General features: G+C 49.6%; 1 protein-coding gene and 1 long non-coding RNA gene across 4 annotated transcripts; one reads left to right on the forward strand and one right to left on the reverse strand.

The window, feature by feature from the left end:
• Positions 1 to 44,397: 44,397 nt before the first annotated feature.
• On the reverse strand, positions 44,398 to 113,694 carry CLCN4 (chloride voltage-gated channel 4). 3 transcript variants are annotated; one of them, XM_072816923.1, is made up of 13 exons: positions 113,546 to 113,694; positions 112,102 to 112,373; positions 85,099 to 85,253; positions 82,618 to 82,717; positions 77,774 to 77,961; positions 75,094 to 75,216; positions 68,673 to 68,879; positions 68,474 to 68,554; positions 66,963 to 67,508; positions 65,026 to 65,212; positions 62,994 to 63,392; positions 55,107 to 55,323; positions 44,398 to 48,465 (listed from the first exon to the last, which is right to left on the reverse strand). In XM_072816923.1, the coding sequence occupies exons 3-13, from the start codon at positions 85,240 to 85,242 to the stop codon at positions 48,375 to 48,377; spliced, it is 2,283 nt and encodes a 760-aa protein (XP_072673024.1). In that variant the 5' UTR covers positions 85,243 to 85,253; positions 112,102 to 112,373; positions 113,546 to 113,694; the 3' UTR covers positions 44,398 to 48,374. The 3 variants fall into 3 exon arrangements, with proteins under 3 accessions (XP_072673024.1, XP_072673025.1, XP_072673026.1); XM_072816924.1 differs by lacking the exon at positions 112,102 to 112,373 and having other exon boundaries at positions 113,546 to 113,687; XM_072816925.1 differs by lacking the exons at positions 112,102 to 112,373; positions 113,546 to 113,694 and adding an exon at positions 90,575 to 90,786.
• Positions 113,695 to 113,844: 150 nt separating this feature from the next.
• LOC140627292 (uncharacterized) lies at positions 113,845 to 121,650 on the forward strand. Its single transcript, XR_012026124.1, has 3 exons — positions 113,845 to 114,473; positions 120,036 to 120,139; positions 121,215 to 121,650. It is a non-coding gene; the product is annotated as an uncharacterized lncRNA (long non-coding RNA).
• Positions 121,651 to 129,953: the final 8,303 nt, after the last annotated feature.

The following is a 129,953-nucleotide window of genomic DNA, read 5'->3' on the forward strand; positions in this document are numbered from 1 at the left end:
GCCCAGGCACAGATTTGCACATGAAGGAATGCTGTGCTGGGCAGGCGGGCCTGGAGCCCACCTGCAGGAATAGCCGGGCCACGCCGCGTCACCGGCTCAGTCACCAAGTATTCAGAGTTTGTTTCCTTGTTGTCCCTCATCTTGAAATGTTCACTTTCAGACTGTTGCGGCGCAACTAAGACAGGAAGATATCGTGCAATTTGCCGGACCAACCGCACAGAATTGTGGCCGTCCCATCCGACTCCCGAGGACAGGAGGCTTTCACCTCTGTGACACCAGGAGTGCGCAAGAGCCCTTGGCCTGCGTGGGGAAAACCACCCCATGGCCCGCCTCCCTCCCAGCTTCCTTGTCTCCGGGTTAGCCCACTCTTTTTCACTGAGCAAATGATTCTTTAGCAGCCGAAACAAGAGTAGAAAATTGGCCACCTTTTGAACTGTCTTTCCAAGAAATGGTTTGCTTTTTCTGAAACGTGTATGTTTCAAAGAGAAAAGCTAGTTTAAAATAGTGCTTGTCTCGACACATTCAAACCGAGCAGACGTAAAGGAATACATTAAATCCATTTTTTCAAAGATGTGCCCATTAAACACACATTCAGACGTGATTGAGCACTTACACTTCTTATCGTAAATGCGAGCCTTCCTTAAATACCACTGATTATCACCTCCAGTGGCCTGTCACTTTCATCAGAACCAAATATAGCCCCAGATCCTTTCTGCCTCTTTGCCGGAGAATCCCGAACCGGGAAACACGCAGCCATCTGGTTCCCCTTTGGAATGGCCGTGTGTTATAACATGCAATCACATGCGATAAAAGAAAACGTAGGAAACATATGGTGCAAGGCCCGAAGGTATTTGAAAGATTGCACCAAGGGCCACTTTTAGCTCATTTTATACACGGCCAGAAGGGGGAAAAATTTTATTTATTTATTTATTTTTTTTTTTTGCGCAAAGTCATTTGCAACAGTTTATTTGTTTGCCCAGCATGATTGCATTCTTCATCCATTCTTTTGATGTTAACTCGGAAAGTGACAGTGAGGAGGACCAACCATAAATCAACAGGTTACAACTGGGTCTCTCTGGCATTCTTCTCTACTCAGAATGTCATGTCAACCGGCACATATTGAGGCAATTCTATAAATTGGGTTATCTCGAGAAGGGGATAAGCAAGCAGGAAGATAAAGGATGGAGAAAAGAGTATATAGCAAGCTCAAAGAAGCTCTAAATTCCTGATAAGGATCAAGGTGCCTCAGCTTATGTGATTTACTATACCCACAGTTTTGTCTAACCTCGTAGACAACTTGGCTCCGGATTTCTCAGGATATATGTTTTCAGTACGTTGGCACGCAATAACAGCCCGGTAGGACTGATCCATCTTGATCACGGAGGAAAATATTGTATTTTTCCCAATGAAATATCTTACTTGTTTTCCAAAGAGACTCTCGACCCACGACTCTTGAACATGATCTTATTTTTTTTTAATTTAAAAAATACTTACACCATGCCTGGTCCATGCTAAGCCTTGTTCCAAGAGCCTACAAATGTATTAACCCTCATGATACAAATGCTGTCATACTCAAAACAGCCATATGACCTAGGCATAATTATCATTCTCATTTGCCAATGAGAAAACTGTACCAACAGAAGTAACTTGCCCAAGGACGCAGAACCAATAGGTGGCAGATCTGGGATTCCAACTCATTTCTTGAATCATTTTGTTGGAAAATGAAGACAAGAGACACACCTGCTTATCTCAGGTTAAAAGGGGTATCTTCTGGGACACCTGGGCAGCTCAGCGGTTGAGCCTCTGCCTTTGGCTTAGGGCATGATCCCAGGGTCCAGGGACCGAGTCCCATATTGGGCTCCCCGTTGGGAGCCTGCTTCTCCCTCTGCCCATGTCTCTGCCTCTCTCTGTGTATCTCTCATGAATAAATAAATAAAATCTTTTTTTAAAAAAAAAAGGGGTGTATCTTCTAATGCACACAGACTAACTGGAAGTGACTCTGGAACAGAAAGTTTCCGGCCAGCACTAAAGACTAGAATGCCATCTGCCTCTCTAAGTCACAGTCTGCCTCAGTGTCCCCCCTTCTCTCTGCGTCTCCTTGTCTCCAGCTCACCTGTGGCCTGTCGTGGTTCCTAGTCTCTCACAGATCTTCTCCCCTTCAGCTGTGCTCTATGGTGTGCTCGTCACCTCTCTCTCTTTCTCTCCTTCCCTCCCTCCTAATTCTCCAGAAAATGGCTGGTGGCTCTATCAAGCTGGGCCATACAGTAGTTTCCTGGACAGCCTCACCTTGCCTTCCCTTGAGTCAAGCCTACTCCTGCCACTCACCTACTTGGATGTGTGTGATGACAAGTCTCCAGGGAAAGCCCCAACAGCTCTGCTCCCTGCCCTCCCAACATGTGCGTGCTACAAGAGATGACTCTGTTTCCCTCTGCTCGAATCTGGGCTGCCTGTGGTTTACTTTGGCCAATAGGACTGTAGTGGAGGAGACATTCTGGGGCTTCTGAGCCCAGGTCTTAACAATATTGACAGCGTCCATTTCCTTCCTCCTGGCAATTATCCACCACATTAGAAGTCTGACCATCCTGGTGGGGAAACTCTTACACCACAAGGCAAGGAAGACCAAATCAGCTATGTGGAAACAGAGAGAGAGAAAAACCAACTGACCTAGTGGAGAAGCATGGAGATCCCCACACATATAAGCAAAGATTTCTTGGACGCTCTGGCTCTGCCCTGCTGGCAGGTGATGCAGCCAAATGAATGACCCTCGCTGACACACACGCAGCAAAAGAACCATCCACCTGAGCCCTGCCCCAATTCCTGACCCACCGTGTTGTAACAAATAACAACTCGTTGTTTGAAGGTTCTAAGCTTTGGGCTAGTGTGTTAACCGAAATGGTGGGATAGCTTGTTTTCACTAACATTGTTCATAAGGTGAAACAGGGAAAGGGTAACAGCCAGATAGGCAGATGGAGGTCTAGGAGGTGCCTACCTACAGGACATAAAGGAAGCCAGGGAGAAGCAGCAACCACTTGCTACCACAGACCTGTCTTTCCCTCCTTATGGCATTCTGGCCTCACCCAAACCCTATGAGCCAGTTGGTACTTTGGGAAGAATGTGGGTGCAAATTGTTGATGCAACTTCCATAAAGTCACTTACCTGAGATTTAGCCCTGACTTCCACACCCCTGCTCTTTTCTCTGTACCATGCTTCCCCCTTTCACCGACAGGACTTTAATCCCCAAAGCCACCTGACCCACCCCCCCTCACTAGTGGTGAGCCTGGCTGGCCACGTGGGCACATCCGACTGCACGCTGCCACACAGCAGCCTCACCTGGAACTGCCTCCATGGAACCAAAATCGAGATCCCCGTCTTATGCTCCCTGAAGGCTCAAATGGGAAACCTCCTTTTGCAGTTTACCTGCTGCCTCCATCCTCAATATCAGTTGCAAACATTTATTAACCCCCAAGCATGTGTGCTAGTAGCTAGTAGCCCACGATTCAGAGAGATTAATACTCCAAGGCTGAAAACAAAGAGGTTAACAGAGGAGGCAGATAAACACGTAAACCCCAGCAGTAGTGCACAGCATTGGGTGCAAAAAGGCAAAGGACTATTTAAATTTATGTATGATTGATTGTAGGTGGGGAGGGGCAGAGGGAAAGGGAGAGAATCCTTAAGCAGACTCTGAGGAGAGCACGGGGCTGAATCTCACGACCTGAGCTGAAATCCAGAGTCGGATGCTTAGCTAACTGTGCCACCCAGCACCCCAGCAAAGGACTGCTTAGAAAAACAGCAGTTTGGGAACCTGGATAAAGCATTGGGGCGAAAAAAACTATTATTTAAATTATTTGAAGCTACTCCGCGTGAAATATAGATCTAGCTTTCGATTAATTTAATTACATAGATAAAATCCTTCCAAATAATTATACACTTTCAAAGTTAGCTGCATGAACAACTCAAGAAAGCGGAACAGTCAGTTAACCAAGCCCCCAAGAAGATAGCCTCTTGCAGGGTCCTGAGACTGTGGAATCAGTGTGAGAGCTCTTGCCATCAAGGGTGTTCTGGAGACAGCGCAGTCTCACCCCCACCTGACTTTGTGCCTGGGTGGTGGCCAGCTCCCCAGCTCACTGCTGCTCTCTTGCCTCAACACTGTGCTGTGTCCCTCCATTTGGTTTTGGCGGAGGTGCAGGGGGGCTCTCTGCAGAGCCCGGAGCTCACTACTCCACTTGAGCTGGTACCATCCAGAAATGCAGGGTGTTCTTGTGCTTGGAACAACCCTCAACTAAGGAGAGATGGGAGGATAAATGCCTGCACCTCAGAGTGGCAATTCTGGGGCATGCTCTACACTGTTCTGGAGGAGTCCCCAGTAGGACTGAGCCCTAGGTGCCCACAGTTAAAACCCCCTCGTTCAAGTGCTCTGTATTCATTTCTCCACCCTCCCTCCCCTCCTCTCTCTACTCCCTCCCTCACTCCTCCTTCCCACGATCACCTCTCAAATAAATAACCTGCACCTAAGTCCTTATCACAGGCGCTCATCTCAGGGGCTAAGACCAAGCAAGAGGCAGCTGGAAAGGAGGGAAGAAAAGACGAGGTGCTGAAGGAGGGTTGTGCACTTTGGGTGAGAGGCGAGAGGCGATTGAAGCCAGAAAGATCTTTACCAAGACAAACCCCCTTGATCCCAGGCTGCCCGATGGCTGACCTTGCCTAAAGGAGACCCCGCCGGTTACATGCCAAAGAACGGGGCAGCAGTTGGATGAAAACTGAACACTCCAGGGAGGACTCTGCAAAAAAAAAAAAAAAAAAACACAAAAGAAAAAATCTCTTTTTAATAAAGGAAGCAAAAAGTAATACTGATACACCCGACTTAGATGGATCTCAAGGGTATGCTGAGTGAAAAAGCCAATCTCACCAGGTTACATGCTGTGTGATTCCGTGCATCTAAAACCACCACAAAGCGACAAAATCATGGTGAGGGAGCACAGATCAGTAGTAGTTAGGGTGTAACATGAAGGAGTTTCTTTGTGGTGATGGAACGATTCTGTTCCCTGATTTCGATGGCTTCTCGAATCTACGTGTGTGATCAGATTTCACAGAAACACACACAATGTCTTGACAATGAATCAGTATCTTCGTGTATGATATTGTCACTGGGGAAGCTGAGTGAAGGATGCACAAGAACTCTCTGTGCTATTTTTTCCAACTTCTTATAAGTTCTAAACCATTTCAAAATAGAAAGTTATAAAACTGAAAAAATATTTTTAAAAGTCAGAAAGAGAGAGAGAGAAATACAGTCAGTTTTCCCTTTCCTCTCCCCCAAATGACTGTTTTGGCCATTTTACTGACATCCGAGGATGAATGAATGAGATAATTCATGTCAAAGGCCTGCCCCAGTGTGTCCAGAATAAACGTTATCAGTTCTTCTGATGACTATGATTATCATTGCAAATATAATACAGTTACTCCAGCCACCTGACCAGCCAACAGGCTAAGAATTTAGTGAAGGCATTTATTCTACTGCTTAAGAAAAGGGAACTGAAGAATTGTCTGAACTTTTTCTTATCCTGACTACCCCCTGGCCCCAACTGCTAAAGAGAATTTCAACTTGGCTGAACGTGATTCAAATTGAACCTGGGAAATGGAGGGGCTGATATCAGCGACCAGGAAACCAGTCTTTGATCGGGGCATCATCCAGTGAACTTTACGCAACAAATGCATTGAACCTGATCCCGATGAAAAGAAGATCTGCCTGCCATATGCATGGCTTCCAAACAGAAGGCTGCAGGGCTGAAATGTAGGCTCACACGTGCGTGTCTGAGAGTGCCAGGGCATAAGCAACTGTTTGACTCAAAGCCATATGATGGACAGAGAGTCGGGGCCAGGTGGTGAGGAAAAGGCTAGCAGCCACACGATGGGAGGTCAGTCACCGGGAGCAGATGTTGGAAACAAAAGCAGGTTAGTTGGAAGCAAAGCAGGATCGGCAGGGAGCCTGCGGAGTCGAAATCTTTTCACACGAGCAATTAAGCAGAGCATCAGTGGGAAATGTTTAACGATATTTTTGAACTATTCTTGTGTCCTAAATGTTAAAAAAGCCTTAAGTGTTAGAGTCAAATTTTAACTTAGAAGATTCTCAAAAGTGTACATTCCGTGGCCATCTCCTTGGGCCTTGTGTGTGTTATATATTATATATAACATTATATGTATGTGTGTGTGTATCATGTAGATGTACATATCCATAGCCTGCGTCGGTGTACAGATATGAAAACTAGACACCAATATTATTTGTAATGGAAATTTCTGTTTTTTCCAGTTTCATTGAGAAATAATTGGCATCACTGTACAAGGTGTTTGGCATGATGGTTTGATTCATAAATATCGTGAAATGACTATCACGATCGGGTTACTTAACATCCATCACCTCGTATAGGTAAGAAGAGGAGGAGATTCCCGAGCTCAAGCTTAAAAGATGAATAAGAGAAGGAAGTGGCATCAAGACAGACAAAGCACTGAGGTCAGAGGTAACACCATGGGCAAAAGTAGCGCTGGCTTGAGCAAGGAACCCAGAGGTTCGGAGATGGGGCTGGAGAGCTAAGCAAAAGCCTTGTCACGAAAGCACCTAAATTCCTCGCCCACATGTTTGAACACGCCCCTGAAGGTGATGAGGACACACTGAGGAATGGGAAGCATAGTGGCATATCAGATTGGGTTTGAGGAAGGTGGCTCTGGTGTCAGTGCGGGGTATCAAGTAATGTGGAGTCAGGATGGACGTCACCAGGAGACCACGTAGAGGCAGTTTGGACAAGACGTGATGAGAGTTTGAAGCGACAGCAGACATGGACAGGAGGCCACGTATTGGGGGGGTATTTAGAAGACAGAATCAGTGGGTCTTGGTGGCTAATAGGTAGAGGAGCGGTCAGTGCGGATTCCTGAGTCTCTAGCTGCAGAAGGATATACACCAACCAGACAGAATGAAGACCAGGCTTGGGGGAGAAGGCAATGAGTCCGATATGAGCATGCATGGTTTGAGGGCCCCGTGAGCGGAGATGTCCAGGAGAAACAACTCCGGAATTGAGAGTCTAGACCTCGGGAGAAAGATCCGGGAGGAAAGCAGAGTTTCCGAGAAGTTTGCAGATGTAGGGAAGTGAGAAGAAAAGCAAAGGCGGAGCCATGGGGAACGCCAATGTTTACAGGATGAGTGGAAGGGAGGGCTGGCAAGGGCACGCAGAGCATTTCTCAGGGAAATAGGAGCAAAAGGCAAGCAGTAGAGAAACACATTTCAAGATGGAGACAATAATGCCCAACCAAGAATGGTTTTGAGCTTTCCATGGACTGAAGAAAAGGTGTCATGTGGAAAACAGGAAGATGAAGAAGAAAAATATCCAGTCTACAAAAGCAGTGAGGACTCCATACAGAATTAATGTGTCATAGCATCGCGCTCTGTAAGTGGTTGAGAGTTTTCGGGCGCTTCCTCTGTGGGTATGTAATTTGGGTGGAGACCTTCTTCTGAGGATGAGAAGGACTTTAGAAGCGGGGTCAGTAAACTTTTGCTACAAAGGGCCAGACAATAAATATTCTCAGCTTTGCAGGCCGCTCTCTGTCACGACTACGCAACTGCACCACTGTAAACAACACGTACGCGGCGAGCTCTGCTGTGTTCAAATAAAACTTTATTTACAAAACCAGGCAGTGAGCTAGACTTGGCCCGAGGACCCTCATTTGATGGCCCCTCATCTAGAATTCCACCTCTCCAGGCCCTCCCTCTCTTCACGGTCGGCAGTGAGCAAACCACGTTGAGAAGAGCACGGCTTTCCGCAGGAAGGATGGGCTGATGTTGAGAACGTGTCGTCGCCACTTTAACCACCACAGGCTCCAGAGAACATTCTTGGGAATTGAGAGGATGTTGCTTCTGGCAGAGAGAGTTCCACCTGTTAGCATCACCGGTGCTGCACCTGCAAATCGACACACGTAGAGTTCTCCCTGCGAGCACCAACTATATACAAGGGCCATCGTTTTGCTTCTTCCCGCTAGTCATGGTTTTTAAGTCCCTTTTAATAGTCTGGGTGAGACAGAAAGAATTCTAATGAGGTACAGACATGTGCATCTTAGTTCTTTTCGCCAATACGGTGATTTATATACACACATAATGTTGACAAAGAGGAAAGGCATTTGGAGTCTTAGGAGGGAAACTCCTGAGCAAAGCCTTCGGTGTATTGAAAACGATGCAAGATTGCAACTCAATTAAAATATTAGAAATGTTGTCATCCCTTTGGGGAGACAAAAGTCAGCATTGTACGTGTGTGTACGTCTGCTTAGGGCCCCGGCTCATCCGGGTTTTGAGCACTCATCCCATGGGTACGGTGGATCTCGGGAGGGCTGGGCCTAAGGGTCCCCAGCAATAGCGGAACTGTGCATCGTGCCTCCTTCAAGGCACAGCCATCTGATCCGCCCTGGTTAATAAAATGTGAGCAGATGTGATGTGTGTCACTTGCAGGCAGAAGCTTTAAGAGCCATGGACGGCCCTCTTTTCCTTGGCCGCGATGACCAGCAAATTCCAGATGATAAATGTACTTTCAGCCCGGGTCCCCATTTCTAGTATCAACTTCTCATCTGGCAGGCGCTCAGTTTTTCCGACTAGACCCTGACCAATAAAGATGCTGACCTCATTTAATACCCTTGTCTGAACAACAGTTCCTCTGAAGAGGGGATAGACAGTTTTTTCTGTATTTTCCGCTTTGCGGGCCATACGGTCTCTGTAACAACCATCCACCCCTACCCAGCACTGCAGCGGGGAAGCAGCCTCGGGGACAGTCAGGGAACCCGAGGGGCTGGGTTCCGGGAAGGCTGTCTACCAAAGCAGGTAGCAGCCGGGGTTGACCTGCAGGCTGCAGTTTGCCAACGACTCTAGACTCGCACGGACCTCAGTCCTCCCTTCCTCCTGGCCAGGGAAGGGCTCATAGATGCTCCACGGATGGAGGTGATAATCCTAGCTGAGCGGAGACACCCATTCATCGTGTGTGTGGCTCAACTGCTGCGGGGAAAGCTTGCCAGAAATCAAAGTTTGACTCAAAATGTAGCAGCAGCGGAAGGGCAGAAATTGCTATGGAAATAAATGTTTTGGTATCAGGAATTTTTTATACAATGATGTGCGCTTTTGTATTAATTCAAAATCCCCCATAATAAAAAGCAGGGGGTGGGCGGGCAGGCAGGGAGGAGAGGGAGGGAGGGGGAAAAAGTCTCTAATATTTCATGTAAGCTTTTTGGAAGATGATTTCTGGGAATTAATATAATTCATGACTTTGTATTTGGCAAAATTCACATAAAAAGAACATTATGGCTGGAATCGTGGCCAGTATTTTATCTTGGAAATAGCATATGCATTTTTTAATGATTTCTCTAGTCCCTGAGAAACTATAAGGGCTCAGCTGGCCCCTTAATCTATATGACATTTTTATGACAATTAAAATATCACCCTAAGGAGGGTCTTTTGTTCCATTGTCAGATTTTATTGGGCTAGCATAAGCTAACAAAGCAGAATAAAATTATGCAGCTAATATTATATTTAAAACATCAATTTATTACATTTAAGGCCGTACCAAGAAAATACACTGGCCTTCGGTGTCAACCAAACAAAATTCGTCACACGAATGTTTAGTATCTGATTATAATTTTTCCCTGTTTGGATCACAGTAAATAAGATTTATCCCCCCCAACATAATGAAAATTTTAACAGCTACTAAAAATCGTCTTATGTTCTTTTGTCAGTTCCTTGCCATAGTTGTATGTAAATCCATCTAACTCCTCGCAAAGAAAAACTGCATGTCTTTGGGGGCTGGCGGCACAGCTCCCTCTCTCTCTCTCCCTCCCTCTCTGTCTCCCCTCCCCTTACCCTTGGGTTTTGAACTGTGGAGTTACACAGACATGCGGTGGAACCATCACTCCCAGTACTTGTGACTGAGGACGAGAGCCCTTAGCTTTTTGAGTGTTGGTTTCCTCATTTGCCAAAAACAAATACACAAGTAAATAAATGTCCAGGTTTGATCTCTGTAAAGCTCTCAGCACAGTGGCTGACCCCCAATAAGTATTCAAGAATGGCTAGCTGTGTCCCTTTCTCTAGAACCACTAATTTTTTTCCAAACCTCCACGGCCCCTCTTGATCTAGTTTGATTACCAATCAATCAGATTTGGCCAAAGGTCCTGGACTTAGTCTTAGGGGATCCTGAGTCCCTATGTGGTCTAGTATGTGTTGAATCTAGAAAAGCTATAGAACCAACAGGGGAACTCTCAAAATACAATTTCCCAGCCCCAATCCCAGTCGCACTGAGTTGTTCACAGTCAATGAACATGGATCACAGTCATGATCCATTTCCTCACTCACAATCCCTGAGCGCTTCTCATACCCCTGTACAACAGCCAAGCTGCACCTTTTCGGAAGACCAACCCAAGAAACACAGGAAAAATACAAAAAAAAAAAAATGCACCAGAAACTGTTTTGGTCATGAACTGCTTTCAGCATTATAATCTTCAGGCTAATGTCACATTTTATTGCCCTTGCTATTTTCAGATGGAGGACAGGCTTTAAGTCAATATCAACTGCAAGATAAAAGCTCAAACAGCGTAGCCTCCCAAAGGTCACAGAAGTGGATGACAGCGGCCACTGGCATTACAGGGTTCAGGGGTCTATTCCCATTCGATTCTTTCTCTTCAACATCACTCTTTTTCGAGTCATTCCTGCAGAATAAATGCCACCTCTGAGCGGTGATTTCTCAGGCAGTGTGGATTTTCATTTTGTTTTTTCATAAGGTCCTATTGTCCCAAGCACTCAGACTGGCAATAGCAATCATATTGCCAGCGTAGCTCGGACAGGGTGCTAAAAGCCCGCAGAGGCTGAGTGGCCGTCTGCCTGGGACCCCTGGAGCCCTCTTCGTGCCAGGCCACTCTCAGGGGCACACAGGATGACAAAGTAAAGCCACAGTCCCCCTTTTACTTCACTTACTCCCCGATAGAGTCATTTGTGCTCTTTCCTGGGTCTTCTTCCCGTTTAAGCGGTGGTCCTCATCAGAGCTCCCCTTAGTCAAACAACAACAGCAGCACCTTTTAGGAAGAATTTTCCATTTTTCTCTGAATTATCTTTCACAACAACCCTAAAAAATAATCCGATTGCCCTCTTCCAAGCAGTGGGGTTACTAAAGGTCTAAGTGGCTTGTCCAGGGGCAAAGAGCTAGGCATGGCGGGGCCAGTACTCACCCAGGATGACAAGCTCTTAGTGCAGCCCATCTCCTTCCATGTGGCCATGTCGCAAAAGGGCCAAGTTGGCAACACTGATTTTTGCCTTACTTTTCATTGACTCAGCTTCAAGAATTAACAGTTCCAGGGGCACCTGGATGGCTCAGTTGGTTCAGCATCTGACTCTTGATTTCAGCCCAGGTCATGATCTCAGGGTCATGAGATTGAGCCCCAAAATGGGCTCTGCGCTCATCGAAGTCTTGCTTTGGATTTTCTCTCTCCCTCTGCTCTGACCCCCACCCCTCGCCACCCCACTCATGCGTTCTATACATAAAATCTTATAAAAAAAAAAAAAGAAAAGAACTAACAGTTCTAAGATGAAAAGTACCGCGTAAGGAATACAGTCAATGATATTGTAATACTGGTATATGGGAACAGACAGTAACTACACCTGTCACGGCCAGCATTTCATAATATACAGAATTGTGGAATCAAAATGCCATACACCTGAAACTAATATAACATTGTATGCTAATTCTACTTGAATAAAAATTCTTTTCACCAAAAAATACAAAGGATTAAAAATTAGAGTTAACCATTCTAAATATTTGTTCCAAATTGGGTGGGGTGATTGTTGGAGGTGAAAGACTTTTAAGGGTATGCATTCAATGTTAATGAGCAAAAAGAAGGGAGTAAGGGAGAGAGGGAGGAGGAGAGAAGGGAAAGGAGGAGAAAGAAAAGGGAAGGGAAGGAAGGAATGTGTGTGGGTGGTGACACCAACCAGAGAACCCCCAACAGCAGAGCTGCCCGCATGTCCATCTGAGCACTCCTGGTCTTAACGGGCCATCTCCAGGGGGAAAGAAGGCCAAACGGATGTGCTGAGTTCAGAGCCCAGTCTCACCTCAGCCCTCTAACAGTCACCAGGGTTTCTTCTCATTAAAATAGTGTTTCATGGGGCGTCTGGGTGGCGCAGTGGGTTGAGCGTCCGATGCTTGGGTTTGGCTCAGGTCGTGATCTCAGGGTTGTGAGATCGAGCCCCAGGCCAGGCTCTGCACTCAGCTCAGAGTCAGCTTGAGATTCTCCCTCTCCCTCTGCCACTCCCCTCTGCACAATCTTTCTCGCTAATACATAAATCTTAAAAATTTTAAAAATAAGTAAAATGGTATTTCGTAAAGGAAAAATGTATCTATGTATATATGTAAAAAATCATATATATAAAAAACCTGAATACACATACAGTTGGGTCCCTTAAGCAAATAAATTATACTCATTTTACTCATAAACAACTAATATATGACTGGGACACCTAGGGGGCTCAGTGGTAGAGCGTCTGCCTTCAGCTCAGGGTAAAGAGCAGGGTCCTGGGATCGAGTCCCACATCAGGCTCCCCACAGGGAGTCTGCTTCTCCCTCTGCCTGTGTGTCTGCCTCTCTCTGTGTTTCTCTCACGAACAAATACATAAAATCTTTTTAAAAAATTAATATGACTGATTCACACTATCATGATTTTCCTCTTTGCATGTTGCTAAATCTGGATAATTTTTATATCGTCAGTCGATGCCCTGTTTTCACTGACGGCTAGCACAGTTGAATCCTTTTCTCACCTGAGACAAGCATGCAGCACAGGATGGTCCCTGGACTGGAAGGAAGCTGATTCCATCCTGGTTCCAACTTCATCACAAACCTTTGGTGACTCCCTCATACTCCCAGGCCTCCACTGTCTCCTCTGTAAAATGGGTTGAGAGATCCTCACTCCTTAAAGTCAGGTCCTTGGACCAGCAGCATTAGCATCATCTGGAAGCCTGCTAGAAATGCAAGATCTCAGGCCCCTGCCCAGACCTGCTGAATCAGTGCCTGGATTTTAACAAGACCCCCAAGAGTCGAAGGCACAGGTATAGATGGCTGGTGTAGATGGCTTCTATGAGTACGAGGGTACCTCACCGAGGGCTCTCTGCACCACGTGGCTCAAATTCCTCACTCGGTGGTTCTCGGCTCTCACTGAACATTGGCATCACCTAGGGAACTTTGAAAACTCTGATGCCCAGACCAGTTAGCTTTTATCTCTGGCAGTGCAGGTCTAGCAAGGGTAGTGCTTAAATCTTCCCAGGGAAGCCAACAAGTAAATAAACGAGCAAATCTTCCCAGGCGACTCCCATATGCAACCCCAGTTGAGTACCTTGTGTACAATGATTCCACATCCTTGCTCCTTTCTATACACACACCCCTTCTTGAGGAGGAGGTCAGCAGAGTTGGGAGGATAGAGAGAGAGAGAGACAAGTCCAAACCAGATCAAAATGGAGGCCATCCTGGCAGCTGCCCAGTAAGGATTGTTGATGACTAGGACCCAGACGTGGACAACAGGACCTCATGGAGTCATTTTTATAGTTGCATTTGGGGATGGTCCACACTTCCTTCTTTCACATTTCACATTTCTGGGCTAATGAACTCTATCATGGATTGTTCTGTGCAGGCCACAGTGGGTAGGCAGAGTAATGGCCCCCAAAGCTGTCCACATCCTAAGCCTTGTCATCTGAAAGCTGAGGAAGTGTTACCTTAGATGGCAAACGGGACTTTGCGGATGTGATACAGTTAAAGGTCTTGAGATGGGGAGATTATCCGGGATTATCCAAATGGCCCCAAAGTCATCACAAGGGTCCTTACGACAGGAAAGGAGGAGAGTCGGAGTCAGAGAAGGGGCATGAAGATGGGAGCAGATTTTGGAGTGACGCCATTGCTGGCTGGCAGGGAGCCAATGAGCCAGCAAAACAGAAAAGGCAAGAGAGGGATTCTCCTCCAGAGCTTCCAGAAGCTTCCAGCCCTGCCAAGACCTTGATCTTGACCCATCTTCAGACTTGTGGCCTCCAGAACTGTAAGTTAATGACTGTGTTGCTTCATGCCACTAAGTTTGTGGCGATTTGTTACAGCAGCCGTAGGAAACTCAGCCACAGGAAACCGGGAATAAGAGTGGCCTTACCGTCACAGTCAAGACTCCTCAGCCAACGGGGGGGAAAACCAGGTTCCCGGCCACCGCACCAGTCTCATGTTAGAAACGTGTCACTCATTGGGATGTGGTGCACGGGGTCTGGGGAGGCTCTTCCAGAAAGAGCACCTCACCAAAAGGAAGGACACTTTCTCCTGCCCATCCCCACCCCACCGTGTCCCCTATTTCTTGAACAACTGCCACAAAGGAGGTTAGGTTCCTAATTTGCCTAACCATTTAAAATATTTTAAGAAAAATACTGTATCATTTTGCCAGGAAGTCCTCTGTGATAGAGATGCATAATCCACACCGCCAGGAAGCCAGCAATTTCGATCAGGCGTTGCAACAGTTAGCGGCTCCGAAAGATCGGGAGAATTAATGTTGCCATCTGTGTGAGTGCAGTTACATTCGATGACATCACAGTGATGCTCCATCAATATCCTATCACTGCCTAAGTGTTCCTTCAGGCTTGACAAACTTTGTTAAAGGTTGGCTATACCTTTGGATATGTAACCAGGAGGAGACTTTCACCAGAAGCATGAGCTCTGTCATTTTGGATGTCCCAGTGATCCCGTCAACTACCCTGGTGTTTCTCCAACAACGCCCAATTCTCCATTCTCCACATCAACTGGGTGCCCTGCAACTGAATTCACTCCGGACACTACCTACCCAGAGGCCAGGGGGCTGCTCAGTATCCTACAGCGCACCGGATGGCCAAGAATTATCTGGCCCTACGTGTCAACGGTGCTGCGGTAGAGAAACCCTGCGATGAAGTGAGGGTTCAGGGAGCGAGGATTTCAGGCGAGGCCAAAAGAGGGTGAGTGCAGACCCCAGGGCCTGGAAGGAAGCTGCCTCAGACAGGGAAGACGGTGGTCATACAGGAGCTAGCCGGTGTGCCTACGCTGGGTGGTTATCACACAGCTGTTTTTGCATCCACTTCATTTTAGCTCTCTTGGGATTTAGCCAAGTCTCTTCTGAGTTACAGTTCTGGATTTTCCCCCCTTACTGTGTTTCCTTTTTACTCTTGAATATATTCAGAATAAGGCCTTTCTCACATCTGTCAGGGGGAACGGAGATGGGGGGCTGATGTTCCCAGGGTGCCGGCATATCTTCCAAGGACAGGAGGACAGTGGCGAGTGTGGAAATCGGGGGAGAGAACCCCAGGGGGAGGGAAGAAGCAACTCAGGCTGAAGATCCAGGGGTGCCTGGTCCACCAGCCACTGCCTCTACAGATCTGCTTTCTGGGGCGCAGACCACGGGAGGCTGGGGCCTGGTTACAGAAGAGAGGCTGGGTCCTTTCCACGTGTGAATGCCATTCCCACCAAAAGTTGTGCACGGGAAGGAAATTTTTGGAGGCGGCATCCAGGACAGTCGACAGTGTAAGTGCAGAACAAATCTGGTTTCAATCATAAGCCCTGGAGAAGCCGGCCTGGGCCTCTGCTCACTTCAGATAACATTTTGCGATGAGCAGCCACAGGTGGGGGCTTCATAAACGTCCCTGAAAGACAACGGGGCAGTCACCGTCTTCTTTTAAAGGTTCACTTGGAGAAAAAAAACAATGAAGCTTCACTTGGGATGTGGGTTTTCTGGCAACAGAAATTGGTGTCCAGGACTCTGAGTAGCTGGAGCTCAGCCCAGCAGCAGTGGTTGGCGGCTTAGGCTCGGGCCACAGCAACGCCACAGGGCACTCGCACCACCCGGCTCCTTACAGGGGAAGGCACTGGGTCTGGGCGTCAGATGAAGGCCCATCGTGGGTGTGGATGGGGCCCCTGCGGAAACCCGACCCGGCGTCACACTGTGGGTTAGAGGGCAAGGCTCGGGCTCTACTCTGGGGAGCTCTCAGCTGTTGGGGGGACACCTGCTCCGGGACAAGGGAAATGCTCATCAGAGACATCGGGACACAGCATCACGGGAAGCAGGGGGTGCCTGGGACTTTCCTCCTTTGGTGGCAGGATTTGAACCTCTGTAGGACCCTGAGCTGACAGTAATTTCTAGAGAACCAGAACATTTCTGTTGCCCATTACTCAGGGCTGAGCTTAACGGGGAGCAGAAGTTAAACAGACTGCGCTGAGCCGACCTCGCGGTGAGCCAAGTGGGACCCCAAGGTAGCTCTGTGTTTAGTGCTCGCAAATCTGGGGCGCACACTCAGCAGTGAGTGGGACACGAACTTTGCTCCCAGTCTGTGGGAGGCAGAGAAGCAGAAGGCACCAGAGTCCTCCCTCCATAGCTAGAGAGGTGCTAGCCCCGGATAGTGTGTCCTGGTCATTGTAGGCGTTTCTGCTACGATCAGGACCTACCTGTGTGTCCCTTGAGTGAAACAATACAATGTTTCCACGTATAAAATTTAAGTGTTAGTGAGTCACCTCAAAGAAAAATACCTCGTAAATAAAAACGTAGGTAGGACAGGGATGTGGCACAAATTGGAAGTTTGTAGGGAAAAAACTGGTAGTTGGCAAACACGTTATAATCTCTCACGTCTTCCACATTGAAGAGCAGTGCTGTCCCAGGGCAGGAACCCCGAGTTCCTGCTGCAAAGTTCCAGACAAGTAGGCCCTCCACTCTGGGTGACCCCAGGTAGGTGCAGGTCTAGAAGCCAGAATCGTAGAACTGACGGGCCCTTAGAAGACACGGCCAAACTTTTCCCTTTGGGGGGGAAAGGGAGGGGCCAGATTGTTTTAAGTGACTTATCCAAAGTCATAAAGTTACCAATGACTGGAGTTGGAACTTGGGGCTCCTGCCGGTTCACCCCCCGCCCCGGTCCATCCCCCTCTCAATTGGACCCTTCGAGCAACTGCTTAGCTTTCTAGACAAAGCCTCCATCGGCCCCCATTTGTCTAAGACACACAGCTAGCACACCCAGCCCCACACCAGGCTGCTAACGGGATTTCCAGCCTGGGGATGAGACCAGGAGCCCGCATGTGTGATATCTGGATGGGGCTGTAACCTACAGGAAGTGGGCAGTGGGAAAAATGCCCATGGCTCCTAAGCTGAAAACATTCATCAACCACAAAACAGTGACTAGTTTTGAAAGAATAAGCTTGTAGGTTACAAAAAAAAGAAAACTACTTTTAAGAAATATTAGCTAAGAATCTGTGTACAGAGATTTCTTTTTTCTTTCTTTTTAAAAAGCATATGAATTTGGGGCACCTGGGTGGCTCAGTCGGTTAAGCGTCTGCCTTCAGCTCAGGTCATGATCTCGGGGTCCTGGGATCGAGGCCCGCGTCGGGCTCCCTGTTCAGCAGGCCGGCTCCTTGTCACTCTCCCTCTGCCCCTCTCCCTGCTCATACTCTCACTCTCCCTGTCTCAAATAAAGAAATAAAAATCTTTAAAAAATAAAACAATTTTTTAAAAGTGTACAAATTTTATGATATCGGGTTTCTCTATGTCTGATGATTTGATGATTCATTTCTTAGGGCCAATACAGACCAGAAAAATTAAAAGAGGCAATCAGTTCATAGGACAGACTTTCATGTAATCTCAGGGTCAAAATAAACTCCGTGGATGAGAGACCAGGGGCCTCAACCTCATTAAATATTCCATCTCTGAAACTGCGGCCTCAAACAGTGACCCGGGGCACAGTCCACTTACTGGAGAGAGAACAGAGAGAAGGATCTTTCCAGTGGCGAATGGCTGTGCCCAGCTCAGCTGTACGCGAGCCGGGCTGTGATGCCCTTTTGTATTTTGAGAAGGTCAGGCCGTCTGTATCAGGCTGACCCTGGCTGACTGTGAATTAATTGTGCCCAACAGCTCATGTGTTCCAAGCTCGTGCCTGCCTTGAAGAAGACACCGGCCTCCCCGGCTGTCGGTAGAAGGTGCCAGGATGTCTCCCACTTTAGACGCGGTGTCGAAATAAGCAGAAGGTTTTCATTAGACGTGGTCGGAGCCCAGCAGATGCCAGCACGGGCAATCGGGTGGCTAGCTGTACCGGGAACTAGAAGGTACTATTTCCCATCAGCAAGTTAAAGCGTCATTAGTTCCTTAGCAAGTGACAACTTACCGCTCAGAATTTGCGAATTGACAATCCTATGTATCACAGCAATGTGATGGCTCCTTACTCTCCCGCCCAGCAAGAAAGCAAGTATTTTCTATCCCGTGGTTTCCACTGACCATGCTTTTGAGCCTGCAATGGGCAGATCCAGAAAAATGATGAACACATGACATTTCTGAATACGGAGGCCTCCTTCAAAGCCCCAATGAGAACAAGCGACTTGAATGAAACTCACGGCGCATGATTGTCCACCTTATCGCGGAGTCCTTGTCCTTCACGCTGGTCGTCCTGATGTTCCAGAGAGAGCTCCCATTTCTTGCAGGCTGCCTCCAGCTCTTTTGTGAGGCAGAAGAATGAACAACCGAATAAGTGCATTCACTCATTAAGCTTTGATCCTGCACCATAATGAAGACTCCCACACGAGAACATATGACAAGTCACAACCTATTTTTTAGCTTTTTGCAAGCTTTTCAAATGTTATTTTCTATGGTAAACACTGCTCTCTGGGCAAGTAAAAGGGCAAAGGTTGGTAAAAAACCTTCCAATTAACTGTGCATTAAAATTCCCTGTGTGTGTTGCCCGTGGACTGGGACTGGCTCCGGAGGGCTTTGGGGCCTGGGGGCAAGTCACATGGGATGCAGTCCCCTTGTACTAAGATATATTTCCTCGGGGGAAATCAGGTTAAAATGAACTTCAAAGATCCCTCAGATCTAGAGAAACCAGCGCTGAAATGTCAAGATCAAGAGATAAAGTGGTGATTAAAAGAAGTCATCACAAGATAGGAAAAGTCACAAAGGGCAGTATTCAATTATTTGTTTGCATCCGATTATCATGCCTCCCCTGCCCGTGCCAGGGGACGAGGAAACAGACACTGCCACACATCTCAAGAAACTCATCAATAGCAATGAAAATGCACTTGCAGGAGATGCCAACAAGTCCCCAAGAGCAAAAAAGGCTGGGGGGTCATGGACGGCTTCGCAGGGGTGAGCATCCAAACCTTCCTTTAGGGACACCTGGGTGGCTCCGTGGTTGAGCGTCTGCCTTTGGCTCAGGGCGTGATCCCGGGGTCCAGAGTTCGAGTCCCACATCGGGCCCCCTGCAAGGAGCCTGCGTCCCCATCTGCCTGTGTCTCTGCCTCTGTGTGTGTGTCTCTCGTGGATAAATAAAATCTTTAAAAAAATATTCCTTCAAATGAATGAGAACAAAAATATTCCTATCATTTAAAAAAATAAACAAAATAGAACCATCCATGTGCATGTGGAAATGGATACACACACTTCGGAAGCTGCTAATTCAATCACAGAATCATTGGCCGAACTTGACTTCAGACTCGTTATTCTGCAGCCAACCTGGTTCTCCTCACATTCCCCGGATCCCACATGAGCAGCTCCTCTTAAAAATACAGCGTAGCCCCTTGCCACTGTGTGTGCCAGCGCTTCGGGCTCTAAGTGCCGGGAGGAGGGAAACAAGCTAAAGGGGATGATGAAGTTCACGGACACGTCATTATAACGTGGTAATTCAGTACAGTTTCCTCTTCTAAAGCCACCTACCTTCCGAGGGGCGCCCGGATGGCTCAGCGGGTTAAGCATCTGACTCCTGATTTCGGCTCAGGTCCTGATCTCAGGGTGGTGAGATCGCGGAGCCTGCTTGAGATCCTCTCTCTCCCTCTGCCCCACCTCCCCTCAAAATCAGAATCAAAATAAAGAAAGTTACCCTCCTTTTTAACTGGGACTGGAGATAGGACGCGAGGCGGGTGGCTTCTTCCAGCTGCATAAGGAGGCAATTTCTTTTTTCCTGAAGCAGAATCCTGTAGGTAAGAAAACAGGCCATTGGTGGATTTCAAAAATAGTGAGTTTATGATCTTCCCAATCAGAAATTCAACTGTAAATTCCCCCAAATGATTTAGGTTTCAACGACTAAGTTCTAATAACCACATCTGGGTCACAGACACCAAGATAACAGAAGCTGTTTCATCTTGCTTGAAACTGCGCCCCCAGCACCCTGTACAGTGCCTGAGCCACTGCAGGAGCTCCACAGATGGGGAGGATGAGAACAGATGGGGATTGGATGGGAGGGTGGGTATACGGATGGGGGCCGGGTGGGAGGGTGGGCGTACAGATGGGGGGGGCGGATGGGAGGGTGGGTGTATGGATGGGGGTGGATGGGAGGGTGGGCATACGGATGAGGGGGCGGATGGGAGGGTGGGTGTACTGATGGGGGGCAGATGGGAGGGTGGGCATACGGATGGGGGGTGGATGGGCGGGTGGGCGCACGGATGGGGGGGTGAATGGTTGAGTGGGATGTGGGTGAATAGATGGAGGGGTGGGCCGGTGGAAGAAAGGAGCAAGAGAGGGCAGGAGGGAGGGAGGAAGAGTGTACCAACCTGGATCCTTTGGTCAAACTACCTGGAAGTTCTGATCAGCTCCCTAAAAGCAGTACCTGAAAGTTATAGCACAGCCCTACAGTGTATTCTTTGGAGTGTGTAGCACATATTTATTTAACAATATGGAAAATGGATATGGTTCTTTTTCCATAGCACGGCTCATCTCTTCTCAGCCAACCCTTTTATTGCCTTCACAAAGTCCCAGGTTAAGGAACCCCTCTGGCTATGTTATAAATTGATATATGAACTGAACAAGCTCCACTTGGTTAGTGAAATAAAGATAAGTGTACCCAGAGTAGAGGGCAAAACAGGTAAGCAGCAGCCCTTGCCTATTTCGTCTCCACCAGGTTTATTTCTGTCCAGATGTGCTCCATCTCACATCTGCTTTTCCTAGTTCAGGGCCAGCGCCTCTGTGATTTGTGCCCAGAGGTCATCACACTGTCTGCCACGAGCGCTAAATCATTACTCAAGAAAAGGACATTAGGAGCAATAAGAGTGTTTGAAATGCAACTTGATTGATCTTTATCCTCGGATAGTGCTTTCTGGCCTAATGATAAGGAACTTCTTTCTCTTTCTATTGAGTGGCAAGTGAATTCCCTTTCACAACACACAGCGGTATATTTATTGATTTACCGCATCTGTCAACATGCACCAAATCTTTCTTCATTTAGCCACTTCTTTTGACCTCTGGGTGAGACACTGGGGTAAGGCAAGGGCTCCTCCTCCTCGCTTCTTCATTGTCTCCAAGGACGAGGTCCCCCCACCCCCACCCCAACACCCGGCAGTAACTCGGCCAATAAACCTTCAAAGCCTGCAACTTTACCGAGGCCCTGCTCCATGCCCAGGACCTATGATGACCCCTTGTAGGAGCTTATGGCCGCACACAGGGGACGGAGAAGTAAGTGAATCATTACTTCCACTTGAGAAAAAAAAACCTGTGTTGGAGAAATATTTGCCAAGGCTCACGTACAAGCGTGGGGAAGTGGCCACTGCGTGCCCCTGAGCAGAAATAACCTGTCTCAGACCTCTGTGGGCGCCGCCTTTCCTCCTTCGGGACCTACAACACAACAGGAGCAGGCCCATGGGAGCTACAGTTCTCTCCCTCCCCAGTCAAGGCCACATGGAAACCCCTTCCCGTGTCAGCTACCTGTTGCTGGGCTCCAGGCTCTAAAACTTAGTGGCTTAAACCAGCAACCATGTATTTTTTTTTTCTCATGATTCTAGAAAGTTGACTGGGCTCGGCTGGTAGTTCTCCTGAGCCATTTGGCTCTGTGCAGAGCTGGCCCCCAAGCGGGCGGGAAGGGCCGAGAAGGCTTCACTCCCCTCCGTGCTGAAGTGGGCTCTCCACATGGTCACCTTGCGCTTTCTCACAGCACCGTGGTCTCGGGACAGTCAGGTGCCTCAAATGGCGGCTGGCTTCCATGAGGGAAGACCATGAGGAGCCATTCTTCTCAAGGCCCAGGTTCAGAAGTCCCAGAAGGTCGTAGCCTTGACAATCTACTGGGCAAAGCAAGGCACAGGCCACAGGGCAAGTGCGAAGAGAGGGGGAAATAGAGTCCACCCCCTGACGGGTGGAGCAGCGCCTGCGCCTGCGCCTGCGCAGAGAGGAGAGGCCGCGATGGTGGCCATCTTGGCAGATTACCTCCATCTTGGCAGATTACCTCCCGCGCTTCCTAATACGGGGTCAGCTCCCCGCTTCGCCTAAGATGGTGGGATGACACCACTAACAATACATTTCAGTACGCTGCGACAGATTACATAAAAGAAGTCAACGTTTGTTGCCATGTTGTCAGAAAAGGACAACGAACTAACGCTAATTTTGGAAGAGTGCGTCTGAAAATTCTTCACAAAAGTACAAACCCTTTGTGGCCATCCTCAAACCCTTGAAGTTTAGCAGAGCTGTCTAGGGACCCTAAATGGCTTCATAAATGCACACTTCTTAGGGAAAAATAAATGGTGAGTGGCTAAGTGGTTTGTATTAGGCAGGGGGCGTTCCTCGCTGCAGTCAACAGCTCTCAGACTGCAGTGGCCTCACACTTGACAGGTTTTTTCCTCAGAGGTACCGCACTTCAGCCAGCCCGTCAGGTAGGCCCTGCTCTATATAGATATTCAAGGACACAGGTCCTTTCTACGTATCTGCTCAACATCCACGGGGGGCTTCAAGTCCTTCACTATTTATCCATATTCCCCAAATGAATGGGTGTTATTCTGTATGTTGGCAAATTGAACACCAATAAAAAATAAATTTATTATTAAAAAATTTTTTTAAAAAGTCCTTCACTAGATGCTCTGCGTTAGGTCATCCCTCAGGGAAAGGACAGCATGGAAAGTGCTGATAGGCCAGGCCCGATGACGGCGTACAACACACAGCCCTTCTGACTATAAAGAATGCTGGGAAATGTGAACAAGCCACCTGCCCTAGAAAAGAAATGGAAAACTGTTTGGTGACCAACTAACCAGGCTTTGCCACAAACTCTAAGTAACCCGGCCCTAACTTTCCAAAACATAAATACCCTCTGTTCTTGAAAAAAAAAAAACCTAAAGTTTAATTTGTATTAAATGCCTGTTAGCAGCCATCTGAGAAGAATTTGATACGAGATGTGATTGTGAAGAAATACCTGGACAGTGTCCCGTGGTATTTCCCGTAGAGGCCCGAAGCTTGGAAAGGTGGGACAGAAACTCCATCCACTTCCGACCCCCTTTCCAAATGTCGACCTAAACAAAGCCAATACCGAGCTGAAGAAACTGATGTAGGGAAGTCCAACAAGTTTCTGATTTTTCATTTGATTATTAGGTATTTTTTCAAGATATCTAATCTCCTCCCCCACTGCCCCAAAAAATGGGATGTAAGTGTGTGAGTGTGGGTGTGTTACTAGTCCCAAGCCCCATCACATAATCAAATCTAGCCCAGTACCCAAAGAACAAATGCCAGAAGATAAGGGACAGGAATTTTTAAAAACTCTGGCAAATGCACAACTTTCCCTAGTGCCCTCCAGCCTTGCCCGCCGCCCCACAACACATTCAATATTACTTTCAGCTGAACTCTGACCCATCTTGTAGATAACTTAATACCCCTGACAAGACAAAACTCGGCCATTCTGCTTTGATAGACTTCCTGACTTCTGGGGTCCTGGGCAGTTTAAAAGAGAAGACCATGTGAACAGAAAACTTGGGTTTGTATTTGCTTGTTTATTTTTGTTCACTTGTTTAGCTTGAGTCCTAGAGGAATCTAAGCAGGAGGTTTCTCCATCTAGCTTATTCTGATGCTTTCGATATTGGAGGCTGCGTTCTCCATACTTTTAATATATTTGTAATCAGCTCATAGAGAAGACCGTGTGTCTTTTTGCAAGAACATGGAAATAAGGTTTAGTCGGCACAGAGTGGCTACGCTACAGTAATAAAACTCTCAAAAGCTTGGCATGACACAGGCTCACTTCTCACTTATGCAAAGACCGATGCAAGTTGGCCAGAGCTCACCTCCATCTGGTGACTCAGGGGTCCAGGCTTCCTCCATCTGGCGATGCTGCCATCATAATATGTGAATCCCCAGGTTGCCATGCTTGGGAAAGAGAGGGTGGAAAGGCATACCAGCTTTTTCACTACCCCAGCCCATAAGTGATACATGCCGTTTCCACGCACCGTGCATTCACTAGAATTTGTCAGATGGCTGCCGTTTCACTCCAAAGGAAGCTGGGGACTATAGGGGAGCACATGTAAATTTGATGACTGACTATCTTTGCCATATAAGGGAAATCAGATCCCTATCAGCAAGTGAAACAAGGCAATATCCACATAGCGAGGATGCGCTTAGGAAGTCAGGAGCATGTGGGTAAATGGGCGACTGAGGAGTCTGGGAGGCATCCAGAAGTCCGGGAACAGCTTGCTGCTCTGGAAAATCTCCGGTTAATCTAGAGATGAACAGGCACAGATGCTTTGGGTCCCTGGCACTGCGTCAATTCTTCCTTTGCCTGGGAAAGAAGGGATTCCCAAACTGACACTTTTCTCAATGAGGAAAGGTGCTGCAAGACTCTTGTTTCAACCCCAAATATAATTTAGACATGAGGTTGAGAAGGAAGAGGATAACAGATACAAGCCTAAAATTCCTGAGATACAGCTTCTTCTCCCAAAATGGTGCCTTGCTATCTTACTGATGCTATGAGAGAAAAAGGGGGGAAAGCCTGCCCTTTGGTGCTTCCAATGAGAAGAGTAAATCATAAGCAGAAAACACCAATTCTCATCATTTCTGCCCCAGAGAAAACAAAATCACTGGGTCATGCTGGCCAAGTTTGACTGTTGGCCTGCCCCCATCTGTCCAGCCCTCCATCTTGAAATGGGCACCCCTCAGTTCCAACAGTTGAAGGATAAAGAAAATCTCACCAACAGAGAGCTAAAAATTCCAAAGAGGTTAACATGTACAGTTGACCCTTGAACGACTCAAGGGTTAGGATCACTGACATCCCGCACAGTTGAATTTTCCCATATAACTTTTGACTCCCCCACAAAAAACTTGACTACTGATGGCCTGCTGTGGACCACAAGCTTTATCCATTAACATAAAAAGTCAATTCACACATGTTGTGTGTGGTATCTGGGTTATATACTGTATCCTTACACTAAAGTAGGTTAGGGAGAAGAAAATGTTCTTAAGAAAATCTTAAGGGAAAAAAAAAAGGAAATCTTAAGGAAGAAAATGCATTTATAGTACCGTATTGCAAAACCTCCACATATAAGTGGACGCACACGGTTCAAACCTGAGTTGTTCAAGAGTCAACTGTAATTATTACTTGATACTGTCTCAGAAAAAAAGAAGCCTCTTGTGTATGCCTGCCTCTTGGTGTTTTCAAGTGTCCATCTAAAATCTTTCAAGAACCAGGACGCCTGGGTGGCTCAACAGTTGAGCATCTGCCTTCGGCTGAGGCAGTGATCCCAGGTCCCGGGATCAAGTCCCGCATCGGGCTCTCTGCAGGGAGCCTGCTTCTCCCTCTCTCTGTGTCTCTGCATCTCTCTCTGTGTCTCTCATGAATAAATAAATAAAATCTTTTTTAAAAATAAAAACTTTCAAGAACCAATGAGATCATTAGGACTATCAAAGAGAATAAATTGTCCTTGATCTTGGTTGGTAAGTTCCAGAATTACACCAGCATCAACTTAGAGAGGCAGATCAGAAAGTGATTGTAAGTGATTCTACCGTGTTCTAGTCTTTTGAAAGAAAAGCTCCTTCTTAAGGGGGGGGGGGCGGGGCGGATGGTACCAGTCTACCTGTAGACTAGAAAAATGTGTATAATAAAAGCGAAATACGGCGGTGTCTACACAGGAGAGAGCACGCACTGAATCCGACAAATACAAATACTCTCATTCCTTAGAAATAAATATTATTGAGACAACTGGCTGGTTCTTCAGAGTCACCAGGACCTGGAGGGAGGAACCCTTGGGATCACCCACCAGCCTCAATTGTTTTTAAAGATCTTATCTGTTTATTTGAGAGAGAGATTTGTATGAGTGGGGTGAGGGGTAGAGGGAGAGGGACAAGCAGACTCTTTGCTGACCAGGGAGCCCGATGTGGGGCTCCATCCTCGGACCCTGAGATCATGACCTGAGCTGAAGACAGACTAACCGACTGAGCCCCCCAGGTGCCCCCACCAGCCTCAATTTTGATTTCTTGTTATATACTGAGTCTTCTCGTTTCTAAGCCAGCTCCCCAGATGCCTGGACACCAAGACAGAAGGCTCCCATCCAAAGTTAGTGCTTACATTTGTGTTCTGTGCTAACCCTCAGTCTCTTAGGGGATTGGTTATCTTGAGTCAATTCCCAAGGACCCAATATCTCTGGTGACGTTGATAAAATAGGCTTTCTATTCTCGAAAACCCGGACCATAGTGACCCCCGCAGTGCCTACACCGTCAGCCTACCACCTCAGCTCACCTCACTCACCTCTAACTGCACTAGCAAATACTTCTGCCCCAGACGCACCCACATTCTCTCATGGCCACAGGGCCTCGGTACAACTTTTATTTATTTATTTTTAAGATTTTATTTATTTATTCATGAGAGATACAGAGAGAGAGAGGCAGAGACACAGGCAGAGGGAGAAGCAGGCTCCATGCAGGGAGCCCGACATGGGGCTCCATTCCGGATCTCCAGGATCACGCCCTGGGCCAAAGGCAGGCGCCAAACCGCTGAGCCACCCAGGGATCCCCCTCGGTACAACTTTTAAATAAAGTCATTCTCCTTTGTTGTAGTTTATGATTTAACAGGAATGGACACAAAAAGAGCCCAGGTCTTTAACGTAAAAAGTAGCAATCAGATCATCCTTTGCTTGTGAGGTTTATCCAGCTACAGGCATGACTATAACATTGTTTGCCTTACATTTGCTCCTAAGGACCATGGGAGAAGTCTTGTGACGCCGTATATGGATTTCCAGAATGAAGCCCCACAGAATACCATTATTATTTGTATTCACGTCATATCTCCGCAGTTAGAAGCGAGGTTGGTGAATCAGACCTTCTATTTCGTTCCCTTGAATGCAGGGCATGAGAAGTCACTATGGGAATGCATTCTGCTTCTCGTTCACTCAGAAAAATAAGGATTTTGTTCATTTTTGTTTGCCTGCCAGCGAAAATAACAGCAATTTCAGCTCACTTTCTTCATACCATATGACTTGGAATGTACGCCTTTTACTTGGCTGGCTTCCGATGGCCATTTATAGACTCATAATTTTACGTGCCACCTTCCCATAAAATTCACTCCCAGTTTGTAAAGCCAAAGCCAATGATGCACAAACCAGGTGTTTGGAGACACATTAGACGGAGTAGCTCAGAGCAATGATAACACCCGAGTCCAGGTTAATGACATGTTTTCTCAGACCTTGGGTTTCCAGGAGAGGAAGGCCCAAGCCAACCCCCCAGACAGGGCGGCTCCAAACCTCCCCTAACGTGCCTGCTGGCAGCAGGCAACTCACAGGGAAGGTGGTCTTCGGGGTTCCTGTGGCCCTACGTCGGGTGCTGCCCCGGGTCAACGGCTTGGTGTGGCCCCTGACTACGCCAGTGTCGAGCCCCTGACCCATGACGGTGCGGTCCAGGCCCTGCCGTTGACAAGACATCAAACCTAAAAGCACAGATTCGAAATCCAGGCCTGCTTTTGATTTCTGGGGCTGGTTTCGGTGTGGCGCGTGGGCCAACTCCGGAGTGGTTCTGAGCAGCACGGGGGAGGCGGTGATTGGAAGCCCTCTGCTGTGCCCACTCAAAGCTTGGCATTCTCTCCTTCTTCCTCCCTCCCTTCATCTTTAAGGTCTCTCATGTGCTGAGCGAACAGCAGTCACTTTTCCATGTGCCCGTATGCCAGGTGAGTTCCCCAGGAAGCAGGCACCGAGACAGGAATGCAAAAGGTGCGTTGGGAAAAGGGGGAGGAAAGAGGATTGGGCAGAGGGAGCTGCCAGACTTGGATGCCGACCTGACGATTTCTCTCTGAGCCCAACGGGCAGCTCCAGAGCAAAAACTGCCCCTACAGGAGTCCCGCATTGGAAAGAAATGGCCAGAATCCTGGGAACGCTGCCTTGCGCAGTCCTTGGCCAGGGACTGCCCTACGAAGAGCATGACCTGGGCTCTCAAGCTGAGGCAGTTGGCCAAACACACTCCTCGCAGGTCAGCAGCAAGCCTTTTCTGGAAGCTTGCAGGAGGATCTGGGCACCACGTCACCATAACCAGCCGCTTTTCCATGGGGAACTAACCCCACTCCCAACTCCAGGTAACTCTAGCAGGGCAGGGAGTTGGGAGCCTCTGCTTTCTGGGTCACAGGGATGAGCACAAGCCCCAAGGAGGGACAATGGGAATCAGTTTTGAACACTGGTCATAAGGTGGTGAGGGTCTCTTTCTCCATGGTCATGAACTCTACGGACCACGAGAGCTTGTTGCCTCTTGCGGGCGTCTTGTCATCACGTGGGTAAGCCTGTCTGAGGACCAGAAAGATGCAAGCATGGTCAAGAGATAGAACAAGAGACAGGGAAATGGAGACATGCTGACGGTGGGTGAGACACATTTTTGAGCCACTTCAAATCCTCTTGGCCTCTGCCCTTACTCCATCCAGTGCTACCGACACGGATTCCATGGGGCTTTGACCAGCCTCACACAGGGGTAACCTTGCCACCCCAGGAATTCTCGGAGGCTGCAACAAGTTCATTTCTACCCGGGGGCTTCTGTCCTGTGGCACACCTATGCAACCTGCTCGGGGCTCACAGGTGCATCCCATAAATGTGGGAGGAGTCAACACCCATGGGCCACACTTGATGAGTGGGGCACAGAGCCACTGAAGCAATGCTTCTCCTTTTGTCTTTTGAAGATCCCATGGCACCAGGCTCCACTTTCCCATCGCCAGGCAACCCATTCATACATCTTTCGCTAAGTTCCCCTGCAGTCCCTTTCCAATGCCTCTCCCAGATGAGCTACTGGCATGCTGAGCCTTTGTCTCAGGTTCTCTGATGGAAGAACCCAGACTATGACAGATAACACTCTTTGAGCACCTGGATCCAGCTGTCCCTGAAACTATTCCCTTCGACTTCCTGATTCCTTGAAGCAATATAGTTTCTTTTTTTTCTTTTTCTTTCTTTGGGGTGTGTGTGTGTGTGTGTGTGTGTGTGTGTGTGTGTGTGTTTAAGCTAGTTTGGGTTCAGTCTTTGTGATTTGCAACCCTCACCACCCTATTTTCCTCTTCTAAGTCACTCATCACCCCCGTCAATCACCCTGCCTCCATGCTCCCCATACCTCCCCACCCTTCCGGTCAGCTCCAAGAAGACTGAAGTGTCACCATAACTCCTCCCCATCCATCTCCCTCACATACAGCCCAATGCCAAATCCTGCAACTTTCCGATGTTCGAATTTACAGTGCATCTCTTATAGACAACATGATGAGTTGGAACTGCCTGGGGGATCTCTAGCTGCATCCAAACAGGAAGTTAGAGAACCAGTCTGGAGTTCCAGAGATAGGCCAGGGAGATGGAGGAGAGCTGATCCAAACCTAGAACCTGGATGAGGTCGCAGAAGCAGGTTGTACAGGTGAGAAGGCCAAGGCCAGAGCCCCGAAAGCCCCATGGTTATGCATTGGAGGAAACGTTGCTCGATGTGAGTCTCCCCAACATTGCAGGCACGTTCCACAGGCCCAGAGGAAATCACAGCAGCAAAATGTCAGGTGTTGTGGAAGGTAGGTGGGGGGGGGGTGCCTGGGAGGTAGCCGAACCCTCTTTGGGGGCCCCTTTTCCCCCATTCAGACTCCAGCCACTTGGGCATCAGCAAGAATCTGGATGAGGGGGGACACCTGGGTGGCTCAGTGGTTGAGCGTCTGCCTTTGGCTCAGGGCATGATCTCAGGTCCTGGGATCGAGTCCCACATCGGGCTCCCTGCATGGAGCCTGCTTCTCCCTCTGCCTGTATCTCTGCCTCCCTCTGTGTCTCTCATGTATAAATAAGTAAAATCTAAAAAAATAATAATAATAACCTGGATGAGGGGGTGAAAGGAAGCCATTCTAGCATCATCGGCCACCCCTCTGAGCATCAAGCCTCCCTCCGAGATAGTTCCTTTGTCGGCCCAATCAGATAACTAAAGACTCCTGGCCGGGGCAGGCTTGGGGGTGCTGGGAACCAAGTTGTGCCCTCTGCACTAGCCTCTCCTCTCTAATCTGTTACCTCGATTTCCCGTGTTCCCATTAACCACCTCCCCGCTTCTGGTAGTTGTCGATCACTTCCACGGTGGAGGGGCGGGCCTGAAACGTACTTCATTTCCAATCTGTGCACAGTTAAGGACTCGGGAAAGGTCCCCAGGCTTCGAGATCACGCTCCAAGTGCCTCCGGGGGGATTGGAGAGGGGACAGGGGAGCGCTGACCCTGCACAACCCCGATCGCAAGCGGCTCAGACAGGACGGGGAAGCGCGCTCCGAAGGAGGATGCAGTATGAGGTTAGCTGAATAAAATGGGAGGTGACAGCTGATTTTTGAGAAGGCATTTTAATGAAGTTTCTAAGCGAGGAAAGAATACTCGCTGACAGACAGCGGTCGCTACTGTGATAGCAGACAATTTGCTGGGGCTTTGACTAGGAAGGCATTTTGTCTCAACCAACGCGTCCACACTGTAAATGCCAGACGGTTGGCATGCGCAGCACACAGTTCCTAATGACATTTGAAACTTCGAACGTTGGCCTTCTCTGCTCTTTTACTCCTTCCAACCCCACCGCTTCTAATATTTGCCTTTGAGGAGCATCTAGTAAAGACAAGCTAAATCCACCGGTCACTGTTCCCAAAGGGTGAATTTGCCAAAACCCAGCTCTCTGTGGTGGGAATCAACAGAATCCGGTTCCTGGTGCCTGCATTTCTGCAGGATCGTGGACTGAGCTGCGGTGAGGTGGAGGGGGGCGTAGAGGGGTGAAGAAGCTGAGCTTCAAAATGCAAAAGGGAAAACTGTTCTGCTCACCTCCCTGAGTCCGCATTTCTCCTTGGCCCGCACACTCATTGGCAAAGAGAGGCTTTACGGCACCCAGTTTCCTAAGGCTCCGAGTATGAGCTATAAAAACCCTGGACTAGCTGAGCACCGGGGTGTCCGACGGTTCTTACTGCTTTCGACACCATGATCTGGTAAATGAGGTGTGCAGTCTGTCCGGCGGAAAAGGCCTGAGTATCTGCCAGGAGGTCAAACCAGGGACTGGCAGACTGTGGCCCACGGGCCAAATCCGGCCCCCGCTGTGCAGCCGCAGACGTGGCTGGGGCAGGCTGGCTGGGGAGCCAGGAGACCTGTCGCCCAGGCCCAGTACCTGTCACCGCCTATGCACTGGGACCTCTGCTATCGGCATCTGCGGGGCAGCGAGCAGCCCGGGACCCTCCAGCTGCCCAGCTGAGATGGCTGTCCCCCCTGGGAGGAGAGGGGAGCGTGTCGGGACCTGGGGGTCACTAAAGCAGGGAGCGGAACTGACCAAGGCAGCGTGCCTCCCCCGCCGCCCGCTGCAGCCCCGCTCCACCCAGCGCCAGGCCCCCACGGTAGGGCGCGAAGGCCTCTCCGGCCCATGACAACTGGGCGCAGGCTTGCCCACCACGCAAGCCCAGCCCCTCAGGGCAAATGGGGCCCGGCGCGGCAGGACGTCTCCCTTGTCATCCCCGAACCCACATAATAGCCTCAATGCGGCCTCCTGGCTTGCAAAGCCTGAAATATTTACAGATTAAGTGTGAGATCCTCGTGTCAGTTCTCATAAACCCTTTGTCCAGGAGCTGACTCACAAAGGTGAAGACGGGGCTGCAGAAGGGGGAGGCCTCAAGAGCCTATGACGGGAAGTCAGAGGTTCTTTCCGTGTCTTTGAAAGAGAGACTCAGGCTGTATCTTCGTGTACAAACACACACACACTTCTGAGCGTAGCACTGATTTCTGACCTTTTGTGTCATTTGCGCTCCGGCCTGGGTCATAGTGGGTATTTGAATGCCACCTGCTGGGCACGAGCGGCCTCCGCTCCTTGGAAAAGATCATCCCCACTCCAGAACTGGGCAGTGACACTGCTCTGGGCCCCACCGCAGGACAGGTGGCCGGAGGACTTGAGGTATGCCGAAGGGTGGCCTCTGCCACAATCCATTTTCTCACTCACAGCAGAGCAGGGATTCTCGACGTCTTAGGGCTGGGGCCTGTCCTGTGCATCGGAGGATGTTTCCTGGCATCCCTGGCCCCTGCTCGGGCAGTGGGTTAAATGGTGTCCAACCTCCCCCCCCAAAAAAAAGTACGTCCAAGTCCTAACTTCCAGGATATGTCAACGGGAACTTATTTGAACATAGCATCTTTGCAGATGGAATTAAGTGAAGCATCTCGAGATGAGATCATCCTGGACCTAGGGTGGGCCTTAAACCCAATGACAGGTGTCCTTACAAGAGAAGGAGAGGGAGCCTGAGGCACAGGGACACGGAGGGGGAAGGCCATGCGAAGGTGGAGGCTGAGGCTGGAGCGATGTAGCCACAAGCCGGGGAGCGCCGAAGGCTGCTGGCAGCCACCAGAAGCTCAAGGACAGGCTGGACGGATTTTCCCTCACGACCTCCCTCCCCGCCAGCACCTTTCAGACTTCTGGCCCCAGAACTGCGAGAGAATGGATTTCCGTTGTCATAAGCCATTCGGTCCGTGGGAGCTTGACGCAGCAGCCTCGGGAAGCGAGCACAGGCCCCCAGATGCCCGCGGCCCCCTCCCCCGGCAGGGACAAGCCGAAGCGTCTCCAGGGATTGCAGACTGTCCCGAGGAGCAAGGAGGAGCAAGCCGGCCCTGCTCGGGAAGCGCTGTGTTAGCATCCCACCTCCTGGACTCCAAAGGGAAGGAGTCTTGGGATCTAGGAGAGAGAGGCCGTCACCTCACAGCCACCGCACAGCCCCAGCAGCGGGGGCCAGGGACCCAGGGACGGCAGTGAACAGTGGGAGCTGCCCTGCAGAGCTCAGCAGCACCTCTCTTTTTTGTTGGTGAGACTTTCTCCCCGAACGGCCACGGGACACGAGCGGGGCCCTCCCAGTGCATTTTGCCCCCTGAAACACCAGGAGGACCAGCACCTGCCGCTCTTTGCCAGGTGGGAGCTGAAGCCAGCGCGGGGCCTGGGCGGCTCAGGGGGGAGCATCTGCCTTCGGCTCAGAGCGTGATCCCGGGGTCCCGGGGTCGAGTCCGCGGGGAGCCCGCTTCTCCCTCTCCCTCTCTCTCCCGGCGTCTCTCATGAATAAATAAAATCTTTTTTTAAAAAGTGCTCGGCCTGGAGTCTGCCTGGCAGAGTAAAGTGTTCAGGAAGTACTCGTCGTGATTATCCAGAATGAGGCAGGTTCTCAAGGAAGCCAACCAATTTGCCGGGAACATAAAAGTTACTGGTGCGTTCGAGGCAGTACCAGAGGCACAGAGCTGCAAAAGCTTCAGGTGCTGCGTGGGCCAACACAGAGAGTGCTGAGGCAGAGAATTTTCAATTATCTGGATGAGGGATTATCCCCAGATCGGGTGGGTAATCAAAAGCGGCAGTTAATCCAGAAATAACTGGGTCTCGGTCAGCAGCCGCCGGCAGGAGCGGACCCAGCTCCCGGCAGCGCCTCGCTGCCCACCTGCCCACCTGCCCACCTGCCCGCCTGCCCGCCTGCGTGTGAGGTCGGGCTCTCTGCTCCGAGGGGCCGCCGGCCCCAGACTCCATTTGGTCACAGTGAATCCACAAAGCTGATTCCCCAAACTAAGTCAAAATAATAATAATCCCCCCACCCCTGCCTTCCTTGGCTCGTGGCCTGCAGTAACCGCAATCTGCTTCCATCGTCCCATCCCCTTCTCCGACTGACACCTCTCTGCCCCTCTTGCCAGAGCCTTTATGATGACATCACCCCCACCCCGTTAATCTCCACCTCTGAAGATCCTTAACTCAATCACAACTCATCTGCAACATTCCTTTTTTTCCACAGAAGGTAACAGATTCGTGGCTGCCGGGGATTCGGATGTGGACATCTTTGGGAGGCAACTTTTGTGTCCACCACAGTGCGGAACTTCTGATGAGGCACAGATCTGATCCTAGATGATCATAATCATGTTAGATCCTAAGAGAAGAACTCTCTGGGTCTGTCATTTTTAAGACTGTGATTGAAATCATTCTTCATACACGTGAATGCATTCAAGGGATCTGATGCACACAGAGGTCAAGGTGGACACACGCTTGGAGTCGCAGTCAAGAGCAGCCACGAGAACACACGTGAGGTCTGGACTGAGAGAGGTCAGAAGAGAGGAGTCAGCTCATCTCCAATAAGTCATGGAAGTCCTCGTGGAGTAAAGAGAGTGCCAGGGGCCAGGTAGTGAGAGAGCAGAGACCGTCTGGCTGTCTGGACTGGCAAGGGACATCCTAGACATAGAGGCCACACCAACCAATGCCTGAAGGGAACTACTGGACGCCCCAGCACCCCCGTGCCCTATGGGGGTAGTAGCTCTGAGGGGCATGCTCTACACTGTCCCCCACGTCCCCAGCTGTCCACAGCAGCAACTTGCCGGATAACCCCCTTGTTGGCTGCCTTCCTTCTCTGGCCATCTTCCTCCCTGGCCCCCTAGCTGTTTGCTGGCATCGCCTTGCAAGTCAATGACTCGCACTTGAATCTTTGTCTCAGGGTGTGCTGTCGGGGGAGTCCAGACCGAAGCAGTCCTGCCTGCACCAGCCCCAGGAGCTCCAAGAGAATAAGACACTTTCCCTGCTGCCTGTCATCATGGAGCACTTGGGAGAGCAGAATCCACGTGCTTCGGAAGACACCCACTCTCCAGGTGGACAAGTGACAACCGGACAAGGCAAGGGGTAATAAATTTGAAGACCTGTAACTTCTAACCCAGCCCAGGACACAAAAATGTACCCCTAGATCCGATGTCCCTACTTGAGAAGGGCACAGATGAGAGTTCTTTGCCCTTCACTATGCTCTATCTAACCCTAGGTGTTAGCTTTCATCCTTTTGGAATGTGTCCTCTTTTAATTTACTTGAGCCTGACCTGGATTCATAACCACAAACACTTTCTGAGCCATACAAATATACAATGCGCTAGGTTATAAGACCTCGGGATAAGACCAAGAGGAAAAAGATACATTCCCAGTCAGTGGTGTGCTGGTAAGTGTTGTCCAATGGGGGTGACGGGGTTGTGGGGGGAGCCCAGTTTATAGTATCTGCCGATTTCTGTGGTGTAGAAATTCCCACCATGACCAATTTCAAGCTAGGGATGTCACAGCATCCGGCTCCCAAGACTCCTGCCACTTTCACCATCCGTCTCGTGAGCTGGTCCAAGATCATCACTCTACTGCCTAGGACTTCATGATGGTGATAAATGCATCGTCGAGGTAGACTATCTACCTTATAAAGTTGCCCCCAACATAATTGATGACTCAATACCACAGAGCTTTGTTTCTTGCTCCCATGACAGTAGTGGGACAGGAAGTCGTCCTCCAAAGTCATTCACAGGCTTCCAGGGTCATCCTGGTCATCTACCGCCCACCCCCGGAGAGCAGAAGGCTGCAGCGGGTTGTGCATGGGAAGTTTTCGATGGATGGGCCTCACTTCTGCTCACATCCCCTTGGCTAGAACCAGTACAGTACGTGGCCACAGCTCACTGCAAGGGATGCTGGGAAGTGTAGTCTAGCTGTATGCCCGGGAGGAAGGGGAGAGCACAGACTTGTTGAGCATGGCCTGTCTCTCTGCACAGTCCCATTTTTTGAGCATTCACGTTGTGTCAGGTACTGCGCTCTCCAGGTTTGCAGGGTAGATGAGCGCAGGTCTTCTATAGACGAGAACCGACACTTAGAGAGCTTAGTGATTTGTCTAAGGTTGCCTGGGGGGTAGCAGAGCCTGGACTCAGAATCGGGCCCACCCCACGCCACAGTGGAAGCTCTTTGCTTGCTCAGCTCCACCCGGCCTCAGCTCTGCCAACATGGTGGCTGGCGGTAACATGATCCTAAGTCAGAACCCAGCCACGTCAGTTCTCCTTTGGAAAGACCTCGTTCTCAGTCGGGGCCCCTTCAGACACTGCCTTTTGTCTTACCCTGAGCTTAGGTAAGAATGGATTCTTCCGGGTGCATCATGGGGGGCCCCATGAGCCTCTCTGGCCACTCCAGGGTGCAGGAGGAGACATCCCCACCAACGCGGCTCTGCATCAGCAGCTGCCAGGTGGGGGGGTTTGCTAATACCAAGCACCCAGCTATGCAGAGTATCTCTCCCTTTTATAAAATACACATTGGCATGCTTAGTCCTCCAATAGCATTCCCCAGCGTGTTGCCTCGGCCCCCCTGAATCCCCGAGACAGGCGTCGAGTTGCAAACAGTGCCCTGGGATCTGCCCACAGACCAGGGTCCCCCCGTGGGGGTGTTCGTGCTGGTGAACTTCGTCCGCCTTGGATGTCACGGCCGCAAGCAGCTTTTAGAACCACTTCTCTGAAGACTACGATGCTCTTTCTATGCAGTTACGTTTTCTGTTCCCCTTCAGACGCGGTGATTAGATGCACCTTTTGCATATTTTTCTGCTAAGTAAACAGAATCCACTTAAAGTTCTTCTATCTAAAAGAGAGAGAATCTATTAACCAAATCCAGAAATACTGAAATTTAATCTCATTTCTATTCTCTCTCAACACTGAACAGCAAAAGAACTTTCCAGTCAGTGGGGCATTTCTCCCTTTGATGTGACATGTTCAGTAAAGTCATGGGCATGGATTTGCCGAGCCGTTAGTCTCCGCGGCATTTAGAGCCTGCCACACTTCTTTCTGGTTCAGTTTGATCAAAGATACACCAGGACACGTCGAGTCTGCAGACTCCGCTTTCATATTCAGCCTTTGGAAGTTCAGGATCTCTCAACCGAGCAGCCCTTCCCAGGCCATGCAACACCAAGCCGATTACCATTTCCTTTTGACACCGAGTGTTTTATGTGACATTTTACACAATGGTAGATGGGTCTCTTTGGGGGAAACGCTCTATGTCTCCAGAAAACTCTGCCAGGGTTATTTTCTTGATTTAAGAAGGTTCCAACTAAAGAGCAGGTTTTTCGGCCCTTTGCTATTCTCCAAACACAGGTGACTATCATCAAAAATATACACGATATGGGGATCCCTGGGTGGCTCAGCGGTTTGGGGCCAGCCTTCGGCCCAGGGTGTGATCCTGGAGTCCCGGGATCGGGTCCCGAGTCAGGCTTCCTGCATGGAGCCTGCTTGTGTCTCTGTCTCTGTCTCTCTCTTTCTGTGTCTCTCATGAATCAATAAATAAAATCTTTAAAAATATATACACACGATGCTAGTACTGACGCTGAAGAACAGTACTGGAGGCACGGCTCCTGGAGCTGGCGAAGCTCGCAGTGTGACCAAGAAACCGCTCCCAGTTTTTCACCCACGTTACAAAGCAACACGCTCTGGTAGCTCTGGGCCGAAGAAATGAAAGCGAGCCGCAAGGGACCCCATCAGCTTCCAGGCACGGTGCTCCGGGACGGACACTTAAGCTACCCTGACGGCGAGGCCTGCTCTGGAGTCCGAGCTGGAGGTCAAAGCGCAGGCGTGAGGCCATCGGGAGCTCACACGGGCCCGCCCGTCTTGGAACAGCAACGTGCCTGGCAGTCCCAGCGTCTAGGTAATTGCAAAAGCAAAACCCAAATCAGATGATGTGAGTTCAGCCCCCAACGGCCCCGCTTGGGGCCCGTAAGCGTTGTTTATACTTTCCCATGTCAGTCCGCCGGGCTCCCCCTCTCTGCTTTTCCTCTCCCGTTGGCAGCTGGTGCTGTGAACCATCCGCTGAAGCAAACGTTCCTTCCCAGGGCGTGCATGCCTGTCCCCTCGCTCAGGGTGGCCCTGCGCGGCCTGGATTATGCATCTCGGGGCGGTTTTCACCCTGGGGACGGCAAGGGCTTCGCAGGGGGAGGCTCTCAGGGGGCACTGAAGACGAGGCTGGATTCTTCTCTCGGCCCCCATCCCCCTCGCCCCATGCCATGCGGAGGTGTCCCTTCCCCTTGACTCCACCGAGATGCCTTTCCGGGGACACTTGGAGCTCAGGTTACACTGACTTCTGGGGCCTTTGAAGTCCCAGCTGCAGGGGCCACGCCGCGTGGGTCAGGGGCCAGCCCTCCCCATGAAGGGGGTGGCTGCACGCTTGAATACGCCGCGCAATGCAAGAGGAGCACCTGGCTGGCGACGAGCAAAAGAATGCGACTTTGGCTCCAAAGCGGAAGGGGACTCATTTAATCAGACAAGAATGTTCACCTCTACAAAGTGCCTAATTCAGAAAAATCCGAACCTCCAAAAAAAAAAAAAAAAACGAAGCCGAAAACCCCTCTGGACTGGCCTGGCACAGCAAGGGATCCCTGCTAAGGGGGTGCCCGCAGGGGCGGGGGGGTCAGGATGGTTTGCTTTCTGCGCCCGGAGCCCGGGTCCCTGCCCAGGCGCCCATGCACTCCTGCTGCCCCTGGGCTCGCTCTGGCTCCACGCCCAGGCCTCACTTCCAGCGGCGGCCCCGGTCCCGGAGCGCGGCGGGTGCGGCCGTGGGTGCCGGTTGGCAGCTTCTCTCGAACCTTCTCTCCCTCAGCTCTCGCCCGCTACTTAGACGGGCGCCTCCCGGGCCTGGGCGGCACCGAAGCAGCCGGAGGGCCCGTGAAGGTGCGGGCGGCGGGGCTGCCCCCCAGCTTTGTGGATTCCCAGGTCGGGGCGGGGGAGGGCCTCTCTGCGTCTCTACCACACCGCGGCCACCTCGGAGGTCGCCGGTCAGGGGACCGCACTGGGTTAGGCCAACCAGCTCCACGCACACACGCACCTGAGCCAAGGCGGCTGCTCGTGCTGCCGGGAAAGGCTGCCGGTTGCAAGAAGAGGCAAGTCTGCGCTCCCGCCGGGCCGCCCACCAGCTGTTCGAGGCCGGGCAAGGCCCTGGGGCCCGGGCTCCTCAACCCCCACCACGCTCGAGGGGCCCCCGCAACCCTTCCCAAACGGGATGCCAGACGCTGCCCCGGTCGCGCCGAACCCCAACCTCGGGGCATCCGCGCTGTACAAGCTCTGCGGGCGACCGTCCTGTGCTCTACGCTCCCTGAGCCTCAGTGTCGCCCTCTGAACAATGGGTATAAAATCGTTTTTTACCTTACAGGACCGTTGAGAAGAAAAAACAGAAATAGATATTAAGAATCCCTTCGTGAATGACAAAGTGCCAAAGTACTTTCCCTGGGAGACGGAAATTTTAACAGAGGTCACCAAGACCTCTTAGTGTCGCATCGGGACAGATGGCTTCTGGCACAAGTTACCCTGTTGGAGAAACCTGGAGGATAGAAAAGCGTTTTAACATGTCCATCTCAGGGGCGCCTGGGTGGCTCAGGCGCTTGAGCGTCTGCCTTTGGCTTGGGTCACAATCCCGGGGCTCTGGGCTTGAAGCCCCCATCAGGCCCCCTGCTCAGCAGGGGGTCTGCTTCTCCCTCCCCCTCTGCTCCCCCACTCGTGCTCCTCTCTCTGTCAAATAAAATCTTTAAAATCTATTTTTTTAAGATTTTATTTATTAATGAGAGACAGAGAGAGAGAAAGGCAGAGACACAGGCAGAAGGAGAAGCAGGCCCCATGCAGGGAGCCCGATGCAGGACTCCATCCTGGGACTCCAGGATCACGCCCTGGGCTGAAGGTGGTGCTAAACCGCTGAGCCACCCGGGCTGCCCAAATCTTTAAAATGTTCGTCTTATGCCACTAACACACACGTCTCTCCTTGCTTTTGTTTTCAAAGTGTCCCTTCATAGTTGCCACCCAGCGAAAGACAGTTGAGTCGCTCGGTAGCCTCGCCACCCAGTGGTCTGCTGCCTCTAACCGCCCCCAGCCGGGACTTGGCACGCGGTTCCCGAAAAGGCCGAGCAGCAATACGGCCGGGGCGGGCCCTGCAGCCTCGGGGTGACGGCCCCGCCGCTGCACCTTGCGCACACCCCCAGACGGGGGCTGTAAACGGATGCGCGGGGCTGTGTGCAATACAACCTTATTTACAGGGCAGCCCGGTGGCCCAGCGGTTTAGCGCCGCCTTCCACTCAGGTCGTGATCCTGGGGTCCCGGGATCGAGTCCCACATCGGGCTCCGTGCACGGAGCCTGCTTCTCCCTCTGCCTGTGTCTCTGCCTCTTTCTCTGTCTCTCGTGAATAAATAAATAAAATAAAATCTTTAAAAACAAAAACTTTATTTACAGAAACAGGTGGCAGGCCGGATTTGGCCCGCTGCGCTGCGGCGGGCCAACCATCGCTCTCAACTTTCAAGGAAGATACAAAACATGTTGGAAGGCGACTCAAGAGAGCGACGGGGAATCTTCTGAATGCAACGTAGCAGGCAGAGAGGCATTTCCTACTCGTGCTCGCGTGTGTGCAGGCGGACCACGGGCTAACCGAGGGCCTGGGTGGGGGCACACTGCACCACGGGGGAAGCGCAGGCTTGTGCTTCAAAATCACCAGTTGGCACCAAGTGTATGCCCAAATAAGATGACCGCAGTCTTCCCGGGCACACACGTAGGTTCCCAGAAAGAGGCAAATGTTTCTCCCTCCCCCACGTTGTTGCTTTCGGCTTTGGGGGCCTGGGGGGGGCACTCTTTCCCAGCCACCCAGAGACACCAAACTGTGTCCACCCCGTCTTTGCCTGACAGCAGAGGTTTGCACCCGGCTTGATGAAAAGCTCACGCAAACTACCCCAAAGCAAGGTCCCTTTGTCCATGCTTGGTAAAGCCCAGGGCTCCCTTCTGCACCACTGGGGGGGGGGGGCGCCTCTCCCTCCCCCGGGCCCCACACACGCATGCACTTGGCAGTGACTGCAGCCAGAGCACCACGTGGCAGCCAGGTGGTGGGTAGGAGGGCTCAGGGGTCAGAAGTCGGCCTCCGAGGCCTCAGGCCAAGTCCTCTCCACCTCGTTTCTCCAGACAGGCTCCTTCGGGGACCCACTCACCGCAGCCACTGCTCCCTCTTCCCCTGGCAGTTCCCCTTGGAGACTCTGGAGCATAGTGCCCGAAGTCAACTCAGGAGCTCTCAGTCAGGCCTGGCTCCCAAGGCAGTGCTCACACTGTACTCTGCACACACAACCCCAGGGAAATGCAGATTCCGGCCCCGTGTCCTCAAGCGGGCTGGGAACGGTGCCTTTCAACCGCTCTGGGGACGCAGAGGGGCTAGGCCCTGAGTATCACTCCGGCTGTCAAGCAGAAGGAAAGGCCCCTGCTCCACGGGTGGTGCGCTGGAAGGCCATTAGAGGCGACACTTCTCCCAGGTCGCTCAGCTCTGCAAAGAAACTAAAGAGGAGACTTCCTGGACCCCCACACTCCCGCCCCCTTAGCAGTGCTCCCCAAGGACCTGTCTTTGCAAGCCTGGGCCCGGGAGATAGAACTTTCCAATCAGTTAACCGCAGAAGCCACTCTTCCTCGGGCACCTAGCAGCACCCTGTGGGAGCACGGCAAGCTGGGAGCGCTGTGGGATGCGCATCCCCAGTGCCTGCAGACCAGTCCTCCCCAGTTCTCCCAACACTAGTTGAGACTCCCGCCCCCACGGAGCAACCCGACGCTTGACAACTGCCTGGAGAATGCAGATCACCCACAGCCATTCCTGGAAACGCTCATCTTTCGAGGCCCAGGCTGCAGCTGGAGAAATGTCAGACAAGGAAACCAGTCCATCAGAGGCAAGCTCGCTCCAATTTCCGCCTGGGGTGGTATGGGCGGGAGACAGGTGGAAGCCCCAAGTGTGTGTGAAAGGAACACGGAGCCCCGCAGAAGGAAGGAATGTTCTACCGGCAAGCATCCTCTGGACTCAACCTGTCACAGGCAGCCTGCGGGACGAGAATTTATGTATGTGTTTCCAATTTCTCCGACAGAATCTGTTTGGATTGAGGGCGGCTGTTTAATCTTTGGAATATGTGTTCCATAACAAACGCTGGAATCACGTAGAAATTGCTCCCTTCGCTCTGTGAGCCAAACCCTGACTAAAGGGGTTTGGAAATCCCCACAAGGTGCTCTTTCCTTATTGCTCATTCGGAAAGCAAAGACCATTTCTTTAATGAAATGCAATGTTGAGGAACTGCCAAAAATAGATGCTCCCTATCTGCCTTCACATATGGTAGCTTCTTTCTAGCCAATTAACTACCAGTGAACTGGGGACGAGCTGTGACAACAGGCGTGCAGGGCTCTCCTGCGCACGGCCAGAGCATGTCGTCCCAGGAGGATGCGGAAGTTTCTGGTCCTGTCTCAATGCATGAAAGCCCAGGACGAAGCCTGCCTGACCCACACGTTTATTTGCAAGGCCACTCTGGTTAGCTCTAGCTAAGCTCCCAGAATTAAAACTGATGGGTTGTCACCTTTCGGACAAATCCTGTTTGTTCATTCTCCCCCTCTGGTTTTTAACTACATTGTGTCGAGGGGAAATAGCCAAGGCCCACAGAAAGCTGGTCTTTCATGAGTTTTACTAATGAGACTTATTTCTACATTAACACCACGCTGGAGAGATTTTTCTGTCTGGAGGTGCAGTGGTATTGGGTTTTACATTGTCTGAAAATGAGCACGTTACACACGGTCTTGGGTTTCGTGAACTCTGGCTCCAAATTTTAAGCTGACCCATAGTTCAGCGTCCACGCATATTTATGCTTTTCTGCTCCCCGAGCCACTACAAAGCTACAGGGAAATGGAATTTCTTACCAAGTTATTTTTTTTCTAATAATTTTCTATTAATTTGGAGTCAGTGAGTTTTTTTTTTTTTTTTACATTCCTTAAGAGATCGGAGTTGTTTGTTTCGTTCCCTTTTGTATTTTTTAGCAATGACTGCAGATGGAGCTGGCAAGAGGGCAGTTCGTTAGCCTGATCTGTGTTACTAAATTCAGGGGTCCTATAATTCAACTAAAAGCAACATAAAATTAATTTCCAACTACAGCTACCAGAAGGGCTTCGTAAGGTGAGACGATGAGACCATGTACCATTTGCACGCTCTGTTCTATGCCACCGCCCTACGTACAGTGTCTCTTGTTGAAGTCTCATGGCCATGCTGCTGGTCAAGAGCGGTAGCTCACTCTACAGAGATGGGCCAGTCTAGGCTCAGACAGGTTCAATCTCTTTGACTACGTCACACAGCCAAAAGGCCGTGGAGCTGGACTTCAACTGTGCATCCCAGCCATCCGTGTCTACGTCAGGGTGGCTCCCTGAAGACTCAATATTGACATTCTGACGGAATGTTGGTCATTTGTTGTTAGGGTATCATTAAGACGTGGAAGTTTCCAGGCATGGCTTTAATCCCACTGATATGCCAATGGCTTGACTTACGCCTCCAACCTCAACAATTCCCCTGGACTCTGGACTTCGGTGTCCAACAGGTATCTCCAATGTAGCACTTCCCCCCAGAGCTCTTCACCTAGTCCAGCCCATGTCGGTAAACAGCAACTTAGTTGTACCATTTATAACCACGCCACCAGCAAATCTGCTGGCTCTACCTCAGAAATATATCCAAATTTCAAGAACTTCTCTGGGACAAGCCTCCATCATAACTCATGTATTTGAAATAGCCTCTGAGCCAGATTCCTGGCTTCCAGTCCTGCTGTACAACAGCCAGAATGGTTCGTGTATGATGCAAGTCAAAACACATCATTCCTCTAAATTCCTGTCTGTACCTGGCCCTGTAAGACTCTGAAGCATCTGCCTGTGTTACCCTCCCACCAAAGGAAAAACAAAACCCACTTCAAATACCTTCCTCTGCCTCTGCAAGTACCACCCATCCGGTAGCCACTCGTTCATGTGGGACCCCAGGAAGTTAGGCCTATTTCCACCTCAGGACATTTGCATTTGCTGGTCTCTATGTTGAGGATGATCCTCTGTAGGCTGTCCCCCGGCTGGTTCCCTCCCCCTAATTAGGAGGGATCCCTCTCACTGCCTCTTCTAGGTGGTCAAAGGGATGTGGGCATTCTCTGCATTTTTTCCTTCCGATTTTTGTAAAGCTGAAAAAAAAAAACCAGCACACTGGTGGGGAAGGGTATAATTTAATCTCTTGTGATTCCCAAAGTAATAGATATAAAGTTTGAAGGGATGAAAGAATTCACGTTAGACCATGGCCCGACCTGTCCTGCCCAGCCCGTGTGCAGGGCAGACACACGGATGGCCTGGGGACAGTGGTCCTGCCCCATCCTTGGAAATTTTATAGCTCCCGTCTGAACTGTTATTTGGCCATCACCCACCAGGCTCAGACCAAGGCATGTTAAAGCTGACCAAACCGACGTCACAATCTTGCATGAAAATCTTAAGAATCACTCTTTAACTTCCCCAGACGTTCCGGCAGTCACCGGAATCAGGTTTCCAGAGGTTCCGCTGGGTGGGAACATGCTGTGAAATCAGTTATCTCTTCCATTTACAACATGCTTCTTGAGGACTGTGCTTGTTTTATTTTTAAAAGTAAAGTTCAAACATTTAATTTTTAATAAGGTGCCAACGTTTACACAGAGGGTTACAATTAAAAAAAAAAAAACAACCACATTGCTATGTGGTTGTTCCAACACCAAATGCGAATAGATCTCATAAAAGTCACACGCAGGCTCATTCCCAGCACACCTAGGACGGCAAATAAATAGTTATTACTGCGTCGGTGAAAACGGAGTCTGGTTAATGTTCCCAGGTTAGATATACATGCTCCCCCCCTTCATGTAAATCATTTCAAAGGCTCCAAGTGGAGTGTGATAAAACACTGCCCACATGAAATTAAAATGAAGGCATACTATTACAATTATGTAACTCGACAGCGCTGCTCCTCGCGTTTCTCATCTTTTCCAGCTCTCCATCTGATAAGGAGTACCGAGCAGATTTGCGCATGTTGATAATTTAAAGTAACCAGTTCTCGCCTAAGTGAAACCAATTTTTCAGTTTCTGTGACTTCCTAGGGCCAAAAATACATCTACTGAGAGGTCTTCCCCTCGGTCAGGTCTTTGGGAAGCACTAAACAGAGCAATCAGAGACTGCCTGGTTGTGAAACAGCAAACACTGAATATTGATTTGCTTCTAACACATTTAACCTTTCTCTTAATGCCATGCGCACATCTGCATTCCCAGGGAATGCACTGAAAACGCAAGAAATTCGCATGTCCCTTTCGGGTTACTCTTTATTTGGTGTCTGTCCTTCTACGACAGATTTCCTTCGAAGCAGAGCGGGAGAACAAGAAATAGGGTGATGTGCCCTGTTAGAGAACTCCTTTTCCATTCTGCGTTTATGTTTATTTACACAAAACACCGATTCAGAAAGAATCCAGAAAGCTCTACAAAAAGTCTAAGGGCTTTGGTTCTGGAAAAAGATACACACACATTATTCTGAGAAATGTTTCTTTTACTTCCACATCCCAGTTCTAGTCCTCTAGCTCATCAGATCACCTGGTAAAGTGGATGAACTACATCGGGATGCAGCAAAGAGCTGCAGAATGCCTACCCACGTGCTTTTACCAGGAAGAGGGACAAAGCGTGCGGGGAGCCCGCTCCCCATCCAGCTTGTCTGAGACCCCAGGCCGGTGGGCAAGTGGACCGCAGAGGGGAGCCAGTCCAGAGGAGGAAGGCAAGCAACCCCAGGAGCCCCGCTTGCAAACCTCCCCATCCCCGACCTTTACCCACCTGTCTGACCCTGGCCTTCTGTTGCCAAGAGCCTGAACCCCACAACAAATTAGAGGCCCAGCTTATGAAAGAAAACAGGGTTGTCTGAGTCAAGGAACAACTCCCAATGGTTTCCCATGAATTTGTGGAGGGCTCCTCCACAAATAGCCCTCTATGCTAAGCACTGGGGAAAAGGACACAACACGACACCCCTCGGTGACCTTGGTCTGGAGTAAGCTATCCCTTCACATCCCTCCATGGCCTCGGCTGGAGGCCGAGGTCTGTGGTTTCACTGACCTTTGGCTATCTGTTCACTGTTTCGTGTTCCCTCCTGAAGCTCCTGATTTCAGCTGAAAGCGTGTCCTGGATTATATAAATCCAGGCTATGACGAATACTTTTGTGGGAGGCCACGTGGGAGTAAGAGGGAACCACATGAAGTGATCTTTAAGACCTTTTAGGATTTAAAGTCCAGAAGAATCCAGCTTCACTTGCGGATGTGCCATAGAAACCTCAGTCACAACACTAATAATAGGATCTGTTACTCGATACTTCTGTGCCGCGAAGGAGGCAGGGAGATCGAATTCTCTACCACTGACTGGTATTTCCACGCTGAAGAGGCTCTTTGATATGATTTTGGAGGCCAACTGATCACAGAAAGAAATCTTCCATAGTTTATCAGCATGCTCCGACTTAACTTTTTTAACCCAAAGAACGTATCGGTACATTTTCTGATACCGACTAGAAGTTTCTAGGTTTTTATCCAAAACGAACGTTTTCATTAGGGCTAAGAAAGGATGGCTTCTGACTGGCAGTTCTATGTCGAATCTGACAGAAGGGGTGGGAAACTATAAGGTGAGAAGAGAGGATCTAGTGGGTCCGGCAAGAAAGAAGGTAAGGAGAACAGGAAGGGCAACGACAGGGACACGACGATGGCATCCAATCGGGCAGACAGTATTCCCTCCCAAGGACCAAGCCCCCTTCCTTATTAAGAGAATCTCAATTTCATTCAGAGAGCAATATGCCTAGCTAAAGACTTCCCTTCGCACACTCACATGCGGCTGGGGGAGTCATGCAACAGAATTCTAGCCAACGGACGTGAGCTGAGCATCTCTGGGCAAGTCTTGCTTTCCTCACACAGACACTGCACCTTGTTTCGTGGCCTCTTCGTCCCCCTCCGTGTCTGGAAAGCAGATATCCTGCCTGGCAGCGCAGCAGCCACCTGTGGCTACAAGGCAGGAAGCCGGAGGCCTAAGGATGGTAGAAAACAGTGCCAAAGGGCACGAATGCTCGATGATAACACAGGGGCAGTCGAGAGTGTCCGACCCCAGGTTTCTCATTCAGCTCTCCACCGTTTGTTGGATTTTTCTATTACTTGCAGCCAAATGCACACCTGGTAGGTCAATATCCAATAACGAGGTTACAAAGGGTGAGGGCCACTTGGTGAGCTGGGAAGAGCAAAGGCTGACGTGAGAGGCAAGTGGGAGCAATCGTACTCACACGGATCACACAGCGGACTAACCTACAGCTCCGTGCCTTCTCACAGAAGAGACCGAAGTCCTGACTCAAAAGATAAATGCACCATCAGTACAAAGATGCCCGGTGCTCAAACTGGTGTCTACAATTTAACTCTGTGCTTTGCCTACGAGTATGCGAGTGCCCGCTTAGACATTAAAGCCGGACGTTTTGCATCCTATGGAGAAGATAATGGAACAGATTTAGAATCAATTTAGTATTTCTCTTGCAATCCATTCGGAGGAGTTCCCACTGAGACTTCGTATGCCTCCCCCTCTCTGCAGCCATAGCTAATAAGATCTGAGAGGAAAAATAAGTAGTAACACTGGGTAGCCTGTTTTGACTCTCACGTACGCTATTTGGAAATTAAAGCACACTTATGGCAAGCTGGCAACATAGAGGATGTGGCCCATGGAAAGTGCTGGACTGATCAATAATTCAGAATGCACAGGCAACAGCAATAAACAGGTGGAGCACATGCAACACATTTGCAAAACAACGAGCAGGTGCGTATACCCTCAAAATCAGGATGAATCCCTTTGTACGAGAGGAAATACGTGCAGCACTAAACACCCCAGTAGTTCGTTATGCAGTCCCAGGATGCTGGGCTTGCAGAGAGAAAGAATTCTTCATACTCATCACTGCAGGAAACCTCGATGCTGATCTGGAAACTGATGGATAAGCAAAACACTAGGCTTGGAACAGGAGCAAGAAAGGGGATGGTCATGAGTGAACCCACTGGCACCCTTTCAGCTTTCACTATGTTCCAATTTAATTTCTTTTTCTTTTCCAACAAAGTAAGTGCAAATATCTTTAGTCTGATTCGGTAAAATAGCAGCAAAACATCAGAAACCAATAAATAAAGGATGCTGACAGGTCAGTGCTCCTTTGCCTTTTGGACTCAAAACTTCACAAACATCAGCCTTAAACAGAAGGGGCAAACCTTCTGGACTCAGCATCTGTGTTCCATGTCCTTGGACAAACCACATCGTTTGCACCCACCCACATGCCCCCATGGCAGTTAATAAACTCATTAAGAAACACAGCTGGAAACTCCGAAGGGGTTAAAGCTATAAAATGCCTACTCGTTGATGTCTTTTTTTAAAAAAGGCTTCATCCTTCCTTTCAAACAAAGCTTTTGTTTCCACTGCCCCCAGTGCATAATCGTTCATTAGGATAATAACATATCACTTGTTTATTTCTTTTAAAATGACACAGTTGTGTTTTTCTCAAAATAAATGCCACCTTGTTTCTAATTAAACATGATGGATTCAGGGTCCTGGTTTGCCATCTGGGCCATATGTCTCAAAACATCCTTTTTCGTGATGATGCCAAGAAGTCTCCTGGAAAAGAAACAAAATAGAGAAAGAAGGTCAGCTTTGCAATATTGACTCATGCCTGCCCTAAAGCCCAGGGCCTTTTCCACCTGGACACATGGGGAGATATTTCCCAGCTTTCTTTGCACTCGGGTGGGGACAACTGAGTGAGCTCTGGCCAACGGCATTAGGTAGAGAGGAGAGATGCCCTTCCCAGGTCACCTGCACATTTCCTGATACTCTCTCTCCTCAACTGGCAGCCAGAGGCAGAGGAGCCAGTGAAGGACTCTGAGGTCACAGGGGACTGACTCAGGAGCCACCAAATTCAAAGACCATTCAAAGTCCTTGAATGACTGTATGGTACAGAGCCCACACCTGCTGAAGCCCACACTGGATGTGATGTGGAGGGGAATGAATCACTACCGTGTTAGGCCACTGGGATGGCAAGCTTGCTAATTACAGCCATAAACCTACAATGACTAATACACTCTCCTAAATTTCAAGACCATAATCAATCAAAAAAGGCCTTGTGAAAGCCATTGTGGAAACGTAACCACATTACAGAAATTCCAAGTATAAGGTATTTTAAGTATAAGATAACCGATTCTATTTTAAGTCTACCGCACTGGGTGGGTAAAGTTTGATCATATATGTAAATGATCTCCTCTTCCAAAATCCTACTGCTTTCAAACTTATAAAAAACAAGGCCTCTTCCCAGGGTGCCTTGTGTAAGGCTGCCTGGACTACACGTTGCACAACCCCAAGGAGCACTGTCCACAAACATGACAATGTAGAGAGTATACTGGACAGCGCAGGACACGCTTCCACAACCATTCCTAGCAGCCCTTGCCTCAATCTCGATTTTATTAAATACTTAAATGACCACCTGCTGGCACGAATCATGCCCCCTCAGTAAAGTAAAAGATTTGAAAGAAAGGGATGTGCACAGCGTCCCTGGAGAAAGAAAGCTCCACTGCCAAGGGAGTTTGCAGGATGCTGCTCACCTGATCGCCAGCACACCAAAAGAAGAAAAAAAAGAGAGAGAAGTAGACAGTCTCAAGATTTCTATGTGTAAAATAATGATATACCCCCAACTCAGAAAACACAATTAAAATACACTGTGATTTGTTTTTAAATTAAAGCCAAATATAGTCAAACTCCTCTCCTATGTAACAGAAAGGAGTATGAAGAGGGAAGAGTTAAGTATTAGAGCAGCGTTCGACTCAGTTCCCTCTGGTGAAATGGATTCAGGTTAGTGAAAAGGGTCAGGCCGGCATTCTGACTCCTTTGTCCCTGAGCACCCTGGCCCTTAACCAACCCTGACCAAGTGATTGTTTTCCTGCATTGGTTTGACCACCTATGCCCCTGGGGGAGACAGCAGGTACGACTGTTCCCCTCTATCTCATAGCAACATCTTCAGGAAAGAAGAAAATAGCAAAAGGGGACTTTAAAAGCATGCTAAATCCGGGGCAGCCCGGGTGGCCCAATGGTTTAGCGCCGCCTTCAGCCCCGGGCATGATCCTGGAGACACGGGATCGAGTCGATCGAGTCCCACTTCCCACATCGGGCTCCCTGCAGGGAGCCTGCTTCTCCCTCTGCCTGTGTCTGTGCCTCTCTCTCTCTCTCTCTCTCATGAATAAATAAATAAAATCTTTTTTTAAAAAAAGCATGCTAAATCCAAAGAATAGTGACAACACGGATGTCAAAACAAACCGTCATGACTCTATCGTGATGATCCAAAAAACGGGGAAATGTAAAAGCGGGACTGACTTATTAGGAAATCAACATTTTGCAGTCCCCGATGTAAGTTTGTTTAGTCAAATTATCAGTGGATTTCAAAGCCACTGGGTAAACGGCTGCTGGAAAACAAAAAATTCACCTGGTCTCAAAGGACCCCCACAGATTAGAGAGAGAGAGACATGTCCCTTTACAATGGAGGACTCGAGCCACCACCATCTAAGTGGCAGAGCTTATCACCAACAAAGCTGGAAGAGCTGACATCATGACCTCATCTACATTGGCATGTTGTCAGAAACTACTTAAACCAAATCAAACTATGGGGAAGCAATCAAACTCCATAGTGAGTGTGAGACTATGGATCTACAAGTGAGACTACTGATCTGGATCCTTCGGGGGTGGGGGGGGACCTGTATCATAAATAACAACCAAAAAAAGGCAGGCAACTTTTCTAGATGAAAGACTAAAGAGGCAAAATAAGCAAATGCAATGTGTGAACCTTGAAAGAATTCTGGGTTGAAATTTATTATGAATTGGATATTGAATATGTTGAATTACTGTTAATTTTGCATAATTACGGTTCAGTGGTGATAGAAAAGAATTTCCTTAGCTCTTAGAAGATGGATACTTAAAAAAAAAAAAAAAAGAAGAAGAAGATGGATACTTGAGTCACAGTTGCCACACCTTGGCAGCAACCAAGATGCCCTTTAGTAGGTGAATGGACCTACCATGGTCCATACACCATGGTCCCTCCAGACAATGGAATATTATTCAGCGCTAAAAACAAATGAGCCGTCAAGCCATGAAAAGCCATGGGGGAACTTTAAATACCTCTTACTAAGTAAAAGAAGCCAGTGTGAAAAGGGTACATGCTGCATGATTCCAACTCTATGACATTCTGGAAAAGGCAAAACTATGGAGAAAGTAAAGAGATCAGTGGTCACCGGAGTTGAGGGAGGGATGGAGGGATGAAGAGGCGGGGGCAGAGGATTTCTAGGGCAGAGAAACCACCCAGGGTGATACTACAATGGTGGATACAGGTTGTTCTCCATTTATCAAAACCCACAGAATGTACCACACCAGGAGTGAGCCCTCGTGTAAACTGGGGACCTGAGTTAAGAAGGTATCGATATCAGTCCATCAGAGGCCGCAAATATAACAAAGGCAAGATGTTAATAAGGGAAGCTGGGGGGACAGGGGAGGGTGTACGGGAACTTGGTATTCTACGCACAACTTTTCTGTGAACTCAAAACTGCTCTAAAAAATAGTCTACTAATTAAAGAAAAGAAACTCTTGTGGGAGAAAAGTGGTCGCCCAAAGGGAAAAGGGTGCCCGTGAAGGACAGAGCCAGAAACTGCTTTCTGTCTCAGCTGTTTACAGCTACTTGGCTTCAACTCTGTTTATATATTACTGCAAATACATTTCCCAAATTTATCAGAATGCAGTAAAGTTGGGACGCCTGGGTGGCTCAGCGGTTGAGCATCTGCCTTCAGCTCAGCTCGTGATCCAGGGGTCCTGGGATCGAGTCCCGCATCGGGCGCCCCACAGGGAGCCTGTTCCTCCCTCTGCCTGTGTCTCTGCCTCTCTCGGTGTCTCTCATGAATAAATAAAATCTTTAAAAAAATAAAAAAACAAACAAATAGCCCAGTAAGCTGGTGATGAAGTGAATGTTACTTTGAAAAAGTAGGACTTGTTAGTGTTTACAAAGTGATGAGGACTCTGTGATCTCTCTCTGAGATCTCTCTCTCTCTCTCACACACACACACATGCACACACACACCCTTCCCATATCTATAAAGCCTGGTCTTGCTGCCTTTCTTCACCCTGGAGCGGTCCGGACGACCTCCCTCCCCTTCAAGCTCTCACAGCCCTTCTGGGGAAGTCTGAATTCAGAACAATCTTGGGCTCGGGCGCCAGCTGTGCCTTGGCCCACAACGACAGCGGAAGGGGACAGCTCAGCATCCCCCCGGAATCCGGCGCAGATCGTTAGTGGCATGACCAGTCCTATGTGATGTAAATCAAGTGTTCCAGCCCCTTTGGGTAAGAGTTCAAGTGAATCGAGGGGATTGATAAACGGTCCATCTATGACCAGGAATGCACCCAATTAGAGGAGCCGGGCGGGCTCCTCTGGGCAGGCCACCCGTGCGGGGTCTGGGGGCCCACCTAGCAGGCTCGGGGAAAGCTGACACCACCTCCCCTGCCCGCCCGGCCTGTCGAGATCCCCTGCGCGGAAGACGCCACCCAAATGCAGTCTCAGCCACTGGAGGCTCCGCAGCCTCGGGCCTTCTGGGGACAGAGACTTCTGCGGCTCCTGGGCAGGGTTCACGGTCGGCTTGGACCCCGGGGCCCCGAGCCATCCTGCAGGCGAGGCGGGTCCACGGGACGAGCACAGGGAAGGCACATGGTGACGGAGTACATCAAAAACGCAAGCTGGCTCAAGACATGCCTGCCCTGGCTGCAAGCCCGAGGAGATGAAAGGCCCGCAAACAAGGATCCCTTGCCAGCAGGAACGTATCAGCATCTGTGTTTGTTTAAAATATGTAGAGCGAGAGAGAGTGCGATTTTGTTTTCTCGCAGAACATTCGGAGCCAATTTCGGCACCCAGATCTTCACAGGAAAACCTCATGGGGCTGCGTGAGGTGTGAGCGGGCGTTAAGGGCAGAATTTCCTGCCAGAACTGGAAATTCCAATGATAACTGACATTGGATTATTATTTTAAAGGAAAAGAGAAACTGCTATGCACTTGAGACGCCACGGGTGATCACAGTGGTATTTCTGCCGAGCGCTGGAAATTCAAGTATGTAAATGGGCTTCAGTGTTTTTGCAAAGTGGAGTCCGGCTGGCAGCAGCGTGCCCGGGAGCTGGCCAGACATATATATTCGAGAACCCTCCCAGACCCGAGGGCTCAGTCACTGCAGTGGCGCCAGCATTTGGGGTTTCACCTAGAGCTTTATACTCGGGGGGATTCTGTGGCCCACTGGGTACCTTTAAAAAATCACCAGCAAGTGTCCCCTCTAGCCCCGAACATTTATTTGTTGCTCACTGATTGTCCCTCCCATGTGCAACACCAACCCCCCCCCCCCAGCTGCGGTCGGAGCTGAGGGCACGTGTCACGCAGCCTAGTTGTTCCCTGGGCCAGGGTGCACATTCGGCCCCTCACGCAGCCAGGACGGCAGGAAGGGAGCAAGGGAATAAGGCGGCAGTCGTGGCTGCTCACGGGCACCTGGTCCGCGGTCACTCACTCCCAGAGCTGGTGACATCCCGGGCCAGTGACCCTTCATTGCAACGGAGGCCGTCCCATGCGCCGCAGGCCGTTTGACAACATTCTTGGCTTCTACCCACTAAGTGCCAGGAGCCTCCCCTTTCTCTAGCTGTGACACCCAAAATCTTGGGGGGCAAAACCACCCTGGTTGAGAATTGCTCGGCTACACTGGAGTGTGGGCTCTGCAACGTAAACTACGTTAGAGAGGTGAGGCCTCAATACAGTTAGGGTGCCAACGTCTCCACAGCCCAAGCTCACCTCCTCCCCTCAGCCTACAGAGGAGTAGGTTGGGCGCACAATACTAGGTTCCAGGCTACCCTCACTGAGCCAATCTCTTCTTCCACCCAAGCTTCTAAAGCCATGGGATTTGGGGTACACCTCTGAACCCAAAGAATGGCCCTTGGGGCACGGTACCTCTCACACCATCACGAACCTTTTGATCTTTGCCACACTAGTTTCCTGGCTTACGATAACACAAGACAAAAGTACTATTGCCGCGGCACAGACAATGCCGTGGGGCCACCAAATCTCTCACCTCTTCAGTAACAGATGTTTGGGAAACGTGAGGTTGTTCTGAACAGATTGCTATATTAGGGAAGAATCTGAGCATAATGTGAACTTCACATTTGCTTATGGGTCATCTCATCAGTGAGAAATTCCAGGTGAATGCAGAAATCTGCACCCGGCCGACCCCAGGGCCACAGGCACACAGCCGACCCTTGAACAACACGGGTTTGAACTGCATGGGTCTACTTATATGCAGATTTTCTTCAAAAGATACAGGACAGCACTATAGATGTATTGTCTCTTCCTTATGATTTTCTTAATCACATTTCCTCTGGCTTCCTTACTCCAAGAATACAGTATGTAATACACGTTCAGACAAAATATGCGTTAATCGACCCTGGGTGTTATCGGTAAGGCTTTGGTCGACGACAGGCTACCAGTAGGTAAGTTTTTGGGGAGTCCAAAGTTCTGTGTGATGTTTGACTACAGAGGAAGCTGGCGCCCCCAGCCCAGGGTCGCTCCACCTTCACCTGTACACGGCTCACCAGCAGCAACCCTTATGACACCCGCTTCTACAAAAAAAAACCGCAGGGCTTTTTCAAGGAAAAGTGATCTGTGTGTCAGAGCATTTACATGTTTCTTAACCACTTAAGGTGCAAAGCTGTGCTACATTTTTCATTAGGTCCGCCTGGTGCGTGTGTGCACACGCCGCCAGAACTGCTGCGGGTCGTACACCCAGCCTTTTTCCCACAAGCCTGTGCCTTTCACTGCTTACTTCTGTGCAGCGCCAGGTCTTTGACGAATGCACAGTCTTGTTATAGCAGAACGGGCTGTACCTTCTCCCCGAGCCAAGAGCTGCTGCGGGGGCGGCAAAGCAGCCACTACCTCCTTTGGCTCCTCCCCTTTTGGACTCAACCTTCAGCCTCAGGCGGGACAGCAGCCCTTCGGAAAGCTGCTCCCACCTTCCCAGGGGGGCCCCAGTGGCCCCGGTGCGGAGTTCCCCAGGCTCCCACTTCATTCCCATCGCACCGCTCGCCCTCACTTCCCCACGCGTGCTCCCTCCCCACCCCTGCCCCATACTGGTCCACCCTGGTCATCCGCGAGGCCCCAGGGGGCTGAGACCGTGACTCATTCATCCATCCACACCCGTCGGGCCACTCACCCACTCCGCGTCACCAGGCACTGCCGGAGCCCCAGCTTCCGGAAGATGTCCACCACCGTCTCCATGGGGGTGTGGTCCGTGACCGTGAACGGGCTGAGGTTGAGGACACGCCGCAGCTTCAGGGGGTGCGGGCTGTTGGCCGGCAGCTCAGGGGGCTCCTCCGTGAAGTACATGATCGAATTGCTCACGATGCCCTCCTGCCTCTGTCTGGCATTCTCTAGAATGGGCAAGCAGGATCAATAAGCCACACAGAGGCCCTTGTTTGGCAACTCCCCCTGCCCCATACCCACAGAAACACACTTCTCCCCTCTGTCTGCAGCCTAGAATCCCACAGAGAAGCGGTGCAGAGGGCAAATGCCGCCTTCTTAACGAGGGGCTTCAGCCAAACATCTGTGAAATTGGCATCTCTCGGAAGCCAATGCCGTGCAAGGGTGCCCTGCTGTGACCTGATCATTCACGGCCAGAGTCTTGACACGTGGGCCCGAGCAGGGCAACTTCTTTGGGAGCATGTACTGCCTCCTCCTGGGCTCCAGGGCACCCAGAAGGCCCAGGGTCCTCTACCTTTCTTTCCTAACACTCCCTCACCTCATCATGGGCTCAAGTTGGACATGATAAGAAATCTCGCTGAGCTGCCCAATGACCTCAATATGCTGTTTTTCTTTTTTTACAAACTAACTTTTAACTGGCCCAAATGGCATTATGAATCCTGAAAGCAACAGAAACCAGTAGGACCATCCCAGGCTCAGAGCCCAGAAATGCAGCTCAATCCCAAACATGACTCCCGGGACCAAAGAAATAACTCCAGAAAAGCCACGTTCCCCCCACCTCTTGGATCTCCTCTCTTAAAAACGGACCATTTTGTGGATTCCTCAAAGAAAGATAGTAAAACTGTTATGGTAACAATTAGCCTCTTTCTATCTGTAGGCAAGGACATGCAAAAGCAAGCTGAAGAAAAGTAGGGTAACAGGAACTCATTAGAAATACAGCTTTATGCAGTACTAGAAACCCAGGCTATTTTAAGTCACACATGAAATAAATCCATCGGTCTCAAGATATTTCTCCAAGGCGATTTTCCTTCTGTTGGAATTTTAATCTTTCTTTTGGTTCATGGGAAAAGGTTAGGAAAAATGTACAGTGAGCCTTGCCTTAAAATGGATCCTGGTTTCTATAATACATTTCTTGCCTTCTCAAAGACTACTATTCACCTATATTGTTCTTTGAAAAATAAAATTCTAACTGCCTGCTCTAAGGCCATTTATTGCAATAGAGTACTCTAATGGAAAACTGGCCACATTTGGGGTCAGGCTGAGTTTGAAAAGGGGTCTCTGTTTAAAAGAGAAACAGTGGGCCCGCTGGGCAAATGCCGGCACATTATGTGGGTCAGGTTAAATCTAGTTACATCAAATGGGATAGGATTCAACCACAAATACCAGATGACGCTGACGCACAACGTTTTTAAATGTGGATGCTACACGATACGCACTGCACATTTCTCTCCTAAATCAAGAATGGTTCCAGCGCGGAGCACTAAGGTGAGGAGACAACAATCGACACATACTTAATGTGCTGCTCGTTTGGCACAGACTGACCAATTCTCCAAACGGCCCACATAACAGGAATCCCATCTAGTTCAACAATCGGATCAACTGGATTAAGGATCAATCCACATCAGGACTGGCTCGAGCCACGAACCTCAATCAAGAACTGGACACATGATTTGCTGAACCCCTTGTAAAACCAAATACAACTTAGTGAACTGTCAATCCACTTGTTGAAGTAAATAACAACCTTCTATTTCCACTGAATCTCCTGATTGGGTTAGAAGCCCTGGTTCTAACAGCAGCTGGTTCAGTGATTTCCTGCTCACCAGTACATTCCCAGTGCCTGGACAATGCCTGGTATACAGAAGGCACAAAACAGATGATCGTCAAAACCATGCATGAATCAATCAATAAGTGAAAGAATGAGTGAGCAGTTCTACTAAATGGCAGTGTGCTTGGTTCTGCCTCCCATGTAGAACAGAGCCCATTTCACATAAGACGCACTGGCGGGGGGTGGGGGGGGTGGGGATCCCTGGATGGCTCAGTGGTTTAGTGCCTGCCTTCGGCCCAGGGCGTGGTCCTGGAGACCTGGGATCGAGACCCATGTTGGGCTCCCTGCATGGAGCCTGCTTCTCCCTCTGCCTGTGTCTCTGTCCCTCTCTCTCTCTCTCTCTGTCTCTCTCGTGAATAAATAAATAAAATCTTTAAAAAAAAGAAAAAGACGCATTGGGAAGGAAAGCCCATGAGCTATTCACTGCCGAACAAGAATTGAAGGCATGAGCTGGGCCCAGAGCCAGATATGTGAGCCATGTTCCTTGCTACTCCAAGAGTGCCAACTGCTGCTCTCTCTCTGGAAGGGCCCTGCTAGGCCACTTTGGAACTCTACTATCTAGACTTCTCTTAGCACTTCAAACGTTGGGGCGGGGGGGGGGGCATGGTGCTACACACAGGCCAAAACCTGATGAATGGAAGAACCAACAAGAAAGCTTTTTGCCTCTGCTAGGGTGAACCATCTACTCCCGGTTTGGACAAGAAATCTTCATCAGTCACCCAAATGTCTGCAACAAACTACAGCATGTATGCTCACAGAGGGCAGAGACTGGCTCGGGCCACCCCTGTTCGCCCAGCAACTAGGACAGGACCAGCACATGGCGGGTACACAAGAAATAGTGACTCCTCACCCTGGGGATGATCCAGGGCTACAAGAGTGTAGACTCCCAGGCCCTAGGGACTCGTGAAAGCCGATGTTAGAAAAGAAACCCCCTAAAAAGCCCAATGTTTACATATGTAGAAGACCCAAAAGATGGGACGCCTGGGTGGGTCAGTGATGAGTGTCTGCCTTTGGCTCCGGGTGTGATCCCAGAGTCCTGGGATCAAGTCCCACATCGGGCTCCCTGCATGGAGCCTGCTTCTCCCTCTGCCTGTGTCTCCGCAGCCCCCCCGTCTCTCATGAATAAATTAATTAATAAAAAAAGACCCAAAAGATAAGGAAATGCACTAAATATTAACCACGGCCTTCTATGCTGCTGAGAAAGTATGTGCCTTTTTTAATTTTCCTTTTTGCTTCTGATTTCCCCAATATTCTAGGAATATGTATTACTTTCATTTAATTTTATTTATTTATTTTTTAAGATTTATTCATTTGAGACAGAGAGATACAGAGAAAGAGAAGATGAGCAGAGGGAGAAGTAAGCTTCCTGCTGAGCAGGGAGCCCGTGACATGGGACTCAATCCCAGGACCCTGAGATCATGACCCAAGCTGAAGGCAGACACCCAACCTTCTGAGCCACCCAGGCGCCCCTATGTATTGCTTTAAAAAACACAATAAAGGGACGCCTGGATGGCTCAGTGGTTGGGCACCTGCCTTTGGCTCAGGGCGTGATCCTGGAGTCCCGGGATCGAGTCCCACATTGGGTTCCCTGCATGGAGCCTGCTTCTCCCTCTGCCTGTGTCTCTGCCTCTCTCTCCATGTCTCTCAGGAATAAATAAATAAAATCTTTAAAGAAAAATTAAAAATAAAAATAAATCAAAATAAAAAAAATTAATAAAAATGTAATAAATTGTATTTTTAATTGTTTTAAAGATCAATTAAGGGGATCCCTGGGTGGTGCAGCGGTTTAGCGCCTGCCTTTGGCCCAGGGCGCAATCCTGCAGACCCGGGATCGAATCCCACGTCGGGCTTCCGGTGCATGGAGCCTGCTTCTCCCTCTATGTCTCTGCCTCTCTCTCTCTCTCTCTGTGTGACTATCATAAATAAATAAATTTAAAAAAAAAAAAGATCAATTAAGCTATTCTTAACACAGGAGGTTTGTTATCTCTTCTACCAGAACCAGTATCAGTGGCCACAGCTCCTAAAAAATGAGGTACGTTTTGTGAGTACCTGTTAAGGTACATTCCACTGTCTAGCGGACAATACGATGATAACACCAAGCACAGGGAGGGTAATTTGTGCTTACAAATTTCACAAACTATGAGTGCTGGTAAAGTAAATTTCACAAACTATGACAGACCAGGAAATGTTAAGACTAGAAATAATCACACATTCAGTAAGCTATTCCCATGCTTTTAGAGCACTGGTTCTCAGCTGATCCTTAGTGGACACTTGGAAATTATCTGGAGACATTTTTGGTTGTCAAAACTGGGAGATGGTGATGCTACTAGCACCTGGTGGTCAGAGACCAGGGATGCTGCTAAACACCCTATGGTGCCCAGGACAGCCTTCACAGCAAAGAATGATCCAGCTCCAAATGTCAATAGTGATAAAGCTGAGAAGCTCTACTTCGGAGTAATCAGTCACGTCTTTAGAGAGATAATAACCTATCATCCTGTTCATCAAAAATGCTTCCATGTAACAGACGTCATTAACCAAAAAGGTTAAAATGGAAAACCGAAAGCAACTAAGTGGTGGTCGGTACAAAGATGATGTGATTTTTTTAAAAAATTAAAAAGTGAAAACTATTTAGAAGAAAAACCAGAGGATTTTATGATACGTTAGTTTGCTGCTGCGTGGAGAAGCCCCTCTGTACATGTGTTTTAAGCCCCAGCAGAAAGCAACAGATGACACCGCCGCTCTCCGTGGCCTACTGCAATCATGAACAGCCCTCCCAGGAAGAAACCACTTTATCCCTAAATAGCCCTTCCAACAGATCTGACACTTTGTTCAGTTCTGGACACAGATCTCTTTCTGCAAGTAAGCATCTTCCACATGCTGGAGAATCATCATTAAATCATCCACCAGATGAAAAAAAAATGAGGGTTCCCTTAACTCTTGCCTGTGACTCTAACTTTCCATCCCTTTAATCATCTTTGCGGCTTCCCGCTGAGTCCTCTCTGAACCCGTCCTCACCTAATTGCAGAATTCAAGACTAGAAGAGTCTGAGCCCCGCTGAGCACAGAAAGAGCCTCATATTTGCAAATAGCACCGAGAGGTAAAGTCCCTTTTACTGGGAATTTGCACATGGGTCTCACGCGGCCCCATGTGTCAGTATGTGACGGGGAAGTGGGCCACGTGTCCTCGGTGGGGCCAACAGCTAACAAGGACACTGGCTACAGCTCAGCGTCCCATGGTTTGAAAATAACAAAGCATTTTCAGCTTCATGTGAGCAGTTGCTATGATTGTTTTTTTAGATTCCATTTATTTATTTGAGAGAGCTGGAGACAGAGAGAGAGAGAGAGAGAGAGAGAGAGAGAGCACAAGCGGGGGGAGAGGCAGAGGGACAAGCAGACTCACCACTGGGCAGGGAGCCCGACTCGGGACTCGATCCAGGACCCTGAGATCATGACTTGAGCCGAAGGCAGGCATTCAACGGACTGAGCCACCCAGGTGCCCCAGGTGCTACAGTTTCAACATGATGTGTAAGAAAAACCCTTATTTACCTCCTCTACTGTTCTTATTCAAACGATCTTTGACCTACCTATAATCTTTGCTCCTAATTCCTCTGAAAATGAAACTGGCAGGAGATAGTCACTAGCTAAGTGCTAAAGTCATATTTCTCTATTCACGAGAGGCCCCATAATTCCGCAAATACAGGTCACACATTTCTCCACCAGAGTACAGGGACTCTTCTGTTTCCATAGATCAGGAAAACAGCTTCTCTGATTGCTCAGAGTGAAACACTCCTTGCCTTTCCACAAACCACGTGAACAACAGCTTCTATACTATTATCGGTCTGATTGAAAGCGTATAGGTATTATTTACACGGCGTGTTGCCTCTTCAGACATTCCAAACATAGCTTCTAAGAGAGCGCTCCGTCGGCAAGCTTAAATTTCTTCACTAACCGGTTGATGACAATTACTGCTTCCCACTTGATTACAGTAATGGGTTTCAGCCAAATTAGTAAGCTGTCTCCTAGCAGGTGTGCCAGGAGCTGCACAATAGGAAATGGATCCAGTGATGTTACTTTAGTTTTTAAATTTCAGCTTTTGCTTAAAAGATTTTAGAGACTGAATAAATTTTTCAAGGCTGCTGATTACATTATTTTAAAACAAACCCAACCCTGCTCATACAGCTTAAAACAAGTCTCGTTACTTTTAAGGTAATATTTATGCCCACAGGCACCTACCTGTTAAGCGACAGTACCTATAATAGAGGAGCATCACTGAGCATGTAAGCACAAATGAGCTATCGTGCCCAAAATATAAACCCAGCGTGGCTTTGAGGGAGGTAAATACCTTTGAGCCGCAAACTAAAATTAGAGACGCGGCTTATCCAAACCTACTTTTATAAAGCCTTTGCTGAAGATACTCTAAAGATATTTATAAGAGATATTTAAAGATATTCAACATCACAAAGAGATTTTTAAACGTTGAAAGAGCCTTAGAAATAATGAACCAGGGATCCCTGGGTGGCGCAGCGGTTTAGCGCCTGCCTTTGGCCCAGGGTGCGATCCTGGAGACCCGGGATCGAATCCCATATCGGGCTCCTGGTGCATGGAGCCTGCTTCTCTCTCTGCCTATGTCTCCGCCTCTCTCTCTCTCTGTGCGTGACTATCATAAATAAATAAAAAAAAAAAATAATGAACCAAGGGCCGGGGATAAGCAAAGGGTCCTCTGGTGAAGGTGTGTTCCCAGGAGGGCACTGGGCAGTCACGGCCCGGCCAGTCCCACTGGCAAACTTCTTCAATCCTCTGGAAGCAGGATCCGTGTGCTAAAGCCATCAAGTGTACAGGTGAGCTGCGCCATGGGCCCAGCCCACCATCAGGTGCTGGGATGCAGTCACCGGGGCAGGCGTGCTGAGCTGGATGGCATTTGTGCGCCACGCCATGGGTGCGTGTCACTGGCCCCTGCCCCGCGGCATCGGGAGCCCTGGCAGGACTCCACCCCAAGGGGGGCTCCGAGGCTCACTGTCCTTCTCCCTAGGTCTCCATGTGACTCACACCGGGCCTTTATCTCGGGAATCCAACCTCCCACCTCCATTTCAGCGCGGGCCTCCCGGCTGCTGGGCCCACAGGCGTGCTTCTCCGAGCCGCCTGTCTCTGGCACACCCCACCTAGGCATCACCTAACTCAGCAGCCGGCCCCTCGGCCCAGCCCATTGCAGCTAGCACCCCGCAGGAAAAGCAGCACATGGCCCTGACCCACGCGGGCCTCTAAGTACCGGAATGGGACAACAGTGCCACCAAGTGAAGTGAAGGGCTCGTGCGGAGCCCAGGGAGGCGTCTGAGGCAAAGAACTGCCTGAAAACCTCTCTGAGAGCAGCTCACCGGGATCGGCGCAGCCCCTCCCACCTCTATCCTTCCCAGCTTCACCTGACAACTCCCTAAAAAGGCAGCAGCCGAGGGGCGCCTGGGCTGCTCAGTGGGTGAAGTGTCTGCCTGCAGCTCAGGTCATAATCCTGGGGTCCTGGACCGAGCCCTGCATCAGTGGGGCTTCCCGTTCAGTGGGAAGTCTGCTTCTCCCTCTCCCTGCCGCCCACCCCCCTTGTGCTCTCTCTCTCTCAAATAAATAAAATCTTAAAAAAAAAAAAAAAGGTGGCGGCAGCAGCTGGCCACCTAGCAGGGGTGAGCCCCAGAGGCTGCGTGCAAATGCAGTGGTCACCTTGCAGCCAAGTGTGTCTCTCCCTAGACATCGCTCCTCGGTGTGACCTGGGGACCGGCAGCACCAGCATGAATGGGGAGCTTGGGAGAAAGGCAGACTCTCGGCGCCCTCGCCAAACCTACTGCACCAGAATCTGCCTTTTCACCAGGTCCCCAGGGGACATGAATATGCCCGAAAGTATGAGAGCCCGGGCTTAAAGCCCTCTGACCCCTGGAGTCTAACCTCTCTGAGAATTGGTGGGGGGGGCGTTGGGTGGGCAAGGCTGCCGTCCGCCTCTTAGCACAGCATGGGCTTCCCCCTCTCTACTCACTTATGGCAAGAATCAGTTCCCTCCTCTGGGCAAATCCAATGAGGCGCTCGGAGTCCCTGGAGACCACCACCGGGAAGCCGTTGTAGTCGGTCTCCTTGATGAGCGTCTCCACGTCCTCCACGGTCATGCTGTCCTGGGTGAGCACGGACAGCGGGGGCTCTCCCCGCCGTGGCCGCATGACGTCAGTGGCCAGCGTGCGGTGGGTGAACTCGTCCTTCACGTCCAGAAATGGGTACCCGTTTAAGTGGATATGAGCCTCGTAGATGCCTTCTTTCCCGAAGGCATCGGCCACCCACTTGCTGGTCACGGCTGCCGCCATCAAGGGCACAATGTACTCGAGACCTCCCGTCAACTCAAACATGATGACCACCAATGACACAGTCATCCGGGTAACTCCACCTGCAACCGAAAAGGGAAACGGAATTCTGAAACTCAAGTCCAGACCCTCAAGAAGGCACGACTTGTGGAAATGGACAAGCTGGCTATAAATTCTCCAGTCGCCTGTTCCGAAGAGACACTCCTACATGTTGCCCACGGCAGACCTCTGGAACGCTGGCCAGGCTCTGGTAAATGCAGCCTCACCTCAGAGGGCTGTAAGCCACACCTGACTGGGGGGCTCTTCTTCAGTAAGAAGACAACTGGGTTGTCCATTCACCCAAGACCACGTGTCTGGCTTTCTGGTGAGTGGATCCTATGTGGGCTATGCTGGTCCCTGACACAGCAAATGTGGCTCTTTTCCAGAACCCCATAAGCTGGAAAATCGTAGAGATTCTTAGTGGCTAATGGACAGGAGAGGAGCCCAACTTTGGGTCCCTTGGTATTTAAACGAAGAATCCATAGCAACTCCTACTAATCTGCCAGGGAGCTTAAGCTGGAGTTTCTCGACCTCAGCACTAGGAACAATTGGGGTTGGATCATTCTTTGCAGTGGGGACTGCTCTGTGTACCAGGGGATGTTTAGCAGCATCCCTGGACACCGCCCACTAGATGCTACTGCCACCTCCCCCCATAGGTGTGACAACCACAAATGTCTCCTCCATCACCCATGGTTCCAGAGAGACACAACTGCCCCCAGTTAAAAAGCACTATTCTAGACAGTGCAGCTGCAGGATGGTGGAGGCTCCATCACCCCGGGCCTCGAATGACCCACATACACATGCAGGCTTGATTCTCATCATTCGTGGGAGTCACGATCTACAGAGTTGCCACAAACACCGAATGAGCAAATACTGAATCACTGCCCTAGGGGAAACATAAGGTTAGGTTTCTGCGAGCTTCTGCTAACAACGTTGCTGTCAACCAATCAATAGGGAACTTTATTTCATGTGTACTTCTGTTTAGACACCTTACTTAATACATGTAGATGATTCATTAACATCCAGCTCACAGCCAACTGCACTGTAACTCCTGCCTGAGAAGACTTCCCTGACACACCTATTTTCTCCATAGGACACATCCCAGCCTTCCTGTGCTTAGGATCCCAGACTTCAGCACTACGGCTGGGGGCAATTTAAAACAACAAAATCATTAATGAAATGCAAAACAAAACGGGGCTCTAAATAGACGACGAGAAGGATACCTGTGTACGGTACAGGAACTAAAACAAGGGGGGCCTTTACCTTGTTCACCCTGAGGTGGGAACGTACGTGCAAGACAACTTGAACTTTCCCCTTCTCTGTGCATGCCCAAGGGTGACCACAAACGCACCACAAGTATTGATTTAGGGGTCACAAATACATGTCGGCAAGTAGGCAAATTCCCTAATATGATTTCCACAAATAATGAGAATTGACTGCCTATCATGAGCAAGACAGAAGCCTCGGTGTGTTGCGCCGCTGAGACCTGGGGCCTTGCCTGTGATAGCAACACAACCTGGCCTACCCTGAGAATGCCACCACCCGAGTACATGTCGCCGTCCTCACTGCTGCCCTAAGGCGCAGCAGCCTGTGTGCTTGGCCGAGCGGGCCTTTGCTTCGGCCCCTCCCCACCGTGCCCTGTCCCCCTCCCTCCTCCGCCCCCCGCCGTGGCTATACCTAGGCAGGCCGCGGCTCCCACCATTGCATAAAGTCCAGGGGTGACACAGTCCGCTCCGGGCCTGCACCAGTTCCTGAAGACGATCCAGTCGTGGTGATGGTAAGCCAGCTGCTCCACGCCGATTCCCACCATCCGGCCTGCCATCGCTCCCACGGCCATGCTGGGGATGAAGAGGCCCGAGGGGATCTCCGGGGGGCACACAAGGAAAAGAAGTATGAGGGAAGGAGTCCGCATGCCCACGTCCCCACTCCCAGTGAACAGTTCCCTGCCCCCCTCAACAGGCTTGCACTTTGCTGGTCTCCGGAGGAGGCGCGACGCTTCCCAAGGGGGAGTCAGCTGCGACAAAGAGGGACAAGGGACTTCGCCCATTCAGTCAGTCCTATCTACTGTGACTGGGCCAGAATGCAATTCTACACTTTCATTTCCCCTCCTTCAAAAGCGGGCCGGTTCTCCTGCTGGGGATTAAAGAATGATAAGCCCCGCTGCAAATAACATTCAAAGTGAGCATCTGTCACTTGAGACGCTCACCGCTTTCTCTCTCCCCTTGCGAGAGTCATTCAGATTAGCTTTTAAAATTAAATGTCAAGCCGCAGCATGAGAATGAAAAAGAAAGGCGTGCGACCGTCCCGGGTCAAACAAAGCCGCTCGGTGCAGCTGCCCGGCACCTCCCGAAGCTTTTCACCGGCCCACGGCCCCGTGAGGACACAGCGGCCGAACACCTGCCAGAGGGACAGGGGCCCTTCCCGCTTCCTTTACAAAGTACACTTTCCAAAAACTATTCTGAGTATTTCCAAGCCAGGTGGGAGGCAGCAAAGAACTAGACAATGGAAACTAGAAGATCTTGGTGGTAGCGTGTGTGCAAATGCGTTTTAGTTTATCTGGTCATCGGACGTGTGCTACAGAACATGCCTGAGTCCCCGTGTTCACGGGGACTGCACGTGACCGCCAACCCTGACTGGGAGTTGCCTTTATGCTCCCTCCCAAGACTGTCATCCATGGGAGGATGGGAGTGGATTCCTAACCAAATTTCAGGTAAGTCTGGATCCTCAAGTGTGAGTTCTAGACTTTGGGATGTTCCTGAAGAAGAAACGTCCTCTCTGAGTGGCCCCTGATCCCCAGGCATTTAACTCCCTGCAACTGTGAAGTAGGCTTCTCTCAACAGGCACCAGAAGAGGCTGCTAGCATCTTCCTCAGACACAGGAATAATTCCTTTGCTAGGAGATGATAAACCGGAGACAATTGGCTGTTTAATAAAGTCCACCCAACCTTGTTCTTCAGGCAAAAACTCAGGTTTGTGATTGACCATTACACACTCAAGTACACAGTTTCTTAGACTTTAAAAGAAACAAATCATAAAAGTAGCACACAGGGGCGCCTGGGTGGCTCAATCAGTTTAGCATCTGCCTTGGGCTCGGGTCATGATCCCAAGGTCCTGGGATCGAGTCCCGCGTTGGGCTCCCTGCTCGGCGGGGAGCCTGCTTCTCCCTCTCCTTCTGACCTTCCTCCCTGCTTCTGCTCTTTCTCTGTCTCAAATAAATAAGTAAAATCTTTTTTTAAAAAAAGTAGCACAGAGAAAGCAACAGTAATGGAACAGTAAGGGGGTTCTGCAGGGTTTGAAATATTCTGCTTCTGGTCCTGGGTGCTCCCCATACAAGCGCGTGCTTTATGAAAATTCCTCAAGCTATACGCGTCTCTGCATGGATGACACACTCTGAGCCTTAGCTTCTTCACTTGTAAAATGATTAAAATCTATTTCACAAGCATGTTGACTATCCGAAGTGGTGCTTCTTGGTGATTAAAAAGAATGGCAAGTGCCCAGCACGAGAGAACGGTCAGTAAAGGTCAGTCCCAGTTTCCGTCCCCATCGAGTAGGGTGCTATCCCCAGAAGGAGAGGAGTTGCCCCCCACCCCGCATCTTCCTTTGCCCTTCACTTACCTTCATGCCAAAGGTAAAGATGGTGATGACGATTTTGAAGATCAGCGCCAGGGCCAGCTGCCACATGGCTGTGTAAACCCCGACGCCGGCCGGCCGGTCGGGGATGTCGTCCACTGGCCGTGTCATGTTGGGGTCATTGATGTAGTCACACAGCTGCGAGGACTCGAGGGCCCCGCAGTCATTGAACAGCTCGGAAATGAGCTCGCTCGTGCTCCGGCGTGTGTAGGGATTGGGGTAGGCGATGATGGCAGTGATGGCGGTCACCACGATGACCTCCAGCACCGGGTACTTCCCCAGCTTGGTGGTTTTGCGCCTCCTGCACCAGGCGATGTTGCAGCGGATGAAGAGGGTTCCCCACAAGCCTCCAAAGACCCCAAGCAGGATGAAGGGGAAGAGCTCGGCCATATACCAGGGCGTGTGATATTCCACGTAAAAGAGAACAAGACGGCTGTTCCCAAAGGGATTGATGGATCGAAGCGTGAAGGCTGCCACCAGGGCCGCGAAAAAGGACCTCCACAAGGTCTTCAAGGGAAAGTAGTAACTGACCTGGGACCAACAAGTGGACAATCAGACCGGCTGAAGAAAGAGCTGCCCGGAGCCCCAGCCCCTCATTGGCAGCCACCCACTGGCGCTTGAGTGTGACAGTCACCCTGGGACCAAAGATGGGCAGTACTGACTTCCTCAAGCTAGGGTTCGTTATAACCAACACACACCAACGAAGACATTTAAAGGATTCTGTGTCTGAAAGTGCAGTAGATACAAGTCAAGATGTGTTTGAGCTGTTTTTCTTAAGAGAAATGAAAACATTTCATAACTCTGTTTATGTCACAAAGATCCTCCCAAAAGCAAATAAACCTCTGCATATGATTCTATGGACAACAGAGTAGGTCAAGGGTTGGAAAACCCTGGCCCGGCAAATGTATCTGTATGGCACATGAGCGAAGAATGGTTTTTCCGTGTTTAAATGCTCGGGGTAAAAGGGAAGTATTTTTGTGATATTTGAAATATTCGAAAGAGCAGCAGTATTTTGGGACCTGTGAAAATGACACGAAATGCACACTCCGGCATCCATAAGGGAGCCTTAGTGGCATGTGGCCATGCCCACTCATGCGAGCGCTGTGTGTGGCCGCTTCCCCGCTACAACGACAGGGCTGAGTCGTTCCAACTGAGGCTGGAAGAGCCACGGAGCCCAGGATATTTACTCTCTGGTCCTTTGCAGGGAACATTTGCTGACCCCTGGAAGAGATCCACTCGGGTTGCCAAAACCAAAAATGCCTCATTAAGTTGGTTATGAGAAAGAGAGACTTCAACCTTCCAAAAAAATTATATTGGCAATTTTTAAAGCAATGCTTGAAACTGTATTTAACAGTGAAAATTGTGGCTTCTTAATGAGCTGCAGGAATCTCAGCAGTCCCTAGAGGCTTGGAGATGAGGCCTCCTGCTGGGCTGGCCTTCGTGTGTTCTTCAGCACCCCCCAAGCAGGACCCCCCCCACCCGCTGCCCCTTCTCACCTCCTCAAGACTGAAGAGCACACCCCCGATCGGAGCCCCAAAGGCAACAGAGACTCCAGCAGCGGCCGCGGCAGAGAGCACCTGCAGGGCAGAGTGTTGTGTGTGAGCCCCCAGCCCTGCCAAGCAAACCTGCGTGCGGCTGGGCCGGAAGGGGCTTCTAGAAGAGACCATCCCACACTCGGGAGCGCAGCCTGCTCACCTCACGCCTCTTGCCCTCGTTCTTGCTGTACTTGGAGAAAAGGCTGCTGAAGAAGTTGCCACAGCAGCAAGCCACGTGCACCAGCGGCCCTTCCTTCCCAAGGCTCAGGCCCGAGGACACCACCAGCACCAGGGTGACGGTCTTGATCAGCAGGGTCCACTTCCCCAAGTAGCCCCTGATGATGAAGCCGCTCAAAATGGTCTTTATCTGAAACAGGGGATGGAGAACGAGGGGGAGTGAGCCGCTTCGATGCGCAGCGAGGAAGGTAACTCCCTGCACTAGACTCACTCGATCCCGCAGAGGAGAGGCTACCTTAGTTTCAGGTTTGGCTATAATGTTATACTAAGAGAATTTATAATAACATATAATTTTATATTCATGGTAACTCAAAACCATTCGATGCATAGGAAATCTTAAGAATTTCTAGAGTAGGGGCGCCTGGATGGTGCAGTCCGTTAAGCGTCTGACTCTTGATTTGAGCTCAGGCCCAGATCTCAGGGTCATGGGATCGAGCCTCGAGTCCGGCTCTGCGCTCAGCGTGGAGTCTGCTTAAGATTCTCTGTCTCTCCCTCTGCCCTTCCACCCCCACTCCCACATTCCCTCCCTCTCTCTAAAATCAATCTACCTACCTTTTTAAAAACCTTCTAAAGTAATAAGAGATCATAAGGACCAAAAAAGCAATTATCAAGGTCTCATTTTCTTCATGGCATTCTATCATGTTCACAGTACCCTCTGTTGTGTTGAAGAGAGACATCAAATCTATTGATTTTAACTTAATTTTTGATTATTGAGGGACGTCCAAGATAAAGAGACGGAAAGCTGGCTAGCTATATGACAGAGCAAATAGAACAAAATATCACCTGAATGGTAGGTCGGGGTCAGCAAACTATGGCCCGCGGGCCAAATCCAGCCCACTGCCTATTTTTATATGACCTGCAAACTAAGAGTGCTTTTAGCATTTTTAAATATATGTAAACAAGACTACTAATCTTTTACTGGGAATAGTTGCTAGATTTTGGCTCTCTGTCCACAAAGCCTAAAATAGTGACTCCCTGTCCTTTACTGGAAAAGTCTGCTGACCCCTGCTGCAGGCCAGGTGCATGGGAGCTTACCGTCCACTTATTTCAACTTTTCTCTATGTTTGAAAATATTCTTAACACGATGTTGGAAAAAGAAGATGCTCAACACTCTAATCGTGCATCTCCAGGGGATGTAAAGATGACTGACTCCAGGACGACTCCTTCCCTTCCGTCGAATCCTGCCCTCCTGTATTGAGAAGGACTTTGGCTACAGGTAGAGTCGTCTTGCTCCATTTTCAGATGGGCCACATTTTTGTAAAGGCCAAACAAAGGCCAAATAATAGTGTTCTTCCTAAAGGTGTAGTTTGCCTTATGCTGTTAGAATTCAACTGGGTGCCAATCTCAGCGGTTGATTTCACATATTGGAGTCCTCTTGACCCCAAACCCCTGTTCTTTGGATACAGAAGCATCACTGATGGATAAAAATCTCTTTACCTGCAGCCTCTCCCGTAACTGGCTGCCCTGGAGTGAAGGTTTATGGTGTGAGCTGGCGATTTACAAGCCTACAGTGAATCAGCCAGTGAGATCTGGTCAGGTTCTGTTTTCCCCTTGCCCAACACAGATCGGGACAGTGCTGTCCCTTGTCAGTGTCACGATATTTGCAGATCTTCAAAGCACCTACTGGACACTGCTCCGCCAAGGAATCCATTTCTCAAAAAGCTATTTCAGTCCTTCTCGAGCCTTTCTCCGGGCCTTGGCACTCACTGGAATCACCTGGGAGATTATCCACCCGTGAGGACTGGCTCTCCCCTGGAGATCTGATGCCATCGGTCGGAGGTGTATCCTGGGCATGGGGATTGTTACAGCCTCCCGAGCTGATTCAAAAATACAGCCCACATGGAGAACCACCGCTCCATTCCTGAAGGGATTCCTAATTTTTCCAAATTTACGGGACGGTCCCCAAAACGCTCTCTAGCATCATGTCACCTTTGGCAATTTGGGGAGGGTTGTGAAGTGATCTAATCCTCAAAATTTTAAAGACATATATAAATGGAACACATTTACCTCCAGCATTTTTGATAGAGATCTGCTGCATAAATCACAGAGGAAGACCAAGCAGGAGAGCGTGCAGACACGCATTTCCGAAGAAGTTGGGGGGCTCCTTCCTATAAAGCCCAAGTGAAGTCTTCTAGCTTATAGTCACACAGTGTTTCTTGAACTAGCCTTCCACTAATGGCAGACAAACTAGCAGTGGTTAAAGTGGTCTTTAACTAGTGGTAGTTGGCCTATTTGAGCCCGTGCTCGGGGGAATCTCAGATCCCTTTATTTAAGGGATGTTTTATTATGCCTGACACAATCCTGCCCTTTTGTGTTGCCTCGAATAAAATTATCTATAATTTTTTGTCAGTTAGTTAATGTGGATTTGGACCCTAGGGTACAGTTTAAGAGCGTAATACCATTTAGAAGATTACAAGCATCTAAATTACCTGAGCCTCTGCCAGCCGTGACATGTGGTGAATTGAACAATGTAATAGGTATTTTGTAATTCTCTATAATGATTTTATAAAATTGTCATGATCAAATTAGGGACTAAAGAAAGCAAATTCATTCCAAGTAAATGCCAAATCCTAATCACTTGCTTAATATGAATTAATAGAGACTGAATCATACAGGGCTTTCACGGGATGTATGGGGGGGATTGCAACTTGCTGGTGTTAACTGTACAATCTTTCTGGTAAATAAATATTTGCGAGAGTGTTCACGTTTTGTCATGAACTGCGACATCAATTCAAAGTAAGTGTTAAGTGGACATGATTTCTGGGGCACCTGGCTGGCTCAGTGGTTGAGTGTCTGCCTTTGGCTCAGAGAGTGATCATAGGGTCCTGGGATCAAATCCCACATCGGGTTCCCTGTGGGGAGCCTGCTTTTCCCTCTGCCTGTCCTCTGCCTCTCTCTGTGGGTTTCTCATGAATAAATAAAATATTTATTAAAAAAAACAGAGGACATGATTTCTTATAGAATCAACAGTGGTTCTACCAACAAAGCAAACAGCGCGAGAGACGGGACGCCCTTGCCTGCTTCTCTCTAACTCCCACGTCCAAGAACTAGTGTGTGCTTTTCAAATAGAGCCGACACAGAGCATTTATTACACAAAATAAATGTTCTCTAAGTTTGCGTTTAAAAAAATGTCCATCCTAAGCAATCAAAATGTATCAGAAGCAAATGCTAGGGAGGACGAGCAACCTGCACGGCGTGCCACAGTGTGCCACCACCTAAGTCCGCGGACACCGCACCATGCGGCAGCTCGGAGCACATCACCTCGGACGAAGAGAAGCTTACTTCCTAAATAGCTCAGCCAGTAGCTTTGCTAAAATGAGGGAGAACCACTGGGTGGCTCAGCGGGTTAGCGCCTACCTTCGGCCCAGGGCGTGATTCTGGGGTCCCGGGATGGAGTCCCAAGTCGGGCTCCCTGCAGGGAGCCTGCTTCTCCCTCTGCCTGTGTCTCTGCCTCTCCCTCTCAGTGTCTCTCATGAATAAATAAAATATTTTTTTTTTAATGAGGGAGAATGGCCCTATATCTCATTTTGAGTGAAGTTTACATGGTGAGCTGGGTTTTGACCAGAAGGTTCTTTTTACACATGAACCAGAGTCCTTTTCACTCCTGCCCCTTCCTCCAAGGGCTGGGGTGGGTACTGCACCCTTAAGGTTAGGAATTTCAAGCTCCACTATAATAATAGTGAAACTTTTGCTACTACTGAGTCATAGTAACCAAAACTTTATAAAACCTCCATTGGGTTCCTGGCATTTTAAAAGATTACTGTGGGGCGCCTGGGTGGCTTAGTCAGTTAAGCATCTGCCTTCGGCTCAGGTCACAATCTCGGGGTCCTGGGATCAAGCCCCGTGTTGGGTTCCCTGCTCATCCGGGACTCTACTTCTCTCTCCCCCTCTTCCTCGGGCCCTCTCCCCTCCCTTTGATCATTTGATCATTCTCTCTCTCCCTCTCTCTCTCTCTCTCTCTCTCAAATAAATAAGATCTTTTTTAAAAAAGATTATGAACTCTTTCACAAATTGAGAAATATATATATATATATATAGTTAAAAGCATAAAAACATATTAATAAAACAAGCACTCCTGAACCCACCACATTTCAGAGAGGAGAGTAACTATGAAAGCCCTGTGTTTGCTTCCTCACTGGAACCTTCCTCCTCCCTGAGCCCAATCATTTCCTTGCCTTTCTTCATACTTTTAGCATACGTGTATGTGTGTGTGTGTGTGTGTGTGTGTGTGTATCACTAAACAGTATGTGGATTCATTGTGGCTGTTTGTGGACTTTATATAAACAGAATCATACTTTATACATTCTTTCGCCACTTTTTTCACTTGCTACTGCTTTCCTGAGTTTCATCCCCACCAGTGTGTGCCTTGCACATTTGCCACAGGAAACGTGATGCTCGACTTGGGATTTAACTCCTTCCGAGTTCAGCTGTCACAAATAGATGCCTGCTTTGGACGAAGACCAAGTCCAGGCAGCCCCTCACAGACAGAGCCCACGCCCAGGCCGCCTGTCCGTCCACAAGACCACAAGCTGAGCCAGGCGTCTCTGGTTCTTGGAAGGGGAAGATGGGATTGCCCATCACCCCTTTTATCGATGCTTTAAACTTTCCAATTTCCCACTGGCCACCTGTTCACTTTGGAAAGGCAGCCTGGGTCCCAAAAAAGCCTACTGTCGGACAGTGTGATCATAAAACCGAGAGGCCAACATGAGTCTGCTCTTTTTAGCACCCGGGATGCCTTGGGTCTTTGGTACCAAATATGACGCAGGCAGTTGTGCCATGATGCTTGTTTTGAAAACATATATTTGTCCCCATGTGAGTCTCGCATCAGGGAAGAACCTGGACGTGATGCACATTTCACGTCTGTTTTTGCACAATCTCATCTGGGAGAAAGGCAGAGCGAAGGCCGAAAATGGCACTGGCTGCAGGGCCGCGTGCAGGACACACAGCACGCACACAGCACGGGCCCCGAGCGTCTACCAGTCCACACGTGCACTGGGCAGTATAGGTTTCTTCACCGTTGAACAGGTATAAACAGGATGGTCCGTGGCCTGCCTGTCGGGTTCCTGCAGGAATATGTTAATACAAACCAACAAAAAGCCAGCATGATGTATTCTTCTCTCTCTTTCTCCTGGATCAGGACAACGTTGGGCTTTTCTTTTGACAATCTTTCAGTTACTCCAGCTGTTTCCAAGAACTGCCCGGAACAGCAGCAGTGTTGGCAAGAGCCACCAAAGAGTGCAGGGGAGCAGGAACCCGTGCAGGTCTGTCGCCACAACTGGTCACGTCTTTCAACTCGCCATCTCCACCTCTGGGGCACTTCTGAAGCACCAGCTTGAAGGATAACTGAACTGCATTGATTATAGTGATAGAACTTGTTTAAAGAAATATTTATTTATTTGTTAGAGAGAGAGAGAGAGAGAACACAGGGAGAAAGGGGAGAGGGAAAGAGAGTCCCAAACAGACTCCATGCTAGTGTGGGGCTCCATGTCATTACCCTGAGATCATGACCTGAGCTAAAACCAAGAGTCAGTCACTTAACAGTGTGGGCCAACAGGCACCCCAATATAAGAACTTTTAGACTTATTTCTGGCTAAAAATGTTCACTGCCTGGGCTTTTGAGGGAATTAGCTCAATTACCATTATTCTACCAGTAGATCCTCTTAGGTCTGAAGTTTAATCTCAAGCATTCCTCTTGATCAATGAGGTCACTTCCCTCACACTCGGCTTACATCAAAGTGCTAAAAAAAACCTAAGAACTCTAACCTCACAGGGGTGTATTCACAGCACAAGCCTTGAATGTGGAATTAAGTTTTTTAAACATTGCTATTACCCTGTCACCAGCAAAGCTAAACGTGGCAAGGGAGTTTACTCATAAGAGAGTTGACTCATCAGTAAACTTTCTGAGCAACAAACCTCCGTTACGGTCTTTGCCTCTCATTACATCACAGGAGCACTGACAGGCCTCTAAGGTGCCCCATGTAGGCACAGGGTTAATGAACTCTGATTCCTCAGGCTCTCAGGGTTATGCCCGGTTTGCAAAGCATTTAAGCATCTGAGAAGCAACAGGGCACAGCTTCTGGATATAGAGCATAAGTTCTGAAGCCAGATGGCTGCGTTCAACTTGCAGCTAGCCAGCTGTGTGACGTCGGGCGCGATACGTACTCTCTCTGCGCTTCGCTTTCCTCAGCCATCAAGTGAAAAGTAGAAGCTACCTCATAGGCTCGCTGTAAGGGCCAAATGGGCTGACAGGTAGCAGGTGCTCGGGCCTGGGCTTGGGCCCTAGGCGCCACAGAAGCATTTGCTGCTCTTTGTGCGGGCGCAAGAGCAAGGGGGGCAGCACTCACCTCCGGGATACCCGAGCCGCAGGCGTAGGGCGCGAACACGCGCACCAGGGAGACGGCCAGGAACGCAAACAGCAAGGCCCACAGGATGTACATCAGGTAGTTCAGGATGTACGCGCTGGCCCCCTAAACACGCGAGGCAAGGACGGACCGTGAGGCGCCCCGGGGGGCTTGGCCGCTGCTCCTGCGATGGGGGGCCCTCCCGGAGCTGCTGACACCGCCTCCCACCGGGGCGCCCGCCTGCGGGGACGTCATCGCTCCCGCCGGGCCACGGAGGGTGCAGTGGAGGCCTCTGCCGAAGGCCCTGGAAGGTTCGGCCAGCTCGGCGGGGGACCGGCCTCCCTCGGCAGGGAGCACAGGCTGCACCCCCCCGGGGTGAGGGCAGCAAAATGCACGTCAGCAAGCCCACCTGGCACTTTTGCAGGGGAAGGGCCACCGCCTCCTGCGGGAGAACGCCCCGAACCCTTTAGTCCGAGCCAGCCGACGGCCCAACAGTACTTTCTGCACCGAGGACCGGCCTGGGGGCCTCCCGCCACCCCCGCAGCACCCCAGTGGGGGCCGAAAGGAAGGACAGGCCGCGGCCCCGGGCACCTGGTAACTGCAAACGCGCGCTCCGGGCCGCCGCTCTGGCCTTTGCGGCCCCATATATTCACAGCCTATGCGAGAGAAGTCGAGCCAAGCAATGCCATTTCACCCACTTAGAACCCTACTTTTTTGAGGCTAAAAATGACTTCTCACTCTTCCTAACAGGCATTCTTTGAATCAAAGTATAAATCTTAGAAACGGTTGAAAACATGGACAGCCCTATTTCCCCCCAAAGAAAACCTATTGCAAATAGGAGACAAGAAATAAAATAAGGTGTCCAGCCAATTTTGCCTGCCCACTCCCATCAACCCCAGTTGAGAATTTATTTTGGGAAGTAATGGAGAGCACCGAGAACGTGTGAGATTTCAAGAGCCCCGTCTACTTCTGAGATTGGAAGGAATCAGTTTTCAATTCCACGGAGGAAGAGGTTTAGCAAAATGGCAAAGTACATTCCACATATCTTCAGCTATGCTAAGTCTATCGGGCAAAATTAATTAATTAATTAATTAATTAATTAATTAATTTTAAACGTGTGTGGTGGGGGGAGAAAAGGGATAAATTACATCCATCTTCCAAAAATACGTCTTTACACTACCCTTAATGTGAATCTTGCCAACTTAGTTCCCCTCTACCTGGGTTTCTGATCTGTCGATGACCTATAGTCACTGCAGTCACCAATGAATTCAGTTACAAGCTAACCCTTTTCCCTAATGAAGATCTTTTTGTACAGATCTGAAGCTCTAAGTGCCACAAAGGCAAGCACCCAGTCTGCAGCTCCCCACAACACCCGCTACGCCTGGGCCCCTCCCTTGACAGAAGGCCCAGGAACATACTCTGCAATGCACTCATAAAAATGCATCGGAGGGCGAGAACACAAACCACACTGAGATGGCACTTCACACCTGCCAGGAGGGCTAGAACCAAATCCAGACACTCACAAGTGTTGGCAAGCAGGTGGACAAACAGAAACCCTCACATGCGGCTGTTTTGGATAGAGAATGATGAAATCACTCCGGGAAACATTCAGGCAGTTCCTCAAAGGGTTTAAAGGGTTACCACATGACCTAGAAATTCCCCAACTAAGCAGAGACCCCAGAGAGATGAAAATATGCCCACACAAAAACTTGCACACAAATGTCCAAAACAAAATCATTCCTAACAGTGAAAGGGTGGAAGCAGCCTGTGTTCCTCAACTGAGTGGATAAATGTGGTCTAGCCACAGAGTGAGATAGGATTCAGCCACAAAAAAGAAATGGAATACCAATTTACACTGTGACATGAATGAACTGGAAAAGCATGATGCTGAGTGAAAGAAGTCGGACACCGAAGTAGGATTCCCCTCAGAGACAGGAAAATCAGGGGTTGCTTAGGGCTGCTGAGTTGGGAGGAATGGGGAGTGGCTGTTAATGGGTACAAGGTTTCATTTGGGATGACGAAGATGTTCTAAAATTATATTGTGGTGACAGTAGCATGACTCTGAACATTCTAAAAGCCGGTGCACTGTACACTTTAAATGGCATACCAAGGGATCCCTGGGTGGCGCAGCGGTTTGGCGCCTGCCTTTGGCCCAGGGCGCGATCCTGGAGATCCGGGATTGAATCCCACATCGGGCTCCCGGTGCATGGAGCCTGCTTCTCCCTCTGCCTGTGTCTCTGCCTCTCTCTCTCTGTGACTATCATAAATAAATAAAAATTTTTTTTTTAATTTTTAAAAATGGCATACCAAGGGAACTCTAGCTCAATAAAGCTGGCATTGTTTTTTTGTTTAAAAAAAAGATAATTTCTTTTCTTACTAGAAGGTATAAAATGCAACCCTACCTCTTTATCACCGTCAGCAAACCACTCAGTAAGAAAATTAACAAGACTTATACAAATATATATATATTTCGTGAATGTGAATCAAGAGGAAAGGCTTTTCCGACTTAAGTTTGCACATGAGAGCTAGAAAAAGCCAAGTGGCACTGGTATTGCACCAAGGACGGTGATCAGAACAGACCCTTGAACGTGAAAGCACAGACATTCACAGAAGGCCCAGTGGTGTTCCAAAGTGCCTGTGGAATAGCGGGTGGTCCCGGCCAGGCCCTTGCCCAGACACCCACCTCCGACTGATTCACCAGCAGCTCCGACCATTTCTGCCACAGGGGACACTTGTCCCTGTCCTCAAAAGTGGTCTCGTTGGAAGTCCAGCAGCACTGCTCGTGGCTGTACCAGAAGGCAGACAAGCAGACCCCCTCCTTCAAATCGGTCATCCAGTCGACGGCGAGATCAATGACCCCAGCCAAGGTGCCTGGAAGAAGCAGCAAGAGTCACTTGGAGGAACCGCCTGTGATGATGCAGGAGAACACGCGGCTTGGGGGCCTACACAGGAGCCCAGCGGCCAGGCAAGCCATGCCGGAGGAGGAGGTGACCAAGGATACCTGACGTGTGGGTGGCTTAAATCCAACAGGAGTGACAGACACACAGGGCTCAAGTCATCACAAGCTACTGGTGCCAAGCAATTTCGGAATGCACCCATTCCAAATTCTAGAAACAGGGTACATAAGCCCTATAGAGGAGGTAACCCCCTCAGTGGCTTCTGGGACACGATGCTGGGATCACACACACTGATATTTCTCAGGCAAATTTGACACTTCAGACAAAATGGAGGCATAATGACTATAATAGCCTCATTGTTAAGTAAGGTTTTGCCACCAAATTTGGAAAATCCCCGTTATAACTTTCTGGATTTTTTAAATTATGGATAAAGGATTGTGGATCTATGTAAGTAGGTGACTGTTTTTTTAAAGATCTTACTTATTTAAGAGAGAAAGCAGAGAAGAGGGGCAGAGGCAGAGGGAGAGGGAGAAGCAGACTCCCCACTGAGCAGGGAGCCCAATGTGGGGCTCAATCCTAGGACCCCAGGGTCATGACCTGAGTCCAAGGCAGTTGCTTCACCAACTGAGCCATCCCGGTGCCTCTAGGTAACTACTTCAAAGGCCGACAGAAGTGAGATAAAATAGAGCGTGCAGCGGGCCACAGAAGTCTACATTGGAGCTCTTTCTAGAATAATCCATTCCAGAGTCTTTTATAGAGGCAGGGAATACTTCCGGGCTACTAACTTTTTCTAACTTTGACTAGATCCTTATTACAATATCACTTCCCCACCTGCATCCACACACCTGCATCAGGGCTTACCCTTCCCTGCTCTTCTGTTACATCGAAACCTGCTCACTGTTCTTGAGAGGAAGCCTGAATCCTTAGCAGGTCTCGGACTCAAACAGCCGGCCTCTCATTCCTTTCCTGCCTCCTCTCTTTCCATCACTAACCCCCCATCCTGCCCACACCATGTTCCTGGAGCTCTCCTCTTTACACCACCTCAGGCAGCACCGTCCTTCCCAGACCTGGCAACCTCCTATTTATCTTCTAGATTCAGTATTTTTATCACCTCCTTTGGGAAGCCTTTCCCAATTTCCTGAGTCTGGGCTAGGTGTACCTCCCAGGCATTCCCCCATCACCATATCACCATACCTATCATATCCTAATATGAGTGTGTGTGTGTGTGTGCAAGCACGCACATGTGTGTACAGTGTCTAGTCTGTAAGTGTGTGCCAGGGTAGGGGGAATTTTGTTGTGTGGTTTGCATGCCAAAGGCAGGGGTCAGGCCAGATGTCCAGGCTCTGTGTCCACTCTAAGCGGGCAAGAGCCACCTGCCTTGTCCACTGTTGTACCTGTGTCAGGTAGGTGGCAGGAATTTATATCCATAGTGCAATAAATAATGAATGAAAATCAGAAAACCCAGGTGCATCCATCCATCCATCCACTCAAGGGGTATCTACTAAGTACCGAGCTACTATGTGCCAGTCCCTACTCCGCGCCCTGGGGAGATGGCAGTGAACAAAGCAGACTCGGCTCCCTGCCTTTGTGGAATCCCACGTCACGGCGGGAAAGACACCGGACAAGTAAACCGGGGCCTCTGTTGGAAGGTGGTAAGTGCTAGGGAGGCAAGTACGGCACGTTACCGGGGCGCCTGCCAGTTCCTCAAACGGTTAATCGTAGAGCTGCCATCTGACCCAGCAATCCCATTCCTGGGTGTACACGCAGGAGACATGAACACACACGTCTATGCGAACGAACACTTGCACACAAAGGCTCACAGCAGCACGGTCCACAAGAGCCAAAATGTGGAAACAACCTATAGGCCCGTACTGCTGAATAGAGATAAAAAATGCGGTCCAGGCACACGATGGAACAGCATTTGGCCACAAAAAGGAACGAAGCACGGATGCGTGCTCCAGGACGAACCCTGGAGACGTGATGCCAGAGGAGCAGCTCATCCTGAGAGCACGTGCTGTACGACTGCACTAGACAAAATGTCCAGAACAGGCAAATATGTAGAGACACAAAGTAGATTCTTGGCTTCCTGGGGCTGGGAGGAAGGGGGGGGGGTTGTGGGGCTTGATAGCTAAGGGGTACGGAGGTCCTTTGGGGGCTGATGAGAACGTTCTAAAATTGAGCACAGCGATGGTTTTACAACTCTGAATATGCTAGAAATGGCAGCATTGTACAATTTAATGAGGTGAACTGTATGGAATGTGAATTATATCTTAATAAAGCTTTTTTACACACACACACACACACACACACACACACTGGGGTGAGGTGCACAAGGCTGAGGGGGGAGAGGACTTTTAGAAAAGGTGGTCAGGGAACGCCTCAAGCCAAAGAAGCCATTTGAACCAAGCCCTAAAGGAGGTGAGGGAGGGGTCCCCCGCTGGTAATCACGCCATCCCTCGCCCCAGCCTCCAGGCCCACTCGGCGACAGGGCCGCGGGCTTCGTTCGTGGAGCAACAGCGACACCCAGTGGCGGCTCCCGATAACTGCGGCCGCGGCCTCTGCATCCCGGACACAGAATAGGATGTCCTAATGTCCGGGTGCCCCGAGGGGAGACAGGCTGGGGGCGGGGGGGCTGAGTCCCAACCCCCATTGTAAGAACAACCGGGGGACAGAAAAGTGAAGGGGACACAGTTCGCTGGCTTTCCCTTCAAGGCACACTGTAGCCACCTTCACCGCCAGCATCACCCCCTTCTCGCCTTCCTCCTGTGTTCGTCTGCTGGGGTGTCCACAGAGTGCCCTGCAGTGGGTGCTCAGCCCTGGCTGCACATTAGGATCACAAGTGCAGGGGCGCCTGGGGGGCTCAGTCGGTTAAGCATCTGCCTTCGGCTCAGGTCATGACCTCCGGGTCTTGGGATGGAGCCCCACATCAGGCTCCCTGCCTGCTTCTCCCTCTCCCTCTGCTGCTCCCCCTGCTTGTGCTCTCTCTCTCTCTGTCAAATAAACAAATAAAGTCTTAAAAAAAAAAAAGAATCACAGGTATGGGGAGCTGAGTGATAGAAGGGGGGCTTTACCCCAAAGCTAGGGTACCAACTCCAGAGGTACTATTTATCTGAAGCTCAGGGAGCAAAATTTTTGTTTTCATTCCCCAGGTGATTCTTCCTGAAAGAACTGGTGGAAATTGGGTTGACAGTGAAACGAACTGGTCAATACCAGATTTGTTAAAGAGAGCCCAATCGGGCTCTTGCGTGAGGCAATAAATCCGTACTGGGCTGTCTACTCTGGCCAGACGCTACAACATCTATTCCGGATTTCTTCATTTCCTCTATTTATTTCTCCTGCTTGGAAGCCAAGAATAATGACACGGTATACAGTTTCATAAATCTATTCTAAATAAAGACATCAAAATTCACAGCAAATGCCTACCCTGCCCGCTTTCCAAGGTGTTCATGGCAGCAGTCAAACAAATTGGTGGTGAAACACCGAGGAGCCATGAAAGCGAATTCCCTGCCAACACCGCTGCCATTCTACACCGGGGCTGCCCCTGGGAAAGGAAGGCTAAAATTGGGGAAATGCGGGAAGAGCCGCCATGACTAGAGTAAAAGGATCCCCCATGAGCACTGCTCTTGGCTCTTTAGCTTGGGCCGCGGCTGATGGGGGCCCTCCCTGGCGACCAAGCCCCTCCTGAAACCGGGTACGGAATTAATGTCCAGAAATCAAAATCCTCTGTAATCACAAAATTTGTATCTATGGCTCATTAGTATTCCGTCCTTCTTGGACCATTTGCTAGATTTGGCCTTTATTACAGTCATTCGCTGATCAATCCTATAACCACAACTATTATGTTATTACAGGTAGGTGATTTTTATTAAGCGAATCGCTTTTAGTGCACTCAGATTTCTTATTCTTAGACATTAACCTTCACAGCCTTCTAAAGGAAATAACGTCTCCGGAAACAATTGCTATGGAGAGCTGGAACATTTGATATTAAAAGGGCAGGTCTCCCCCCCCAGATACTCCTCCGTTCACCTCTGGCAACATCTACTGCTTGCAAGCATGGTGCTGGGATTATAAAACTGAAGGACGCAGAGTCCCTGTGGGTCAGAACAACGCATGGGCTGGAGGTATTTCCCCTGGGCCTACCTCAGACCCTGCGGGGGTCTCGAATTATTTTGAGTATCTTAGGATGCGTATAATCCATTCCAAGGCCCGGCAGTGCTGCTAAAGACCACTCTCATATGGTGTGTTATTATTAGAGATCAAAGTTTTCCTGTACTCGCTTGCCTTCTGCATAACCGAGTACTACAGGATGTAAAATATGTGCTTTCGATAAAATCCAGCTTGGCAATAAACCTTGGTGCTGTGCAGACACGGCCGGCCGGCTCTCTAATTCCGGCTTGTTTCCAATAACGCGCTTGGGCCCATGCCTTGGGGTCCTGCCTTACTGGTGATACCTTTCATGTTAAATGTACGGCTGTGTGTTTTGCTCTTCGCTATTTCAAGTCATGAACCCCTTGCACGGGGTAAAAGAGAGACACTCCGTCTTCAGAACACCATCCCCAACAGGAGCGGCCGGCGCTCGGGTCGGGCACCTCCAGCTGTGGCCCGGGGGTACCGCGCGCCCTCCACGTACCCGCCAGCAGGCCGATGAGCAGCATCACCACCCATCCTGACCACGCATCCAGCAAACTCTTGATGAACTCCCATATGGACTCCTTGCTTTTGCTGGTTATCTGGAAACAAAAAGACACAGTGGCTGATGCTGGATACGTTTTCCAACTCACGCTTCCTTCCCTGAAACCGTGTCCTTGGGGGAGATGGGGGGGAGTGAGAAAATGAACGTAATTAAGCGACTAAAGTGCCACTTCCATTACTCTTCCCGCCACTTGGTGCAATGACAAAATGGGCCTTCTGGTTCACAGAGCTGTAGATGTCATAATGGTCGCCAAGGACTTAGAAGCCCCCGCCCCCAAATTCACTCAATTAAAAGAAAACTTGCTAAAAAAAAAAAAAAAAAAAAAGAAAAGAAAACTTGCTAAGCGTGACTTGATTTGTGATGATTCAGAAGCCATACTGAAGGGGGACAGCAATTCATTGTCACCATTTTATATCAGAACGACTACTTTAACCCTCCTTGCGGTCTGCTCACAGAAGCAGCTCTTCGACCCGGAATTCATTTCCTTCTTTTGTCTGCAAGGTCAAATGTTGACGGCGACAACTGCACGTTGGCCAGCCTGGACCGCCTCCACCGGGGGGGCTGAGTGCCTCCGGGCGCCCTGTCACGGCACCCCCCTGCCTCCCGACCTGCCTCTCGGAGTCCCTTAGAACGTTTTCTGGAAAGATCTTTGTGCAGGTGGCCTGGCCTCTGTCACAGCCCCTCGACCCGGCTATGGCTACGGCAGCACCAAAGGAGCCACAAGGCCTGTGTGTGAGCGAGTGGGGCTCCGAGAACACTCTCCTTGGGAGGAGCAGGTGTCCGAGCAGGTGCCCCAGCAGGTGCCCCAGCAGGTGCCCCAGCAGGTGGCAGCAGGACCGGCCCAAGGACTCGGCTCCAGGGCGCCAGGCCCGAGGCCGCCCCTGCGCTTCCTCCACCTGGCACCCGGGAGGCTGGTCCTCCTCTTGATTCCGCCCCACTCTCTGCTGGGCCGTGCGAGAAATGGGACGACGTGGGCGCTCTTGACGTCAGCTCTCCCCCAGCTCGGAGGGGGCTGCCCCGAGGCCACCAGCGGTCCCCACACGGTGGGTCTGTCTCCTCCCCTCCCTCTCCACAGGTGACCTGGCCGGCAGCCCCGTCCCCGCCGCCGCCTCCTTTTACCCTTTTACTCGGGACCCCTCTGCTGGTCCCCGCCTGGTCCGCAGTGCCTGTGGCAGGCGCCCCTCCGGCCCCCCAGGGCACCTACTCAACCCCGGCAGTGCCCAGAGTTCTACCTCCCGACCTCTCCCTCTGTACCCCCGCAGCCCCACCTCCCCCCACCCCGGCACCGTGGGGTTCCAGCCACCTGCCCAGCGCCCCCAGCGCCAGGCCGGGTCACAGCTCACTCCCAGGGGCTGAGACGCGACTCACGGCCGCCCCCACACAGCTGCTGCTCCCCTGTTCTTCCTTCTTGCCAACAGGGACATCACCCCCTGCCCGCCGCAGCCAGGCCTCGTCCGGGACCCCACGCCCTGCCTCTCCCCGACAGCCACCCCCCGACCCTGTCAGGGGCTCCTCTGAGTAACTGGCCCTGAGCCCCTCTCCATCCGCACTTCACTGCCTTGTCACACCTGCCTCCTCTTTCTCCTGAACTAGTTTCCAAGCTCCCTGCTTCTCCGTCTGCGATGCCCCTTTCTTGCACTCTGGGACCAGGAGGACGGAACCCGAACGCCCCTTCACGGCCTGCTGGGTCACCCCCAGAGGGGCTCCGCTCCGCAGCCCGGGCTGCCAGACTCACCTCTATCCTCCCCTTCTGTGAACCCTCCACCAGGCCTCACAGCTTCCCGACCTATCGGGCCATGTTCTCTCCTGCCTCTGTGACTTAAGGAAGGGCTGCTTCTGATTTTAGAATCCTTTCCCTTTTCTCTGCCTGGCAAACTCCTAGAGAACCTTCAAGAACCAACTGGAATGTCACCCTCTAAATCATCCTTCCCTAACCCCCCCTCCTGAGTGATCCCACAGCATCTGATACCCAACCTTGGGGTGGCCACTAAAATATATAGCGATCGCCAACTAGATGCCAGGCATTGGAATATGTGCTTTCATACACACGCAACTCATTCAATATTTGGATATAATGACCTCCATCCTTGTAGATGAGAAGCCAGGTCTAGAAATGTCACCCCAAAGATCACCCAGCCTAAAGGTGTCAAGGGCAGGATGTAATTGATTTGTCTGGTTCCGGGGTCCCCTCATCGCCCTCCACACCGGACCTCTGTATGACACAGCCTCCCACCCGGAGCAGGTAACACTGTAATTGCTTGTCCACACCTCTGCCTCTCCAGCTAGTCCTTCTCCTTCAGAATCTAGCCCCGTATGTGACATGCGACCCTAACCCTGGCTCGGTAACTATCCCACGAAAGCATGGCCTAGCTGTTTGGAGGGATCCTCTTCAACATGTCTTTTATGAGTGCCACCTACCTTCCTGTGTCTGTCGGTGTCCCGTGACTTTTCCCGTAGCCAGTCGATGGTGTGGAAGTCTTCATATGTCCCCACATCAGGGAATGGCTCATCGAGGAAATCCATCAGGTTTCCAGAGCCACTCATCGCTCCTGCATTGACCATACTAGTTACACCTGGGAGAGAAAGCCTGTGATTGAAACCATCATACGGGACATCTGCACAGACACAACAGAAGGAGCCACGCATGGTGTTTTCTTATGCCAGAAAGAATTCTCTCCGCATGGGCCCCTGTGCTGTAATGAAATATCTATCCAGTCTGTCTTAGTCGCTTCGGGCTGCTCTAACAGTACCATAGACTGGGCGGCTTAGAAACAACAGAAATTTATTTCTCACAGTCCTGGAGACTAAAGTCCAAGACCAAGGCGCTGCAGGTTTGGTGTCCGGTGAAGACCCTCAACCTGGTTCAAAGACAGTCACCTTTCCACTGTCTCTTCACATGCTGGGAACATCAGAGGAGCTCTCCACAGTCTCTTTTATAAGGACACTAATCCCACTGATGAGGGCTCAGCTCTCACGGCCTGATCACAGCCCAAGGGCTGCACCCCTAACGACTCACGTTGAGGGTTAGGTTCCAACACATAACTTTGGGGAGACACCAACAGTCGGTGTGTAGCATAGTCAATTTTTGTTATTTGCAGTCGTTATGTCCTATAAAGTCACCATGAACACCAAATTAGAGAATTCTGAGGCAATGTCCGTGGGTGATCTGTAGGGCTAGGGTCCTGCAGGCCTCTGGTCACAACTTAGTAAACCGGTCAATATACAACCTTGCATTTTGTGTTTCTGTTTAAAGACAACTTATTGGGATCCCTGGGTGGCGCAGCCGTTTGGCGCCTGCCTTTGGCCCAGGGCGCGATCCTGGAGACCCGGGATCGAATCCCACATCAGGCTCCTGGTGCATGGAGCCTGCTTCTCCCTCTGCCTATGTCTCTGCCTCTCTCTCTCTCTCTCTCTCTCTCTCTGTGACTATCATAAATAAATTTTTAAAAATTTAAAAAAAAAAGACAACTTATTGAATATCTACTGCTGACTCATTAACACTGAAGTCACGGCCACAGCACTACAACTCACACCTGAGTGAAGCTTATCTGACAAACGGCTTTTCTCCATGAGGCACGCGCAGTAGCAGGCGCACGCCAGCATGGCACTCCGGGGCCGTGCCAGACAGCAGCATTACCAACAGAAAGGTACAAAGATGTGAAAAACATGGCACTAGACAGTCTGTACAAAGGACATTTGTTTATAGTCTGAGAGCCGAAATACGATGGCGGAGCTAGGAACGTGCCTTTCTGGGGAGTCAAACTTTTTGCCACTCTGCACACGCACGTGTCTGTGAATAAGCATGTGCTCACTGGGGGTTACGAGGGAATTTTAGTGAGCAGTCAGATTCACAAATACAGAACCACAAATACTGAAGATCGATCGCATGCATTTCTGAAAAATCTCAAGTTCTGCCAAAGCAAAGGGAACGCAGGCAGCACCCTCTGTGACCTCGGCCACAGCAACTTCTTACCAGACACGTCACCAAGGGCCAGGGAAGCAAAGGCAAAAACGAACCATTGGGACTTCATCAAGATAAAAAGCTTCTGCACAGCAAAGGAAACAGGCGACAAAGCCAAAACACAACCAAACCGGCAGAACGGGAGAAGATCTTTTGCAAACTTTGACACATCAGATAAAGGGCTCGTATCCAAGATCTGTAAAGAAATCAAACTCAACACCCAAAAAGCAAACAATCCAGTCAAGAAATGGGCAGAAGACACGAACAGACATTTCTCCAAAGAAGACCTACACACGGCCAACGAGCACATGAGAAGACGCTCCGCATCGCTCATCAGGGAAGTACAAATCGAAACCACAAGGAGATCCCACCTCACAGCAGTCACAATGGCTAAAATTAACAAGTCAGGAAACAACAGATGTTGCTGAGGATGTGGAGAAAGGGGAACCCTCGTACACTGTTGGTGGGAGTGCAAGCTGGTGCAGCCACTCTGGAAAACAGGGTGGAGGTTCCTCAAAAAGTTGAAAATACAGCTGCCCTACGACCCAACAACTGCACTACTGGGTGTTTATACCAAAGATACAAAGGTAGTGATCCAAAGGGGCATCTGCACCCCAATGTTCATAGCAGCCATGTCCACAATAGTCAAACTGTGGAAGAGCCCAGATGTCCGTCGACAGATGCATGGATACAGAAGATGTGGCATATATCTACAATGAAATACTACTCAGCCATCAAAAAAATGAAATCCTGCCATTTGCAATGGTGTGGATGAAACTAGAGGATGTTACGCTAAGTGAAAGAAATCAAAGAAAGACAATTATATGATCTTACTCATATGTGGAATTTAAGAAACAAAACAGAGGATCACAAGGGGAAGAGAGGAAAAAATAAGATGAAATCAGAGGGAGACAAACCATGAGACTTTTTTTAAATTTTTTTTTAAGATTTTATTTATTCATGAGTAACACAGAGAGACAGAGAGAGAGAGAGAGAGAGAGAGAGAGAGGCAGAGACGCAGGTAGAGGGAGAAGCAGGCTCCACGCAGGGAGCCCAACGTGGGACTCGATCCCGGGTCCCCAGGATCACACCCTGGGCTGCGGGCGGCGCTAAACCGCTGCGCCACCGGGGCTGCCCGAGACTCTTAATCATAGGAAACAAACTGAGGGTCGCTGGAGGGGAGGTGGGGGGAGACAGGGTAACTGGGTGACGGGCACTAAGGAGAGCACGTGATGTGATGAGCACTGGGTGTGATATGCAACAGATGAATCACTGACCTCTACCTCTGAAACCAATAATACATCATATGTTAATTCACTGAATTTAAATAAAATAAAATAATAAAATAAAATGCTCTCCCCCCCACCCAAAAAAAATAGCAGAGCATCAAAACAAGAGGGCTAGAGAGGCAAACAGGGTTGAGGCACACCACTCCAAATCCGATCACTGCAACCAGACCAACCACTGGTGCTCTTGTCAGATAAAGTACAGCACTCGGGCAGACAGCCTGTGTGTCATCACTGCAGACATTCGACATGTACAGCAAGAGCAGGGTGGCATGCTGGCGAGACATTAACTCACTGGTAGAAGCCAAGGCAATCCACAGAGACAGGGGGTGGGGTGTAGGGGGGACCCTGGAGATAGACGAGGAAATAGGACAACCTGCCACATGACCCGTGCTATGGTCGGAACATCTGTGCCCCCTCAAAATTCGTACGTTGAAATCCCATCCCCCAATGTAATGGTATCAGGAGGTGGGGGGCTGTTGGGAGGTGACTAGATCAGGAGGGCAAAACCCTTGTGAATGGGATTAGCACCCTCCTTATAAGAGAGACCCCAGAGAGCTCCCTCACCTCTTCTACCGTGTGAGGACACAACAAGAAGTCTCTGAGAAGAGGGCCCTCATCCAACAGTGCTGGCACCCCAATGTCAGACTCCCAGCCTCCAGACCTGAGAAATAAATGTCTATTGTTTCTAAGCTGCCCAGTCCGTGGGATTTGATTACAGCGGCCCAAACAGACTAAGACAAGCCAAGAGCCATGCCAGGCTGGCAGCACACTGCCCTGGGCAAGGAAGCCCTGGATACAGACGCTCACTTTTAATTTTTCTTAAAATACACTCAAAAGGGCTCCTGCTGCCAGGACAGTAGCCAAGCTGACAGTTTCTCTTTTGCCTGCCTAAGATAACAATTCCACTCCCACTATCCTGGCTCCCTGTGTCTGGAAAGGAACCGCAAATAAACCAAGACACCTTCCATGTTATACCACCCTCAGAGCCTGATTTACAGATCACATAGGAGCTAATTCGAGATGTAGAAAATGCTTTGCAGCAGGACCAGCGCTCCCCACCAGTCAGCAGGAAAAAATAATGCACTTTCACAAAGACAAGAGGTTGGAATAAGCACTAAATAAAAATTACTTTGGCAAAGAGCATGGAAATTTGAACTACAGGATGAGGACCACAAAAGTGCCGGAGTAGATGGTTAAAGAGGTGAAGGGTAGTTATAAAAATATTTGAGCACAGGCTTCTCTCTTTGCTTTATGTATTTTTATATCTGGAGGACTCAACCATGACCTGATGAAACTGCATTTTAATCAGATTGAAAAGTCGCTATGGGTAAAGCGGGGTAACCACCTTACAAGCAATAAAGTGGTGATAGTGAGTGATTTATTGACCGTCTGTGCAACTCGGCTGCTTTAAAACTTTAAAAGTTTGAGGTCTGAGCTATGCCAAGCTGAAAACTATACCCGTTGATGAGTACCCAGGGAAGAATCATGTTGCATAAGTCAGTAGCAACCAATAATAAAAGGGAAGGAGTAAAATTAGAAAGCCAAGATTTCATTCTCATTTCTACAAAAACAAGGTGGTAAGAGCTTTGTATTATATGTGGCACCGAAAACCTCTGATGGGAAAAATAAGGGAGCTGTTGACCCACAATCGGGAGCCCTCGTGAGAAAAACCAAACCAGCAGATAGAAGAACAGCAGAGACTTGGACATTCTATTAAAAGGGAGTTCACGTTACCTGAAATTTAACCAAATCTCTAGTCAAGCAACAACTCCAGGCAATACAGGTTGAATCAAAAAGTCACTCTTGAAAACAACTAACATCTTTAAATTTTGACGGAGCGTGTCATGGTCGTGACAATTAGACACGATTGGTAAAGGAAAACAAGCAAGATGTAATTCATAGATCTAGTCCAGGCCTCCCTGGGAGCCCAGAAGGAGGTGGTGAGGTCACTTCTGACGCTGGGATTAAGAAAGACAGGAGGGTCCGAGAGAAGTATAAGAAGAGGGCATCCAGGTTAGAAAAACGGAAAGAATTCTATCTGGAATCCATTTGGGGGATGTGGATGGATAAGGAATGAGAATCTGGCCAAATAAGGGAGCAATAAGGAGTGAAGTCCAAGGACTTGCTAACTGAGAAATCAACTCAACCTATATAAGCTCATTAGGGCACAAGGAACAACCCCGAATGGATACAAATAGTCATCTGTGCCTTAGTCGGGAGCCCTTCCTCCTTTATCCGTTTTCATTTCTTCTCTCCAATAAGAGCGCTTCTGCTGGCAGACAACTCCCAAGCTTATAGCCTCGAGGCCTTGGTTTTAGGATGGACGACATCCTGGGACCTGGATCTGAGACTCCTACTCCGTCCAGATCATCCAGCTCAGGGCTCAGCCAACTGCAGCTTGTGGCCTGCGGCCTGGTTTCGTAAAGAAAGTTTGAGCGGAACGCAAGACACGCCGGGCATTTATATATTGTCTCTGGCTGCGCTCAGATTACACGAGCAAGTAGTTACAACAAAGACTACGTGGCCCACAAAGCCTGAAACGTTTACTACTTGGCCATTTACAGAAAACATTTGCTGATCCCTGCATGCAGTGGACTGATTACAAAAATGCCCATATCCTCTACCCCTCTACCCCTCCCTGTACCTGCCACACTTTCAGTGGGAGTTCCGGGTCCTCTTCATTAAGAGGTGGTGTCTACTCCTCCACCCACTGAATCTGGACTGGCCTGTGGCACGCAGCAGAAGTGACGAGCATGCATGTGTGTCCCAAGAGGTGGTTGCTTTTCTGGGAGGGGACCTCTGCCTCTGCCATGAGAAGAAGCCTAGACTAGAATGCTGGAAGATGAGCGACCACATGGAATCAAGCCAGGTGGGTCATCTCAGCTGAGGCCATTCTAGATCACCTAGGCCCAACCAAGCACAGATTCCTGAGTGAGCCCAGGCAAGATCAGCTGAGTTTGGCCCAATCAAATCACCCAGCCACCCACGGACCCTGAGAATAACTGGCTATTGTTTCAAGCTACTGGGTTTTTTGAAGGAGTCGTCCTGTAGTAACAGTGTTTAATGTTGTTACTTGGGCTCCAAAGGAGAGGATAATGAAGACAGAGAACTTGGCTGTGGCATCACAGACTGACTCTGAGGGGAGGACAGGAACAATGAATGATTGATGACAAAACTGCCAATGGAGATGGGATGGAATCCCATCTGGAGGTAGGTGGCCTGACAAAATAACACCTCTCCTACACAACCATATTTACCTATAAAGGGACTTTGGAAGATACATGGGGCATCTAGATCTTTTATCCAGTCCTTTCCGGCAAGAAAGTTATCTAGGAGTTTGTTCTTCCAGGAGGACGACTCCGAGTGGCAGGGGGCAAAATGTTCACCAACAGATGATAACAACAGACCCCGTCCAGTAAAACTCACTTCACCCAGGGACCAATGAACACAGCATGTGTTAGCTGTGATGGTAGCACTGATGTGATTTATGACTTTGATGTTAAAAACAACTCTGGACGGCTTGGCTCACTCTCAATACAAGGATCTGTATCATTTAAAGGAAACCTGGATTTTGCCTGGTTGGATATTGGCAACAACAAAATGGTTTCTAGACGATGAAAGAAAGCAGGAAACCTCCCAGATCAAGGTAAAGAAGGACAGGTTCTAAGTATAATAGAGGCCAAATTGAATACAGAGCACCCCATGCCAGGCTAATAAGGATTATCAGCATGGCAGGCAGAAAGTGGTACTGTTTCCCCCACCTAGAACAGCTTTCCTACCCTCTGCCTGGAAAGCTTTTCTATTCACCGTCCAGGATTCTGCTGTTTCCTCTCTCTCTGTGTCACGTGCATTCATTTCCCCAGAGAGAGTTGGGGGCTTCCTCCTTGGCAATCAAAAGTCTTCTCTTTTTTTTTTTTTGAACAGCAGTTAACAAAATAACACAAGATCCACCCTCTTAACAAATTTTAAGGGTACGGCACCATGCGCGCAATGTCCTACAGAGGATCTCTAGAAATTTTCCATCTTCCGCAAGGGACACTTCCTACACAGTGAACCCCGACTCCCCATTTCTCCCTCCAGCCCCTGGCAACCACTACCTTCTACTTCTATGAGTTCGACTCCTTGAGATGCCTCCTATGGAGGAAACAGCGCACTGTGTCCTCCTGCGACCGCCTGCTGCAGGACTTCTTTCCAAAGGCCACTGTACGTGCACGTCACATTTTCTTTGTCCAGCTGATGGGCATTTAGGTCGCCCACTCCCCCCATCCTTCCCAGCGGACCACGATGCCCTCTTTGCCCACCTGTCGCCAGGGAGGGGCACAGCCGCGGGCCGAATCCAGCAGCGCCGGGCGCTGGAAGTGGGGCGGGGGGGCTGGAAGGGCCACGGAGCGGGGAGACTGCGCATCCGGCCGGCCGCCCCGCACGTCAGCGAGGACAGCAGGGGACGGCACTGCCGCGGGCCTCCTGCCACCCGGGGTTCTGATCCTCTCTTCCACCTGCCCAGCTCGTCCGGGAATTGGCCAACAGGGGTTGGCGGCGAGGAGCGCGGCCTGCGCGCGAGAGGCCACAGCTGGAGGGGCTTCGGCGGCGTCTCATCGCGGCGCCCAGGGGAGAAGCCCCCAGATGCCCGCCCTCGGCGGGGCGGGAGGACATCGGGGTCTAGACCCCACGGGCACACTACAGGGCGGGAGCCGGCAGAGTGCGTGGTCCTGCGGGCCAGATCCAGCTCCCGCCTACTTTTTTTTTTTTTTTTTTAATTCCCTTAGCCAACCTATAGAGCACCATTAGTTTCGGATGCAGTGGTCGTGATTCATCGGTTGCACGTAACACCCAGTGCTCGTCACATCACGTGCCCTCCTTCATGCCCGGCACCCAGTGATCCCCTCCCCCCACCACCTCCCCTCCAGCGACCCTCAGTTTGTCTCCTATGATTAAGAGCCTCTTATGGTTTGTCTCCCTCTCTGAGTTTTTCTTTAACATTTTATTTGAGAGAGAGAGAGAGAGAATGAGCAGGAGAGAGGGAGAAGCAGACTCCCCACTGAGCAGAGAGTTCAACATGACCTTGATCCCAGGACCCTGGGATTGTGACCTGGGCCAAAGGCAGACACTTAACCAACTGAGCCACCCAGGTACCCCACCGATTTCTTTCTATTCAGTTTTCCTTCCCTTCCTCTGTGATCCTCTGTGCTATTTCTTATATTCCAATATATGAGGGAAGCCATATGATCATTGTCTTTCTCTGATGGGCCTATTTCACCCAGCATAATACCCTCCAGTTCCATCCATGTCAATGTAAATGGTGGGTATTCATCCCTTCTGATGGCTGAGGAATATTCCATTGTATATATATATACACCACATCTTCTTTATCCATTCATCTGTTGATGGCCATCTGGGCTATTTCCATAGTTTGGCTATTGTGGACATTGGGATGCAGGTGCACCTTTGAATCACTACATTTGCATCTTTGGGGTAAATACCTAGTAGTGGAATTGCTAGGTCATAGGGTAGCTTTATTTTTAACTTGAGGAAGCTCCATATTGTTTTCCAGCGTGGCTGCACCAGCTTGCATTAAAGAATGAACGGGTCAACCAGGAAATTAAAGAATTTAAAAAGTTCATGGAAACAAATAAAAATGAAAACACAACTGTTCAAAACCTTTGGGATGAAAAAAAAAAAAAAAACCAGAACCTTTGGGATGCAACAAAGGCAGTCCTAAGAGGGAAGTATATAGCAATACACGCCTTTCTCAAGAAACCAGAAAAGTCTCAAATTCACAGGCTAACCTCACACCTAAAGGAGCCAGAGAAAGATCACCACCTGCTTTTGTATGGCTCACGAGCTAAGAATGGTTTTTACATTGTTCTTAATAATTGAAAAGAGGAATGATATTTTGTGACACACGAAGATCATGCGAAATTCAGTGTCAAAATGAAGCATTATGGAAACACAGCCCCAGTCGCTAATTTGTATATTGTCTCCTGCTGCTTTCTACATGGCAAGGGCCAAGTTAAATAGTTCCAACAGGCCACCCAGCCCACAGAACTTCAAACAGTTATGGTCTGGCCCTGAAGAGAAAAAGTCGGCTGCTATAGAGCAAAGAGAATGAACAAAGGATAATGACATCCAACAATGTGGATACATTTTACAACATAATGTAAAACAAAAGCTGGAAATAAAAGCTGCCATTTATATAAAGCTCACAAGCAGGCAACATTAATCTGTGGTGTGAAGGTAGGGATAGTGGTTACCTTTCAGGGGTGGGATAGGGCCTGGAAGGGGCCAGAAAGGACTTCTGGGGGCCAGTTGCGTGCTGTCCCTTGATCTGGGTGCTGGTTATGTAGGTGAGTTCCCTTTGCAAAAAAACTTATGGAGGTGCACACTTAGGATTTTTGCATTTTTATAGATAAAAGGCTCAGTTAAGAGATGTGATTTCAGTCTGGCAGCACCTCAAAAGGTTAGAGTTTCCACATGACCCAGTGGTTCCACTCCCAGGCTCATACCCAAGGGAACTGAGAACATGTCCACACAAACACTTATACACAAATGATCAGAGCAGCCATATTCCTATACTAACCAAAAAGTGAAAACAACCCAAAAATGCCATCAACTGATGAACAGACTAGACCCCAAAAATGAAACTAAGGGACCTTACTAGCAACATTTCAACCTGGAAGCTTTGGGAAAATTGAAAAGGTCATTTATAACACTAACACACACACACACACACACACACACACACACTTTGAGGTTTATAGGATATCCTACAATCAGAAGTTTCTCCAACTAATTAGCTATCCTAATGCTTCAAGATTCCAGATGCCTTTGGCTCATGAATGAAGATAAGATCATACCACAGCTCTAACAAAGTGCTAGAGCTAGAGGTCACCCGTATTCACAAGACACCGCAAAAAAAGCATAGGACCCAAGGAAGAAAGGATCTAAGAATATGGAGTTCAGAGCCAGATCTTGATTAGATGGCACCAAAAAAAAAAAAAAAAAAAAAAGCAAACAAAAAACACCAAACGCCAAAAACTCAGAAAAACTTCATTTCTTGCAGCTTTTCTAGAAGCTCCAAAAGTTATCACAAGCAGCCACTACTAAGTCTGTCTTCTTGCAGCCCCTTGTGCCGGCCACTACTCCAAAGACCACCAGGCTGGGCACCCCCGGTCTCAGCAGGGGTGTCATCACACCACATGGCCACCAGCAAATGCTGTGCTAGCAGCCTTTCGGCCTGGGTACCCTCAAGTCCCCGAGGAAGGTCCTGTGGGCCCAGGAACACATGCGGGGACTGCCTCCTCCTTCCCCATGTCTCTTTGACATGTGAGTCCCACCTCTGCTCAAAGAGAAGGCAGGACACCCTCCCCACCCTGCCCTGCCTCGCCCGCTGTCCTTCCTTGGCCTCCTGTAGCTGGAAATCCCACCTCAGGTCCTGAAAACCTCCCACCTCCAGAGCCCGCGGCTCTGGCTCTCTGCCCTGAGCCACTGGAGGGCAATCACCCACGGCCACACCTGTCACCTTTGGTGGCTTCTCTTCTCCCACCCATGCTCTGAATCAAGTGCTTCCCAAACTGTGCTTGCAATGGGTAAGTCACCTCAGTGCGAGGCCTGCATTACCATGACGGTCGGCGTGACCAGCTAACTTGACCCCTTCGCCATCCAGCCTCTCCTCCGAGGGCGGCCAGGCCAGCTCCTGACCCATACTCAGTCCTCGGACAGGGGAGGGAAGCAGGAGCTTAAACTGAATGAAGAAACCGCCCCCCCCCCCCGCTGCCTTTATTCTGATCCAGGATCTCTGTCACACACCACCGGGACACTCCTAAGAGGTGTGATCCAATACAAACTCATCGCTAGCTTCAAATTACACAACAGAGCGTGGTTCTCTCAACTCGCTCATGTGGACAGAGCAAGGAAAGGGTTACTGCCATGAAATCCGAGGCTGTCACAAACATCTGTTTATCTGCCATTTCTGCTGCCCTGAATTCAAAGATTAAAAGAGGAAGTTTAAAATATAACAAGTAGGGATCCCTGGGTGGCGCAGCGGTTTGGCGCCTGCCTTTGGCCCAGGGCGCGATCCTGGAGACCCGGGATCGAATCCCACATCGGGCTCCCGGTGCATGGAGCCTGCTTCTCCCTCTGCCTGTGTCTCTGCGCCTCTCTCTCTCTCTCTCTGTGACTATCATAAATAAATTAAAAAAATTAAAAAAAAATAAAATAAAATAAAATAAAATAAAATAAAATAAAATAAAATAAAATATAACAAGTGGCGGCGCCTGGGTGGCTCAGTCGGTTAAGCGTCTGACTCGTGATGTAGGCTCAGGGCACGATCTCATGGGTCTTGATCTCCTGGGTCGTGGGATGGAGCCCTGGCAAAGGGGCTCCAGCATTGGTGCTGGGCTCTGTCGCGGCAGGGGGTCTGCTTGAAATTCTCTCCCTCTGCCTCTTCCACCACTTGTGCGTGGATGCACATGCGCTCTCTCTCCCTCTCTCTAAAAGAAATATTTTTAAAAAATAATTTAAAAATAAAAATAAAACATAACAAATACACCAGGATTTTCTGTCCCCACAAAGTACACACACACACACAGACTCTCTCTCTCTCTCTCTCTCTCTCTCCCCCTCCTCCAACCAGCCCATGATAAGATACAGAAAGGCAGTATCCATCTGTGGCTCTCCCTGTGCCTCCAGGCCCAGCAATGGCCTGTACAGAGTTCCTGCCACACACAAAGGAAGTTATAGGGAAGCCTTGACCTTGGTCTCTTCACCCACAGTTGTAAAACCACCGCATGGCCACATGCACATGAACTGCCCTATACATGTGGCTTTGTTGTCATCACCCAATTTCTAGAATAACTACTGTATCTGAGGCTGCCAGTGCCCCACCCATATCCCTCAAAACCTTCTAGTAAGCTCCAGCTTATTTCCAACTGAGATCATTGTTTCAGGACCCACAGAAAGGGGCTCTGCTGACATGGCCTGCCTGAAGTGCGTTATTAGGAGCAGGTATTAATTGATACCTCTCAGGAACTGGTATATAAATACCCCCACTCTCTCACCCTTGGAATGGAGTCATTTCAAGGTATGTGTTTCTTTTTTTTTTTTTTTAAAGATTTTATATACCCATTCATGAGAGACACACACACACAGAGACAGAGAGAGGCAGAAACACAGGCAGAGGGAGAAGCAGGCTCCACGCAAGGAGCCCATGCAGCACTTGATCCCGGGACTCTAGGATCACACATGGGCCAAAGGCAGGTGCTAAACCACTGAGCCACCCAGGGATCCCAAGGCATGTGTTTCATAGCCAGGCAGGAAAGATTTACCACTGCAGGCTTGAGACTGCTCCCCTTGGGAAGGCCTGCTGCTGGCAAGGCTGGCCCTTGGCTGGCATGTGGAAACCTGGATTTCAAGAAGCTCCCACCATTCCCAGAACTGGTAAGAATGGCTCACTGTGACTACACTGGTTGTCCAAATAATGTAATTTATGCTGAACTCCTGCTTTCCTTCTAAGAGTCTGGAATTTTGATAATGAGCTAGACAGAGAGTACCTGAAGGAACAACCTCCAATAAATCTCATGGGTACTGGGGCGCCTGGGTGGCTCAGTGGTTGAGTGTCTGCCTTTGGCTCAGGGTGTGATCCCGGGGTCGGGGGATGAAGTCCTGCATCAGGCTCCCCACAGGGAGCCTGCTTCTCCCTCTGCCTGTGTCTCTGCCTCTGTGTGTCTCTCATGAATAAATAAATAAAATCTTAAACAAAAACCTCATGGGTACTAAGACTCTAACAAGCTTGCCTTTTCCCTTTGCTGACTCTCCCCTACATTCCTTATGATAATAAGCCAAACCCCGAAAACAACCACATGCTGTCTTTTGAGTATTCCTAGTTGAATCCAGAGATGATCCTGAGGACCTGGGACACAGCAAGCTGTTTCCTAGAGTTTCCAAAGCGTAGCATTAGCCAACAGTTGCCCATTGGGTGAGCTGCATCAACAGCCCAGCATCTAATGGCCACCTTCTTTTCCTGGTCACACTTGCCCTGCCCCTCCCAGGAGCCCCTGCATCTCCCAGAGAGCTCCCTGCACTGGGATCCTTGTCTCAGGATCCACTTGTGAGAGAATCCAAATGAAGGCAGTATGGCATTTTCTACTTCATCAACCAGTACGGCCTTTGCCTACGTGAAACCCATGAGTGATGTTTTCATGGCTCTGTAAAAACAGGCAAAACCTTCATGACCTGGGGCTAGTTATCAGAGTTATCAGAGAGGACACCAAAAGTGTGATCCATAAAAGAAAAAAATGGGGGGCACCTGGGTGGTTCAGTCTGCCTTTGGCTCAGGTCATGATTCCAGGGTCCTGGGATCGAAGCCTGCATGGGGTTCTCTGCTCAGTGGGGACTCTGCTTCTGCTTCTCCCTCTCCCTCTCCCTCTGCCGCTCCCCCTGCTTTCTCTCTCTGTGTGTCAAATAAATAAATAATATTTAAAAAGAAAAAATGGATGAATTATACCAACGGGCAAAGTCAAACTTCCCATCCCTGTAAGAATTCGGAAAACCCTGGGATATATTCAACTGATTCCTACGGAAGAACAGTCCACCAACAAAAAGGTCCAGGCTGTGCTGACGCCTCTAGCAATTGTGGGACAACCTGAGCTTCAAAGTGGCCTGCCGTACGCTCCGTGACAGAACACTGGTGGCTGATCACCACCTGGAGATACAAAGATTCCAGTGTGCATCAGCATGACCAGCAGAGCTGGCTCCAGGGCCCACCCCGGTAGCTCTTCTACCAAGCTCCCAGGGAGGTTGATGCTGCTGGCACATGGGCTGTACTTGGAGTGAACCACTGGCCCCTTAGCTAGCCCTTTGTCCCCTCCTAATCCCCACTCTCCTGCGTGCCCTGCATCCTTCCCATTGTGTTTTAAACACTAATGCTTTTAGTATTGATCTTATTTATAAATTACATTTTGCTGGAATAATTACTTACAAGCTCGCTTCCTCCCATATCTGATTGTGAGGTCCTTGAGGTCAGCGGCCTATTATACTCTTATTTATTACCTGGACATTTGAGGAAGTGTTTGCTGAGCTCTGCTCTTCGGGAATATCATCCACCAAACCCAAAAAGCTTAGCCAACCACATGTACTATCTCTAGTCAACAAGACGCATTGCTGATACTATAACCCATCTATAGATATAAAACTCTATGGAACAGTCAGCTAAACGCTTTCGACATCACTGCACAGACATGCTCAACAACACACACAAGAAAGACATTTCCTCTGTGCATACACGTAGGACAAAAAGAATATATAAACTAAGTTGAAGTCACTATACACATAAAATGTGGGTGGCTTTAAAACATTTCTTAGACTATATATCACTTTTCACACGCACTATCCCACAGTTTTATAGTTTGTAACAATGCAAGTCTGAAGAGCACAACGTGCTTTCCCTACTAGGTTTGCAGGTTTTTCTTTCAACTGCTCGATTCATCTTGATTTTCCTTTATTACTTTTCACCCGTGAAAAAAGTTGAGCTGACAAATATACAGACAGATATCCTGCCGAGTACAGCAGCCCAGGGTCCTGGCTGATATCCAGCCGCAGGCACTTGACACGGAATCACTGGGGCCCCAGGAGTGGACTTTGAACCCAGGGTAGTGGCTAAAAGCACCACAAGCTGAACAGTTCCTTTAGGCAAACCCTTCTTCACCATTCTTTTTTTATGTTTTTTTTTTACATTTTTTTAATTTAAATACAATTTACCAACATATAGTATAACACCTAGTGCTCATCCCATCAAGTGACCTCCTCATCCAAGTGAGGGAGGCGATAGGGACATTGGTTGAAAACTCCCTTAAGCTCTCTCAAGAAGTTTCTCTGAAATAAATTTGGATTAGATGATCAGAACATTTACTATAGGAATTCCAGTTCTACACAAAGATTTAAACTATTAGTCTACAATCCCAGATAAAGAAGCTCAACAAACTCCAAGCACCAGGAGTAAATAAATAAACAAAACAAACCACACCAAGGCATATCATCATCAAACTGTTAAAACCAGTGAAAAGGAGGATATCTTAAAAGCAGCAAAAGAGGGACACTTGGGTGGCTCAGTAGTTGAGCCTCTGCCTTTGGCTTAGGGTGTGATCCTGGGGTCCTGGGATCCAGTTCCACATCAGGCTCCCCGCAGGGAGCCTGCTTCTCCCTTTCTCCCTCTGCCTGTGTCTCTGCATGCCTGCCTCTCTCTCTCTCATGAATAAATAAAATCTTTTTAAAATAAATAAATAAAAGCACCAAAAGACACAAGACACATATGCACAGAGAACTCTCCAGCTACATCCAACCGTGAGGACAAACAATATCCCGCCACAGGCACTGACACTGACAAGGGTGAAGCTCGCAGCCCTGACGTTGAGCGAAAGCCAGACACAAGGGAATACGCAAGTCCGTTAATATAAAGTCGCAAACAAGCGAAACCAATCTGTAATAGCAGATACCCTTGGGCTGGGAAGTGACGGGAAGGGGACCTGCAGGTGGCTTCTGGGGACTGGCCGCGTTCCAGTTAATCCGGGCACTGGTTACGCAGGTGTGTTCACTGAGCGACAACTCAGCAAGCCGTGCACTCGTGCTCTCCACGCTTTTCTGCACCTGCCTTTCGGTGAAGCTCCACTGAAGGGCAACGCAAGAGCCATCAACTAGAAATCTCACCCGCCTGGCTTTACAAAAGCCAGACTTAGCTGGCACGCTGCTGCAACACTTCCCTGAGCAGCCTGTGATATACTTTCCTTTCTTTTGAAATACCCACCACATCATGTCTAACCAGAATGATCTCCCGCTGAAATAACTCAGGTGCAAAGCCTGAGCCCTCTGACAAAACCAAGGCACTGGGGCTGGCAGACGCGGCGGGCGGCGGGCACGGGCTCCGTGCCGCACTACAGGTCAGGGGGCAGCTTCCCCCGTGCACGAGGGAAAGGAGATGCCCACGTAGCACTGGCAAATGCTGGGTGCTCGAAGTGACGGCCAGACATCCAACGGGCCCCGGCAGCTGGGGGTCACCGTACGGAGTCCCAGGCTGCGCAGGCAGATACAGGGACAGATGTACAAGCAGCTCTCCCCTTCCTGAAAATCAACCCACTCGAACTCATCGTCCATGCACCCTAACTTCTGATGCACGCACCTAACCCTGGCATGCAGCTCCCCTACCCCCCAGCCGGGGGAAGGGTGGGAGGGCGAGCGGGAGGGAGGAGAGGGGAGAGAGAGAGACCACAGCTTGAACAAATGCGGAGCAATCAGAGAAAAGTGGAGCTTCAGAAGGGGCAGGAGGGAGGCGGCCACAGCCTGGGGACCGGGGGCGGCCAGCACCAGGCCCCCCCCCACCGGCCCTGCTAGTTCGGGTTCTTAGCATTGTACTCGCCGGGCAATGCTGTGCAACAGCTCAGCCCTGAACCCGGCAGCTTAAACCAATAAACACGGACGATCTTCCAGTTCTTGCGGGTCAGGAATTGGGCGGCGGCTTGGTCGGTCCCCAGCTCGGGGTCTCTCCCGAAGTCGCGGTGGGCTCCGGGCGCTGTCCGCCGGGGCCGCGGGCCTGAAGGCTGGCTGGGGGCAGGAGGCCGCCTCCCCGTGGGCGCCTGCTGCTGCGGGGGGCCTCAGGTCTGCCCACCCGCGTCTCGGCAGGATGGCTCGAGCGTCCCTGGGACACGGTGGCTGGCTTCCTCCAACGCAGGTGATCCGAGGGGACGAGGTGGAAGCAGCAGCGTCCTGCGGCCCGGCCCTGGCAGTCCTCCAGCGTCACTCGCGCGGCACCCACTGGCGGCACAGGTCGCCCAGCGGGGAGCAGGCTGCGCGCCAGGAGGCGGGTCGCGGGGGCCCACCCTGCAGAGGGGCTCCCTGGGCCGCACGCTTGTCGTCTCACCCCGCGCCTTGCCCGGAACCACACCAATTTCAAGATCATTTGAGATGACGGACTCTCCAAGACGCAGCCGCCTCTCGATGGCGAGGGGCCACGATCCATCCCTCCTTCCAGCCAGTCCTCCAGACCCGGAGCTGGGCTCCCCAGGGCGCAGCCAGTGAGAGGAGGCCCCTGGCGGCCCTGCGGCGAGGGGCCAAGGGCCAGGGGACAGTCCCACAGGCAGGGAAGTTGGGAGCTGAAGGACTGACGGAAAGACACCGAGAATGACACCCTGCCTGGAGCCAACAAGCCGGGGCAGGGCCTCCTCCTCGGCCTCCTCCTCCTCCTCCACCCTCTCTCCTTCCTCCTTGTCCCCCCCCCAGCAGGACTGGGGAGCCGCTGGGGGCCGCTGACCCTCCCTCCCTCCGTGGCATGTGTCCTCCGGCCCCGGGCCACACAGCCACTTGTCACGGTTGGGAACACAGCCTGCCTGCGTGTTGGACAGGGGATGTGGCCTCCAGTGACACAATGGACCAGTGTTCGCAGTCCCCACCGCAGGGCCAGGGAGAGGAGGCGTGAGGCTCTGCGTTCCCGGTGCCAAGGGCCAAGGAGTCCGAACCTCCCCAGAGACTCCTTCTCGCAATAACACCCCTTCCTGGGGCTCCGCGCCTGGGCCACTGCGGGCGCCTCGCGAATACTCAGCAGCGGGGGCTCCTGACAGTCCCCGCGCCGACCACGGGCACCCTCGGGCCGCACCACGGATGAGCTAACTGAGGCCGCGGGCCCAAGCCGCCCGGGGGGGGGGGGGCAGGGGGCCAGCCCGCAGGCCTGGGGGTGCGCCGGTGTTACCTCCCTAAAGACCCCATTCCCAAAGAAGGCTGCACTCTGGGTCGCGGGGTACCTCGACGTGTGAAATGAGGGCCGGGGCCACCAGACGGTGACCGGGGGCTCCATCCCCAACGGGACAGCCGCAAGGACAGCCTTTCTAGCACCGTACGTGGAACGCGGGCACCGTGTCGTCTGCTGTCCCTGTTTCCGCTGCCCATCGGGGTAACGCTGCCCCGACCCGGGCACGAGAGGCCATCGCACAGGCGTGACTTCAGCCGGGGCTCCCGGGGCGGCCCAGGCCTGCCCCCTGCCGAGCACGTGCGGGTCAGGTCACCCGGCCACCACGCCAGCCCCCTCGCCCTCTTGCCCACCTCTGACTTCTCACAGCAGCCAGAGTCACCGTTCCGAATGCAAGTCCCCACATGTCACTCCCACACCCGAAAGCAGCCAGCAGCTTCCCAGCACAGAGAATAATCCAGGCTTGGCGCCACCCCCGCCAGGTTCCCGCCTGCTCCGTCCCCGGCCGCCCCTCAGAGCACCTTTCCCACCACGGGCTCCCTGGGCTGCTCCCCTCGGGTCACACCGACCTCCTTGCTGTCTTCAAACGCGCCCGGCCGGGCCTGGCCTCGGGCCCTTTGCTCCGCTGTTCCCTCACCCCTGAACACTCCGGGCCCTGGACGCTCACCTGGCTCTCCCTCACTTTATTCAGGCCCCTGCCTTGCCTATTTGGTACCACAGTATATCCCATTACCCAGACTGGTCGACCCCAACCAGGAGCAATTCTGCACACCAGGGGACATTTGGCAATGTCTGGAGTTTGGCTGTCACAGCCAGGGGGCAGGGCAGTGCTTGCTACTGGCACCTAGCGGGTAAAGGCCAGGGACGCTGCTCAACGTCCTACAATGCACAGGAGAGTCCCCACCACAGAGAATCATCCAGTCCAAATGTCCATAGTGTCAAGGTCGAAAAATCCGGGCCTGCACGCATAGCAAGGACCCAACAGATATTCGTTGAGCAAGGAGTGAACGCATGAATGAATATCGAGGCTCACGTCTTACGGAAACATCTCTGCAGCCAGACATGAAAGTGTACAGATTATAGGATTCCAGGTGTCTGAAGTTCAAGAACAGGCAAAAGTAAACTGTGCTGACACAAACCAGAAGAGCCATTGCCTCTGCCACAGGGTTTGGCTAAAGGAGGGCAAGAAGGGGCCCTCCGGGGAGTATCTGCTGGAAATGTTCCCCGTCAAAACCAACTGAATTAAAAATCCACGCATTTTATGGGATCCCTGGGTGGCGCAGCGGTTTGGCGCCTGCCTTTGGCCCATGGCGCGATCCTGGAGACCCGGGATCGAATCCCACGTCGGGCTCCCGGTGCATGGAGCCTGCTTCTCCCTCTGCCTGTGTCTCTGCCTCTCTCTCTCTGTGTGACTATCATAAATAAATAAAAATTAAAAAAAAAAATCCACGCATTTTGTTCCATGCAAATTACATCCCAATAAAAGCAAGCAAACAAACAAAGCACTATATACATCCCACAGATGACTGTATTTGCACAGACATTTTCAAAAACCATATATACCCAAGTTAGCAGTGGGGGCCGTTGGGAGGGGGCTCAGGGTACTGGGCATGCAAAGGAGACTTCGTGTTCTTTCCATAACCTTGATCCTGCTGGAAATTCTCACCACGTGCATGGAACATGGAAAACAAGTCATTAAAAAATACTTATCCCGGGGCACCTGGGCAGCTCAGTGGTTGAGCATCTGCCATTGGCTCAGGTCGTGATCCCGGGGTCCTGGGATCGAGTCCCACATCGGGCTCCCTGCATGGATCCTGCTTCTCCCTCTGCCTGTGTCTCTGGCTCCCTCTCTGTGTTTCTCATGAATAAATAAAATCTTTTAAAAAATAAAAAAATAAAACACTTATCATGATCTGTGAAGGAAACCCACTCCCGCCCTTAAAAAGGAAAGTTTATCTCTGCTGTCCACTGAAAGAGTGGTTAAGCAACGGTTTGATAACAAGGTCCTCCCCGCAGCCGGCACAGCAGTGGCTCAACAGACTTGTTGAGGGAGAGTGTGCGTGGGGAACACACTGGCCCCAACACCTGCCCAAGGTGCTGGGAAAACAGATAAGCCCCACCCCTAACTAACACCCCTCAATCTGGCTCAGGAGGGTGGAGGGCTGGAGGACAGGTGGGTGTGCTGGTAACCTTGGCGCCAGCAGGCCTCACGTGGGGCCTCAGATCCACCAGGGGCACCTGGAACTCCGATCAAAAATGCTCCTGCTGGGCCTCACCTCCAGACCTACTCAGTCAGAATCCCCACATGGCCAAAGGTCTACATTTCTTTTCTTTTAAGATTTTATTTATTTTAATTAATTGACTAATTAAATTCATTTATTAATTAAATTTATTTTTGAGAGACAGTGTGCAAGCAGGGGGAGGGGAAGAAGGAGAGAAAAGATCTCAAGGAGACTCCCCGCTGAGCACAGAGCCCGACGTGGGGCTCCATCTCACCACTCTGAGATCATGACCTGAATCAAAACCAAGAGTCAGAAGCTTAACTGACCTAGCCACCCAGGCACCCCCTTTTCTATCGTGTTAAAAAAAAGTTTTCATTGGGGCGCCTGGGTGGCTCAGCAGCTGAGCATCTGCCTTTGGCCCAGGGCATGATCCTGGGGTCCTGGGATCGAGTCCCACATTGGGCTCCCCGCAGGAACCTGCTTCTCCCTCTGCCTGTCTCTCTCTCTCTCTCTCTCTCTCTCTCTCTTTGTGTGTGTGTCTTTCATGAATGAATAAAATCTTTTTTAAAAAAAAACAAAAAAACTTTTTATCATGAACATTTTCAAATACACAGAACATTATCCAGAAGAACCCAACAAATAACAGCAGTCAAATTCAGTAAGCGTTCCCATTTGGCCTTTTTTGCTGTCCCCATTTTAACTGAACCACTTACAAGTAAATTACTTCTCTAGAGGGGCAGCCCAGGTGGCTCAGAGGTTTAGCACCGCCTTTGGCCCAGGGCCTGATCCTGGAGACCCAGGATCGAGTCCCACATCGGGCTCCCTGCATGGAGCCTGCTTCTCCCTCTGCCTGTGTCTCTGCCTCTCTCTCTCTGTGTCTCTCATGAATAAATAAATAAAATCTTTAAAAAAAATTATTTCTCTAGAGCACTGGTTCTCAAAGTGTGATCTGGGGACACCTAGGATCCCCAAGACTCTTTAGGGGATCCATGCAGTCAAAAACATTTTTATCATAATCTTAAATTGTTATTTGCCTTTTTCCCATTCTCATTCTCTTGTGAGAGTACCGGAGAATTTTCCAGAGGCTACATGACACGTGATATTGCAACAGATTGAATGTAGAAGCAGGTATGAGAATTCGTCTTGCATTCAGCCATATGTTAAGGAGATCTCCAAAAATGCTTTAAAAAAATTTTTTTAGGGAACTTGTTGCTATCATGACACTTCATCCCTAAACACTTCAGCATGCATCACCAAAAAATAAGACTCTTGCACATACTCCCGTGTTAGTACCTACTGCTGTGTAATAAATTAGCCCCAAAACACGGCAGCAGGAAACACACACGAGTTATCTCACTGTTTCTGTGTCAAGAATCCCCGAGCTGGGCAGCCCCGGTGGCGCAGCTGTTTAGCGCCGCCTACAGCCCGGGGCGTGATCCTGGGGGCCCGGGATCGAGTCCCGCATCGGGCTCCCTGCATGGAGCCTGCTTCTCCCTCTGCCTAGGTCTCTGCCTCTCTCTCTCTCTCTCTCTCTTTCTCTCTCTCTCTGTGTCTCTATGAATAAATAAATAAAAATCTTAAAAAAAAAAAAAAAAGAATCCCCGAGCGGCTTAGCTGGGTGCCTACGACCCCGCAGGATTATCACATCTAATGAAACTTAGAGTAGTTTCCTCACATCATCTAACAGACAGTCACATAAAAATGACCCAAGTGTCCCCAAGTCCGTATTTTAGAGGTTTGTTCAGGCCGGGGCCCAATCAAGGGCTACAACTTCTATTTGGTTACCGTCACGGGCCGCGTGTGTCCTCCCAAAATTCATAGGTTGAAACCTCCCTGCAGCGTGATGGCATCTGGGGGCGGGGCCTCTGGGAGGTGATCAGGTCCTGGAGGTGGCGCCCCCTTGATGGGACTAGGACCCGGCAAGGAGATCCGGAGAGCTAGCTGCTGGGGCAAGGTGGCCAGTTGCAACCCAGCAGGGGGCCTCCCCGGAGCCCACCGGGGTGGCCGCCTCCCGAGCTGAGAGAGGAGGCTGTTGTTGACGAGCCACCTGGTCTCTGGTACTCTGTCCCGGCAGAGGGGAGGCCCGGGGGGGAGCAGGGGAGCGGGGGCCGGCTCTGGGCCAGGCTGAGCTGCGACCAGAAACAGAATTCCTGGCCTGGGCACAGCAGCTCGCTCACTGCAGGCCAAACCAATTTTGATGAGGCCTGGAAGAGTCAGAGAGAAGGCTGATGGCACGGGGACGATGGGACAGGCACAGTGCGGTCCCAGGCCCGCGACAGGAGTCTCCTGGCCAATCTGAGCCCCCCGCCCCGCCCGTCGCTGCTTCCTGTCTCTTGCAGACCCTGGACATCCCTCTGACCCCCCCCCCCAAAGCCAAGGAGGCAGCAGGACCAGCAAATCCCGGGGACCCCATGTCACGGACCCAGCAACTGCGCCAAGAGGGGAAGTGACGCAGATAAAGCGGCTCAGGTGTCAGAGTCAGATCCCGGGCCACGCGTCCTGTCCTGAGACTGGAGGCCCTGCCCTAGGTTGGGCGGGGGAGGGGTTCCGCTAGGTTGTGCAGGCAGTTGGCATCGGCCTCCCACCAGCTACCCGAGAGGCCGCCACCGTCTTGTCCCCGCGGTCACTGCCAGCACCACCTCCGTGACGCGCCGCCGGCCCACGCGTGCCGATGAGGAAGGGATGCGGCCGTGAGGTCTGTGCCGGGGTCTCAGGTGACGAGGACAGGGGTGTCGGGGCACCCCTGGGCTCCAGCACACGCTGCTCTGGTGCCCCATGCTCTCTCTCCTCCCTGCCCAGCTTCCCAGCTCTCAGTGGCACACACAGGCCTCCCCTTTTGGACAGAAGCTATTTCTGGAACCCCACAGTGTCAAAAAGCCTTCTCGTTGTATTTTCCAATATTTATGACATGATGAAAGGGAATCGGATCTCTGATCAAGGGCTTAGGTCAAACCAACCATAGGAAAGTGAATTCTAGACCACTGAAGCCAGAAGAACATTTAGAGACCATCCACATCAGTGGTTTGCAACCAGAGGCAATGCTCCCACCCCGGGGGATCAGGTGGCAGCGGCCAGAGACGTTCTGCTTGTCACAACCCGGGGAGGGGCGCTCCTGGCGGGGTGAGCAGAGGCCAGGGATGCCACTAAGCCTCCTACAGTGCACAGGATGGCCCCACCACAACACATTTATTCAGCCCTAAAGGTCACCAGAGCTGAGGCAGAGAAACCCTGATCTAAATTTCTTGGTTACTTTGATGAGAAAACTGAGGCCCAAAGACACAAAGTAACATGCCCAAGGTTACACAGTCCAGAAGCCAGAAGTAGAATCCAGTCTCTATGACATCTGTCTCTATCACCTGTTCTGCTCTATCTAGGGCTGAGTGGGGGAGAAGGAAGGAAGGGACCCAAGGATCTTACTCCCTGTAGCCAACCTGAACCAAATGAAGGAAATTGCAACAAACAAATTGCTGAATTACTGCAACAACACATCAGGACGTCCAAGCTCTGTAAGAAATGCCATATACAAAATTACACCTATACAAAAATTAACTCGAGATAAAGACTTTTGAACCTAAGACCTGACACCATAAAACTCCTAGAAGAAAACATAGGCGGTAAGCTCCTTGACACAGGTCTTGGAGATGATTTTTGGAATCTGACACCAAAAGCAAAAGCAAAAATAAATAAGTCATATTAAAAAGCTCCACAGAGGGCAGCCTGGGTGGCTCAGCAGTTTAGGGTCGCCTTCAGCCCAGGGCCTGATCCTGGAGACCTGGGATCGAGTCCCGCATCAGGCTCCCTGCCTGGAGCCTGCTTCTCCCTCTGCCTGTGTCTCTGTGCCCCTCTCTCTCTCTCTCTCTCTCTCATTAACAAATAAAATCTTTAAAAAATAAAATAATAAAAAAATAAAAAGCTCCACAGTAAAAGAATTCATCTACAAAATGAAAAGGCAGCCTGCTGAATGGGAGAAAACATCTGCAAATCATCTATCTGATAAGAAGCGAATACCCAAAATATAAAGAACTAACACAACTCAGCAGAAAATAAAATCTGATCAAAAAATGGACAGATCTAAATAGACATTTCTCCAGAGAAGATGGACAGATGAACAACGGGCACATGAAAAGACGCTCAACATCACGAATCATCAGGGAAATGCAAATCAAAACCACAACTAAATAACACCACACACCTGTTAGAAGGGCTATTAACAGAAGGACCAGAAATAACAAGCCTTGGCCAGGCTGTGGAGAAAAGGGAACCCTCGTGCACTGCTGGTGGGAATGCAAACTGGTGCCCCCACCGTGGAAAACAGAATGGAGGCTCTTCAGAAAACCTAAAAATAGAACTACCACATGATCCAGCAATTCCACTTCTGGGTATTTATCCAAAGAAAACAAAAACACTTAGCTCAAAAAGATATCTGCCCTGCTGTGTTCACTGCAGCATTATTTACAACAGCCAAGGCAAGGAAACAATCCGTCTGCGGACGGATGATGGATGAACGGATAAAGAAGATGCGGTACATATTTACAATGGAATATTATTCGGCCCTAAGAAGGAATGAAAGCTTGCCATTTGCAACAACCTGGATGGACCTCGAGGGCATTATGCTAAGGGGAAGTCAGTCAGACAGAGAAAGTCAAATACCGCGGGGAATCAAGCTCGTAGAGAGCAGATTGGTGGTTGCCAAGGCAGGGGGTAGGCAGTGGGAGAAATAATTTTTTTTTATTTTTAATTGAAGCTTCAAGCATGGTTGGATCCAGGGACTTGAAAATAATTAATGAAAAATGAAGATCAGTTACCAGCTAGGTAATGAAAATTGCTAGCGAGCTCCTTGAGAATGAGTTCAGCCTGAAACCGTGCTGGCAAATCCGGTTCATCCCTGACTCCTCCACCAGCGGGAACTGCAGAGGCCCCCGCCATGGTTTAACCCCCTCTGGTGTGAGCAGGGTAGCTCCCCCAGGCCTTCAGGACCTGCTCAATTACTAAACATCGACTGATTTATTAAACAGTAACTAAATATTCCCGGTACCACGCCCAGAGCTGGAGATAGAGGAACGCACAATAAGCACACAAACCCGAGGCTTCGTGGACTTCCTATTCTATTTCTAGCAGGGAGAAACAGACTCGAAGCACCATAAATAAGTAAATTATTTAAAAATTTATAAAGAAGAAAGAAACCACAATGAGATGCCATAACTACCTACCAGAATGTTTAATTTTTTTTTTTTTAACAAAACTGACAATACTGAAGTGCTGGCAGGGAATCATTTATATACAATAAGACTCAGTCACCTAAAAAAAAAAAAAACACAAAGGGATAACCCCTATGTACCTACTAGCGGGGCTAACATTAAAGAAACAAAACCAAGGTGCTGGCAAGGATCCTCAGCAACTGAAATTCTCATACATTGCTGGCAGAAATGCAAAATGGTACACCCACCTTGGAAAATAGCCTGGTATTTTCTTATATAAGCAGAATTCATAAAAACAAGACTATGCTAGCAAAGACACAGCTGTAGAGATACAGACACGAATGTATGGACATATATAGGCGAGGATATGGACAGAGGTACGATTTTGACATTTGGCTCTCTAGATCCAAGTATATGCAAGACTACGTCCCAATATCTTACCAGCTCGTTTTCTGACATAGCATTAATTTCTCAGAAACATTATTTTGATTTTAGCAAATGGTAAGTCTCTGACTTCACCCCATCCCCATCCCATTTTTCTTTGCTGACTTCACCCCCACCCCATCTCTAGCCCCATTTTTCTCTAAACAGGGTTCACATCCTCTCTTCTCCTTGATGTCTTCTGGATGGCAATCTTACAAAGTTCTAAGTTGGAAGAGAATTCTCCATCGTTTTTATAAGCCTTGCCTTACTCCGAAATTAATTGGAAATCAGTTAGAAAATAAAGCAGATGAACTCCAATAAAAAAATAATAATAAAAGGAAAAAAATAAAAATAAATTTAAAATAAAATAAATTAAATAAATTTTTAAAAAAGAAAAGAAAGCAGAGAGAGAAGTATATAAATCCCCTCCTTAGAACCAAAGCTATCTGGGCTGCCTGACAGTAAGCCCCCTGCAGGGGGTAAAGAATAAAAACCCTTCCTTATATTATCAACTAAAATAGCATTGCTTTTTAATACTGTCCTCCAACAGTTACTGGGGAATCAAATTATTCATGGTGTGTGTTCCAGCACAGTTTACTGATGCCCTAACTTCCAGGGGGGTCACGTTTTACAGAAAAGAACGTCACATTCTCCTCCCAAGGGTGCCCACCCGTGTCCTGGCCTCAGGTCCTATTTGAACCAGAGAAAGGAATGTGAACAGATTAGAATGCTTAACAGAGTCCATTACAATCCCACCCCCTGTCCGGCCAGAACTGAAAAGTCACCTGACCCCCTCCATCTGCCGCTGAGTCATCAAGCCCCTTCTTCAGCAAGCTAACTATTCAGCACGGGAATTAAAAAGAACACTGGGAATTCTTCCGTTTGGGTGTTCGCCTCCACCCCACCCCCTTCTAAAAACCATTTTGTCCTTAAGAGATGTAGCTGATCCGCTGTCTCTTACACTCGCAGTTAATCTTCGGGGCTTGCATTTTATTTTATGGATTTGATTGGATTGGATGCTGTCATTTTCTCATCTACTTAAGACACCTGGAGGGGGAGAAAATGCATTTCTGACACATCCCCTCTAAAGGCTGGAACCTTGCAAAACAACGCCAAACGCCTTACACTGCACATCTAGCTCTTTAAATTGCTAACCAGTAAGTTCCCGTTCCATTCAGAGCAAAGCAGCTCTTGCTTTAGAAGAAATCGGGCTAAAGACTGAGGACAAACGTCCTGAAGGGGGAATCGGTAAATGTGGCATTATTTAGGAAGCACAATGACAGCTGGAAAGCAGTTGACAGTTATCTTGGACCAGCCCGTTTCTTGCTTTATAATGCATGTGTGGGGATCATTCCGGTTTTTTTTTCTCGCCGGGGCAAGAGGCCCCGGTCTTCCCGTCTGGCCCCTGCCCACTTTCCCGGATGGGCACGCCAAGCCCGAAGTCACGCGTGGGCCTGCAACACCCCCGCCCCGCACCCCCGCCTGGTGCCTGCAGCAGCCGCAGCCGCCGAAGACCCCACTTTCGCTTTCTGGGGCGCCGACGGGCTGCGGGCCTGCAGGCCGGGGTGCGCCTGCAGCGTGGGCGCCGCGCGTCCCTTACCTGCAGTGCCGCATGGCGCATCCCCGCCGCCCACCTGCACGGCATCCTAGAGCATCCTTTCTTCGGCGCGACGGCTGCGAGCGCGGTGACGTCACCGGGGGCGGGCCCCACGCCGCCACGTGACGCCCTCGGGGCGAGGCGGGGAGGGGGTGGGGGGCGAGGAAGACCCTGGACGTCCGGGGAGGTGAGGAGCGAGCGGCCGGGGAGCCCCGCTCCCGCGCCCCTTCCGGGCAGCTCGCTTGAGGAGCGCGGCGTGCCTAGGCTTTCAGCAACTACGGGGAAACAAACGGCACAGAGGGCGAAATCCGAGTGATTACAGGCTCCGAGCACGTAATGGGATTTCAAAAGAGTTAGGGATTAGTAATGAAAGGGAACAATTTGGTGTTTTAGTTTTCAAAGTCTTTATGAGATGCAACGGAGAAACATATTTTGTGCAGATCCAAGTGACAGGTAAAATATAAAGTGTCTGGAAATACTCTGCATAGAGGTTCAGGGTTTCAAATCATGTAGCAAAGATACCAAATACTGTAATTTGAAGCATATTCCTTATGGACCATTAGGCTATTCGCACTGATGAATAATGCTTTTATTTACTCTCAACAGCTACTTTCTACTATTAAACTTGTATTTGCCAAAGGTAAAAAAAAAGGGATGCCACATAGTCCTACTGCTTGTATTTATTTAAAATAAAGCACTAATGCATGAGCATGGTTGTACTCGTGTCAGTGGTTTTTTTTTAACGCTGTGGCCAGGAATTTGATGTCTCAGAGACATGAAAGAGTTAATTCATAATAACTCTGTAACATTGTTTCACGCTTTTTAATTTTTATCACATTCTGCAGAAGTGAGTCATCTTACTATTACAGAAAACACGCACGATGTCAACATTTCCCATTCACAACTCAAAGCCTTCCCTAGAAAGCCTTAGAAAATTCCAACAGTGGTCATGTCCATTTGAAATGGCATATTTCAAACGTAAGCAGTGAACCCAATGCAACTTTCTTCTGCCAAGCCATAGACACGGCTTTGAAATGTGAAAGGACAAGAGCAGAAACTGGTCGCGCTTGTATTCCAGTTTCATACACTGGTTCACTTTCGAGAGAGTTTCAATCACGATTTTTTACATGGCCTGGCCTCCTGGCCGCCGAAAGAGATGTGAAATAGGTTGTTTCGCAAGCAGCCAGGAGTTACCTACTTGCTATTTATTACGGCGGCTTTCGCGTCCTTCTATATTTAACCAGGGCCCTTTTCCCACCATTCCCTCCGGATTAAGCACATGTCCGCTCGGGAGGTCTCTAATTCGGGGCACGGATACGGGCCCTCTGCCCCTCGCAGCGATCTACCATCATTTTCTGCACCGGACTTCAAAAGCCAACAATGTGGCCGTGTGCTTTTTCTAGGTCACTCGTCCCAGGCTGATTTTTCTAGGTGGTGAGCGACTTACCCTCGCCTTTCCGGTTCCCGAGCTCTAAAGTTTCAAGCGCGACCGAAACCCCCGGCTCCCGGGGCTCAGGGTCTCGCGGAGGCGGAGCCCGAGCTGCGCGCTCTCCGGCCCCGGGCAGACGTCGGCCTGGCCCCGGCGCCCCGGGCGGCCCCGCCCCCGCCCCGCCCCGCCCCCGCCCCCGCCCCCGCCCCGCGGAGCCCGGCCGCGCCGTCACGTGCCGGGCCCCGCCGCTCGGCCCCGCCCCGCGCGGCCGCCGCTCGCCTCCCGGGGGGACCTGCCGCCGCGACCGGGGCGATCCGGGCGGCGGCGGCGACGGCGGGGGGAGGCGCCGTCCTCCCTGCGGGGCGCTGCTGCTTGCGGGTGGCTTAGCTTGGCCTCCTCTTGCAGGGCACGCTCAAGTGTGAAAAACCAGGAGTGCAGGCGGGCGGTTCAGGGAAGGCCTAAGACGGACGTGTCATTCCGCACGGCGTGTGGGGACTGCTGTCAGAGGTTCCAAATAGCCAGACTCAAACCCGTGAGTCAGCAGCGAGAGAGAGAGAGAGAGAGAGAGAGAGAGAGACGCAGACACAGAGACAGAGAGAAGGAAAGGAAAGGAACAAGAAAAGAAAAACAGGGAATAAAAAGAAAAATTACTGTGCACACACCAGAAGTTGGCAGACCCCGACACTCAGCCCGAAATGAGGCTCAAGGGTGCCCCTGTTAGTGACAAAGCTGCGACTGTTCATTCTTCGCACTGATTACTTACAATAATTACAATTTTCAGTGGTTACCAAGTCCTTTATCAACTTTGGAAAGCGTTCAAGGTTTGCTTCTCATTTCCAGACACGTGAGCAAGGAGTGACCAGGTCCTCTAAGCCTGGCAGCCGAAGCCGAATCAAGCCTCGCCTGCGTGACCAAACCGGGTCTTTCTGCTCAGGGACCCCGCAAGGTGGGACTCGCTTTGTTTCTCATTTTAACAGCCCCTCCCCACGTCTGGGCCCTTCTCTCAGCAGGCTCAGGGCATGACCAGCCTTCGTAGCATCCTCCTCCTCCTCGACGTGCTGGGTGCAGTCAGGCGGCAGGATCACACACTTGCTGTTTCCATTAGTTCAGTCATATGTAATGCACTACAAAGGTCAATATGATTATAGGGAAAACAACAGGCAAGGATTGAAAACTTCCCCAGAGCAGAGCTACCCGGGAGCCAAGGTTTCACCAACCAAATAAATCCCAATGGCTTATAATCAGATTCAGGTTTCACCTAAGTTGATCTACAAAAGAACTTTTAAGGTTATTTACACAGGCACAACATGATGTATCAGCAAACACGTAACCTCGTGATGGCCAAGGATGAACTTGAGGTTGTGTTTCAGGAGGCGGGCTTCCACCTGAATCAGGCTTCCATACAATGTGAGCAATCGGGTAATTTTATTTTTTTTAAAGATTTTATTCATTTATTCATGAGACACAAAGAGAGGGAGAGGCAGAGACACAGGCAGAGGGAGAAGCAGGCTCCATGCAGGGAGCCCAACGTGGGACTCCATCCCAGGTCTCCAGGATCATGCCCTGGGCCAAGGGCAGACGCTAAACCGCTGAGCCACCGAGGCCGCCCTAACCGGGTAATTTTAATGAGAGGCATTTCTATGGAAACAAAAGAAAAACATGAATAGTTCAAGCAAATTAGAAATTCCATTTTCTGAGTTTGCAGAGCGGTCAGTTGAGAAAATTTCTAAAAGTCGGATTCTAAGTATCTTTAGGCAGAGCACAAACAGTGCGGTCAGGCAATCAGATCGTCCTGTTCGCAGTGTCAGTGTCCCCCCGGTGATCTCTCTGAGTGGCTGCACAGCTGCAGGCACAAAGAGCCGCACATGGGCTGCTGTGATTTCTTTGAAGTTTTTATCAAGTTGTCCAGTTGCAGCCTGCATGGTTTCGGGGAAAAGGCAGGCTTAGCCTCAGAGTGATTCCAAGTGAAAATAGTGGGAGAAAATTGGAAATGCTAGGCTGCAGGGTTTTAGCCAAATATTGGAGGAAGTTAGAATTCAGGATCCACTCCAGTTTGCGGGTAGAAAATAAACCTCAGATGATCAACGGCACTAGAATCTAAAATCCACAAGGGTGTGTTACTGAAACATAATTTTCTCTCCATAATCATTTCCATCAAAGACAACCATGGCAAGACTAATTTGTTTTGCAAATTAAGTTGACTTTTAATAAACTTGGCCTGATTATTTCTGAGTGCAGCAAAAATAGTGATGGATCATGCTCTTTCAGATCCTTTTAAATCTGCAAACAAGACATTAACGAACCAGCAATATTTTAAGTGAAGTTATAAAAAATTCTAATTATCTTCATTACTTCCTTTGGTCTCCTGTAATTAATTCTTGTTGATCTCGATCTTTTGTTCTTTGATGAATTCATCACTTTTCCACGAAAGCTTTAGAAATTCTTACCCAGTTCAGTGTCAAGATCTTAAGGTCAGCAAAGACCTGTATCCATAGGGTGCTTGTCAGGGTCTTTTTCATGAATCTCCTCAAAGATAAAGCACTTTTGCAGGAACATTTTGGCAAAAGCATCAGAATAAAACAATGACTACCTGTGAATGACAAAAGACTTAAAAACTGGCAATGGCTAAAGATCAGATGAGAATTCATTATAATGCAATTGACAAGAAAATTTGGTTATTTCTTCAACATGCAGCATTTTAAGACAATGACCGGAATTATGGCTGATAACACTATGTCAGTACATCAGATTCTCATGAATTTCATATAATTTCTGGAATGTTTACATTAATAACTTCCATATAAATATCTCCTAAAGAAAGCTTAGCATCACTTCTTATTTTACAATGCATCCCGTGAAATTTAACATAACACTAAAAACTTATTTGAGTGGGATTCCCTGGGTGGCTCAGCGGTTAAGTGCCTGCCTTTGGCCCAGGGTGTGATCCTGGGGACTGGGGATTGAGTCCCATGTAGGGCTCCCTGCAAGGAGCCTGCTTCTCCCTCTGCCTGTGTCTCTGCCTCTCTCTGTGTCTCTCATGAATAAATAAATAAAATCTTTTAAAAATGTAAAAATAAAATTTTAAAAACCTATTTGAAAAAACTTAGCTTTTTACATAAGTTTGCTTAAGTAAACCTGATAAAGACAAAACACAGAATCTTTGTTTTCTAGGCAGGTTACATTGAAGGTAAAGAAAAACCTTTGTTTGCAATTTCTTATTAAGTGCAGACCGAAAAACAAAAAACAAAAAAGAGCAGACCAATAACTAAGAAAACTTTGTCCTTTGAACAGAGAGAAAACCAAATTCTAATTTTGCACCACTGTACTTTTGATATTAAATTTCTCCCCTTTTTTTTCTTTTTAATTTAAATAAATCCAGGGTACCTGGGTGGCTCAGTGGTTGAGCAATTGCCTTCGGCTCAGGGCGTGATCCCGGGTCCTGGGATCCAGTCCCACATGGGGCTCCCCTCAAGGGTCCTGCTTTTCTCCCTCTGCCTATGTCTCTGCCTCTCTCTGTGTGTTTCTCATGAATAAATAAATAAAATCTTTTTTTAAAATTTAAATAAATCTATTTTAATCTCTGCTTTGCCACACATAAGATTCCTCTCTCAAGATCCCTTTTCTGCAAACCTTCTACAACTTTCTATATCCATTTGGGTTTTGTCCTTTTTTCTTTCTTATTCTGAAATAACGATTTTCCTTTAGGATGAAATTACTTTCTTTTTTCCCTTTACCAAAAATGCATCTCCATTCCTCATACCTGCTTTTACCCAAAACACACCTCCTACTTTTCATATACAGCCATTTTCTTTCATCCTTATTGTTTCTAGTGATTCTGTAAAAAACCAAAAAACAAAAACTAAGCAAACGAAACCCCCTTTTTCCTGACAACCTCAGCTTTATTAGTTCAGATGTTACCTCCTCGATTTCAAAGACTTACAAAGCTTATCTAGGAAAGGAATGGCCCAAAGCTGGCACTAGGTAATAATTATAGATGTATATAGATGTACTCAGAGAGGGTGGCACAGTCGCCTCTGCACTACGTTAAGTGAATAATACATCCTTTCTGTGTAACGCAGTTACATAAGCTTTTTGAAAATTAGAGCATGAGATTTACTCGCGTCCCCTGACATGGCTCTGTGAGCCTGGGGACCCTATGACAGGCAGGGGCGGCAAGATGCCCACATTACTGAGGAAGGCGCTTGCTCTAAGCTGAGCAGAGTAACAATCTGGAAGATGGGACAGCTAGGTCTAAGCTGATGGCAGGGTTGTAAATTATTGGGAACCACAATTCAGAATTCCCAGCCTTGCAAGTAGTTACAGGAAATAGGGGAAGGATTTTTTAAATGATTTCCCCCCCCCCCCATTTTGTTCTTCTTTTACGTTTCTTTCTTTTTTTTTTTTTTCAAGGGTGGTTGTTCTTGTACTGGCCTTTTCAGCTGGCCACGCAGACTCTTCCATGGCTCAAGAGTGGTGGCTTTCAAACACGTTGGATCATTCCACAGCAAGAAAGAGAGTGTATATTCCGGCCCAGACCATACTTACACATATAAAACCACCTAAAATAAAAGCTTAATGAACTGGGGCACCTGGGTGGCTCTGTCGGTTGGGCATCTGCCTTCCTCTCGGGTCATGACCTCAGGCCCGGGGTCCCAGGGTCCTGGGATCGAGCCCCATATCGGGCTCCCTGCTCATTAGGGGAGCCTGCTTCTCCCTCTGCCTCTGCCTCTGCTTGTGCTGTCTCGCTCACTCTCAAGTAAATAAATAAAATATTTTAAAAAAACGCTTAATGAACCAACACGTATTTCCCATTTTGAGTATGATATGCATTCACTCTTTTGCACTTTATGAAATTACCTTTTTCTTTACATACGGATAATCAATCCATCCATAAGCCCAACTATACATTAGAGACAAAATTGAAGATATATAGGATCCACTTATCTAGATAGCTGTAGATCATACGTGTATTTTCTATTATGCTAATGCTCGCCCACCAAGGGTCTGTGAGCACAGTTTCAGAAACCGGAAATTATGGTAAATCCTCACGCTGCAGGAAGGAGCTGGCCGGAGAGCCCCACTGCTTCTCACCCTGCACTGGGGCGCCTGCTGCTGTGCCTGCGCTGCCGACCTTGCAGGGCTTGCGTGCAGTTAGCTCACTTGTTCCAAGGGTTCTGACCTACTCGCTTTAATTCATTTTGCTGTCGCAGCCCTTCTTCCGATTTTTGAAACTATTTGTAATCTTTGCTTTCCGGGGAAAACCAGGGCGCGGGCAACCTTGAGCTGTCTATCCTGTGTTAGCATCCTGTGGCAGATTAGCAAACTGATAGATACATTTAAAAATTATTGAAAGTGTATCCTTTCTCATAATAATGTTTTTCAGTGTGGCATAAAATTTGTTAATAGACCCACACATTTGTTTCTCTCTGTAAAAATTTAAAGACCCAAAGTAGATAAACTTAGTTTTCCCATTTAATGTTAATCTTATTTGGAAATGACTTAGATGTTCACTGAATAGCCATTATTAGGTTTAACTTAGCATAAGCTTTGACCTAATTTATATCTATTTAAATTACTTTTTTTAAAAGATTTTATTTTTTTAAGTGATCTCTGCACCCAATGTGGGGCTCAACCTCACGACCCCAGATAGAGTAGCACCCTCTACTGCTTGAGCCATCCAGCCCCCTCCTGTAAGTTACTTCTTTTGAACAATGAAGCTTGGATCAGATATCAAATAAATAGTTAACTACTGAAGAAATACTTCTATTAAACCAACAAATTTATTTTGTATTTATTGAAGATCATCGCAGGTCATGTGAACTTGAAAAAAACATTTAGGTTCCTTTCTACATTTCTGAGAGTATACTTGATTTATAGAAACACTTAATTTTCTTGAAGCCAATTAAATAGAGCTCTTTGCAAATTAGTTTCGGCAATACCATCCAGAGGTAGAAAAATATCACACATCTAGAGCACACCCACACAGACATAGAGACATACAGACATACAAATAGACCCAGAGCTCTTTATAGTTTTTGTTTTAAGAATGTTTGCTGTGTCTTGGGTACAAAACTCAGGAAAAAAGTAGTTAGGGGGCGCCTGGGTGGCTCAGTGGTTTAGCATCTGCCACTGGCTTAGGTTGTGACCCTGGCGTCCCGGGATCCAGTCCCACATCGGCCCCCCGCGGAGAGCCTGCTTTTCCCTCTGCCTGTGTCTCTGCCTATCTCTCTCTCTCTCTCTCTCTCTGTGTCTCTCATGAATACATAAATAAAATCTTTAACAAAGAAAGAAAGAATTGAGATATAGTCTCTCTGCTCTCCATTGGGGAAGGAAAGACTGATGTGCTACCCCAAGCCTCGGCTTCGGTCACTTGTTCCCCGATTTATGCTTTCTTTGTCTAAAAGCTTGCTGTGCTCACTTCTTGGGGTCTCATAGTTCTGTGGGCTCCCATACGGACACAATTAAATTTTTCTCCTGTTAATCTGTCTTCTGTCAATTTCATTATTAGACTCGCCAGAGAACCCAGAAGGGAAGAAGGGTAAAGTTTGCTGCCCCGACGATGTACTAGATTTCATTTATGAGAATATCTTTACATGTGAACATAGAAAACAGGTAAGAAATCCACTGAAGTCTCAACCACCCGTGGGATTTCACTGCCTAGCAGGATTCGGGTGTGTTTTACATTTTTCTTCTTTTTAGCTTGGTTACATTTTCTAATTTTTCTACCATTAAGGTGTATTACTTTTGTAACAGGGAACAGTCTTTGCTTGTTTTCTTAAAAACACTCAAGTAGGGATCCCTGGGTGGCGCAGCGGTTTGGCGCCTGCCTTTGGCCCAGGGCGCGATCCTGGAGACCCGGGATCGAATCCCACGTCGGGCTCCCAGTGCATGGAGCCTGCTTCTCCCTCTGCCTGTGTCTCTGCCTCTCTCTCTCTCTGTGTGACTATCATAAATTAAAAAAAAAAAAAACACTCAAGTAGACACAATAATCATGGAAGAAATATTTTTGGCTGTTTTTTTTAAAGATATTATTTATGTATTCATGAGAGACACAGAGAGAGGCAGAGACACAGGCAGAGGGAGGAGCAGGTTCCCTGCGAGGAACCGGATGCAGGACTGGATCCCAGATCCCAGGGTCACAACCTGGGCCCAAGGCAGGCACCCAGTCGCTGAGCCACCCAGGCGTCCCTTCTGGCTGCTTTTTTTTTTTTTTTTTTTTTTTTATTTATGATAGTCACACAGAGAGACAGAGAGGCAGAGACACAGGCAGAGGGAGAAGCAGGCTCCATGCACCCACCGGGAGCCTGATGTGGGATTCGATCCCGGGTCTCCAGGATCACGCCCTGGGCCAAAGGCAGGCGCCAAACCGCTGCGCCACCCAGGGATCCCCTCTGGCTGCTTTTTAATGCAGATTTCATTACTTGAAGATTCTCAAATCTTAATTGCAAAACCCCAAGAGAACAATTCCCAGTCCTCCTAGATTATTCTGCTCCTAAAAATCTTTAGGAAAGAAGAAGCCAGCCCAAAACTGGTGTTAATGTTTCATCGGCCGCTGGTCGGTCTCCATCTCTCTTCCGTATAAATTCCCTAGCCGTTGCCACCCGTCACGAAAGCATTCTGCAAATACCTGTGCTGCAACCTTTGAGCTTTAATCTCTCCTTAGTGGCGCCTTCTATTTTCTCCACAGCTTCCCGCACTGTATCCCTTGGAGCGGCGGCTGGGACCTCGGCGGCGGCGGCCGCTCTGGGAGCAGAGCGCTACTGCCATCTGGTGGCCACAGGCTGGAGCTGCCGCTCCTCATCCCACCGCGCGCGGGGCCCAACACGGGGAGCGCGGGGGTGGACCAGGCTTGGCCTCAAATTACTTTGAGTATAATTCGATGCCAAAAATGTTCCATTTCCCGGGACGCCTGGGGGGCTCAGCGGTTGAGCCTCTGCCTTCGGCTCAGGGCGTGACTCCAGGGTCGGGGATCGAGTCCCACGTCGGGCTCCTCGCATGGAGCCTGCTTCTCCCTCTGCCTGTGTCTCTGCCTCTCTGTGTGTGTCTCATGAATAAATAAATAACATCCTTTTTAAAAATGTTCCATTTCCCAGCCATTTTTAAGAGTTCACCATAGACCCTAAGTCTGCTTCATTTGGAACCCCTTAAGTGTAGTCGTTCAGGCAGGTGGAAGTATTGTAGACATTCGCACATTATTCTGGAACGGGTGCGGAGGAAACTGAGGGGTCCTTCTGTCCGAGGAGGCGAACCTGGTGGCCGGGCACCGAGGTAGAAGGGGAGTCTGCATAGACATGGAAACGCATTAATTACATGGTGGGGGTTTTAAGCCATTTTCAAGCCGCCTTGTGTTAACGCCAGGTACTCCGCGAACGGGCCCACTGGTCCGCTGCAGGTCACCTGACCCTCGCAGCAGCCTGCTGACAGGGGGAGGCGGCTGGGCTGTGCCCATTTCCCCGACAGCCCTGACAACAGTCACCCCCCCACGCTGGCACGCCCGGGGGGGGGGGGCGGCAGGCCGGGTCCTCCTGGCTCCTCGCCCCGCCCTGCGCTAGCTCCCTGAGCCCCTCCGGAGCGCGATCCAGTTGTGCCCAGCGTAGCTCACATCACGTCGAGGCCCGCAGGCAGAGAGGCGGGCTGGATCTACCTCCCCGACGCCCGCGTAGCGCTAAGCCAGAAGCAAAACCGTCCCCGAATGTCCTCAGCCGAAAGCAGCGCCGCAGCCCGAGGTCATCCGTGGGCGCATCACACTCGCAGGCCTGTGCCCCGTGCCTCTGCCGGCCTTGCTTTTCCCCCCTGTGAAGTGGGCGGCGGCGGGCAGGACTCCTAGCGCCCGGCGCCGGCGCCTCGCGAGACTTGCGGGAGGGATCTGCACGGGGAAGGCCGCGGCCCCGACATATGCTTATGAAAACATCCTCCGATATTTTGGGGCAGGAGGGCAAAGTCATAGTGTGCGCTCACACGCACGCGTAGCTCTCCGTGGAGCGGCGCGGCCAGCCTGTTCGCACCCGCCTTAGGCCGCACGGGCGCAGCCGCAGGGACGAGCGGGCGCACGCGCCCTGGCTGCCTGGGGATGCGTGTCCCCGGCCCGGGAGCGCGGGGTCGGCAAACAGCAGCCCGCGTGTGGTTTTCAGACGTGAGCGTTTGCTCGCTGTGACCTTTTGCACCAATTTCGATTTTTACGAGCTTCTCCCTGTGCGTCTGTGCTCTCGCTCAGATACACGGATAACATCTTGAAGGAAAGAGGAGCGGCCGAGTGACGGTGCGGACCCCAAGGGCATGCAGTCCCGCCCGCCGCAGCCATTCGGAGCTGCCGTCGTGGCCCCGGCACCGCCACCTCTCGGGGGAGGGCTAACCCGGGCCGCGGCCTGGAGGGGCCTCCGCGCAGGCGCAGTACAGCTGTGTGCAGGCGGGGGGGGGGGGGGGGGGGCCAGCCCGCAGAGCCCGCAGCGCTGGCGCCTCCGAGAGCCTCGCCCCCCCCCCCCCCCCCGCCCCGTGGCCCCGGGGCTCCCCCTCCGGCGGTGGAGGCCACGTAGCTGCGGCGCGGCCTTTTCGCTCCGGGCGCCTCGGTTCCGGCCTCGCAGGCTGCCAGAGGCCTACGTTGTCCCCCGCGGCCGCCGGCCACCGCGCCCAGGGCGCCCGGACGGCGCGGGGGAGCGGCCGGGGCCTCGCCGCGGCCCTTCCCGGACCCAGGCCCGCGGGCGGCACGTCGAGGGCTCCGAGCCACCCCGCGGAGCGGCGAGCTCTTCCCGGGTCGGTGCCCGCGCGCAGCGACGCCGTCACACGGGCCGATTAGCCGGTGCTGTGAAGCGCTTCCCTTAAACTAATTCCACTGCGATGAAACCATTTATGCTCATTTCCCAGGGGAATCTGCCTACAATTGCAGGGCAGGAACAGCAATCTGGCCGGGGCGTCTGCGTGTGGGAAGGAGGAAGAGCAGATTCCAGAAGGCCCTGGGCCTCCAGCCGCAGGCCCCGGCGCGCGCTTCCAAACGCCCCGAGACGCGCAGCCTCTGCCTTCGGACTTCGCTGCGGGCAAACCTCGTTCCAAAGTGAGAGGACAGAGGAAACGAACTAGGGGTGGTGGAAGGGGAGGAGGGCGGGGGTGGGGGTGACTGGCTGGCGGGCACTGAGGGGGGCACTGGACGGGAGGAGCACTGGGTGTCATTCTGTATGTTGGCAAATTGAACACCAATAAAACATTCATTAAAAAAAAAGTGAGAGGACAGTGATCACTTGTCTGAAAGCAAACATTGTGATGCATGACAAAGGCCCACACATTAGAACAAAGGAACAGGCCCTTCTAACATGAGAGCTTCCGTGGCCAGCTGCGTGGTGACCCCGCAAAGACGTCCACAGGTCACCTCACATGGCAAAAGGGACTTGGCAGCTGTGCTTAGCGCACGGCTCCTGACGTGGCAGATGACCCTGGCATATGCGGAGGGTCCAGTGTCCTCACAAGGGTCCTCATGAACATGGTAGAGAGAGGATAACAATTTTAAAAGTTAAGAATAGCAAAGGAACACACACAGACTTCTCAAGAAATCAGATAAATGGTGCTACAGAGGAAATAATATTTGATGATGAGGGCAAAGCATGAATGTCAAGAAAAATAAAGCCAACCAAATGGCATTGACCACAATATTGGTGTGTTTACGAAGTGTTTAGACCGGAAAATATACTAACGAACAGAAAACTAAAGATCAATAAAATAAGTACACTTTGCCCTCATTATTATTTTGCTTTCGGATACCTGCGGCTAATCTCTCTCACATGGACTTTCTAGAGTTGTGCTGTCCAGTATCATATCCACCAGCCAAATGTGGCTATTTAAATTTAAATTAATTAAAAATAAATTTTAGAAAACTCAGTTCTTCAGTCACTAGTCACGTTCTGAATGCTCAATAGCCACCTGTGCCTCGTTGACTTCCATATTGGAGTCTTTAAATAAAAAAGAGGACGAAGAAAAAAAAAGGAGTCCTCATGAGAGGGAGGCAGAAGGGTCCTGGGGTCGAGTCCCGCATCGGGCACCCCGCAGGGAGCCTGCTTCTCCCTCTGCCTCTGTCTCTGCCCCTCTCTGTGTATCTCTCATGAGTAAATTTTTAAAATCCTTAAAAAAATACAAGGAAACCGCTCGAATAAAACGTAAACCTTCCTAAATTCTGCACACATACATGTATTTGTACACACACAAACATGCCCAGACACACACATGCATACGAAGAAAAGAGAATGGCTACACAATGATAGCCATATCATGATGATAACTATCATGAAATGATAGAGCCATAATTTTGAATAAACATAAAAATGACAGAAATGAGATCACATAGCAAATGTAAATAGCCCATAACGATCGATGTAAAAACGTGAAAACATTTTTAGAATATCTAACAAAGCAGAATATAACAATCTGTGCAGGAACAGATGCAGCTAAAACAAAAAGACTGAAATAAATGATGTACAAAGAAAGATACACAAGGAAAATGCAAATAACATGAAAGGATCGCATCCATCACATCTAACAAGAATTCCTAGCAAACAGCATTAGAGACGGAGGCCACGTTACGGCGCGCGAGGCCACAGCACACAACGATGATTTTGAAGAGTCACCGATGTTTATGCTAACAAGACAGCAGGAGCTTTCACTAGTGGACCTACCGGTGCTGTAAAGAGAACCGGAAATGCTAACAGCCCCCCTCAATGCATCCAGGGCGGCTCAAGGAGATGACACAGGAGTAAAGACACATTTGGAAATGGTGTCTTCGCAGATGTCATTATTTAAGGATCTTCAAGATGAAACTTGCAGTGGGCCATAAATCCAATGATCGGTGTCTTTTGAAGAGAAAGGAGAGGGAGTTTGGAGACAGAGACAGGAATGAAGACCACGCGAAGATGAAGCAGAGCTTGGTGGGACGCACAAGCCAAGGGCCGCCGAGAGCCACCAGAAGCCAGAAGAGGCAGGAAGGCTCCTCCCTTAGAGCCCCCAGAGGGAGGGCGGCCCTGCCGGCACTTGGATTTTGGACGTCCAGCCCCCAGAACTGTGAGACAACAACATTTCTGCTGTTCTAAACCACCTGGTTTGTGCTAATGCATCATGGCAGCCCTGGAAAATTCACCTCGCATGTATGTATGTATACAGCAATCAGCTTCTAACCCCGAAGTATGCAGAATGCGCTGCTTTTCATGGAACATTCATAAAATGTAGGGGTGCCTGGGGGGCTCAGTCACTGAGGCATCCGACTCTCGATTTCAGCTCAGGTTGTGATCTCAGGGTCGTGAGACGAAGCCCTGTGTTGGGCTCTGCGCTAAGTGGGGAGTCTACTGGAGATCCTCCCTCTCCCTCTCCCCCCTGCTCGTGCTCACACACTCTTTCCCTCTGATTATTGTAGGCCATAAAGAAAATCTCAATAAATTCCAAAGAATAAAAATAACACAAACAGGATTTTTTTTAAAGATTTTACTTATTTATTCATGAGAGACAAAGAGAGAGAGAGAGGCAGAGACACAGGCAGAGGGAGAAGCAGGCTCTCCGCAGGGGGCCCAACGTGGGACTTGATCCCGGGTCTCCAGGATCACACCCTGGGCCAAAGGCAGGCGCTAAACTGCTGAGCCACCCAGGGCTGCCCAACAGGATTTTCTATTTTGCCATGAAAGTAGAAATGAATAAAAATCTGTCAAGACCCTTGTATCTAGAAAAAAAAATTAAGATTTTATTTATTTATTCATGAGAGACACAGAGAGGGAGACAGAGACAGGCAGAGGGAGAAGCAGGCTCCATGCAGGGAGCCCGATGCAGGACTCAATCCCAGGACCTCAGGATCACAACCTGAGCCAAAGACAGACGCTCAACCACTGAGCCACCCAGGTGCCCCTATATGGAAAAAAACTTTTAAAAAACATGCTAATAACACCTTTTGGGTCAAAGTGGAAATACAGAGTGAAATCACAGAATTTCTTAGGAATAATGATAATGAAAACTCAACAGATGAGTTGACAGAGAAAATGTATAGCACTACATTGGTTTAGCATTACAAAGCTTCAAATAAACACACCCAACTCAAACAACTGCCCAAATAAGGCAACTATGTAAGACCCAAGAAAACAATTCATAAAAATGAAAGCAATATTTCATGAGTTATACAACAGAAAAGCAATAGAACAAATGAAATCAAAAGCTGGTTCTATTTATTTATTTATATATTTTTTAATTTTTAAGTCAGCTCTTCATCTAACGTGGGGCTCGAACACACAGCCCCCAAGATCAAGAGTTGCACACTCCACCAACTGAGCCAGCCAGGTGTCCCAAGCTGGTTCTCTTGAAAAAAGAAAAGAGAAAAGAAACCCAAAAATACTCCAATCACTAACCTAATCAGGGAAAAACAAGGGGGAAAACACATATAGAAAGTTGGAAATGGGGATCCCTGGGTGGCGCAGCGGTTTGGCGCCTGCCTTTGGCCCAGGGCGCGATCCTGGAGACCCGGGATCGAATCCCACGTCGGGCTCCCGGTGCATGGAGCCTGCTTCTCCCTCTGTCTGTGTGTCTCTGCCTCTCTCTCTCTCTCTCTCTCTCTATCATAAATAAATAAAAATTAAAAAAAAAAACTTTAAAAAAAAAAAAAAGAAAGTTGGAAATGCCAGGGGGAAAGAACCCTCTAGAAAGGAAGGCAGCAATCCCCTCCCAAAACATTCCTGTGTGCTCTTGACAAACGGGAAAACAGATGAAATGGGTCATTTTTAAGAAAAACACAACTCAACCGAAATTGACCTCAAGGGACAGGTCTAAAATGCTCAATTTCCATGGAGGAAATAGAGCAAGTAATTTCAAGAGTGTGCCTGTGATAAAAAGCACAGAGCACACCCAAAAGGCTCCTCAGCAGAATTCTTCCAAACTTTCTCTCTTGGAGCCAAGAAAAAGAAGAAAAACTTCCACATTTGCTTTATAGAGTATGGCATTGACCCTTGACCTGCAAAGAGCGCACTAAAATTAAATTAGTGTAGCGATGCAAAAATCATAAACACAATACTAGCAGACCAATCCGAAGCACGTGAATGTGTGTACATCATGACCACATGGAGTTTAATTCACAAAAGGTCTCTACTAGGAAAGCCATTAATATAATCTATCATATTTTTAGAGCTAAGGAAAATCATGATTTCAGTAGATGGAGAAAAGGGATTTGAAAAACCCAATACCCATCCATGTTGAAAACACTCAAGAAAATAGAAATCGATGGGCTCGTCCCTAACATCATAAATATGTGTGTGAAATTCACCTCCTGAGGCCAACATTTTATTTAAAGGGGAAACACTAGCTTTTTAACTTAAGTCTGGGAAAAAAGGTATCTAGCCTAGTATGCATAGTATTTGTATCTTATCTTTCTTTTCTGTCTTTATCCCTATAAAGACAGAAAATAGCCAAAATCTATCAAGAAATGTCTTCGATATAAATGAGGAAAACTGTAAAGCATTCCTGAAAGACACAAAATTGTTCTTGAACAAATGGAAATATATTAATACATTCTTGGATGAGAGGATTCAACACTATAAAGATGTCAGTGCTCCCTAAATTGTAAATTCAATGCATTCTGGTAACGATTTCATCATTTCCCCCCACTCCTGGGGCTAGACAAGTTGATTATGAAGTCCATTTGGAAGAACAAGCAATAGCCGAGAAAATGCTGGAAAAAAAAAAAAGGGAAGAGGGCCAGCCCCAACAGATAACAGAACATCTCAAAAACTTCTATAATGAAAGCAGCCCCGCACACATTTAGACTCTGCTGAGGTATCATTTCTCGTCCCTCGAAGTGGCAAACGACGTTTCATTGGTGCCATTGTGGGGAAACTGTGCATACAGCGCTGGTGACAGCACAAAATGGCACAGCCCCGAGAGACATGGGGTGCTATCCAGCAAAATCCCATGTGCATTTACCCCCCTCCCTTTTTTTTAATTTATTCATGAGAGACCCAGGCAGAGGGAGAAGCAGGCTCCATGCAGGGAGCCCGACGCAGGACTCGATCCCAGGACCCACTATCACGCCCTGAGCTGAAGGCAGATGCTCAACCACTGAGCCACCCAGGCGTCCCAATGAACTGGAATCTGATCAAGCTTCTAGATTCAATGACAGATTTTCCCCCCAGTATTTACTAACAGAGAATAGAGTTCACAGGAACATGTCAACCTATAGCCTAGGGATAAAATCAGCCAAGCCCAGAACATGGGATCCTGGTGTGTTACTGGGGCGGGGAGCTAGACATTGTAGATTGAAGACAGACACAACTACAGTAAGATACCACTTCACGTCTACTGGGACGGCCATGATCAAAATGACGTAAGTGTTGGCCAGGATGTGGAGAAATTAGAACCCTTGACACTGCTGGTGGGGATGCAAAATGGTGCAGCTGCTTGGGAAAACAGTCTGGCAGTTCTTCAAAAGGTTAACCACAGACTTACTGTCTGACCCAACAATTCCACCTTTAGCTTTAGGCCCAAAAGAAATGGAAATATAGGGGATCCCTGGGTGGCTCAGTGGTTTGGCACCTGCCTTTGGTCCAGGGCGTGATCCTGGAGTCCCAGGATCGAGTCCCACATCAGGCTCCCTGTGTGGAGCCTGTTCTCCCTCTGCCTGTGTCTCTGACTCTCTCTCTCATGAATAAATAAAATCTTTAAAAAAAAAAAAGAAATGGAAATATATGTTCACACAAAACCTTGAACATGAACGATGGTAGCAGCATTATTCACACTAGCCAAAGAGTGGAAGCAACCCAACCGCCCATCGACTGGTGAACGAATAAACAAAATGGCCTATCCACACACTGGAACATTCTTCAACAATAAGAAGGAGTGAAGCCCTGACACCTGCAACCACATGGATGAACCTGGAAAAGCTAATGCTGAGTGAAGGAAGCCAGACATGAAGGCCACACACTGTGATTCTGTTTATATGAAATGTCCAGAATAAATCAATCCTTAGAGCCAGAAAACAGGTTAGTGGTTGCCAGGGGTTGGGAGAATTGGGGATCACTGGTAATGGGGTCCAGGGTTTTTTCTTGGGGTGATGAAAAAGTTACCATTGCTTGTAGCGACACCTGCATAATTATGAATATCCTAAAAACCAATGAACTACACACTTTAAACAGGTGAACTATATGGTATGTGAATTCTATCTCAAGAGAACTGTTACCAAAAAAACCCCCAAAACCTTGAGCATAAAAAAAATCCCCAATAAATGCATATTTGGATTCTGTTCAGTTAAAAAAAAATGACATAGGAGACACCTGGAAGAGTGAACCCTGCATATTTAATGACACTAGAAGTTATTGTTAAAATGTGATAAGGATACTGTGCATGCTTTTCTCTTTTAGCAACACATACTGAAAATATTTACAGCTGAACTGAGGTGTGCAGGATTTACTTTGAAACACAGGAC

This window comes from Canis lupus, chromosome X (assembly GCF_048164855.1).
Source record: "Canis lupus baileyi chromosome X, mCanLup2.hap1, whole genome shotgun sequence".
Lineage (NCBI taxonomy): Eukaryota > Metazoa > Chordata > Mammalia > Carnivora > Canidae > Canis > Canis lupus.

What these genes read in the sequence shown, in the direction of transcription:
- CLCN4 (XM_072816923.1), bottom strand. Translation starts at nt 85,242, where the DNA reads ATGGTCAATGCAGGAGCGATGAGTGGCTCTGGAAACCTGATGGATTTC. An exon ending in ACACCGACAGACACAGGAAG is followed by an intron (nt 82,718 to 85,098) that starts GTAGGTGGCACT and finishes TTTTGTTTCCAG; the next exon opens with ATAACCAGCAAAAGCAAGGA. An exon ending in GGAACTGATTCTTGCCATAA is followed by an intron (nt 55,324 to 62,993) that starts GTGAGTAGAGAG and finishes TGCCCATTCTAG; the next exon opens with AGAATGCCAGACAGAGGCAG.